This window comes from Hyperolius riggenbachi, chromosome 11, assembly GCF_040937935.1.
Source record: "Hyperolius riggenbachi isolate aHypRig1 chromosome 11, aHypRig1.pri, whole genome shotgun sequence".
In the NCBI taxonomy this organism is placed as follows: Eukaryota; Metazoa; Chordata; class Amphibia; order Anura; family Hyperoliidae; genus Hyperolius; species Hyperolius riggenbachi.
This window is the reverse complement of record NC_090656.1, coordinates 7,454,312-7,598,490: the sequence shown is the minus strand read 5'-3', so window position 1 is coordinate 7,598,490 and position 144,179 is coordinate 7,454,312. Positions and strand designations below refer to the sequence as shown.

Sequence of the window (144,179 nt, the reverse complement as noted above, 5' to 3'; positions counted from 1 at the left end):
CCTATATTGCCTGATGAAGCGGGGTTGAACCTGCGAAACGCGTTGCATTTCTTTTTGGAGTTCCTAATAAATGTGTTTGACTGTCTGAATCGCAGTCGTTGTCGTGTCTGCTTGAGGGAGGTAAGACCACCACTTCCTCCTTCAATTTTGCCATTTAAGTTGGTTTTTAAGCTCATTTAATCTAATCTTATACTCTTGGCGCCTCTGTTCATTTCATGCAGTGCTGAGATTGTGGTCCTTGCAAAGTAGTGGCGGCTGGGGATCAACCACTCTGGGATCCCAAACTGGCGCAGCACACGCATATCCCCTCCTGCACCAGGGAGTATGGAAGGAGCTGTGAACACATGGCCCGGGTCAGCAAGCCATTCAGCTTCCAGATGCACCTGTGACCAGGGAAGAGGCTTGGTCAAATCCTGAAAGCTGTGGCTCAGCAGGGTCTGCCGATGTCCTTCACGGGAAGCTGTGGAGGGAGCAGAGGATGCCAATGAGGACTGGCTGGCCTCACCAGCCTCAATGTCTTTAGCATGAGCTGCCGAGGGCGCACTGGAGGGAGAAGTGTGTTTTCATGCTGCTGTGGCGGCTTGACAACCATGAGAGAGGGATGATTCAGCTGCTGCTGCTACATACCGCACAGCGGGTTTCCTGCTCTGACCACTCCCTTCCTGGTCCTTCAGCGTCTTAAACTCTACAAAATCATTACATTAGTGATGGCTCTTCAGGTGGGCCTGGAGGGATGAGGTACCCATCTTGGCTGTGTTGCGCCCACGGCTGAAGATTTTTTTGCAGGAGTTACACACTGCATAGCTTACATCTAGGGTGGACACATGGAAAAAAATTCCATATTGGGGACGTAAACACCCCCCTACGGTGCGAAAAGGGTGCGAAGAGGGTGCGGCGGCTCTCCCACTGGCTGGGGGTTGCATGGTGGTGGTGCTGGTGATGATGATGGCGGTGCCGTCTGAAGCAGCAGCCTGTGTTCCACGCCCACTGCTAGACCTGCCCCTGCCTAACATGTGGCGATACAATTGCCTTAGCTCCTGTGCCTCATCCTCCTCCGAGCTGCCTTTCGGAGACCTCAGGTGCACAAGAAAGGTCCTGCCAATCATACTAGTCGTCCAGAAACAGATCGCCTCCTGACCCCCCCCCCCCACCACCACCACCTCTTCCGCCCCAACATCCCCAGACACAGACCCCTCCTCATCCTCAAAATCTGCCCAACCTCCTCCACATTAGGTCCCATGACTTCATCATAGACAGCCATCAAGACGCTCTCAGATGCTGGACTGAGGGGCAGAACGCACTCGTCCAGGGAAGGCTGACCACTGGCTGCTGGGGTGCATGTCACAGCAAGCATGGGCGGGGGGGCATTGCCTGCTTCTGCTGCTGGGAGTGCTGCTCACAGCGGAGGTCTGGGAACAAGTAATGGGCTGCTCCTCCACCATCATCTCCACCACTGCCTCTGACTGACTTTCCTGAATGGCCACACAGCAACCCAAGGTGCTGAAAATGGGTGCCACCTGTTGTGCTGCTGCTGGACGCCTCTCTGCTGCATCCCCTACAGCTGAGCGCACTCTTCCTGGCGGTAGACCAGTCCCAGACGCAGTGGCGGCAATGGGACTCCCTCTCCTGCCACAGCCCCTGGAAGACATTCTCTATGCACAATATTTGACGGTGGAAAGTGTGCTGCTTTTTAATGTCAATAATATGTGTGTGGGGACAGAGAATATTATTATTATTTATTAGATTTATATAGCGCCAACATATTATGCAGCGCTGTACAATAAATTGGAATTAAAGACAATGATAACAGGGTTGACAGAACAATACAGGTAACAGACCATAGATACAACAATACAGGTAATAGTAATAAGATACACAACACAATGCAAATAGTAGTACAATGCCAGATCATAAACTGGAGTGGTAGTAGTAAAAAATTACCAGTTCCAAATTCTGGGTAAAGTGCACACAGTCAAGTATGATACACAAAGGGAGGGGTTGGTGACACAAAAGGAGGGGGTGCAGCAAGAAGTTATTGGCAGAAAGGATTAGGGCAGTGTTGAGTTGATGTAGGCCTCCTTGAAGAAGTGAGTTTTGAGTGCTTTTTTGAAGGTGGGAGCGAGCCTGATGGGCAGTGGGAGAGAGTTCCACAGGATAGGGGCAGCTCTAGTGAAGTCCTGCAGTCTGGCATGGGAGTGCGAGATGCGTGGGGTGGTTAAGAGGAGGTCGTTGGAGGAGCGAAGTGGGCGGCCAGGTGTATATCTGCTGACCAGGTCAGAGATGTAGGTTGGGCAGGACTTGTGTAAGGATTTGTAGGCCAAACATAGGATCTTGAAGCTGATTCTGAAGTGAATTGGAAGCCAATGAAGGGATTTGCGTAGGGGAGTTGTGGAGACAGAGCGGTGGGAGGAGTAGATGAGTCTGGCTGCCGCGTTCATGATGGATTGTAGGGGGGCGATGCGGTTTTGAGGAAGGCCTGACAAGAGGGAGTTGCAGTAGTCCAGGCGGGAGATAATGAGGGCATGGACAAGGAGTTTGGTAGTGTCTGGGGTCAGGAAAGGCCGGATCTTGGAGATGTTGCGTAGGTGGAAATAGCAGGCTCTAGCTACGGTTTGGATGTGGGAGGTGAAGGAGAGGGCCGAGTCCAGGGTGACACCCAGGCAGCGGGCTTGTGTGGTTGGATGAATGATTGTGCCATTGACAGTGACATAGAGGTCAGTGGGGGGTGAAGCAGCACGGGGCAGGAAGATTAGGAGTTCAGTCTTATCCAGGTTTAATTTTAGGAACCTGGCAGACATCCACGATGAAATAGCTGAGAGACCAGAGGATACTTTCTCCATGGTGGTGGTGGAGAGGTCAGTGGTATGGAGGTAAATCTGGGTGTCATCTGCATATAGGTGATAGTTGAAACCCAGAGAGGAGATGAGTTTTCCGATGGAGGCGGTGTAAATGGAGAACAGCAGGGGACCAAGAACAGAGCCTTGGGGGACCGCAACTGAAAGTGGGAAGGAGGTTAAGGAGGAACCATTGAAGGAGGTCTTGAAGGAGCGATTTGAGAGGTAGGAGGAAAACCATGCTAGGGCACGGTCTTAGATACCCACAGATTGCAGGGACTGGAGTAGCAGGGAGTGATCAACAGTGTCGAATGCTGATGAGAGGTCTAAGAGGAGAAGGATAGTGTATTTTCCTTCGGCCTTGGCAAGCGTGAGGTCATTGACGACCTTGGTGAGGGCAGTCTCGGTGGAGTGGCCTGGCCGAAATCCTGATTGTAGGGGGTCAAACAGGGAGTTGGAGTCAAGGTAATGGGTCATGCTTTGGTGGACTAAACGCTCCAGGAGTTTAGATGCAAAAGGGAGTAAGGAGATGGGGCGGTAGCTGGATGGAAGTGAGGGGTCTAGTGAGGGTTTTTTAAGTAGGGGAAGTACAGTGGCCTGTTTGAAGTCAGAGGGGAAGGTACCCGTGGAGAGGGAGAGGTTAAACAGAGTGGTGAGGACAGGAGCCAGAACAGGGAAGTGAGGACGGAGGCATTTGGATGGCACAGGGTCTAGAGGGCTGGAGGTGGCAGGAGAAGTGGCTAGGAGATGGCTGACTTCGTCCTCTGTGATAGGAGTAAAGGCAGTGAGTGGTGGGTGGGGTGGGGAATAGGTATTGGTGGGGGAGGAAGAGGTGGTGGAGTGGAGGCATGAGATCAGGTCGAGAGTGTGGCCAGCGCGGTGGGTGGGGGAATTGGTGTGTTGGGAGAGGCCAAGGGAAGTAGTGAGGGAGAGCAGTTGAGAGGCTTCAGGGGAGTAAGGACTGTCCATGGGGATGTTGAAGTCCCCAAGTATGATTGTGGGGAGGTCAGAGGAGAGGATGTGTGGGAGCCAAGAGGCCTGGTTGTCCAGGAATTGTTTAATGGAGGTGGATGGGGGGGCGATAAAGGACTGCGATGATTGCTCAAAGGGGATGGTAGAGGCGGATAACATGTGTCTCAAACGGAGCAGTGCTTTTCAGAGCTGTTAGATTTGGACGCAGCTGGCGCCTCCATAGACTGCAATAGGAATCAGTCTATAGCGGCGCTCAGTGAGTAATGTCGGCGTGGTCAGAAGACGGAGCCGAGGTTGCTTAAAAACATAATAATTCGGCCTCCAGCAATCGCTGGAAGACGAATTATACCATGGGAACGTGGAGCAGCAGAAGCCCCCTGTGACGGCTGCCGCGGTTGTTCTCCTTCCGCCGCCTCTTCCTCCTTCACAGAAACACCTTCCTCATCATCACCATCATCAGAGTCTGACTCCTCTCCTTCCCCACACGACTCCTCTTCTCTATAAATGGCTGGATAGTGTATTGGTCAAGGGCTCTGCCTCTGACACAGGAGACCTAACATTCGAAAGAGGGATCCGCACAAAGACTCGTGGGAACAATTCCAGTTTATTGTCCCATTTAGAGATATCGCGAACCTCCGATTTTCGGTTCGCGAACTTCCGCGGAAGGTTCGGTTCGCGGAAAAGTTCGCGAACCGCAATAGACTTCAATGGGGAGGCGAACTTTGAAAAAAAGAAAAAATTATGCTGGCCACAAAAGTGATGGAAAAGATGTTTCAAGGGGTCTAAGACCTGGAGGGGGGCATGGCGGAGTGGGATACATGCCAAAAGTCCCAGGGAAAAATCTGGATGTGACGCAAAGCAGCGTTTTAAGGGCAGAAATCACATTGAATGCTAAATTGCAGGCCTAACGTGCTTTAAAACATCTTGCATGTGTATACATCAATCAGGGAGTGTAATTAGAGTACTGCTTCACACTGACACACCAAACTCACTGTGTAACGCACCGCAAACAGCTGTTTGTGTAGTGACGGCCATGCTGGACTACTGCGCAACATGGCGAGATTGCTCTTCCTCACTCAGTGATGTCAGGTAATGTGTGACTTCCTTCTCAACTTTCCATGGCATTGTTAAAAAGCTTACGTTTTGTTTTTAAATTACATTTTCTACTTGCTGTGTACTTGTTCAGTACCGAGAATCCTGTGGAGGCGGGCAAGTCTGCCATTGTGACCCCGGCTAATGGCCGGGGAATGAGGGGTTTGAATCCGGTGTGGAGCCTGAGCAACGGCTACCACTACACATCCAAGGAGGGCAGCAGGCAGGCATGCACGCCCGCCCGCCCCGAGGTAGTGACCAAAAATAACAATACAGGAGGAGGACTTTCGAGGCCCTGCTGTGTATTTGAAATGAATGTACTTTAAATCCTTTAACGAGAACCAGTTATGGCGGGCAAAGATGACACCACATTCCTTTCAAGAGAATCATATGGAGGTGGGCAAGTCTGCCATTTGTGACCCCGGGTAATGGCCGGGGAATGAGGGATGGAATCCGGTGTGGAGCCTGAGAAACGGCTACCACTACACATCCAAGGAGGGCAGCAGGCAGGCATGCACACCCGCCCCGAGGTAGTGACCAAAAATAACAATACAGGAGGCAGACTTTCGAGGCCATGCTGTGTATTTGAAATGAATTAACTTTGAGGCCTTGTGCACACCAAAAACCGCTAGCAGATCCGCAAAATGCTAGCAGATTTTGAAACGCTTTTTCTTATTTTTCTATGGCGTTTTGCTAGCGTTTTGCGGATTGCTGCAGCGGATTTCAGTATAGTACATTTCATATATTGTTACAGTAAAGCTGTTACTGAACAGCTTCTATAACAAAAACGCCGGCAAAACCGCTCTGAACAGGCGTTTTTCAGAGCGGTTTGCGTTTTTCCTATACTTAACATTGAGGCAGAAACGCATCCGAAATCCAAAAAATGCCTCACCCCGGCATTTTTCGTTTCTGCAAAACGCCTTCCGCTCTGGTGTGCACCACTCCATTGAGATACATTGACCAAGCGGATCCGCAGCCGCAAGCGGCTGCAGAAACGCTGAAAAAGACGCTCGGTGTGCACCAGCCCTAAATCCTTTAACGGGAATCCGTTATGGAGGGCAAGTCTGCCATTGTCACTGCGGGGAATGAAGGTTGGATTCCGGCCCGAAGTGGGAGCCTGCTGAGACCCATGCTGTTGCTGCCCCGACCGTGCTTTGCAGACCAGGCATCTGTGGTCAGATGGACCCTTGAGCCAGCGGAAGACAAACCAAGTCGAAAGCATTTGCCAAGAATGTTTTACGGAGGGCAAGTTTTTTTGCCCTTTTTTTACATTTTTTGAAAATGATAGATGGTTGTATTTTTAAATTGTTTGAAAGTTTAGATGGTTGTATTTTTAAATTGTTTGAAAGTTTAGATAATTGTATTTTTAAATTGTTTAAAAGTGTATCCATTCTTCCTCCCCCCAGGCCACGAACAATACCATGGGAACGTGGAGCAGCAGAAGCCCCCTGTGACGGCTGCCGCGGTTGTTCTCCTTCCGCCGCCTCTTCCTCCTCCACAGAAACACCTTCCTCATCATCACCATCATCAGAGTCTGACTCCCCACACGACTCCTCTTCTTCCTCTTCCTCCCCCCTCTGTGCTGCCGCCGGTGTTGTGGAAACATCGGGTTCGTGTGTAAATGGCTCCCACGACTCCTACTGCCCTAACTCTTCTTGTTCACGCTCCTCCACAGCTGTATCCACCACTCTACGCACGGCACGCTCCAGGAAGTAGGCGTAGGGGATCAAGTCGCTGATGGTGCCCTCATCACGACTCACCAGTTTGGTCACCTCATCAAATGGCTCCATGACCCTGCATGCATTTCGCATCAGTGTCCAGTTGTTGGGCCACAACATCCCCATCCTCCCAGATTGTGTCCTTGTACTGTAATGATACAGGTACTGGGTGACGGCTCTCTCCTGGTCTAGCAGGGGAGAGAACATCAGCAGGGTGGAATTCCAGCGAGTCGGGCTATCACAAATCAGGCGTCTCACCGGCAAGTTGTTTCTACGCTGAATGTCCGCAAAGCGTGCCATGGCCTTGTAAGAGCGCCTGAAATGCCCACACAACTTCCTGGCCTGCTTCAGGACGTCCTCTAAGCCTGGGTACTTGGACACAAATCTTTGCACGACCAGATTAAGCACATGTGCCATGCAGGGTATGTGTGTCAGCTTTCCCAAATTCAACGCAGCAATGAGATTGCCGCCGTTGTCACACACCACGTTGCCGATCTCAAGCTTGTGCGGGGTCAGCCATTGCTCCACCTGTTTGTTAAGAGCAGCCAGGAGAGCTGCTCCAGTGTGACTCTCTGCTTTCAGGCAAGACATGTATAACACTGCATGACACTGTCGCACCTGGCATGCAGCATAGGCCCTGGGGTGCTGGGGCTGTGTAGCTGGAGAGGAGATGGCGGCACCAGCCAAGGAGGAGGAGGGGGAGGATGACGACAGCGAAGCGGTGATAGCAGGTGGAGAGGAGGTGGCTGGAGGCCTGTCTGCAAGCCGTTGAGGTGTGACAAGTCGGTCCACTGCGCAGCCACGTACTCCCTGCTTGCTGCCATCGGTCACCAGGTTGACCCAATGGGCTGTGTATGTAATGTGGTGGCCCTGCCCGTGCTTGGCAGACCAGGCATCCGTGGTCAGGTGGACCCTTGACCCAACGCTGTGTGCCAGAGATGACACCACTTGCCTCTCAACTGCACGGTACAGTTTGGGTATGGCCTTTTGTGAAAAATAATTGCGGCCTGGTATCTTCCACTGCGGTGCACCAATGGCCACAAACTTACGGAAAGCCTCCGACTCCACCAGCTTGTATGGTAATAGCTGGCGAGCTAATAGTTCCGCCACGCCAGCTGTCAGACGCCGGGCAAGAGGGTGACTGGCAGACATTTGCTTCTTACGCTCAAATACTTCCTTCACGGACAGCTGGGTACTGCTGTGGGCAGAGGAGAAGGAACCGCTCAAGGGAAGAGGCGGTGTGGAGGAGGGTGGCTGTGAAGGTGCAAGGGAGAAAGTGGATGAAGACGATGCACCTGAAGAGGAAGAGGAGAAGGAGGGTGGCTTGTCTTTTGACGGGTGCTGCTTTTCCTCAGGTGTTCTTGCCATAGCTGTTTGTGCCTTCTCTCCAGGTGCCTTCGTAAGGCACTTGTCCCTACGTGAGAGTTGGCCTTTCCACGGCTCAATTTTTGCTGGCAGAGACAACAGATGGCTTTGCTCCGATCTGAGACACACACGTTAAAAAATTTCCAAACCGCTGAACCCCCCTGGGGTGATGGCGCTAGGGTGGCATCAGCAGCTGACGTTGAAGGGCATGTTAGCTGGCTGGCCATAGCTGGTGATACATGGCGCCGGACACTGCCCCCAGCTGTTTATGAGGACGAGCTCCCTCTGCTTCTATCATGGAGTCGTCTCCTCCTACTCCTCTCTGACTCCTCCTCTGAACTGTCCACCTGGTCATCTCCTCTACCGGGAACATATGTGGTATCCGTATAATCGTCATCATAATCTTCCTGGCCAGCTGCGCTTTCCTCAGACACCTCCTCAAGTGCACCAACTCCAGGTGGTCCACCATCATCCCCATCCACACACGTTACGTCCATACTATCGCCACCTAACTCAGACGTAGGAGGTGGTGTACCTGCGCCTTCTTGTTGTTGTTGCAGTAGTGGCTGGGAATCAGTGATTTCACCACCACCACCAAATAACTCCTGCGAAGTGTCAAATGCAGCGGATGTGGTGCTTGTTGTAGCGCTGGTAGCTGCGGGAGATGGTGTTCTGTGTTAAATAATCAATTACCTCCTCACGATTTTGGGAAGTGATGGCACGGGCCTTCTTCTGAGCACTGTATTTTGCGGCAGGTCCGCACGAAATCACAGCAACACCACCTCGCACAGCCACAGACCTGCCGGTGCCTGGTGGCCTTCCTCTGGGTCTGCCTCTACCTCTTCCTCTACTTGGTTTGTCCATTTTGTCCATCTCGAGGGTATGCTAGCTATATGCAGTGAGGTGGGTTCTCACTCAACACAACAGGTAGTTAGATGCAGTGAGCTGGGTTCACTGAACAGTAAAGGTACTTAAGATGCAGTGAGGTGGGCTCTCACTCAACACAACAGGTTGTTAGATGCAGCGAGGTGGCCAGGTGGGTTCACACTCAACACAACAGGTAGTTAGATGCAGTGAGCTGGGTTCACTCAACACAACGCTAGGTATATGCAGTGATGAGGTGGGTTAAGTAAACACAACAGGTACTGGGTAGTTAGATGCAGTGAGCTGGGTTCACTCAACAGTAAAGGTACTTAAGATGCAGTGACTGAGGTGGGTTCTCACTCAACACAACAGGTAGTTAGATGCAGTGAGGTGGCCAGGTGGGTTCACACTCAACACAACAGGTAGTTAGATGCAGTGAGCTGGGTTCACTCAACACAACGCTAGGTATATGCAGTGATGAGGTGGGTTAAGTAAACACAACAGGTACTGGGTAGTTAGATGCAGTGAGCTGGGTTCACTCAACAGTAAAGGTACTTAAGATGCAGTGAGGTGGGTTCTCACTCAACACAACAGGTAGTTAGATGCAGCGAGGTGGCCAGGTGGGTTCACACTCAACACAACAGGTAGTTAGATGCAGTGAGCTGGGTTCACTCAACACAAGGCTAGGTATATGCAATGATGAGGTGGGTTAAGTAAACACAACAGGTACTGGGTAGTTAGATGCAGTGAGCTGGGTTCACTCAACACAAAGCTAGGTATATGCAGTGATGATGTGGGTTAAGTAAACACAACAGGTACTGGGTAGTTAGATGCAGTGAGCTGGGTTCACTCAACAGTAAAGGTACTTAAGATGCAGTGAGGTGGGTTCTCACTCAACACAACAGGTAGCTAGATGCAGCGAGGTGGCCAGGTGGGTTCACACGCAACACAACAGGTAGTTAGATGCAGTGAGCTGGGTTCACTCAACACAACGCTAGGTATATGCAGTGATGAGGTGGGTTAAGTAAACACAACAGGTACTGGGTAGTTAGATGCAGTGAGCTGGGTTCACTCAACACAAAGCTAGGTATATGCAGTGATGAGGTGGGTTAAGTAAACACAACAGGTAGTTAGACTTAGATGCAGTGAGCTGGGTTCACTCAACACAACGCTAGGTATATGCAGTGATGAGGTGGGTTAAGTAAACACAACAGGTACTGGGTAGTTAGATGCAGTGAGCTGGGTTCACTCAACACTACAGGTAGTTATGTGCAGTGATGAGGTGGGTTAAGTAAACACAACAGGTACTGGGGTATATGCAGTACTGGGTAGTACAATGTGCAGCTCCCTGTCACACACAGGTAGTCACTGAATGTGCTGGGCTGCTGGCAGTGGCACGCACAATATCAATTAGCAAGGCTGTGCATGCAACAAAAGTGTCAGTTTGACACACACAAAAAAAATGTACAGGTTGAGCTCTGAAAAGAGCTGTTGCTGGGTGCTTTAAAAGCAATAATAATCAGTCAGGAGCAAGCAAAGCAGCCTAGAACCTAACTAATCTGTCCCTAGGAGAAAAAGTCTGCAGCAGCTGTCCCTTTCCTCTCTCTAGCAGGCACACGAGTGAGGCTAATGGCCGCCGGACCCTGCCTTATATAAGGGGGGTGGGGCTCCAGGGCTTAGTGTAGCCTGAATGGCTACAATGTGCCTGCTGACTGTGATGCAGAGGGTCAAAGTTGACCCTCATAGTGCATTATGGGGCGAATCGCGAACCCCCTAAGTTCGCCTGGAACCGTTCGCCGGCGAACTGTTCGCTACACCTCTAGTCCCATTGCACGCATATATAACTCTAAGTCGCCCAAGCTGACGATTGTTTCGGGACCTGATAGGTCCCCTTGATCAAGACATAAGGAGACAAAACATGTGTGGTTTGGGGGCTAGTTTAGATTATTAAAACACATAAATTACTATAATACCAGACTAAATCTACTTTAACATCTATGCCTCGTTATAAGGAACCTGCCTGTTAATTTTTCTGCTGAGACCCAGGCGGAATCCGCCACTTCCAGGTCTCGGCGCTTGTTCTCCGCTGATGACGCTGTTACTGCCTCACAGGCCTCACATTCTGATAGGCAGAGGGCGCATTCCCAGTACGTCCTCCGCAGATGTAAACATTAGTCAGCTGACTGCGGTCAGCTGACAGCGCGGTGTTAGCTGACGCTACAGCTGACACCTATGTAGGTGTACCGCTGTGTGAATGGTGGTGCGGAGTGTAGCCGGCCACTGGTTGGATGAAAGCTGTATTTAAACTTGCAGAGTGCTCCCAGTCGTCGCCCGTGATAAGCATAACTGTGGCTAGCTGCTGGGTGTGCACTCACATTGTCTGAACTATTGGAAATTGACCTTGGCTTGTATTTGACCATTCTTGTCTGCTGTTACTAACCCTTGCTTGTTACCTGGTTACTCTTGCCTGCTGCCTGGACCGACCCTTGCTTGTTTACTGGATACTCTTGCATATACCTGGACTCACCCTTGCCTGTTGCCTGGATACTATTGCACGCTGACCTTGCATGAACTCTCTCACTTGCTGCTTGGATCTACTGCCTGTTTCCTGAACCATCTGTCATTACTGACAATCGATGCTGAGGGCCTCATCCTCCTAAATCAAGGTACTAGCCCTGTGTGATACTTATGAACTATTGAATTGTGTTAAACTTGCCTCAGCACTCAGCAGGGTTCTGGCGGGTTATTGTCCTCTCTACGTCAGTCTGTATGCCTTGCATGTTAAGACCTGGGGGTAACCGTAGTCAGGAGACAAATAAAGTGTCCTGTTCACGCAGGGGCTTTTCTCTCGGTGAAGACGTGGGCGGGTCTCAGAGCCGCGGCACTAGATTGGGGCATAGAGACTGATTGGGGACATAACCTGTCAAGCCTTGGGCCAGACATCTACCCAATATCTGCAAGATGGACACTAACGGGGGGCATTCTCAAATGGAAATCCTTTGTGAACTGATTGCTCAACTACGCATATCTGTGGAAGAATTATACTCAGATTCAGCAACAACTCAGTAATCCTATACCTGTTCCTGCTCATGTTGATGCAAATAATATTCAAGTTGAAGTTACTACTCCAGCCTCTGCTCATGTTTATAGTACTCCTGCTCCTGAGCCCAAGCTTCTGTTGCCAGGGAGATTCTCTGAAGATAAAACTAAATTGAGATTGTTCCATAGTGCTTGTTATTTGCACTTGTATTTGTTGCCCCGGACATTTGCTAATGAAAATATTGGAGTTGGCGCAATTATTTATTTGTTACAAGGTGAACCTCAAGCCTGGGCTCTACATTTGTTAGATCAACAACAACCTGCCTTTGTCAATACCACTACTTTCTTTGAAGCCTTGTCTGATCTGTATGATGATAAGAGTAAAGGGGGCTTATGCAGAAAATGCACTCCAAAATCTGCATCAAGGGAAAAAGCCTGCTGAAGCGTATGCTATTGAATTTACACAATGGGCAGGAGATACTTTGTGGAGTGATGCTGCTTTAAAACATCAATTTAGGCCTGGCCGATCTGAACAATTAAAGGATGAGTTAGCCAGAGTGGGGGTACCTGATACCTTGAAAGAGTTAATCCACCTCGTCATTCAGATTGATCGACGTCTGAGAGAAAGACGTCTGAGAGAAATCATCTTCCTTGAAACCTGTTTGGTCCTCCTCAGTCCCACCAACTCCATCTGTTCCTCCAGTTCCTATAATTGACAATCCTGAACCTATGCAATTAGGCGTCTCTAAGATATTAGTGGCTGAAAAATCTAAGAGAAGAAATGAGGGGTTGCGTTTCTATTGTGGGGGTACAGGACATTTTGCGCTTGCTTGTCCAAATAAGAAAAAGAAGCTGGAAAACTTCAGCGCTTAGATGAGGTAGAGGAAACTCATCTAAGCGGGCAGGTACTTCCTCTTAAATCTGAATGCATGATGTTGCCTATCTCCATTAGGTTTGGTGAAACGGTCCATAATTGTCTTGCTTTTGTTGATTGTGGAGCTGTAGGTAACTTCATGGATACATCTCTAGCTTTGCAATTACATATTCCTACTGTTGCAGTATCTGAAACTATTTGTATTACTGCTATTGATGATTCTACTCTACAAAAGGGTCAATCTCTGTCACTTACTTACGAAGTTACAGTTCTGGTAGGAGCTGGACATGTTGAAAAAATGGAATTTTATTGTCTTTATTGTCTTCCTATGCTGTGGTGTTAGGTATGCCCTGGCTCAAACAACACAATCCTGTGTTTGATTGGCAGTCAGGTCAGTTGATAAAATGGTCCACACACTGAAGATTCCTGTCTTGGAAAGATTACTCTTGCTCAGACCAGTATTAAGCTTGAGAAATGACCCACTGTGTATCAGGATTTTGCGAATGTTTTTTCTCCACAGGCTGCTGATAAACTCCCACCACATAGGCCTTATGATTGTGCCATTATTTATTTAAGTATTCATATAGCACTGACATATTACGCAGCGCTGTACAGAGTATATTGTCTTGTCACTAACTGTCCCTCAGAGGAGCTCACAATCTAATCCCTACCATAGTCATATGTATGTATCGTGTAGTGCATGTATGGTCTAGGGCCAATTTTTTTTGGGGGGGGAAGCCAATTAAATATCTGTATGTTTTTGGGATGTGGGAGGAAACCGGAGTTCCCGGAGGAAACCCACACAGACATGGGGAGAACATACAAACTTCTTGCAGATGTTGACCTGGCTGGGATTCGAACCGGGGACTCAGCGCTTGCAAGGCAAGAGCGCTAACCACTATGCCACCGTGCTGCTCCATTGAGCTTCATCCTGGAACTATGCCCCCTTGTGGCCATCTTTATAATTTGACTGGTCCTGAAGACAAGGCCATGAGGGAGTATATTCAAGAAAATTTACAAAAAAAATCCTTTATTAGACATTCCTCCTCTCCAGCTGGTGCAGAGTTCTTTTCTATCGAGAAAAAAGATGGCGGATTGAGACCATGCATTGACTGTAGAGGATTGAATAAGATCACGGTAAAAAAAATCATTATCCTTTACCATTGATTGATGATCTATTCTCTCAAGTAGTGGGAGCCAAAGTTTTTTTCTAAATTGGATCTAAGAGGTGCTTACAACCTTATCCATATCAAAGAAGGAAAACTGCTTTTAACACTAAAGACGGTCATTATGAGTATCTGGTCACACCATTTGGGTTATGTAATGCTCCAGCAGTATTTCAAGATTTTGTTAATTTTTTCATAAATTCTTGGGAAAATGTATGGTTATTTATCTTGATGACATATTCATTTACTCCTCTTCTTTGGTTGAACATCGTGATCATGTGATGAATGTATTGTCTAAACTTAGAGAAAATCCTTTGTATACTAAACTTGAGAAATGTGTTTTTGAAACCAATCAGGTTGACTTCTTGGTTATGTAATTTCTGATACCAGTCTAACCCTGGATGATAAAAAGGTTATGGCTGTCATGGATTGGACTCAGCCAAACAATTTAAAAGCTCTGCAACTTTTTTAGGGTTTGCAAATGTTTACAGAAAGTTCATTAAAAACTTTTCCTCCAAGGTAGCACCCCTTACTGACCTTACTAAGAAAAGAGCAGATCCTGCCCAGTGGGACTCATCTGCTACTTTAGCCTTTCAGGAGCTTAAAGAAGCCTTCTGTTCAGCTCCTGTATTGGTTCATCCTGACGTCAGGAAAGCATTTTTTGTGGCGGTAGATGCATCCGAGATTGGTGTAGGGGCAATACTATATCAGTATTCAGGCAGTCCAGAGAAGTTACATCCGTGTGCTTTTTTCTCTAGGAAGTTCACCCCGGCAGAGAAAAATTATGATATTGGGAATAGAGAACTTTTAGGGGTTAAACTTGCTCTGGAGGAATTGAGACACTGGTTGGAAGAAGCTGAAAATCCAGTGACGGTTTATACAGACCATAAGAATCTTGAATACATTGAAAATGCTAAATGGTTGCATTCTAGACAAGCTCATTGGGCCCTGTTCTTTTCTAGATTTAATTTTGTCATTACGTATAAACCTGGTTCAGAAAAAATTGAGGCTGATGCCTTATCTCGCTGTTTTGAAAAAGAGGTCTCTGGTAAAGATCCCATTCCATTGATTCCTAAAAAAATTATTATTGCTGCTTGTGAGTTATCACCTGATCTATGCTCACAGTTGTCTGAAGTGCAAGATCAGGCACCTCAAGGAAAGCCACCAGAAAAACGTTTTGCTCCTATCAATCTGAAACTCCAAGTGTTCCTGAGAAACCATGGACTTGTTATAATTCACCTTTTTGCTTCGACACCAGTAACTTCTTAGATTTGCACCTCACAGACTGTGAGATAACTTGACTCTCACACAGCAAGCATTATTGGAGATAGACCGTTCTCAGTCGTCTTCAAAATACAAAGAGTTTATTCAATACACAGATATACAGATACAGTTCGTCAGGGTCGGACTGGGACACTGGGGGCCCACCAAAGAAATTTAAACCTGGGGCCCACACATCCCATGATTGCGGTGACAAAAGGGCGTGACCATGCACCGGAAGGTGGGCGTGGTCATGATGTATTATGGACAGGGCCAAATGTACAAGATCTTATCAGCATTGTAATTCAGAGACACTGCTGCCCAGCAAAACTTTGCATAGAGTCCCCTCCTTCAATATAAAGTAATGTCCTACTTTGCAGAGGTTGCTACTGCAGAGGTTGCGACCACATCGCGGCCCTTGGGCCAAAAGGGCCCCGAAGGGCCCTCCCTCAACTACAGTTTTTGTAAAATTTGCATCGAGGCTTACAGCTCCTTAGCTATGCCACTGCTCTCAGCATGAGTGATTACAGCACTGAGAAGAGAATTTTTGTGCTGCAGGCAGCAATTGGAGCTCTGTCAGACAAGGAGGGGGGGGGGCCCACCAGAGACCTGGAGGCGGGGCCCACCGAGGGAAAAAACTGTACTACTGTGGCCCAGTCCGACCCTGCAGTTCGTCATATCTTAGCCAAGCAGATTCTTCTTTTGTCCCTTTGCGTTACAAGCTCTTGATCACCTTCCTGTTGAAGGTAATCAGGTCATCTTCTTTCTATTCTAAGTTACATCTAACTAGGTATATACAGCATACATTATATCAGCTTACATAAAGAAAGGAAATAATTATGGTTCCAGTCAGTAGAAGTCAGTAGATGGAGAGCGTGAAAGTAAGAGTAAGAATGTGCTCCGCTGGCCCATCCGGCCCTTTAATACTGACTAGGAAAGAATTAAATGTGACCTCATCTGAGCCCTCCTCCAGAACCGACTATTAACTTAGACCCCTCGTGGTGTCTTAATACCCACCTACTCGATTAATATTCCATGCTGCCTTTCACTTACATACAGGAATGTGATATTTTGTAAATATGGCCTATGTTGATTGTTCTCAAGAAGTTTTGAATCAGGATGATACCATTTATTGGCTAACTTAGAGATGGATAAACAGTGAGCTTTCGGCTTATAAAAAGCCTTCGTCGGACAGGTTCCTGACCAAAACTGAAAAACACAGCTTATATACACTGACATACAGAGGAGAAACATTCTTTAGCAAACATAAATGTAATTAAATGCCTCAACTGTTACTGAGGAGGCTTTCCCAGGCATCCTATCTAAATTGATATGATCAATAGAATCCTCAACATGACATAAAGCAGACTCTGGTGATGGGGAGACATCGTAAATTCCGAATTCAAATGGTAACTGGCCTGGTTACATGCACAATTGTGGCATTTAAAGCTAGCACCTGAAAGCAAATAAAATGAATAGTGACAGTGAATTCCATCTTATACAGCATATGGCACAAAAATGAATGAAAAGATAGAAAAATTAAAATTAAAAGAATTGTGGCATTTAAAACCCATCGTACCAGCACAAGAAGTTAGAGTCCTTGTTTAAACCATCTTCTACAGTTTTGAACCAATGTATAAACTTAGTTTCTTGTGTTAGTCTCATGTTTCACGATTTGAAGCCACCCATTAATACAGTGACGCGAAAATCGCTTAAATTGTGTCCAGGTAAACAAAAGTGTGTTGGTATTGGGAGATCAGTATATTTTGTAATATCCTTTTTCCTGCTGTTAATAGTGGATCTGTGGTGTGTCATGCGATCACGCAGTGGTTGACTTGTTTCTCCCACATAAATTCCTTCGGGGCATTTTGCACACATGATCACGTATACCACATTAGATGAGTCGCAGGAAAAGGTGCCTTGTACTTTGTGTTCCTGTTGTGTACCTGGTATTAGTATCCTGTCAGTGGAATGGATGTGTTTACAGGTCCCACACTTTTTCCCTCGGCAGGGGAATGTTCCATTCTGTTCTTGCCTATTTAGGGCACTCCTCACTATCACAAGAGCCCTAGTGGTCAGACCGCAAATTGCCTTCCAATCGGTTTCAGCACACAGACCATGCAAGCTTTGGTCGCGATCTTTGCTCAGAAACCGACAGAAATTTGGGCAGGAGCCCGACCAGAAGGGAGCCTGTGAGGTACGGTAATTACAACTTTAAACACTAGTTCAGGGTATCTGCCACCACCTCTGTTACCATGGGACAGAGGAGCCCGTTGACTGTCTGAGCCTAGATCTACAAATAAAAACGGTTAAAACATGCTGTATTCTGTCTAGCCACCAACAAACAATAGTAGCGTCTCTTCAGAGACCTGGGATCGGTTCTGTGTGTGTGCTGAATAATAGGGTAGCTAGAACAACAACTGACGATAGCGTCGGTTTATTGAAAGCAATATAAATAATTAATATATACAGACAATTATTAAAATCAACAATTATTAAAACAGTAATAGCCAGTATGAAAAATAAAAGAAGGGAGAATAAATACTTAGTTCCTGGAAAGATGTCCTTTAGTGGGAAAACTTGTAAAGTTCTTGGTTTCAATCAAAGTTCAGAGTTCAGACCAGGTGGATGCCAGCATATCCTCAAGCTGGCACAGATGAGATCAAGATGGTGGTTCAGGGTGGATTGTTCTCGTAGTCCATTTGTCTGGGGCAGTGTAGGCCTGTGGCCTTCCTTCAGGAACATGTTCTCAGTATCTGCTTGCATCATCTGCTTCAAGCAGTGTAACGATCGGTGTAACACAGAGAGGATCTGATTACCGGTGATCTGCAGTATCACCGAGAATACAGAATATACCCGATTATTGATGATCTGCAGTATCACCGATAATCAGATATATCTTCTAACCTCTGGACACCTGAGAGATGAGAGTGTTTGATGCAACAGTAATACTTTGAGGAATGCACCCGTAAGATGGGTGCTAGACAGTAAGGAATACTGCTATGGATCAGATTCCTTCCACAGGCCTGAAGCTCCCCAAGGGGCGGAGCAAGGCTGAGAGAGAGAAGGACAGAAGGTAAGTGACACCAATGGTGAAGTGTCACTGACAGGTCTGTGAACTATCTCCAGACAGGGAAGATAGTTCTCGAGGTCGGACAGGCCAGGTCGACAACAGACAGACAGATAAGGTACAGAGACAGGAGGCAGATGCGGATTCCAGAGACTAGCTGAGTTCAGCAACAGAATATCAGAATGACAAAGGTACACAATCAGAGATCAGAAGAATGGTCAGGAAAGCAGAAGGTCATAACAAATAATCAACAATGCCTAGACTTGAGTGTGAGCTCCAAGATTCTCACACTCCAGGAACTAAACTAGATAATACAAATAATACAGATGGTACAGAATTCCTAGACTAAGGTGTGAGTTCCTTGGCCGTCAACACCTTGGAAACTAGTCTAGATAACAATACAGATGATAACAAGGTCTGAGTGCTACCACGTAGTGATCGCAACGGCAGACAACCAGCAAATGCCCAGCCACCAGTATATATAGTTCAGCGCTCTCCAGCGCCTCCCTAAAGTGCTGGACCAATGGAAACCGTTTCTGGCGTCAGCTGACCAGCCTGGTCAGCTGATCCCCCACTGACTGGTACAAAGCTCTTCCTCTCAGCGCGCGCGCGCGTCCACCTAAACCTATGTGGACTACAGCTCCCAGCCACACCAGAACCCTGCTGTGAAATGCCTGTTGTGCTGCACGCGGAATCCGCCGCCATGCCGCCAGCGCATGCGGCGGTTCCTCCGCGTTCAGGCAGACACAAAGAAGAGTGAGCACATACATCAGTGCTCACGCTGGACGCGGAATCCGCCGCCTTGCCAGAAGCGCATGCGGCGGTTTTCTCACAAGCAGACACTGAGATGCTTCTACCTGCATCTTTGAAAACTCTTTAAAGGTATACTCTGCGAATAAGCCTTTTACCTAAAAGTCAGTCCAGATAACTGAGGCCTACTTAAATTATAACAGGACCCATTCCTGAGAAACCATGGACTCATATCTCCATGGATTTCATTGTGGAGTTACCAGTCTCTCGGGGTAAAATAGTGATTTGGGTAGTGGTGGATAGATTTAGCAAAATGTCTCATTTTGTCTCTTTACCCAAGCTCCCTTCAGCTAAAGAATTAGCTAATATTTTTGTTGAAAATATTTTCATATTACATGGTATTCCTGAAAATGTGATTTCTGATAGAGGAGTACAGTTTGTGTCTCAAATCTGGCGAGCTTTCTGTGACAGTTTGGGAATATCTGTTTCCTTCTCTTCAGGTTTCCATCCAGAGACTAGTGTTGGGCGAACACCTGGATGTTCGGGTTCGGGCCGAACAGGCCGAACATGGGCCAGATGTTCGGCATGTTCGGCCCGAACCCCGAACTCAATGCAAGTCAATGGGGACCCGAACATGCCGCAATACGGCCCCCCTATGGGGTCGCAGGCATAAGGGGGGAGCATGCCCCGATCGCGGGGGGGTCAGAAATTCCCCCCACCCCCTCCGCTAGCGCTCCCCCCTCTGCCCGCTTCCCCATAAAAAAGTTGGCGTAAAGTTAAATAGTACCGGTGGTGGCTGCTGCAGTGGCTGGCTGGCAGTGGTGTGAGTGAGGAGGAGGAGGAGTCCGAGTATGACGTGTTGAGGCCGGGCAGCGGGCGGTTCAGCGGTAGTACCCTTGTGGTACTTCCGCCCTTTCTCTGACCTCACGTCCTCTGCATACGAGGGTACGCGTCATGCGTACCCTCGTATGCATCATCACGTAGAGGACGTGAGGTCAGAGAAAGGGCGGAAGTACCACAAGGGTACTACCGCTGAACCGCCCGCTGCCCGGCCTCAACGCGTCATACTCAGACTCCTCCTCCTCACTCACACCACTGCCAGCCAGCCACTGCAGCAGCCACCACCGGTACTATTTAACTTTACGCCAACTTTTTTATGGGGAAGCGGGCAGAGGGGGGAGCGCTAGCGGAGGAGGTGGGGTGAATTTCCGACCCCCCCCCCGCGATCGGGGCATGCTCCCCCCTTATGCCTGCGACCCCATAGGGGGGCCGTATTCGGCCGAACAGGGCCCTGTTCGGCCGAACAGGGGCCCTGTTCGGCCGGGCATTGAGCAGTTCGGGCGAACCCGAACAGTTTGGCCGAACACCATCAGGTGTTCGGCCGAACTCGAACATCACCTAAACAGGGTGATGTTCTGCAGAACCCGAACAGTGGCGAACACTGTTCGCCCAACACTACCAGAGACCAATGGTCAAACTGAAAGAATGAATCAAATACTTGAACAATATCTGAGATGTTTTGTTGCTAGTTGTCAAGAAGACTGGGCTCAATTTTTGCCTTTTGCTTAGGTTGCCATTAATAATCAGGTTAATTGTTCAACAAAAACGTCACCGTTCCAAGTTGTCACTGGGTTAAGTCCCAAATTTAATTCTTTATCAAGTACATCCAATGTTCCTGATCTGGAAGAATGGAATTCACGTTGTAATCAGGTACAGGAGAATATTAAGACTGCTGTCAGTAACACAATTTTTTTTTCAGACTTGCATCGACCTGTTGAGGAAGAATTCTCTCCTGGGGATTTAGTATGGGTTTTCACTCGACATATTTCTCTCAGTCAGCCATCTGCTAAATTGGGTCCTAAGTTTATTGGTCCATATCCCATGCTGAAGAAAATCAATAAGGTAACTTACAGGCTAAAATTGCTCAGTACCTTGAGAAGCGTTGACTCATTTAATGTTTCTTTGTTGAAATCTGCTGCCAATTTTGATCCCTCAGATACTCCCCCTTTCTATACCTATTGAAATTTATGGAGAACAAGAATATGAGGTTGAGAGAATTCTTGATTCTCGATTTTTTCACAATTCTCTTCAGTTTCTTATTGACTGGAAGGGGTATGGACCAGAGGAAAGATCCTGGGTTTCGGCCAGACAGGTTTGTGCTGATTTAGCTGTTAAAGAATTTTATTCTAAACATCCTGACAAACCTAGGTTGGAGTGTTCTGCGTCCACTCATAGGGGGAGGGGTACTGTAAGGAACCTGCCTGTTAATGTTTCCGCCGAGACCCAAGCGGAATCCGCAGCTTCCGGGTCTCGGCACTTGTTCCCCGCTGATGACGCAGTTGCTGGAACGCAGGCCGCTAATTCTGATAGGCGGAGGGTGCGTTCCCACTATGCCCTCCGCAGATGGAACGCAGGCCGCTCATTCTGATAGGCGGAGGGCGCGTTCCCACTATGCCCTCCGCAGATGTAAACAATAGTCAGCTGACTGCGGTCAGCTGACAGCGCGGTGTCAGCTGACGCTACAGCTGACACCTAGGTAGGTGTACCGCTGTGTGATTGGTGGTGCGGAGTGTGGCCGGCCAGTGATTGGATGAGTGCTCCCAGTCATCGCCCGTGATAAGCATAGCTGTGGCTAGTTGTTGGGTGCGCACTGACATTGTCTGAACTATTGGAATTTGACCTTGGCTTGTATTTGACCATTCTTGTCTGCTGTTACTAACCCTTGCTTGTTACCTGGTTACTCTTGCCTGCTGCCTGGTCTGACCTTTGCTTGTTACCTGGATACTCTTGCCTGCTGCCTGGACTGACCTTTGCTTGTTACCTGGATACTCTTGCCTGCTGCCTGGTCTGACCTTTGCTTGTTACCTGGATACTCTTGCCTGCTGCCTGGACTGACCTTTGCTTGTTACCTGGATACTAGGGCTGCACGATTTTGGGTAAAAATCAAAATTGCGATTTTTCTGTTAGAAATTGAGATTTCGATTTATTCACGATTTTTTTTTCAAAACAAGCTTTAGCGGGGGGCAGGGTCAGGAGCCTAGCTATGGCGGGCTCTGTGTCAGAAAATGTTGCTGTGCATTCGCATTGCATTTCAGGCAATGCACATTTATGAAGTCTGAAGCCCTCTATGATGACCCCTTGGCTTAACAATGTGCGTGCGGTACTACTAATGTGCGGCGTACGGGACTATTATGAGCCGGGCAACGGGGGGCGGATCCACTGACAGAAGCAGTGCATATTCATGATTGCTAAGCCTACCGCCTCCGTCATTCCATTGCTTTCCAGCGATTGGAGAAGCTCTGTGCCGATCTGGACTGGACCTGCCCGACCCCCCCCCCCCCCGCTCATTAACATATGGAATATGCACTACGGCGTCTCCCCTCAGCACGTAGCGGTAGACGGACCATGCGGCCAAGCACGGGCACAGCGGGCACTAAACCGAAAACCGCCGGATACTGACGATCCCCAGATCGTCTTCTCAGGAACCGTGGTTTCGGTTTAAAACCGGAAAATCGTGCAGCCCTACTGGATACTCTTGCCTGCTGCTTGGACCGACCTCTGCTTGTTACCTGAATACTCTTGCCTGCTGCCTGGACTGACCCTTGCTTGTTTACTGGATACTCTTGCATATACCTGGACTGACCCTTGCCTGTTGCTTGGATAATATTGCACGCTGACCTTGCATGAACTCTCTCACTTGCTGCTTGGATCATCTACTGCCTGTTTCCTGAACCATCTGTCATTACTGACAATCGATGCTGAGGGCCTCATCCTCCTAAATCAAGGTACTAGTCTTGTGTGATACTTATGAACTATTGAACTGTATGTAACTTGCCTCAGTGGGGTTCTGGCGGGTTATTGTGCTCTCTACTACAGTCTGTATGCCTTTCATGTTAAGACCTGGGGGTAACCGTAGTCAGGAGACAAATAACGTGTCCTGTTGGAGATGTCTATAGGTGAAGACCGTAGGCCGGGCTCAGAGCCGTGGCAATAGGTATAGCCAGGGGCGCCTCTAGGCATAGGCAGTACAGGCCATTGCCTGGAGTGCCATTGGTCCTGGGGGGCGCCATGTTGCAGAATTAAGCCCCGCCCCCAAAATAAGCCACACCCAAGATTAAGCCACACCCCTGTGGCTGTTCTATTACTTGCTTCTGCTGAATCTACTTAGCGTAAGTTGCAGGAAGCTGACACCTCTGTGCCTTGTGCATCCTTCTTTTCTCCTTTGTGCCATCTCTGCCTCCTTCTGTGCCCTTTGTGCCTCCTTCTGCCCCCCTGTGCCTCCTTACGTCCCCTTTGCCTTTATTTGTCACCTTGTGCTACCTCTTCCCCCAGTTCCTCCTTTAGTCCCACTCTGCCTCCTTCTGTCCTCCTGTGCCTCTGTCTGTATCCCTTTGTGCCTCCTTATGTCTCCATGTGCCTCTTCAGTCCCCATGTGCCACCTCTGTCCCCTGCGCCTTCCTCTGTCCCCATGTGCCTTCTTCTGTCCCTGTGTGCCTCCTTTAGTCCTCTGTCCTTGTTTGCCTCCTTTAGTCCCCCGTGACTCCTTCTGTCACCCTTTGTGCCTCCTTCTGACCCATTGTAGAGGGTGCCAGGCCACCCAGGCGGGAATAAGTGCTGTGCAGGGGGGACCGCGGTCACCCCCCGCCAGATGTTGTGTCCCCAGGTGGTGAACAGGCGTTCACTGGCCCACAGCCCGTAAGCTCACTTCTGCAGCCTTACATTACGTGTATTTTCTGGTGAAACACTGCCCGCATTGCGAATTTTCTGATGAAACGCTGCCGTATTATGATTATTTTCATGGAAGGGCGCCATGGGGGGGGGGGCGCCACAGATTTTCTCGCCTGGAGTGACAACATGGCTAGAGGCGCCCCTGGGTATAGCATGCCCTTGGAGTGGTTAGATATATGACACATTTTACCAATGTGATGTAAATCCAATTGACATAAGGTATGGTCTATGTAACATAATACCACATATGTATGTTTTTGCATTGAAGAAGATAAATTGTATATAATTGAACAAAAAAATATTGCCTCTGAAGAAGGGACTTTTGCTCATGAAACGTAAAGGACCACTCAGCCTGTATCTTTTACAGTTTTCATGTGAAAAGCTTTTTTCCCCGGGCTTCTGATGGCTTGTGAGAAACAGGAAAATTTGGCAAATTGCATCCCAGGATCTTGCTTTTTTTTCACAAGATTACTGTGATCCGCTATAGTGCTGTCCCATATTACTGTCTGACTATGCACTCAGAATACTAGCCCGCCCATCTCGATATGGCCGTCCATACTGCAGACAGTGTATCCTAATCCTCATGGTGTCTTCTCCTTAAGGCTCATACCCACCTCTCGATTCTTTGTGCGATTCTTCTGACAACCGCCGATATTTTGATCCTTTGCTGGGACCCCCCAAAAAACAATAACAATCCCTGTTGCCGCTGCAGCAGAGCAGACCCAATCGGGCTCAGCTATTTCCCTTGGAGCCCGAGCAGGAAGCTGCTACTGTGCATGGGCCTACAAAAAGATCTTTGGGGGTCCCAGCGCTGCATCCTCTCTACTGAGCAGTACGGGGGAAGCCTCTTTTGGATCCAGAGCCTTCCCCTTCCCGATGCAAGTACCGCCCAGGGTCAGGGGAACATTTTTTTCTTACAGGTACACTTTAAATGACGTGTAGAAGCAACACGCAGCTCTGGGAATGAAGCTAGTTGTCGGGATCAACCGCTGCATTTACACGAAAGCCGCTAAAAGCTACTACTGGCTTTTGAAAACAGCTTCCATTCGTTTGAATGGAGCAGCGGTAGATCCCCTTTTAATGATGCTTTCAACATTTGCAGAAAATGCTGCCTTTACAGCCGTATCTAACTTTTTTTGCTTCAATCTACCTCAGTCAGGTACCCTTGTGAGAAAAATATGGAGGCTGCCATATTTATTTCCTTTTAAACAATACCAGTTGCCTGGCAGCCCTGCTGGTCTATTTGGCTGCAGTAGTGTCTGAATCACACCAGAAACAAGCATGCAGCTAATCTTGTCAGATCTGACGATAATGTCAGAAACACCTGATCTACAGCATGCTTGTTCAGGGGCTATGGCTGAAAGTATTAGAGGCAGAGGGTCAGCAGCACAACCAGACAAATGGTACAGTAGAATCTTGTTATTGCAAACTCTGACTTAGTAAACCTCTGGATATAGTAAACTCAGTCCTCAGTGCCCAGCAAATGTGTCTATATACATATAAATTCTATGACTTATTCTGATATAGTTAACTTCTGATATAATAAACTTCTGATATAGTAAACTTCTAATATAGTAAACTACTTTTCCTGGTCCCTTGGAGTTTACTATAGAGGGATTTTACTGTATTGCTTGTATCTCTACTGTAGAGATTGGTAGACCCTGAATGAGTGTAAAAAGATCCCATGCAGATATACAAGCATTACAAATGGACAAGAGTTGAAGCGCCTCTTGAAGACAACTGTAGTGAGAAGACTATGGAGGCTTCCATATTTATTTCCTAGTAAACAATGCCAGTTGCCTGGCAGCCTTGTTGATCTTCTGGCGTAAGTCGGAACAAGCATATGGGTAATCCCTTAAAACCTGAGTCAGCTGAGTTAGAGTACCTGATCTGCTGCATGCTTGTTCAGGGGCTATGGCTAAAAGTATTAGAGGTAGATGATCAGCAGGGCTGCCAGGCAACTGGTATAGTTTAAAGTGAACCTGAACTGAGTAAAATTATTTAAAATAAACACATAATGTACCTGCAAATGAATATTACATACTCACCTCACTGTCAGTTCCTCTCAGAAGCTCACCATTTTCTTCTTACAGCGATCCCTTCCAGTTCTGACAATATTTTGGCAGAAATGAAATATATCAGTTGCTGTCAGTTATAGCTGAAAGCAAAACTGAATGTGAAAGGTAATGTCCATGTTTACCTATGGCTCAAGTGAGCGATATTACAGCGTAACAGTGTGCTGACCAGGAAGCTGTTATGGTGTAATGGCCATTTTTAAAATGGTGGACAAAGAATTCCATTGACCACAGTGCACAACCAAGACGCGGGAGAGAAAAAAGATATTGAGGAGTAGACTACACGGGAGGTAAGTATGACGTGTGTATGTTTATTTTATACTTTCGATGAAGGAGTCTGCACACAGACTTAAGTAGCAACCAACGTGAAGTTTATTGTCCCATCGCATACATATGCAATAAATGTCTGACCTGCATAGGCCGACCATCGTTTCAAGGCCACAAAGGGACCCTTTGTCAAGGCAGATAGCAGAAAGACAAATACTTGAGCCCGGCACCAGCATACCCACAGATGTGAGTGCGGTTCTTTGTGAATTGTATGTTTATTTTGACTTTTAATTTACAGTTCAGGTTTGCTTTAAATGGAAATAAATATGGCAGCCTCCATATTCCTCTCTCCTGTTGGCCTTTCAGTACAAAAGCTATTTTAGTGGTTAGTGGAATCTTTATTTTCTTACTGGTCTTCTGAACCTCCCCCCCCCCCCACTTCTCTAAAAATGATGCTACAAATAAAGCATAATAATGATACATAACTCTGGTGTGCTTATTTAACATATCTCCTGCAATAGCAAACTTCATTTCCATCGTGCTAAGTATTATATTTTAATTTCCTACTAATATTAGCTGATTGTATAACACCCAGGAAGGAGCTGGTACTTTTGTCAACCAGCAACAATAGTCCAGTTTTTCCAGAATGGTTTCTCTATTATGCCTTCTGATATAAATAGCGTTCACTAGAACTTCCTGTGAGTGCCCTATGCTTACAACTACAACTCCCAGAATGCCTCAGCGGTAAGGGGGCGGGGCCAGGCTGCCTTTCAGCTCTCAGGTAACAGCTCTGACGCCCCGCCTCCGCCTGTAGGTGGCAGCGAGGCATTGTGGGAGCTGTAGTCCCGCCTCTCTGCTGCAGTGTGTGAGCCCTGAGCAATGGGGAAGGCTGCCAGCATCTGGGCGGGGGCGGATGACGTCAGTGGGTCACGTGGGAAGGTGACGTCGCTGCGCTGGTTTCCGGCCTCTTTCTGTCCTCGTTCCCCCGGGTCTCTCACCTCTTCCCGCAGCAGCAGAGCCCCGACAACATGGCCAACGTAGCTGACACCAAGCTGTACGACCTCCTCGGGCTGCAGCCCGGCGCCAGCGAGAGCGAGCTGAAGAAGGTGAGGAGAGCGGCCGGGGACCGGCCTGGGAGAGGGGGGAGGGGAGGTACCTGAGGATGAGGCCTAGGAGGGGGGGAGGCCTGGGGGGCACCTGAGGGGGAGGGGGGGGAGAGTACCTGAGGATGAGGCCTAGGAGGGGGGGAGGCCTGGGGGGTACCTGAGGGGGAGGCCTGCGGGGGGGGGGGGGGAGGGAGAGAGTACCTGAGGATGAGGACTGGGGATTATCTGAGGGGAGAGGAGGAGGTACCTGAGGGGGAGAAGCCTGGGGGATTGCCTGAGAATCAGGCCTGGGGGAGAGGGGGTACCTGAGGGGAAGGTCAGGTGGAGGGGGTACCCAAGGATCTGGCCTGGGAGAAACCAGAGGGGGAGGGGGGTACCCAAAGATCTGGCCTGGGAGAAACCAGAGGGGAAGGGGGGTACCCAAGGATCTGGCCTGGGAGAAGGAGAAGCCTGGGGATCACCTGAGAATCAGGCCTGGGGGAGAGGGGGTACCTGAGGATCTGGCCTGGGAGAAGCCTGCGGGAGAGGGTACCTGAGGATCAGGCCTGGGAGAGGAGGTGCCTGAGGATCTGGCCTGGGAGAGGAGGTGCCTGGGGGAGAAGGGAGAAGCCTGGGGGTGGTGAGTACCCAAGGATCTGGCCTGGGAGAACGGGGAAGCCTGGGGATCGCCTGGGAGAAGGGGGGTACCTGAGGATGATTCCTTTGGGGGGGGGGGGGGGGATTTGTATACCAGCGTCAAGGGAAGTCTTGAAGGGGGGGGGGGAGAGAAGAGATATGTACACAAACCTTACCAGCATACGTCACCACACTGTTTTCCTTGTGGAAGGGCAGACTTGTTTTGTTTTTTTGTTCCAAGTTCCTCTGTTCTTCTCAGATTAGAAATCATATTTTAGATACAGCCGGATCTCTTTATGGTAAACTACAAGGAAGCTGGCCAAGTAGTGTACTATATCAGGATTCATCACCCAGCAGGAAACGCTATTTGTGCTACCGACCAGATAGGTTTAGTGAAGTTGCAGAAGCGATAGCGGTAGTGACCGGCCATAGCCCAGTGGGATGGTCCCTGGTGTGTAATATTAGCGTTATTGTTTCCTCCTAGGTCCCTCTATTTCTTGCAAACTAGCATATGCCACCAAAGTGACGCAAGCTGGGAGCTGTCGTTGGTCTGTGTGGTTTAACGCTGGGTACTTGCAACTAAACCGCGGACACCACTCCGTACAGCAGATTGTTTAGAAATAACCCCAGCGACTCTTTTGGGCAACACGGATTCACCGTCAGTTTTTTGTTGTTACCTTGTGTGTGTATATGTATATGTATGTATGTATGTATGTATGTATGTATGTATGTATGTATGTATATATATATATATATATATATATATATATATATATATATATATATATATATATATATATATATAATTTTTTTTTTTTTTTTTTTACTAGTAAGTAAGGGGGAGGGGGGTATAAAAATGCCTTCCGCTTGTTATTTCTTTGTCTGGGGAAAGGAGTCCTGGACACTAGCTTGATCAGAGGGAGAGTAAGCGATTTCAGGCATACGCTCTTGTAGTAGTACATCATGTTTGATTGTTATAAAAACAGATGTACCAAATAAAAAGCTGTATTGATTGATCATTGATCAGGATAGGCTTCAGTTTTAGCAGGGAAGCATGGATGGAAGTAATACATGATAGAAAGTAGCTTTGTACTTCAGCAGTGGGGTTTTGTCTTTATCAATAAGGGACGGTTATGCTGGGAATACACAGTTCGTTTTTGCCTTCGTTTAAACCTTCGTTTCGATTGTGCCTTTTGTCCTTTTCGATCCCGAAATAATCGGTCATACGGTTAATATCACCACCCACGGTTTCGTTTTTTTTCCGATTCTGATGGTTTCGTTTTTCCAATGATCGAAGGCTGCAAAGAAACGAAACGAAAATCCCTTTTTACAGGGACGGACTAGCATAAACGAATATATAATCGATCTGAACAGCCATCAAGCCTACCAATGGCTCGATTAGATGGATAAAGAGAGATAATATCAAACATGTTCGATCACTAGTCGTTCGTTTTTGAGGTCTATTAATCGAAACTATAATGAGATTATGACTATTTTCACATACGTTTTCAACACTCGATTCGTTTACCGAACGAATCGAAGGTTTTAAACGAAGGCAAAAACGAACCGTGTATTCCCAGCATTAGGGGCCTGAACAACAAGAGGGGGGTGGGTGTTGTGGGAAACATTTTATCAAAAGGTAGAATCTGACTCCTTCTCCTTTTTATTACTATTATTTTGTGCTGACGTCTTCTGTAGCGCTGTACAGAGTTGTCTTGTCTCCTACTGTCCCAAGAGGGAATCCTAACAGCAGTATTTTTGTTTCTACTATACTAGTATTACTCAGCTGTTTTTAGTCCCTCCCATTACTTTTATTTTTTTATATAAGCCGGCCTGTTGCTTATCTATAGAAGCAAGTCATGACGGTACAATGTGGGAAGGCCTAGTGAAAGCAGAACTTAGGTTTGCCCTCAGACACGGGACAGAACTCCCTCTCCAGGGGAAATAGATTTTTGTCTGCTTTCTGTTTATTGCAGTTTCTTTAATCAAACAATGATAGTTTGTACAGTTGCTGAAGCTATGATGAGAGAAGTTTTGAATCAGGATGATCATCTGACTTTACAATAATCACATGGTGAGTTTGGAGGAAAGAGGATGTGTACCTGTGACTTGGTTGCCAGAATTAGCTGTAGAAGTTTCTGATGACACCATGGTTTGAGTCATGCAAAGGTGGCCATACACACATAGATTGCCTGCCAATGTGGCAAGCAGGTCGATTCCTCTGATCTGAATCTCATCAGAGAGGGTTGGAAGCCTTTCACACACTGTACATAGATTTCAGATTGAAATCTACTGAGAATCTATCGAACCGCAGTGGTGCACTGTTCAATGCAGTGCAATGGTGCAGGCCATTGATGTACAGCTGGTCCTCCAAGATTTTTCGTCCAATTTTAGATTACTATTGATGCGGCGTTGTGACTTAGATATCCATAGAATCGACAGGGAAGTAAAATGTTTATGGCCTGCTTAAAGGGGTTCTGTGGAGTCATTCAATAAACAGACACTTTCCTGGGGCTTCTATCAGCCCCTTGTAGCTGTAATGTCCCGTGCCGTCCTCCTCCGATCATTCGTTCCCCGCCGCTGGTCCCGGTCTGATTACACGTGTAACAAGTCTGCGGGGCCATGCACACTCGCATCTCCGGGAGCTTACGGCGCAGTACAAAAAAAACTCATACTGCACCTGCGCAGTGAGCCCCTGGAGACACTAGCGGGCATGCGCATTATTCTTCTTGTTAGACGAACAATTGCGTGGTGACGGGGAACAAGTGAAGAGAAGAGGACAGCGCGGGACATGACAGCTACAGGGGACTGATAGAAGCCCCAGGTAAGTGTCTGTTTATGTTTATTGAATGACTTCACAGAGCCTCTTTAAAGTGTACCAGAGACGATGGAAAGTTTTGATACTTATCCGGGGCTTCCTCCCGCCGCATAAACGCGTTCGAGTCCCACACTGTCCTCCCGCCGCTTGTCGTGATCAGCCCTGGTAACCGGTTCAGTCGGGTCCAGTTTGGGTCTACTGCGCATGCACAGACCTCCTGCACATGTGCTGATTCGATCAAAGAGAGATCTTTCTCATGGCCGATCTTCCCATCATCTATATCTACATGTATGGCAACCCCGATATTATCATTCAATACTTACCTTGATGAACGTAGCCTAAAGGTGGGCATCTATCAGGCCACTTGGCCGACTGACCCATCCGTTTCGATTATTATAATCGGATGAAAATCGGTGCTGCCAAGTGCATGCCGGACCAACAATGCGCCCAATTATGGGACAAGAATTGGTTGCATTGTTGATTGCGCATGCTGCAAGATGATGGGCCAACTTGCTTGATCGGGTGCACGGCGGGAACGGCATGCAATTTTGCAAAATAACCCCCGGCACTGTCCCCCTTAATGAAAAATGCCCCCCCTCCCCCGGGGACCAGTGTAAGGTATACATTACCTGTCCGCGGCCTGCGCTTGTCCCTCCACTGCTCCAGGCGCATTCCCCTCTCCATACACACGCCCCACGTGATTTCCTAGTAAGGGCGCGCGTCTGTGACGTCACACACATGCGCCCTTACTAGGAAACCATGTGGGGGTGCATGGAGGAATCCCGGAAGCCAGCGGGGGACACGTGGAGGCCGTGTACAGGTAATATATGTTTTACATGAGGCACCAGGGGGACATTTTTCGTGAGGGGACAACGTCAAGGCAGTGAGGCGGACGAATGCGACACATAAGGCCGATTTCGGATCGATTTCAGCATGAAATTGATTGGGAGTTGGCCTGCGGTGTATGGGCAGCTAACCGATCCTTCTCTTAGATTCGATTGAGTCTCATCTGCCCATCATCTCTTTATGTATGGCCACCTTCACCCAAATCTACCTAAAGAGAGACTCGTATCAGGGCTTCCGCATCCTCACCTCCCTGGTTTTCCCATCCTAAATCTTCAGTGTATGCCTACCGACATAAGGATTGCTGGTGCCAAAATAACACAGCGGCAAAAATTCCACATCAACCAAAATACCATTTATTCTCCATATAAGTTGTAAAGACAAGACTTTTTAGGTTTTTGCATCAGGTCTGATGAATTATATCTGAAACGTGTGTATTTGTACACACACTATATAAATAGGAACGCTAAAGTTACATTCCTGATATACAGGGATGATACTACTGGATATTTGACCCTAAATGTGATTTCGTCTGTGTTGGTCGAATGCCTGGAGATAGGAGTGGTCACTGTGGGGGATCCTGTGTGGTTAAATGCTGATTGGGATGGCAGGAGGGTGTCGGTACAAAAATCACCCGACTCCTATTTTGACTCCGGACTCCTCTGTATATGAAATCTCTGACTCCAGGTACCCAAAATGGCTCCGACTCTTTAGTCTAATACTTACCAGGGCTGTGGATTTGGTACCAAAATCATCCAACTCTTCCATTTGTGAAACCTCCAACTCCGACTCCAGGTACCCAAAATAACTCAGACGCCACAGCCCTGGGCGGGAGGGCCTGCAGGCAGCAGAGAGTACCACAGTGAGCGGTACAAAGCTAGTGGAGGCAGATGGGTGTTATATCAGATCTCTGCCGAGATCTGAAGCATTGTACTGTTATATCAGATCTCTACCGAGATCTGAAGCATTGTACTGCTCTGCGATGTCTCAACTAAGGTAGCCATACATCTAGTGATTCTGATTCAAATGACAAAGCAACTATTAAAGGGGCACTATGGCGAACAAATAGTAAAATGTTAAATATGTGCAAACATAGACAAATAAGAAGTACGTTTTTTTTCCAGAGTAAAATGAGCCATAAATTATTTTTCTCCTATGCTGCTGTCACTTACAGTAGGTAGTAGAAATCTGACATTACCGACAGGTTTTGGACTATTCCATCTCTTCATAGGGGATTCTCAGCATGGCCTTTATTCTTTATAAAGATATTTCCTAAAAAGGATTTAAACAATGATGCTGGCCAGCTTCCCTGCTCGCTACACCGTTTTTTGCAGTTGGACAGAACAACTGCCTTTCATTAAGTACTTTTGAAAATAAATCCCAGAGAATCCCCCATGAAGAGATGGACTAGTCCAAAACCTGTCGCTTCTGTCAGATTTCTACTACCTACTGTAAGTGACAGCAACATAGGAGAAAAGTAATTTATGGCTCATTTTACTCTGGAAAAAAACATACTTCTCATTTGTCTATGTTTGCACAAATTTTAAATTTTAAAATTTTTCGCAATAGTGCCCCTTTAACCACTTGATGACCCACCCTTTACCCCCCCTTAAGGACCAGCGCTGTTTTGAGTGATCTGTGCTGGGTGGGCTCTGCAGCCCCCAGCACAGATCAGGTTGCAGGCAGAGAGATCAGATTGCCCCCCTTTTTTCCCCCCTATGGGGATGATGTGCAGGGGGGGGTCTGATCTCTCCTGCCTGCCAGCGTGTTGCGGGGGGGGGCACCTCAAAGCCCCCCTCCGCGGCGAAATTCGCCCCTCCCTCTTCTACCTGCTCCCCCCCCCCCCCGGTGATCGAGGCTGCACAGGACGCTATCCGTCCTGTGCAGCCAGTGACAGGACGTCCCCTGTCACATGGCGGCGATCCCCGGCCGCTGATTGGCCGGGGATCGCCGATCTGCCTTACGGCGCTGCTGCGCAGCAGCGCCGTACAATGTAAACAAAGCGGATTATTTCCGCTTGTGTTTACATTTAGCCTGCGAGCCGCCATCGGCGGCCCGCAGGCTAATCACGGAGCCCTCCCCGCCGTGATTTGACAGGAAGCAGCCGCTCGCGCGAGCGGCTGCTTCCTGATTAATTAGGCTGCAGCCGGCGACGCAGATGTGCGTCGCTGGTACTGCAGCTGCCACTTTGCCGACGCACGGTATAAGCGTGCGGTCGGCAAGTGGTTAATAGTTGCTCTGTCAACTTAATCAGAATCACTATGGCTACCTTTAGCTGAGACATCGCAGAGCAGTACACAATGCTTCAGATCTCGTACTTTTTATTTGTATATGTTTGCACATATTTTACATTTTAAAATTTTTCTCCATAGTGCCCCTTTAAAGAATCAACTTCAGTATGGTTGATGAAAATTGGACTAGCGCCCCACACACTACAGGCGATGTCCTATGCGATTGACCTTCACTAATTGATCTGAATGATGTTGTGTTTTTAAGCTCTGAATACAAATACAAAAATCGATTCACAGTCAGTCGAAGGACATCTGAACAGTAGCCGACTCCTGTGCGATCGATTGATATTTTATATCCTGCTCAATAAATTAAGCTGGTCGATTCGACATATCAGCCACTTTTCATCAATTGGGCACACTGGAGCACACTCGATTTTCTCTCGATTCTACAGGGAGTGCAGAATTATTAGGCAAATGAGTATTTTGACCACATCATCCTCTTTATGCATGTTGTCTTACTCCAAGCTGTATAGGCTCGATAGCCTACTACCAATTAAGCATATTAGGTGATGTGCATCTCTGTAATGAGAAGGGGTGTGGTCTAATGACATCAACACCCTATATCAGGTGTGCATAATTATTAGGCAACTTTTTTTCCTTTGGCAAAATGGGTCAAAAGAAGGACTTGACAGACTCAGAAAAGTCAAAAATAGTGAGATATCTTGCAAAGGGATGCAGCACTCTTAAAATTGCAAAGCTTCTGAAGCGTGATCATCGAACAATCAAGCGTTTCATTCAAAATAGTCAACAGGGTCGCAAGAAGCGTGTGGAAAAACCAAGGCGCAAAATAGCTGCCCATGAACTGAGAAAAGTCAAGCGTGCAGCTGCCAAGATGCCACTTGCCACCAGTTTGGCCATATTTCAGAGCTGCAACATCACTGGAGTGCCCAAAAGCACAAGGTGTGCAATACTCAGAGACATGGCCAAGGTAAGAAAGGCTGAAAGACGACCACCACTGAACAAGACACACAAGCTGAAAGGTCAAGACTGGGCCAAGAAATATCTCAAGATTGTTTTTTCTAAGGTTTTATGGACTGATGAAATGAGAGCGAGTCTTGATGGGCCAGATGGATGGGCCCGTGGCTGGATTGGTAAAGGGCAGAGAGCTCCAGTCCGACTCAGACGCCAGCAAGGTGGAGGTGGAGTACTGGTTTGGGCTGGTATCATCAAAGATGAGCTTGTGGGGCCTTTTTGGGTTGAGTATGGAGTCAAGCTCAACTCCCAGTCCTACTGCCAGTTTCTGGAAGACACCTTCTTCAAGCAGTGGTACAGGAAGAAGTCTACATCCTTCAAGAAAAACATGATTTTCATGCAGGACAATGCTCCATCACACGCGTCCAAGTACTCCACAGCGTGGCTGGCAAGAAAGGGTATAAAAGAAGAAAAACTACTGACATGGCCTCCTTGTTCACCTGATCTGAACCCCATTGAGAACTTGTGGTCCATCATAAAATGTGAGATTTACAAGGAGGGAAAACCGTACACCTCTCTGAACAGTGTCTGGGAGGCTGTGGTTGCTGCTGCACGCAATGTTGATGGTGAACAGATCAAAACACTGACAGAATCCATGGAGGGCAGGCTTTTGAGTGTCCTTGCAAAGAAAGGTGGCTATATTGGTCACTGATTTGTTTTTGAATGTTAGAAATGTATATTTGTGAATGTTGAGATGTTATATTGGTTTCACTGGTAAAAATAAATAATTGAAATGGGTATATATTTGTTTTTTGTTAAGTTGCCTAATAATTATGCACAGTAATAGTCACCTGCACACACAGATATCCCCCTAAAATAGCTAAAACTAAAAACTACTTTCAAAAATATTCAGCTTTGATATTGTTTTTTGGGTTCATTGAGAACATGGTTGTTGTTCAATAATAAAATTATTCCTCAAAAATACAACTTGCCTAATAATTCTGCACTCCCTGTATAAAATGATCGTATTGAGTGGTCGATCGTACAGCCAAATCTATATGGGCCAACTTAATGCTAGGTACACACTATACGATTTTGTGGCAGATTTACCTGTCAGATCGATTATTTTCCTTTCTTTTGATTTTCGTTCTCTTCTATGGAAATCGATCGAAATTCAGATCGGACATATTGGAAAAATTGATCTGGCAGGTAAATCTGCCAGAAAATTGTATCGTGTGTGTGCCTAGCATTAGAATCTAGAGTGTAGAGTCATCCTACAATATTGTTCAATTATCTGCTGCAGTCAATTGCTAAACTAGCAACAAACATTTATTTAGACTGTCCTGGGCTTAACGGGGCGAGCTGGTAAATGATTGATCTCAACCATTTACTACAAATAAAATGTATTTCCAGCCTTAACTAACCTTTAGGTTCTGAACCTGACTGAAGGCCATACATGCAGCGTTTTTACTGGCCGATCGACCATCCGATTTGATAATTTTATCAAATCAGTATGAAAATCTGTGGTGCAACATTTCCGCCCCATCTGTGGTTTCAGACCAAAATCGGTCAAACGCATCGATTGGACAAGCTGGAAAATCTCAGCCGAAAGTGTAACGGCATTCGATACTGTGATGATGGGCGTAAGCGATGGAATAATGACCCCCCCCCCCCCCCAGTGTACAATGTACACGGTGCCCATGCTCTGTAAATTCTGACCTGTCCTGCTAGCACAACTTCTGGCGTCCTCCTCCTTCACCCCATTACTGCAACTTTACCCACGTGCCCCATAGTTCAGGCACTCGAGGTGACGGCGGGGGATGCTGGCGGGACAGGTGAGTATTTACAGAGCATGGACACCGGGGTGTACATCATAGAGCTGCGAGGACTTGAAAGTAATCAGCACAGAACTGTAAATAAACAATTCTCACATTGCTTACTATACTTGCATAATGTCCTTGACTTGTTTGTTAAGCAACTGCCAAGACAAATTCCTTGTACCGTCTTTCCCCTAAAGTAAGACCTATCCCGAAAGTAAGGCCTCCCTTATATTTCAAGCATGCTTGAAATATAAGGCCTACCCCGAAAATAAGGCCTAGCTGGGGGCGGGGCGCTGTGTGTATGGGGAGGTGCGTGGTCTCTTACCGCACCTCCCTTGTGGCTGCGTCCCCCTCCGTTCCTGGTAATTCCTCCGGTGGCGGCGGCATTGTAATTCATCTGTGAGGGCGCCCTGTGACCCTCATGCAGTACGCTAGGCCGGCTCTGCGCGGACGCTCTCTTCCTGTCATCATGTGCGCCCGGCAGATGCGTCCCAGGCGCACATTGATTAATGTGCGCCTGGGACGCATCTGCCGGGCGCACATGATGACAGGAAGAGAGCGTCCGCGCAGAGCCGGCCTAGCGTACTGCATGAGGGTCACAGGGCGCCCTCACAGATGAATTACAATGCCGCCGCCACCGGAGGAATTACCAGGAACGGAGGGGGACGCAGCCACAAGGGAGGTGCGGTAAGAGACCACGCACCTCCCCATACACACAGCGTCTAGCCCCTCCCACCCCCGAAAATAAGCCCTAGCACACATTTCCTCCCCAAAAAGAATATAAGACAGTGTCTTATATTCGGGGAAAGACGGGTAGGTGCAAACGTAATTGGCGAAAATAAAATTGATTCTGATTTGGGGGGGGGGGGGGGAGATGCAGGCAGGTGGCGTCTTTAGGTGCGTTGTATGGGTTGGCAATAGATCTCTCTCCGATCAGAGAAATTCTTGTGGTCGATCTGCCCATACATCGCCTGATATCTGTGTACGCTAGATGAAACATGGCCTCTGACTGCCTCTGCCGAAAATCGAGTGTGTGTACAGCAGCCCCCGACTACCCCAACCACCCCCCCCCCCCCCCCAACCATATGACCAGAGATCAACCTGGCACATCGAAACAGCCAAGAGCCTTGTTCTCCCCACTCACCTGCCCCTGTGTGACGTCACTTCCATGTCGCTCCATCAGACCCCCTCCCTGCATAGCAACGCTATATACAGCATCAGCCCTGCAACGTCACCTGAGGTATCACATCCCAGTCCCCGCCGCACGACAAGCCTCATACCTGTGTGCACGGCTTAACCCAGTGCAAAGTCCCCGGTCAGCTGATTATTCTGCTTCCTCTAGATAAGAAACATTTCAGTAATATGTATAATATGTGTACTGCCAGATGCTCGGACGCCCAAGATGGCAATCTGGTTCAGTCCAGAGCTTTTGTTCACACTATGGGCTTTATTCACTAAACCGTATACTCGTATCACGGCCTCAAGCAATTGCGCGTGAAAACGCTAGTGCGGCTTTAATATGAGTTATCACGGTTTAGTGAATCAAGTCCCATGAGCGTTTCCGTTTTTTTTTAAGCGTTGCCAATTTAAAGATCGCCCTAAGGCCTCTTGCACACTACATGCGATTCCAATTTGCGATTTTTAATCGGTACTGCATGCTGCGTTCTTTTAGTTTTGTTTTAATAGCATCCAAGGAAAATCAGAATCGTAATCGGAAACACAAATCTGATTTGCAGGGGGGGGGCCTCAAAGCGCTTGTGCAATGTTTTCCTGTGAGAATGTTCACATGTGAGCGTTTAGATTTCTTTGAAATTCGCAAACGCGCTACAGGCTATAGGGAAATTTTATTGCCGAGCGCTTTTATGAATAAACTAGTAAAAAAGTCACTTTAAGTAATTAACCATGTTGACACATCCTGATCGCTTGTGGGTATGGCAAATATGGCAGCGTCGGTAAGGTTTTTTATTTTTAATATGCCCTAGTAGGATCTACTTATTATTATGGACTATGAGATGTGTTAAAAGTATCTCCTGTCCTTATTTTTGAGCTAACGGCCAAATCCCATTATTCCTTTTGTTGCTATAACAATTTTGCTGCATGCGAATCAGAGTTTCGTTGCTCGCTTGGATTTATGGGTATTGTAGTTCCTTTCAATGCGTCTCTATGGACGCGTGTACAGGGCGTATGACGTCTGACGCTGTCCTATGCAGCCGTACCTGAGCTCCAATCACGGAGTGTGCGGCATTCCCGGAAGAGGCTGGGTTCGTCTCCGTCTTAACCCGGAACTAGCCGCCCTCCCGATTAGGTGGAACGCAGCGTGACCAAGTGTCTTCGTGACACGAAACGTCCGTCGCTCTTCGCCATTCTTACCCGCCACCCACCTCCTCCACCACCATTGCCTCACAAGTTGGTATGTTACCATAAAGACCGCTATAAGGGATCCAATGTGATTGATTTGTCACTGCTGAAATAAACACGAGTATCAGAGGACGGAAGGTGCACGTATTTTTTTCTTCTTCTTACTACAAACTAGTAAAAAAAAAGGCCCGCCTGTAAAAAAAAAACCAAAACAAAAAAAAAAACACGGGCGCTAGGTCACAGCCGCTATCCCCCATAATGCGCGCACAGACGCGTCCCGCACCACTCTCTGAAGTATAGGCACACAGGGAGCTGCTTGCTTGGCAGGTGGAAAAAGCTGTTATTTCCCACAATGCAATGAGAACCTCTGTGACCCACAGACAGCAAACTGTCAGATCCGTCCCTGTGTCCTAACTGCCCAGGCTGCGCACATGCTCAGTACAAGAAAGCCAGGGACACACAACCATTCAGTTGATGACACAGGGACGCTTGCATTTTTTTGTATAGGATACATTGTATTTATTCATTTCTGGGTCAGAGTTCACTTCCTGGCTAACGTCAGGAAGTGAAAATCATAATCACTCAGCAAAAGCACTTTTCTAAGCACAAAGCGCAGGGAAAAGTGCTTTTAAAAAAAGCTCAGTAAATCAGTGATTGTGAGTTATGTGAACAAGGCCTTAGACCCCGTTTACACTTAATCAGTTGGTATGCGTTAGTGCGCGTTAGTGTGCGTTGGTACCAGGGCTGTGGAGTTGGAGTCGAGGAGTTGGAGCAATTTTGGGCACCTGGAGTCGGAGTTGTTTTCATAAACTGAGGAGTCGGAGTCGGATGATTTTTGTACAAAATCCACAGCCCTGTTAAGTATTAGACTAAGGAGTCGAGGAGTCTGAGCCATTTTGGGTACCCGGACTCGGAGTCGTGGTTTCAGAAACTGAGGAGTCGGAGTTGGAGTCGGAAGATTTTTGTACCGACTCCACAGGCCTGGTTAGTACGCGTTTTTCCATAGCAGTGCATTGGGAAGAAGAATTCAGTTAAAACGCGTTAAATGTCAAAGGTGCCATAGGAAAACATGGGCATTACTTTGAGAATCAGTTTTCTTTCTGTTTTAACTGAGAGCAACAGATTAAAGAGAAACTCCAGTGAAAATAATGTAATAAAAAAAAAGTGCTTCATTTTTACAATAATTATGTATAAATGATTTAGTCAGTGTTTGCTCATTGTAAAATCTTTCCTCTCCCTGATTCACATTCTGACATTACATGGTGACATTTTTACTGTGGGCAGGTTATGTAGCTGCTCCTAGCTGTTTTGGCTGTTAGAGACAGCTGTTAACAGCTAATTCCTGTCTGTGAACATTGTTACATTGTGGCAGTTTGCCCAGAGTACCGCGGTACGCAGAGCTTCTTGTGGGAGGGGTTTCAGCACAAAATCAGTCACACAGCGCCCCCTGATGGTCTGTTTGTGAAAATCATTATATTTCTCATGTAAAAGGGGGTATCAGCTACTGATTGGGATAAAGTTCAATTCTTGGTTGGAGTTTCTCTTTAAGTGTAAAAGGGCCCTAAGTGAGGGAAAACCATGCTGTGCAGTGAGTTGTAATGACAATGCAGGCCACAGTCAAAACTTTCAGTATTTTAACAGTGATGGTGGTCACACACACCATACAATTAAAAGATCCAATTTTTCACCAATTCGATAATTTCAATCTGTTCCGAAAAATTGAGCTTTTCTTTGTTTTCAATGGATAAATCCAATCGAATTTCACTTTTTGGGTTTTTTTTTTTTTTTTTTTCTTGGAGATGTTGGATTTCCCTTTTTTTTTTTTTTTTTTTTTTTTTTTGGGGAGGGGGGGGGGGGGGGGGGGGGGGGGAGATTGGACATGTTGGAAATTTGAGGCCAACTTTATCAAGAATTAAAAATGGATTGTCAATTACTTGATGTACAGTTCCAATCAATTTTTTTCTGAGCTTTCAATTATTTTCTTCATGATTGGGGAGAAATTGAACATAGGTGTGTGGTACGTTGGTCAGATTTTTGAATTGTTGCAGTCTGAAAATTTGATTGCTATTCTTGACTTGAACAGATATTTAAAAAATTGTATGGTGTGTGGCCACCTTAAGGCAGTTACTGGGGGTCCTACGTTGGGCAGCTTGGCTGGTTTGATATCCAGGTGTGAGCAGGATTTTGGTCTGATAGCCAGGCGGGAGCAGGATTTTGGTCCGATAGCCAGGCGGGAGCAGGATTTTGGTCTGATAGCCAGGCGGGAGCAGGATTTTGGTCCGATAGCCAGGCGGGAGCAGGATTTTGGTCCGATAGCCAGGCGGGAGCAGGATTTTGGTCTGATAGCCAGGCGGGAGCAGGATTTTGGTCCGATAGCCAGGCGGGAGCAGGATTTTGGTCCGATAGCCAGGCGGGAGCAGGATTTTGGTCCGATAGCCAGGCGGGAGCAGGATTTTGGTCCGATAGCCAGGCGGGAGCAGGATTTTGGTCCGATAGCCAGGCGGGAGCAGGATTTTGGTCCGATAGCCAGGCGGGAGCAGGATTTTGGAAGCGCCGCTGAGTTGTCCAGGCGTGAGCAGGATTTTTGTCTGATATCCAGGCGGGAGCAGCATTTTGGTCTGATATCCAGGCGGGAGCAGCATTTTGGTCTGATATCCAGGCGGGAGCAGCATTTTGGTCTGATATCCAGGCGGGAGCAGCATTTTGGTCTGATATCCAGGCGGGAGCAGCATTTTGGTCTGATATCCAGGCGGGAGCAGCATTTTGGTCTGATATCCAGGCGGGAGCAGCATTTTGGTCTGATATCCAGGCGGGAGCAGCATTTTGGTCTGATATCCAGGCGGGAGCAGCATTTTGGTCTGATATCCAGGCGGGAGCAGCATTTTGGTCTGATATCCAGGCGGGAGCAGCATTTTGGTCTGATATCCAGGCGGGAGCAGCATTTTGGTCTGATATCCAGGCGGGAGCAGCATTTTGGTCTGATATCCAGGCGGGAGCAGCATTTTGGTCTGATATCCAGGCGGGAGCAGCATTTTGGTCTGATATCCAGGCGGGAGCAGCATTTTGGTCTGATATCCAGGCGGGAGCAGCATTTTGGTCTGATATCCAGGCGGGAGCAGCATTTTGGTCTGATATCCAGGCGGGCGCAGCATTTTGGTCTGATACCCTGGCGTGAGCAGCAGTTTGACTTGATATTCAGGCAGGAGCAGCATTTTGGTCTGATATCCAGGCGGGAGCAGCATTTTGGTCTGATATCCAGGCAGGAACAGCATTTTGGTCTGATATCCAGGCGGGAGCAGCATTTTGGTCTGATATCCAGGCGGGAGCAGCATTTTGGTCTGATATCCAGGCGGGAGCAGCATTTTGGTCTGATATCCAGGCGGGAGCAGCATTTTGGTCTGATATCCAGGCGGGAGCAGCATTTTGGTCTGATATCCAGGCGGGAGCAGCATTTTGGTCTGATATCCAGGCGGGAGCAGCATTTTGGTCTGATATCCAGGCGGGAGCAGCATTTTGGTCTGATATCCAGGCGGGAGCAGCATTTTGGTCTGATATCCAGGCGGGAGCAGCATTTTGGTCTGATATCCAGGCGGGAGCAGCATTTTGGTCTGATATCCAGGCGGGAGCAGCATTTTGGTCTGATATCCAGGCGGGAGCAGCATTTTGGTCTGATATCCAGGCGGGAGCAGCATTTTGGTCTGATATCCAGGCGGGAGCAGCATTTTGGTCTGATATCCAGGCGGGAGCAGCATTTTGGTCTGATATCCAGGCGGGAGCAGCATTTTGGTCTGATATCCAGGCGGGAGCAGCATTTTGGTCTGATATCCAGGCGGGAGCAGCATTTTGGTCTGATATCCAGGCGGGCGCAGCATTTTGGTCTGATCTCCAGGCGGGCGCAGCATTTTGGTCTGATATCCAGGCGGGCGCAGCATTTTGGTCTGATACCCTGGCGTGAGCAGGATTCTGGAAGTGTCGCTGAGTTGTGGGGCTAGCGGATGAACATTGCTGGAAATCCCTGTGTCATGCTGAAGGCTGCTATTGTTGTAATGAACATTTTGGATGCTGTGTGGTTGTCGTAAATAAAGATCTTGGCTGCTGAGGCTCATGTTTACAATTGTGAAATTATAAAATGGCTCGTGTGGCAATCATATCCATTTATAATGAAGCCAGCTTTCCTTTCTGTAGAATACCATGAGACCTCTTTCACACTGGGACATTTTCATTGCGTTACCCATTTTTACCGCAGGGTAACGCTAAAGCAATGAAAGTCTATGGGACATTTCATACCTGCCATATTTTTGGCGTTGTGCGTGCACGGAAGGGTATTTTTTCAATACAATTCCGTGCAATTTTTATTTCAGCCACAGGAAGTGAGCACTAGAGCGTCACTTAGTTTGGCTTGCAGCCAGAATTGAGATTTCCACGCATTGCCACAGGTATCTCCAATGCCTGTTTTTAGCGTTAGTGTGATGCGTTCGTCCAATTGCACCACACCTGTAACGCTGGTTGCTGGTGTGAAGCTATTGGCTGCCCACACACTGCAGACAGAGTTTGAATCGGTTTCCGCATGAATTGGATTCAAAATCGGGCAGCAGAGCTCTCACCTGTCCTGCTAGCGTGTTTCCTCCCATGTCCGGTGGTGTACTCCCTGTGTCCCCTCCTCTCTGTGTCATGTGACGGCATGGTTTAAACCAGCGGACACAGGACGTGCGCAAGCGGGGCAGGTGAGAGTACAACCAAACTCTGCATCAGTCGTTGCCAAATCGCACGCCGCTAGCAATGCTCTCCCGTCCTGCGCCAATCGGGCAAAGTGTTTCGGCCTGCGTGGTTGACCGAATCAAACGATAATGCAGCGTATGCGTTAGTGGTTTCTGGCAGATTTGATCACAGTGACTAAATCTGCTGTATATGGCTGGGTAAGATCGACTAATGTGGCCAGCTTAAAGGACACATCCGCACAGATTAAAAATAAAAAAAATCCACTTACCTGGGGCTTCCTACAGCCCCATGCCTGTTCTGTGCCCACGCCGCAGTTTCGCTCCACGCTGGTTGTCCTGGGTCCCCCTCCGGCGCAGGTTTCCTACTGAGTCGAGCCGACGTCATCTGGACTGTACAGCGCAGGCGCAGAACTACTGCGCCTGTGCTGTACAGTCCAGATTATGTCAGGGCGACCAGTGAACCACACGCTGGAGCGCAGTGGGAGCCGACGCGGAAGCTGACCTGGCGAGGTCGGCTTCGCCACTGGAGCTGCGGCGAGGGCACAGGACGGGTGCCAGGGGCTGAAAGAAGCCCCAGGTAAGTGGATATTTTATTTGTAATTTCCTCGGACCACTCCTTTAAGCATTTGTAAATCTATGTACACATTCATTGACTACTGTCAATCCTTATAGCTTCAGGCGACTGGTTTTCACCCTGATCTCTGCACACCCACGTTGCTTGGCTGTCTAGTATGTGACGAAGGCACACAGGCAAGAGAACCCACTGCCAAATTATGGCGTTGACTGGAGACTTTAAAGGGGATGCTAAGAATTCTAACTACCCTGTCAGTTGTACAGGTAGTTCCCGGTTAATGAACGAGATAGGTTCGTTGTTAACCTAAATCTGTTTTTAAGTTGGAGCATTGTGCCATTTCTGTCCCTTGTACTTCCTCTGTGCCTCCAGTGTCCCCCTCTGTGTCACCTCTGCCCCTGTACATGCTTATACAAGTTTAATAGACATTTTTTCTTTGAATTTTTTAAAATTGATTTTCTCCACGTCTTATTTGAATTTTTTTTTTACTTGTTCCCATGGAAACACAGAATCCATGCCATTCATATCGGCGGGTCGTTCGTAAGTCGGGGACTACCTGTATGCAGCTTTGGAATTGGCCAATCAATTGCATTTCCTGTTGATTTTTAATGGCTTTGTTTGAAGCTGCATTATATACATTACGTTTGTGAGCCAGAATGCTTCTCATCCAGTGGTTGGATCATGTATTGATTATGGGCTCTGACACAGGAGACCAAGTTTGGAATCGCGGATCTTCCTGTTTCGTAAGGAGACATTGGGCAAGACTCCCTAGCTCTGCTACTGCCTACTGAGCGTGTCCTAGTGGCTGCAGCTCTGGCTCTTTGAGTCCACCAGGAGAAAAGCGTAATATAAATGTTATTTGTCTTGTCTGTCTTCTCTACTGCTGAGGCCGCTAACTAATCAGCGATCAGAGCACGCACTATAGATGGCTTTCTGGTGTTGCTCGTCGATCTGCTGGTGTGGTTGGCGTTTTGGTTGCATATAATGGAGTGATTTGTGTTTTCAGTTGACAAGTGCGTGCTTGGCTGCAGCTGAGAATCGAGATTGTGCAGAGCTTGTGCATGGCAGCATCACCCTAAAGGTAGCCATACATCTAGCAATGTATGGGGCAGATCATCCAAGAGACAGATCTCTCTCTGATCGAACCTGATTGGAGAGAGATATGTTTCCTGCCCATACACCGCAGGCAGATTCCCAATCCATTTCAGCCTGAAAACCTTCGGGAATCGGCCTCGTGACACCACCGCCGTCAGTAGCCCCCAAATGTTATATGTGCCCCCTCAGTGCACATGCATGGAAATACTTTACCTGTCCAGCCACCCGCTAGTGTCCAGGGGCACCATCATGTTCTTTGCGCCGTCGTTATAGCGCATGTCGTTACCGCCGTGCACCTGGTCAACCACGTTGGGCCGAGATTTCCCAGCATGTATGGTTGATGCATTTGACTGATTTCGGCCGAACATGGTCAAATTGTTGATCGTGCTTTCTCCTAGGGGGTTGCGGCCGCGCACATGTGCAGTGGCCACCGACCTAGCCGTGTCGGCGGCTGCTACATAGGGGAACCCAGGAGACTAGCTTGTAGCGGAGCTGCAACGAGGGACACATAGGCTTCCAGGGTTAGGAGGAAACCCCAGGTAAGTAGATCTGATTATTTTTTTTTTTCATTTTCCCTGATATTTCCTTTAAGGCAGGGGAAACACTCGACTGTTTTCATGCGCGGTTTCTGCACAGTAAAACTGTGAATGCAGGTTAATCAACAGATTAGTTCGCATGTAATACATTTTTCCTGTGCAGAAAAGAAAAACCTAATTCTGCAGTATTAACCTCCTTAGCGGTCTGGATGAGCTCAGCTCGTCCATTCTCGCCGGAGGGTGCCGCTCAGGGCCCTGCTGGGCCGATTTGTGTCAAATAAAAAGGAGCACAGGCAGCCGGCACTTTGCCAGCCGCGTGTGCTACCTGATCGCGCGCAGCGGCGAAAGAGGGTCCCCCAGCCGCCCGAGCCCAGCGCAGCCGGAACAAACAGTTCCGGCCATCGCTAAGGGCTGGATCGGAGGCGGCGGACGTCGGCTGACGTCCATGACGTCACTCCGCTCGTCGCCATGGCGACAAGGAAAGCGAAACAAGGAAGGCTGCTCATTACGGCCTTCCTTGTAATAGTTTTTTTTTTATTAAAAAAAAAACCCTCCCGCAGCTGCCCTGGTGATCTTAATAGAACGCCAGGGAGGTTAAAGGGCTTGTTCACATCATGCACAACGCAGACGATTGCACGCCATGTGCGCTGCTATATGTTGCACTGCTCTTGCAATCAGAAAGCATGCAGCACTACGCAAGCACAGCACATCACAGCGCAGTAGATGTGAATGGCAAATGGGCTGTCTATGCCCTTCTGCCATTCTTGCGTGTCGCACATCATACGCTCTTCTAAATGAGCACAGAAGGGCGTCATGATGTGAACGAGGCCTTATTCTGCACATTTTGTCAGTTTTCTCTATCAATTACATTAGCTGCTGTAAAAAAGAAAAGTGCACGTTCTGCATACAAAATTTAACGAGTGTTATATGCACAGAGTGGGTTACTGCTTGCTTGGTCAGTGGAAAGAGCTGTTATTTCCCACCTTGCAATGGGGTTTACAGACAGCAAACTGTCAGGGCCATGGTCATGACATCACACTATTGGGGGTGGGGGGGTTTCACCACAATATCAGCCACACAGACATCCCTGATGATCTGTTTGAGAAAAGGTAAAGATGTCTGGTGGGAAAGGGGGTCTCAGGATTGAACTTCATTCCAATCTGTAGCTGTGTTAAAGTTCCTCATTAATAATAGACTATCATTTATTAGCCCTCCTGCGCACACATAAGGTAATCTGTGAAACACGCACCATTGGTGTGACTTGAGGATAGGTGTTGGACTCTGACACAGTAGACACTGGAGTACTCAGTAGACAGTTGGAGGATTTGGATAGGTGTGACAAGTTACTAAAATTAGCACACCTATTTATCGTTACGCCTGTGAAAGCTACTGAGTACAGTTTAACTGCCAAAACCTGCTTCTCACCTTCAGCTGTTCAAAACCCCATCATTACCAGTCTGAGGATTGGGTAGGTGGCATAACAGGAAGTGGCCAGTTCATAGGGATCAAGCGGTTGTATGGCAAGTACAAGTTTGTATTTTTCACCACTTTTTCCACCACTACAGTATATCATCGTCCTTTGTGACTTCATCTAAGCCAAGTGGACGTAGATATAAGTCGTGTAGCTGAAGCAGTGCTGTGCTCGATTGGGCTTGATCCTGTGCAAAATCTCCAGCACTATCTGCTGCAGCACTAATTGGTAAAAGGAAATATATGTTCCCTGAGCCAATAAGATTGATTTTTACCAGGGCTGTGGAGTCGGTACTAAGATCCTCCCGACTCCTCAGTTTATGAAACTATTGACTCCGGCTCCAGGTAACCAAAATTGCTCCGACTCCTTTGTCTAATACTTACCAGGGCTATGGATTTGGTACAAAAATCATCCAACTCCGACTCCTCAGTTTATGAAACCTCCGACTCCGGGTACCCAAAATTGCTCAGACTCCACAGCCCTGATTTTTACCATTAAAAATACTTTTAATTTCTGAGTTCACAGTGAAAAATACAGTCTACTGTAGCATTATTTCAGAATCGGACATCTTCACCATAAATTGTGACAGGAAAGTATTAGGCCATGCCATGCACTGATTGCCCAAGTCTTACCTCATACAGTCATATTAGGCCATGCCATGCACTGATTGCCCAAGTCTTACCTCATACAGCTGTATTACGCTATGCTAGAGGCCTGCATCGGGTCAGGTACCCATTTTGATTTTAATAGGGTTGCGGGTACCAGATTTACCAGAAAGGGTTGCGGGTCTGAAAAATTAGACCCGCGCAATCCTTTAATCCATGCCATGCACTGATTGCCCAAGTCTTACCTCATACAGCCATATTAGTCCATGCCATGCACTGATTGCCCAAGTCTTACCTCATACAGCCATATTATCCATGCCATGCACTGATTGCCCAAGTCTTACCTCATACAGCCGTATTAGGCCATGCCATGCACTGATTGTCCAAGTCTTGCCTCATACAGCCATATTAGTCCATGCCATGCACTGATTGCCCAAGTCTTACCTCATACAGCCATATTAGTCCATGCCATGCACTGATTGCCCAAGTCTTACCTCATACAGCCATATTATCCATGCCATGCACTGATTGCCCAAGTCTTACCTCATACAGCCGTATTAGGCCATGCCATGCACTGATTGTCCAAGTCTTACCTCATACAGCCATATTAGGCCATGCCGTGCACTGATTGCCCAAGTCTTACCTCATACAGCCATATCAGTCCATGCCATGCACTGATTGTCCAAGTCTTACCTCATACAGCCATATTAATCCATGCCGTGCACTGATTGCCCAAGTCTTACCTCATACAGCCATATCAGTCCATGCCATGCACTGATTGCCCAAGTCTTGCCTCATACAGCCATATCAGTCTATGCCATGCACTGATTGTCCAAGTCTTACCTCATACAGCCATATTAATCCATGCCGTGCACTGATTGCCCAAGTCTTACCTCATACAGCCATATCAGTCCATGCCATGCACTGATTGCCCAAGTCTTCCCTCATATAGCCATATTAGTCCATGCCATGCACTGATTGCCCAAGTCTTGCCTCATACAGCCATATCAGTCCATGCCATGCACTGATTGTCCAAGTCTTACCTCATACAGCCATATTAGTCCATGCCATGCACAGATTGCCCAAGTCTTACCTCATACAGCCATATCAGTCCATGCCATGCACTGATTGCCCAAGTCTTGCCTCATACAGCCATATCAGTCCATGCCATGCACTGATTGTCCAAGTCTTACCTCATACAGCCATATTAGTCCATGCCATGCACTAATTACCCACGTCTTACCTCATACAGCCATATCCGTCCATGCCTTGCACTGATTGCCCAAGTCTTACCTCATACAGCCATATCAGTCCATGCCATGCACTGATTGCCCAAGTCTTACCTCATACAGCCATATCAGTCCATGCCATGCACTGATTGCCCAAGTCTTGCCTCATACAGCCATATCAGTCCATGCCATGCACTGATTGTCCAAGTCTTACCTCATACAGCCATATTAGTCCATGCCATGCACTGATTGCCCAAGTCTTACCTCATACAGCCATATCAGTCCATGTCATGCACTGATTGCCCAAGTCTTACCTCATACAGTCATATTGGTCCATGCCATGCACTGATTGCCCAAGTCTTACCTCATACAGCCATATTAGTCTATGCCATGCACTGATTGCCCAAGTCTTACCTCATATAGCCATATTAGTCCATGCCATGCACTGATTGCCCATGTCTTACCTCATACAGCCATATCAGTCCATGCCATGCACTGATTGCCCAAGTCTTACCTCATATAGCCATATCAATCCATGCCATGCACTGATTGTCCAAGTCTTACCTCATACAGCCATATTAGTCTATGCCATGCACTGATTGCCCAAGTCTTACCTCATATAGCCATATTAGTCCATGCCATGCACTGATTGCCCATGTCTTACCTCATACAGCCATATCAGTCCATGCCATGCACTGATTGCCCAAGTCTTACCTCATACAGTCATATTAGGCCATGCCATGCACTGATTGCCCAAGTCTTACCTCATACAGCCATATCTGTTCATGCCATGCACGTATTGCCCAAGTCTTACCTCATACAGCCATACTAGTCCATGCCATGCACTGATTGCCCAAGGCTTACCTCATACAGTCATATTAGTCCATGGCATGCACTGATTGCCCAAGTCTTGCCTCATACAGCCATATCAGTCCATGCCATGCACTGATTGCCCAAGGCTTACCTCATACAGCCATATCAGTCTATGCCATGCACTGATTGCCCAAGTCTTACCTCATACAGCCATATTAGTCCATGCCATGCACTGATTGCCCAAGGCTTACCTCATACAGTCATATTAGTCCATGGCATGCACTGATTGCCCAAGTCTTGCCTCATACAGCCATATCAGTCCATGCCATGCACTGATTGCCCAAGTCTTACCTCATACAGCCATATCAGTCCATGCCATGCACTGATTGCCCAAGTCTTACCTCATACAGCCGTATTAGGCCATGCCATGCACTGATTGCCCAAGTCTTACCTCATACAGCCATATTAGTCCATGCCATGCACTGATTGCCCAAGTCTTACCTCATACAGCCGTATTAGGCCATGCCATGCACTGATTGCCCAAGTATTACCTCATACAGCCATATCAGTCTATGCCATGCACTGATTGCCCAAGGCTTACCTCATACAGCCATATCAGTCTATGCCATGCACTGATTGCCCAAGTCTTACCTCATACAGCCATATCAGTCCATGCCATGCACTGATTGCCCAAGGCGTACCTTATACAGCCATATTAGGCCATGCCATGCACTGATTGCCCATGTCTTACCTCATACAGCCATATTAGTCCATGCCATGCACTGATTGCCCAAGTCTTACCTCATACAGCCATATTAGTCCATGCCATGCACTGATTGCCCAAGTCTTACCTCATACAGCCGTATTAGGCCATGCCATGCACTGATTGCCCAAGTCTTACCTCATACAGCCATATTAGGCCATGCCATGCACTGATTGTCCAAGTCTTACCTCATACAGCCATATTAGTCCATGCCATGCACTGATTGCCCAAGTCTTACCTCATACAGCCGTATTAGGCCATGCCATGCACTGATTGCCCAAGTCTTACCTCATACAGCCATATCAGTCTATGCCATGCACTGATTGCCCAAGTCTTACCTCATACAGCCATATTAGTCCATGCCATGCACTGATTGCCCAAGTCTTACCTCATACAGCCATATCAGTCCATGCCATGCACTGATTGCCCAAGTCTTACCTCATACAGTCATATTAGTCCATGGCATGCACTGATTGCCCAAGTCTTGCCTCATACAGCCATATCAGTCCATGCCATGCACTGATTGCCCAAGTCTTACCTCATACAGCCATATTAGTCCATGCCATGCACTGATTGCCCAAGTCTTACCTCATACAGCCATATTAGTCCATTTCATGCACTGATTGCCCAAGTCTTGCCTCATACAGCCATATCAGTCCATGCCATGCACTGAATGCCCAAGTCTTACCTCATACAGCCATATTAGTCCATGCCATGCACTGATTGCCCAAGTTTTACCTCATACAGCCATATCAGTCCATGCCATGCACTGATTGCCCAAGTCTTCCCTCATACAGCCATATCAGTCCATGCCATGCACTGATTGCCCAAGTCTTACCTCATACAGCCATATTAGTCTATGCCATGCACTGATTGCCCAAGTCTTACCTCATACAGTCATATTAGGCCATGCCATGCACTGATTGCCCAAGTCTTACCTCATACAGCCATATTAGGCCATGCCATGCACTGATTGCCCAAGGCTTACCTCATACAGCCATATCAGTCCATGCCATGCACTGATTGCCCAAGGCTTACCTCATACAGCCATATTAGTCCATGCCATGCACTGATTGCCCAAGGCTTACCTCATACAGCTATATCAGTCCATGCCATGCACTGATTGTCCAAGTCTTACCTCATACAGCCATATCAGTCCATGCCATGCACTGATTGTCCAAGTCTTACCTCATACAGCCATATTAGTCCATGGCATGCACTGATTGCCCAAGTCCTGCCTCATACAGCCATATCAGTCTATGCCATGCACTGATTGCCCAAGTCTTACCTCATACAGCCATATTAGTCCATGCCATGCACTGATTGCCCAAGTCTTACCTCATACAGCCGTATTAGGCCATGCCATGCACTGATTGCCCAAGTCTTACCTCATACAGCCATATTAGTCCATTTCATGCACTGATTGCCCAAGTCTTGCCTCATACAGCCATATCAGTCTATGCCATGCACTGATTGCCCAAGTCTTACCTCATACAGCCATATTAGTCCATGCCATGCACTGATTGCCCAAGTCTTACCTCATACAGCCATATCAGTCTATGCCATGCACTGATTGTCCAAATCTTACCTCATACAGCCGTATTAGGCCATGCCATGCACTGATTGCCCAAGTCTTACCTCGTACAGCCATATTAGTCCATTTCATGCACTGATTGTCCAAGTCTTACCTCATACAGCCATGTTGGTCCATGCCATGCACTGATTGCCCAAGTCTTCCCTCATACAGCCATATCAGTCCATGCCATGCACTGATTGTCCAAGTCTTACCTCATACAGCCATATTAGTCCATGGCATGCACTGATTGCCCAAGTCTTACCTCATATAGCCATATCAGTCTATGCCATGCACTGATTGCCCAAGTCTTACCTCATACAGCCATATTAGTCTATGCCATGCACTGATTGCCCAAGTCTTACCTCATACATTCATATTAGGCCATGCCATGCACTGATTGCCCAAGTCTTACCTCATACAGCCATATCAGTCCATGCCATGCACTGATTGCCCAAGTCTTACCTCATAGAGCCATATTAGTCCATGCCATGCACTGATTGCCCAAGTCTTGCCTCATACAGCTGTATTAGGCCATGCCATGCACTGATTGCCCAAGTCTTACCTCATACAGCCATACTAGTCCATGCCATGCACTGATTGCCCAAGTCTTACCTCATACAGCCGTATTAGGCCATGCCATGCACTGATTGTCCAAGTCTTACCTCATACAGCCATATCAGTCCATGCCATGCACTGATTGCCCAAGTCTTACCTCATACAGCCGTATTAGTCCATGGCATGCACTGATTGCCCATGTCTTACCTCATACAGCCATATTAGTCCATGCCATGCACTGATTGCCCAAGTCTTACCTCATACAGCCATATTAGTCCATGCCATGCACTGATTGTCCAAGTCTTACCTCATACAGCCATATTAGTCCATGCCATGCACTGATTGCCCAAGTCTTCCCTCATACAGCCATATCAGTCCATGCCATGCACTGATTGCCCAAGTCTTCCCTCATACAGCCATATCAGTCCATGCCATGCACTGATTGCCCAAGTCTTACCTCATACAGCCATATCCGTCCATGCCATGCACTGATTGCCCAAGTCTTACCTCATACAGCCATATCAGTCCATGCCATGCACTGATTGCCCAAGTCTTACAAATCTTTTCTTTTGAATGTCCAAATGAATGATACTTTATGGATTTCCCCTTGAACAATTTATACAGCTGTCCCCCTGCAACATGTTTCCAGAGTTGTACACAAATGAAGTTACCAGGGCTGTGGAGTCGGAGTCGTGGAGTCAGAGTCGTGGAGTCGGGCAATTTTGGGTGCCTGGAGTCGGAGTCGGGAAAAAATGCACCGACTCCGACTCCTAATGAATTTGTAACTGTAATTAAAATAGAAAACATGATAAAATGTTCTATTTCTCAGATAATAGTCATTAAAAATAATGTATATATACAGTATATATACAGTAATAGCTGTGCTTAGTCCACAAAAATGAAATGAACTAATCAAAATTAGTTACTTGTGCTGCTTTAATAAAGCAGTCCCCATATTTTTAAGGTCAGATATACACATCTGATTGTGGCTGTATATATGATGTGTACACAGGAATCTCTTATATATACTAAATAACATCTATGCTGTAAGAATAAAGCCTGATGTGTAGCTGTGTCACTAATAGAGATGGTCAATGAGATGGAAATAATTCTGCTTTGATGCTGATTTATGCAAATGTATGCACTCCCTTTGCTGATGAAATCAAATAATTTGATCTGTTGTTAAAATTTGGTTTGGTGGCTACAAATTAAAGGGTACCTGAGACGGATGAAAAGTAAAGTGTTATACATACCTGGGGCTTCCTCCAGCCCCCTTCAGGCTAATCAGTCCCTCGCTGTCCTCCACCACCCGGATCTTCTGCTATGAGTCCTGGTAATTCAGCCAGTCAGCGCTGTCCGGCCGCATGCCGCTCCCACCGCCAGGAACATTCTGCACCTGAGCAATAGTGCTGCACAGGTGTAGTATGCTCCTGGCGGCGGAGTGTGTGCATGCGCACTACGCCCGACTGGCTCAAGTACCTGGACTCATAGCAGAAGATCCAGGTGGTGGAGGAGGACAACGAGGGACTGATTATCCTGAAGGCGGCTGGAGGAAGCCCCAGGTATGTATAAAACTTTAATTTCATCTGTCTTAGGTTTACTTTGCTACACAGTAGTACTATACTCTACATATGCACTCCCCACAGAGCTTCAGGGAATCCACTGAGAATGCTGTGCACATTGAACACAGAGGTGTTGTCTATCACCCATAAACCTGGTTCAGATTGTGCATGAAGAATGTAATAGAGGAAGAATCTCCTCATTCCCCTGCAGAGTACCTGCACATCATTCTTACATGCAACCACACTTACATTGCCTAGGGCCTGATAGATGTTCTTTGTTCCGGTTTGTACCTTTTACAAGTAATCTTACCAAGGACTAGTTTTAGTCTAAAGGGAATAAATATAGTAGTCTACATATCCTTCTCACTTCAGTTGTCTTGTAAAATTCCTAAGCGTTGGCAGTTAAGAGACAAATTCCATGTTACATACTTTTAATCAACAAAATTGTAATATGCAAATTAGAGGAGTCGGAGTCGAGGAGTCGGAGTCGGTGGAATCCTAAACTGAGGAGTCGGAGTCGGTGGATTTTTGGACCGACTCCACAGCCCTGGAAGTTACCGCAATGGCCTGAATGCTGAGATGTCTCCCAGGAATAGGTCTGTGAGGTCACCTGCGGGTAGGAAAATCCATGATGTCATTGTTGGCCGTGGACGGTATTAGGGATTCGGACGCATCTGTCATATGCTAATTATATTCTTGTGTACTGGGTAACCGCAGTGTGCGCTCATACACGGCTCACAATTATTCCCTTACTCATCTCTTATTGTCGTGTAGACGACAGACTCACACCGTTGTGATTTTATCCATGTGTGGCCAGACAGCGTGTGAGTGACGTAATTATAAGGCTGGGATTATAATGAGCTGTTGCTATGCCGTTAGTCGTGAAGTTCCCCAATGATGCATCGGATTAAGAAATGACATCATCATCGCTGGTCTCTGGCATTTTCAGTCGTTTTTTATGATGCAGGATTTGATCTGAGGAAACTGCAGTGCTTTGTGGGCTTGCAAAAGGGATTCACTAGCACTCTCAAAAATGGCGATATGGACCTTGGTCTAAAAAGTTTGGAGGCAGAGGATCAGCAGGACAGCCAGGCAATGTGCATTATATAAAAGAAAATGTCAGCCTCCATATCCCTCTCACTTCGGTATCATGTGGTGTATATTTTGGTATTTGATGGATTACCGGTATTGCAGTGCAGGGAGAATGGATGGAATATGTGATACAAAAAGCATTTTCTTTCTTATTGTACTGACAAGAAAAGAGCAAGTCCAAGCTGCGTAAAATTCAAATATATTTTTGTATTTGTTCAAAACCATTGTCCTAGTCTTAACCATTTTACTATCTAATAATGTTGTGAAATTAGGGAGATATGTTTTAATATTAATTTTCTTATTTTCCTGAATCCTGTAATTAGCTTTCCCCTTTTCTCTGCTCGGTTTCCTCCTTTCTGTAACCTTCTGAATGGCTGTCTGTTACTGACGGCTCCAGGCTGGAGACACCGAACATCTCACTTGTTACGCATGTGATAATGGCCTCAATTCACTAAGCTTATCGCCTGTCTATTTAATAACGTTTCTGAGCTGTTTCTACTGTCATCACCATGGTGATAAGGCATGTAGTATTCACTAAACAATGTACCTCAGGCAAACCGAAACTTAAGGCTGCTTTCACAGTGGGACGTTACAGGCGCAGGTTAGAGCAGCCAGTAACGCAGCCCAACTCACAGTAATGAAAAATCAATGGGCTGTTCACAGTGCCCACGTTGCGTTACATAGTAATGCTGGACGTTGTATGAAAGTGCAGCATGCTGTGCGTTCTAAGCGGTTTTAGCCGCGTTAGACTACTTGCACATGAGCAGTGATTTGTTTTTATTTTTGGGCAGGAGAGGAGGAGGGGAGAGTCCGCTATTGCGGCCAGTCACATGGCTAATTATTATTCACTGCACTGCAGTGTTTACTTCCTGGAGCGGCCGCTGATTGGCTGGCGGGACCACGTGATGCGGAGTGTTCTGATCACGTGGTCTCCGCAGTCTGTAGGACAAAAAAGGCGCACCAAGAGCCACTTAATGCAGCTCTATGTAGCGTCCTCCTAATACCATCACCATGAGTTGCGTTACGGGACGTTATGCGACCTTAACGTCCCCTAAAACGCAACGTCCAAATGTGAAAGAGCCCTTACTGTTCTGTCTTTAAGTTAAGAAGAGATCTCTAAAGTTAACATTTCAATCCTTAAAATAACTCCAGAATTCTAAAGTTAAAGACAGGCTGTTAATTAACTGCGTGTGAAAATAACTATAGATTAGGACTGAAGTGATAGGATAAGTCTCTCACTGTAAAAACTTATCTCTACACCTTAACCACTTGCCGACCGCACGCTTATACCGTGCGTCGGCAAAGTGGCAGCTGCAGGACCAGCGACGCAGTATTGCGTCGCCAGCTGCAGGCTGATTAATCAGGAAGCAGCCGCTCGCGCGACCGGCTGCTTCCTGTCAATTCACGGCGGGGGGCTCCGTGAATAGCCTGCGGACCGCCGATGGCGGCTCGCAGGCTAAATGTAAACACAAGCGGAAATAATCCGCTTTGTTTACATTGTACGGCGCTGCTGCGCAGCAGCGCCGTAAGGGCTGGTTCAGACGGACGCTTGCAGAGCGTTTACTGCCAGCGTTCAGGGCTTGGTGTTAAACGCTCCCATTCAAGTGAATGGGAGCGTTTGTACCAAGCTTTCAAGTGCGTTTACACAAACGCGGCGTTTGGGTCCCGATTTTTCCCTGGCGTTCAAGGAGCCCCTGGAAGCTACATGTAGCTTCCAGGGGAGGTTAACCGCGACAGGTAATGTTCCCCTACGGGAAGAAAAAACGCGACCGCATCCAAACGCACACGAACGCTGCTGAACGCGACGCCAGCAAACGCAACGCCTCCAAACGTCCGTCTGAACCAGCCCTAAGGCAGATCGGCGATCCCCGGCCAATCAGCGGCCGGGGATCGCCGCCATGTGACAGGAGACAGCCTGTCACTGGCTGCACAGGACGGATAGCGTCCTGTGCAGCCCGGATCTCCGGGGGGACCAGGTAGGAGGGGGAGGATTTCGCCGCGGAGGGGGACTTTGAGGTGCCCCCCCCCCCCGCAACACCCGGCAGGCAGGAGCGATCAGATCCCCCCAGCACATCATCCCCCTAGTGGGGAAAAAAGGGGGGCGATCTGGTCGCTCTGCCTGCACGCTGATCTGTGCTGGGGGCTGCAGAGCCCACCCAGCACAGATCAGCTAAGACAGCGCTGGTCCTTAAGGGGGGGTAAAGGGTGGGTCCTCAAGTGGTTAAAGGATACCCGAGGTGACATGATGAGATAGACATGGGTATGTACAGTGCACAGCACACAAATAACTATGCTGTGTTCCTTTTTTTTCTTTATCTGCCTGAAAGAGTTAAATATCAGGTATGTAAGTCGCTGACTCAGTCCTGACTCAGACAGGAAGTGACTACAGTGTGACCCTCACTGATTAGAAATTCCAACTATAAAAACACTTTCGTAGCAGACAATGGCTTCTGAGAGCAGGAAAGAGATAAAGAGTCAATAGTTCATAGATTTTAGCTCTGGCATAGTTCAAAGAATGTGTCATTGAGCAAAAACAACAGTTAAAAGTTAAAAATTAGATTTAAGCATAAAATAAAACTGTGGAATATCTTAAAGGACTTACGAGGCCAAATTAGTGAAGAAAGTTAATTACTTGCATAATCTTTTACGGCACGGACGACGCCCTTCATGCCGATCCGCCGGGTCCCCCCACTCATAGCGTGGATCGGGGAGGTTGGCCCTAGAGCTGCGCAGCCGCACTCGCGGCTATGCGGACTGCGCAGCCGCAGCCAGAGCAAGCGGCCATTTTGGAAGAGGAAGAGCAGCGCGACCCGGGCCGTGGTGTCGGGAGCCGGCCCGAGGGGCTAATGAGCGGGGGGACCCGGCGGATCGGCACGGAGGACGTCCTCCGTGCCGTAAAAGATTATGCAGCTAATTAACTTTCTTCACTAATTTGGCCTCGTAAGTCCTTTAAGATTTTTAGGAGAAGGAATATAGATACAATCGTTTATTTCATTTGTTTATTTTCACCTCGGGTGTCCGTTAATAAGACAAGCTTCTTTAGTGAATTAGCACTGAAAATACAGATGGATGTGTGGAGGTAAGTATTCTCTTGCCTTATTATCACCAGCATGATATTAGTGAATCGAGGCCAAGCTCTGTGAATTGACTAAAAGTCAGTAATTTGTTTTCCATGCAGTAACCGTCTTTGTGAAATGATTGACAAAATGTTCAGTAAAACGAGCTGTTTTCTGCTTTACCGAATGTGATCATGCTTATTAATGCCAGTATCCTCAGTAGGTTATACAGCAATGATATCCCGTCGCCATAGTAACTCGCTATGGCATTGATACTTCACAACGTCAAAAAAAAAAAAATCAAACTTCAGAATTACTAAATTGTCTTTTGTTCCCAGGCCTGACTCAGCGCTGACTAATCCTTTGTCTCTCTTCTCCTCCATTCCAGGCATACCGCAAGCTGGCCAAAGAATACCACCCCGATAAGAATCCCAACGCAGGAGACAAGGTAAACAACGGTCTGCAGCTGACGTCTGTCATAGAGGGGGAGGAGTTATCATCCTGACACCGCAGTGCCCAGTCACAGAGTATAATCGCTCTTTATAAATAATGCAGTGCACAATTAGCAGTCTCTGCAAGGAATTCCATTGTGGGCCATCTCTCTGGCATCAGATGTACCAACTAATTGGAAGAGGAAAGTGAATGAGAAATAGTCTGCCAGAGCTCGTTACAAACATTCACCGGCCCTCATATGATGAAAAGAACCACAATGGCATCTAAAGAGGAACTGTAGTGAAAATATAACAATGAATAATTATTTTTTTAAATATTCGTTTATAAATGAAGTTGGCGTTAGCCCATTGTAGCCTCTTTCCTCTCCCCAATTAACAATCTGAAATTTACTACAGCTGTCCACTTCTTCTTTAGTCTTGTCAGGTGCAGTTCTGAGGAATGTTCATACTGAGAGTCCTGAAGCCAGTACAGAATATATCTGGTCCCCCAGAATGCTTAAAGAGAATCTGTATTGTTAAAATCGCTCAAAAGTAAACATACCAGTGCGTTAGGGGACATCTCCTATTACCCTCTGTCACAATTTCGCCGCTCCTCGCCGCATTAAAAGTGGTTAAAAACAGTTTTAAAAAGTTTGTTTGTAAACAAACAAAATGGCCACCAAAACAGGAAGTAGGTTGATGTACAGTATGTCCACACATAGAAAATACATCCATACACAAGCAGGCTGTATACAGCATTCCTTTTGAATCTCAAGAGATCATTTGTGTGTTTCTTTCCCCCATGCACTGAAGTTTCAGGCTGCTCTTTTCTTCCTGCAAACAGCTTTGCCCTTGTTTGTAATTCCTCAGTATGTGAAAGCCCAGCCAGCTCAGAGGACGATTTATCCAGCTTGTAAAAGATAAGAGAGAAGAGAGAAGCTGCTCTAATCCTAAATAATACACAGGCAGTGTGCATAAAGGGGCCAGAAAGGGTGAGTTTATAGCAGAACCACAACACTGAAGAACTTGGCAGCCTTCCAGACACAGGCCAACAAGTCTGACAAGAGAGAGATAAGTTGATTTATTACAGAGACTGTGATAGCAGAAAGTGCTGCAGTAAGCCAGAACACATTAGAATAGCTTTTGGAACTTGTAGGATGATAAAAAACAGAATGCAATTTTTGTTACGGAGTCTCTTTAAAGGAGGGAGAATTCAGCATAGCTTATCAGTCTAGGCTAAGTAACCCTGGAAGGGAGGGGCTGCATGCCAATATAGAGCAGTATATAGATGCAAGAAGTGTTTCTGATGCTGAAACCAGGAAGATAACTGTAAAAGTGGGCATTTTGAATAATTGTACTACTTCTACTATATGTCATTAGAAAATACTAGTTGCCTGGCAGCCCTGCTGATCTATTTGGCTGCATTAGTGTCTGAATTGCACCAGAAACAAGCATGCAGCTAATCTTGTCAGATCTGACAATGCCAGAAACACCTGATCTGCTGCATGCTTGTTCAGGGGCTATGGCTAAAGAGGTATTAGAGGCAGAGGATCAGCCAGGCAACTGGTATTGCTTAAAAGGAAATAAATATGGCAGCCTCCATATACCTCTTACTACAGTTCTCCTTTAAAGCTAGGTTATGCCTAATGATGTTGATCCAGGGATTTTATCTGATTGCCATCTGGAGTCGGGACGGAATTTTTCCCTTTTGGGGCTAATTGGACCATGCCTTGTAAGGGTTTTAAACCTTCCTCTGGATCAACAGGGATATGTGAGGGAGCAGGCTGGTGTTGTGCCTTCCTCTGGATCAGCAGGGATATGTGAGGGTGCAGGCTGGTGTTGTGCCTTCCTCTGGATCAGCAGGGATATGTGAGGGAGCAGAATGGTGCTGTACCTTCCTCTGGATCAGCAGGGATATGTGAGGGTGCAGGCTGGTGTTGTGCCTTCCTCTGGATCAGCAGGGATATGTGAGGGTGCAGGCTGGTGTTGTGCCTTCCTCTGGATCAGCAGGGATATGTGAGGGAGCAGGCTGGTGTTGTGCCTTCCTCTGGATCAGCAGGGATATGTGAGGGAGCAGGCTGGTGTTGTGCCTTCCTCTGGATCAGCAGGGATATGTGAGGGTGCATGCTGGTGTTGTGCCTTCCTCTGGATCAGCAGGGATATGTGAGGGAGCAGGCTGGTGTTGTGCCTTCCTCTGGATCAGCAGGGATATGTGAGGGTGCATGCTGGTGTTGTGCCTTCCTCTGGATCAGCAGGGATATGTGAGGGTGCAGGCTGGTGTTGTGCCTTCCTCTGGATCAGCAGGGATATGTGAGGGTGCAGGCTGGTGTTGTGCCTTCCTCGGGATCAGCAGGGATATGTGAGGGAGCAGGCTGGTGTTGTACCTTCCTCTGGATCAGCAGGGATATGTGAGGGTGCAGGCTGGTGTTGTGCCTTCCTCTGGATCAGCAGAGATATGTGAGGGAGCGGGCTGGTGCTGTGCCTTCCTCTGGATCAGCAGGGATATGTGAGGGTGCAGGCTGGTGTTGTGCCTTCCCCTGGATCAGCAGGGATATGTGAGGGTGCAGGTTGGTGTTGTGCCTTCCTCTGGATCAGCAGGGATATGTGAGGGAGCAGGCTGGTGTTGTGCCTTCCTCTGGATCAGCAGGGATATGTGAGGGTGCAGGCTGGTGTTGTGCTTTCCTCTGGATCAGCAGGGATATGTGAGGGAGCAGGCTGGTGTTGTGCCTTCTTCTGGATCAGCAGGGATATGTGAGGGAGCAGGCTGGTGTTGTGCTTTCCTCTGGATCAGCAGGGATATGTGAGGGAGCAGGCTGGTGTTGTGCCTTCCTCTGGATCAGCAGGGATATGTGAGGGTGCAGGCTGGTGTTGTACCTTCCTCTGGATCAGCAGGGATATGTGAGGGTGCAGGCTGGTGTTGTGCTTTCCTCTGGATCAGCAGGGATATGTGAGGGAGCAGGCTGGTGTTGTGCCTTCTTCTGGATCAGCAGGGATATGTGAGGGAGCAGGCTGGTGTTGTGCTTTCCTCTGGATCAGCAGGGATATGTGAGGGAGCAGGCTGGTGTTGTGCCTTCCTCTGGATCAGCAGGGATATGTGAGGGAGCAGGCTGGTGTTGTACCTTCCTCTGGATCAGCAGGGATATGTGAGGGTGCAGGCTGGTGTTGTGCTTTCCTCTGGATCAGCAGGGATATGTGAGGGAGCAGGCTGGTGTTGTGCCTTCCTCTGGATCAGCAGGGATATGTGAGGGAGCAGGCTGGTGTTGTACCTTCCTCTGGATCAGCAGGGATATGTGAGGGTGCAGGCTGGTGTTGTGCCTTCCTCTGGATCAGCAGGGATATGTGAGGGAGCAGGCTGGTGTTGTACCTTCCTCTGGATCAGCAGGGATATGTGAGGGTGCAGGCTGGTGTTGTGCCTTCCTCTGGATCAGCAGGGATATGTGAGGGAGCAGGCTGGTGTTGTGCCTTCCTCTGGATCAGCAGGGATATGTGAGGGAGCAGGCTGGTGTTGTACCTTCCTCTGGATCAGCAGGGATATGTGAGGGAGCAGGCTGGTGTTGTGCCTTCCTCTGGATCAGCAGGGATATGTGAGGGAGCAGGCTGGTGTTGTACCTTCCTCTGGATCAGCAGGGATATGTGAGGGAGCAGGCTGGTGTTGTACTTTGTACTGGTTGAACTCGATGGGACGTATGTCTTTTTCAACCAAAATAACTATGTAACTATGTAAAAAAGCAGATATCCAGAAAATGATGCATATTCAACAGATTCCCTTTTCTAGTAAAGTTATAATTACCTGCCTGGTAAATTGGCCCCAGGGGTCCGTGTCTACCGACTTTTGGTGCATAGCCCCACCTCCAGCTGAACACCGCCATTTGTTTTCTGTACTCAAGATATTTTGATAGTCAGTAGACCCGGACCCCTGGGTACAGTTTGCCGGGCGGGTAATTATAACTTTCACTAGAGAAAAGGATCCGTTAAATATTCATTATTTGCAGGATATCCTTCTTAACCACCCTAGCGTTATGGTCCATGAACGCCGGTGTGGATAGCTCCGACTAGGAGCTGTCTTTTTTTTCACAATTTTTTTTTTTTTTTAAAACATGTAGCTAGCACTTTGCTAGCTACATGTTGTATCCTATCGCCGCCGATCCGCCGCTACCCACCGCTAAAAGCCCCCTCCACGAGACGCATAACGCAGCCTGGCCAATGACCGCCAGGCTGCGCTATGGGGTGGATCGGAACACCGCATGACGTCATGCTGTCATGTCTGATCATCGCCATGGAGACGACAAGCCCAAACAGGAAATCCCGTTCATCGCGGGATCAGGGACGCGTAAGTATCGCCGGGGAAAAGAAAAAGGTAGACGGGGAGCCGAGCTAATGGGGTAAGTCATGTAGCTAGCACTAGGCTAGCTACATGACAGGAAAAAAAATTATTGATAAAAACCTGCCATGGCCGCAGGAATTGGAACGCCAGCGTGGTTAAAGTGTACAAGAGCTGACCTAAAACAAAGATTTGATACTCACCTGCAGCTTCCTCCAGCAGCATAAACACGTCTCAGTCCAGGTCTGCTGTGCATGCGCAGAAGACCCAGACTGGACCTGAATGAGCTAGTTACCGGGGCTGGACGGCAGACCGCGGGAGGACAGCGTGGGACTCAGACGGGTTTTATGCTGCAGGAGGAATCCGCGGGTGAGTATCAAATCTTCGGTTGAGGTCAGCTCTGATTTTCTTTTTTTAATTATGTTTTGAGCTTCTGTCATTGGGGTTGATTCACTAACGACAATGCGTTCAAGCAGAGCGAGTTAATACTGTGATAATTCACTAGTGCGGCAGCTACTACAGTAACCTAGTATTGGACGCGCTAGTGAAGTATCGTAATCGAGCTACCATCACACTGCGCATTACTTCAAAGGATCGTGCCTAAGTGAAGAGAGCATGCTACGCTGACAGGACCGTGCATAGCGTGCGCTCGCTTGTATTAACTCACGCTGCTTGAGCACCTTATCGGTAGTGAATCCAACTGCATTTAGAGCACAGTTTGAGGATTTGTATCATGTTTGTGAGTCAAGTCCTCTTCCATGTCTAATTTCTGCTTTTTATTCCAGTTTAAGGAAATAAGCTTCGCCTATGAAGTCCTGTCCAACCCAGAGAAGCGGGAGTTGTACGATCGCTATGGAGAGCAGGGCCTGCGGGAAGGAAGCGGGGGTGGCGGCATGGACGACATATTCTCCCACATCTTCGGCGGCGGGCTTTTTGGGTTCATGGGCGGTCAGAACCGGAGCCGTAACGGCAGGAGAAGAGGAGAGGACATGATGCACCCCCTCAAGTGAGCAGAACTTTTACTACCGACTGTTGTAGGACACGTTACAAACAAACACAGAACATTTATATCGCGCTTTTCTCCTGGGGGACTGAAAGCGCCAGAGCTGCAGCCACTAGGGGGCCCTCTATAGGCAGTAGCAGTGTTAGGCCAGAGCTGCAGCCACTAGGGGGTGCTCTATAGGCAGTAGCAGTGTTAAGCCAGAGCTGCAGCCACTAGGGGGTGCTCTATAGGCAGTAGCAGTGTTAGGCCAGAGCTGCAGCCACTAGGGGGTGCTCTATAGGCAGTAGCAGTGTTAAGCCAGAGCTGCAGCCACTAGGGGGCGCTCTATAGGCAGTAGCAGTGTTAGGCCCGAGCTGCATCCACTAGGGGGCGCTCTATAGGCAGTAGCAGTGTTAGGCCAGAGCTGCAGCCACTAGGAGCGCTCTATAGGCAGTAGCAGTGTTAGGCCAGAGCTGCAGCCACTAGGACGCGCTCTATAGGCAGTAGCAGTGTTAGGCCAGAGCTGCAGCCACTAGGGTGCACTCTATAGGCAGTAGCAGTGTTAGGCCAGAGTTGCAGCCACTAGAGGGTGCTCTATAGGCAGTAGCAGTGTTAGGGAGACTTGCCTAAGATTTCCTGCTGAATAGGTGCTGGATTTCTGAACAGGCAGAGCCGAGATTTGAACCCAGGTCTCCTGTGTCAGAGGCAGAGCCCTGGATTCGCAGTCTGCGATATCCTGGGGGAGAGTACGAGTGTTTCCAGTTATCTGGAACCTCTGGTTACCAGTCACGGCCAATGAGAGCGTACATGTGAAAAATGGGTGGGGAAATCTCGGTGCGTGGTAAAGCTGAATGACCACCCCGGGCCACTAAGAACGAACAGTCACTCTGTCTAATATTTAAAGAAAACCTGCAACTAAAAAAAAACTCTTTGGGGATACTTACCTCAGAAGGGGGGAACTCTCAGGATCCTGATGAGGCTCCTGGCAATCCAGCGCTAAAACTCTCTCCACCCCCCCCCCCCCGAACAGCGTAACAAAGTAAATATTTACCTACCGCGATCCAACGCATGCGCACTAGCCGCTCTTCAGTCGGGCTAAGGTGGAAATAGCTGAACCCGATCGTATCTGCGCAGGTGCAAGTCCTTTGCGCCTGCGCAATAGAGCAGATACAGTCAGGCTCAGCTATTTCCACCTGAGGCCAAACAAAGAGCCGCTACTGCGCCTGCGCTGGATCATGGTAGGTAAATATTGATCGCGCAGGTGCGCCACTTGTCAGGATTTGTCAAGGGTGTTTCGTGGGAGCCAGCGCTGAATTCCCCCAAGCTACAGGAGGACAGAGAAGCCTCATTAGGACCCTGAGGCTTCCCCCTCCCGAGGGAAGTATCCCACAGAGGGTTTTTTATTTGGGGGGGGGGGGGGGTTACAGGGTCTCTTTAAAATAGTCCCTTACTGTGACCCTAGTCCTAAATTTCCCAGCAGCCTTTGTTTCTGTCATTCAGGCTCCAGCTATTGCCGATGTCGTAGCAGCTTGTGCTGCCCCAGTGGGTGTGCTGCTGCGTGCGCACGTATAGCTGCTGCGTCATGATGCAGCCGTACATTTTACATTCTGTAATCGCCCATTGACAAAGCATTGCGCATGTCTCTTTGTATACTGCTCCACAATGCCCTTGTCTGCCTCAGCCCCCCCATAAGCAACATCACAGATCCCGCCCCTCGCCACTGCTGGGCTCCACCCCCGCTGCTTTCATTCACTGGGCTTTCACTGCACCAAGCATTGCACCTATATTTCAAATTCAATGGTTAACTGGCGGGGATGGCAGTGGGCGGATTTTATGATGTCCCTGGCAGGGGCGGAGTCAGGCAGAGACATTGAGCATACTGTGCAAGCAGCAGTAAATCGGGCGTGCGCAGTAATTAGTCGACAGATGATGACATGGCTGACAGAGGCTCAAGCACATGACGTTTAGGCTGAGCGGCATACGGGCACAGCGTGCGCTGCTATAGCCATCATTCTCATTACAACCTATGGCGGCGCCCAAGTCTTCTGCGCCATGCCCAAATTGGTTTAATCAAAATCGACGGGATGCACTTTGGTTGTGAAAAAAATGTCCTGCGTTTCCCAGACAGTGTGGGAACTGGGGCTTTATCAGGTGAATTCCTGCATGACTCATAGCTAGATATAAGTGTGGGAAAATAGGAAAATGTAGTCACTCAGTTACTAGAAACAGAAAACATTCTGGCAATGGACATGACTGCATACGTATGCAACTAACCCTTAAGGTGGCCATACATCCTTGGTGGCCGATCGACCATCAGATTTGATAATTATCAAATCATGGATGCTGCACACATGCAAAACATCAGGATGTGCAAAAGATCCGTTCCTGCAAAATGCATTTATAGTCTATGATATCTGCAGATCCTCATACACCCCTTGTTTAACAGACATTCATCTGCAGATCAGATCCACCAGGATGTATCTGATCTGCAGATGAATGTCTGTTAAACAAGGTGTGTATGAGATCTGCAGATCTCATAGACTATGAATGCATTTTGCAGGAACGGATCTTTTCCATGTGTGCAGCATCTTCAGAAAGATTAGTCTTAAAGAAAACCTCTAACATCAAAAAGTTCCTCTGGGGTACTCTCCTCGGGAGGGGGAAGCCTCAGGGTCCCAATAAGGCTTCCCACGCCGTCCTCTGTCACTCGGGGGTCTCGCTGCAGCTCTCCGAACAGCGGCGATGTAAATATTTACCTTCCCGACTCCTGCGCAGGGCTGTGGCGGCTGTCGGTTCAGAAATATGCGGAAATACCCGATCGCCGTCGAGTCTGCTCTACTGCGCAAGTCTCCGGCGCCTGCGCAGTAGAGCGGACCCGACTGAGATTGGGTATTTCCCTCTACTTCGGAGCCGAAAGCCGCCACAGTGCCCCCGCTGGAGCCTGGAAAGGTAAATATTAAACAGGCTGTCGGATCTGTCGGGCTGCTGTTCGGACTCGGAGGGCTGCAGCGAGACCCGCGTGAGACAGAGGACGGCGTGGGAAGCCTCATTGGGACCCTGAGGCTTCCCCCTCCCGAGGTGAGTACCCCCCAGGGGAACTTGTTGATGTTACAGTGTCTCTTTAAGGTGGTCATACACTTATAGATTTGCAGCAGATTCGACCATCAGATTTCGGTCAGGTGGAATCTGACAGGAATGTATCTGATGTGTGCCACACACTAGGAACAGATTTCCAATACATTTCAGCTAAATCTATTGGAAATCTATCTAAATGCATTATTGGACCATTAGATCCAAGGCAACTCTATGGGTCATCGACCTAGAGCTTCCATCCTTGTCAGATGGATCAAATCCATCGAAATCGGCCACAAATCGATAGATTTGATAGAATCGATTTCTGATCTGATTCTGTAGAATCGATCGGTGGCTGAAATCGACCAGTGTATTTACAAACCTCCCTGGCAAACCTATTTGACAGATAAATTCCTCAGTTTGCAAAGATTTTTATCTGACGGGTGTTCTCAGCTCCATAGAATAGACTGTGTAGAGTATGGCTCTCATACTACATGGAAGGGGGTAAGATTTCTGTCTGATGGGGAGTGCAGCTCCATAGAATAGACTGTGTAGGTGTGGCTCTCATACTACATGGAAGGGGGTAAGATTTCTGTCTGATGGGGAGTGCAGCTCCATAGAATAGACTGTGTAGGTGTGGCTCTCATACTACATGGAAGGGGGTAAGATTTCTGTCTGATGGGGAGTGCAGCTCCATAGAATAGACTGTGTAGGTGTGGCTCTCATACTACATGGAAGGGGGTAAGATTTCTGTCTGATGGGGAGTGCAGCTCCATAGAATAGACTGTGTAGGTGTGGCTCTGATACTACATGGAAGGGGGTAAGATTTCTGTCTGATGGGGAGTGCAGCTCCATAGAATAGACTGTGTAGGTGTGGCTCTGATACTACATGGAAGGGGGTAAGATCTCTGTCTGATGGGGAGTGCAGCTCCATAGAATAGACTGTGTAGGTGTGGCTCTCATACTACATGGAAGGGGGTAAGATTTCTGTCTGATGGGGAGTGCAGCTCCATAGAATAGACTGTGTAGGTGTGGCTCTCATACTACATGGAAGGGGGTAAGATTTCTGTCTGATGGGGAGTGCAGCTCCATAGAATAGACTGTGTAGGTGTGGCTCTCATACTACATGGAAGGGGGTAAGATTTCTGTCTGATGGGGAGTGCAGCTCCATAGAATAGACTGTGTAGGTGTGGCTCTGATACTACATGGAAGGGGGTAAGATTTCTGTCTGATGGGGAGTGCAGCTCCATAGAATAGACTGTGTAGGTGTGGCTCTCATACTACATGGAAGGGGGTAAGATTTCTGTCTGATGGGGTGTGCAGCTCCATAGAATAGGCTGTGTAGGTATGGCTCTCATACTACATGGAGGGGGGTAAGATCTCTGTCTGATGGGGAGTGCAGCTCCATAGAATAGACTGTGTAGGTGTGGCTCTCATACTACATGGAAGGGGGTAAGATCTCTGTCTGATGGGGAGTGCAGCTCCATAGAATAGACTGTGTAGGTGTGGCTCTCATACTACATGGAAGGGGGTAAGATTTCTGTCTGATGGGGAGTGCAGCTCCATAGAATAGACTGTGTAGGTGTGGCTCTCATACTACATGGAAGGGGGTAAGATTTCTGTCTGATGGGGAGTGCAGCTCCATAGAATAGACTGTGTAGGTGTGGCTCTCATACTACATGGAAGGGGGTAAGATTTCTGTCTGATGGGGAGTGCAGCTCCATAGAATAGACTGTGTAGGTGTGGCTCTGATACTACATGGAAGGGGGTAAGATTTCTGTCTGATGGGGAGTGCAGCTCCATAGAATAGACTGTGTAGGTGTGGCTCTCATACTACATGGAAGGGGGTAAGATTTCTGTCTGATGGGGAGTGCAGCTCCATAGAATAGACTGTGTAGGTGTGGCTCTCATACTACATGGAAGGGGGTAAGATTTCTGTCTGATGTGGAGTGCAGCTCCATAGAATAGACTGTGTAGGTGTGGCTCTCATACTACATGGAAGGGGGTAAGATTTCCATCTGATGGGGAGTGCAGCTCCATAGAATAGACTGTGTAGGTGTGGCTCTCATACTACATGGAAGGGGGTAAGATTTCTGTCTGATGGGGAGTGCAGCTCCATAGAATAGACTGTGAAGGTGTGGCTCTCATACTACATGGAAGGGGGTAAGATCTCTGTCTGATGGGGAGTGCAGCTCCATAGAATAGACTGTGTAGAGTATGGCTCTCTTACTACATGGAAGGGGGTAAAGTCGGTCTGTGATCTTTCATTTTCCAAAGACTTTTATCTGATGGGTGTACTTAGCTTTAGTTATCCTCTATTATATAGGAGAGGATAGTGTAAGAACTTACCTGCACAGACGTGAGATTTATATATGTATTCGGTATTTTTTAGGGTATCTTTAGAAGACTTATATAATGGGAAGACCACCAAGCTGCAGCTAAGCAAGAATGTACTGTGCAGTTCCTGTAATGGGTGAGTAGTTTGTCTTCTCTGTGGTATATTTTCCGATCATGTTTGATGTTGGCCAGTGAGCCTATTTTACGTACATGTGGCCTGTCGTCCTCTTGTGTCGCTGACTCTTGCGGTTTCTTGCAGACAAGGCGGGAAGAGTGGAGCGGTACAGAAGTGTTCGGCCTGCAGGGGGCGGGGAGTGCGTATAATGATCAGACAGCTGGCTCCGGGAATGGTGCAACAGATGCAGTCAGTCTGCTCAGACTGCAACGGGGAAGGTAACTGTCACTCAGCTGTGTGCACCTGGCAGAATCGTATGCAGCTTCAACTTGGGCCAATTGAGAATGGCAGGAAGAGCCTCTGATTGGCTGAATTCCAAGCTGCGTACAATTTTATTATACTTAAAGGGAACCTAAACTGAGAGGGATATGGATGTTTCCTTTTAAACACTACCAGTTGCCTGGCAGCCCTGCTGATCTCTTTGGCTGCAGTAGTAGCTGAATCACACACCTGAAACTAGCATGCAGCTAATCCAGTCTGACTTCTGTCAGAGCACCTGATCTGCATGCTTGTTCAGGGGCTGTGGCTAAAAGTATTAGAGACACAGGATCAGCAGGAAAGTCAGGCAACTGGTATTATTTTAAAAGGAAAAATCCACATCCTTCTCAGTTTAGGTTCCCTTTACAGAAAACCTGTAATGAGAAAAAGTTCCCCTGGGGGGTACTCACCTGGGGTGGGGGAAGCCTCCGGATCCTATTGAGGCTTCCCACGTCCTCTGTCCCACGGCGGGGGAGATAAAGCTCCCCGACCAGCAGGGATGTAAATATTTACCTTCCCGGCTCCAGCGCAGGCGCAGTATCGGCTCTCCGCCCAGAGATGGGCAGAAATAGCTGATCGCTGTCGGGTCGCTCTACTGCACAGGCGCAAGTCTCCTAGTAGAGCGGACCCGACGGAGACCAGCTATTTCCGCCCATTCCCGAGCGGAGAGCCACAACAGCGCCACCCGCTGGAACCAGGGAAGGTAAATATATCAGCGCTTGTCAGGCTTGTCGGGGAGGATTGCGGGACACTTCGGGGGAGCCAGCGCTGGACTGCCTGCAGATACGGAGAGGAGGAAGCCTCATTGGGACCCTGAGGCTTCCCCCTACCGAGGTGAGTACCCCCCAGGGGAACTTTTTTTTGTTACAGGTTCTCTTTAAAGAGTAACTGTTAGGCATAAAATCAGAAATCAATTCTCTATTTTTATATGGTAAACAAATAAGGATGCTAACCAGGCAATCCAAAAGTTGAAAATCACTCTTAATTTCCTTATCAAAAGAATATCATTTACCAGTTCCCCTGGCTCTTATTTTGTACATCTGCGGCAAAAAAGAAAAGTTGCAGTGCATGCTGGTTTTTTTCTTTTTTTGTTTGTTTGGTTTTTTTTTTTCTTTTTTTACTTACCTTCCCTTTTCTCCTCATACATAACTAATGCAGCCTGATTGGCTGAAGTTTCTTTCGCTCCCGGTTTCCTCTCCCGCTCCTTTGTTCCTCTCCTTGGCCAATATTTCTTGTGCTGAGAATCTGAGAAAGTGACTCAAGTGAAATCCGATCCATACAGAAGTCACAAAATAATTTGTGAGGATGCTCTTCTTATTGCAGAGCTGTGTGGGAGTGTCTGAAGACTGGGAAGAGGGCGGGCAATGCATACACAATCAGAAAGAGGAGAGGAAACAGAGTAGGGGTGGAAATGATATCAGGATTGGCTTCAGACATAGGGATTCCAAAATGGAAACTGACAAAATGAATTCTCTTCATTTACTGTATAAAACTCACTGAAATCAAAATATGGACATTGCAATACATCTGTTACTTAAGTAGAGCAAGTAAATATATATATGTATATGTATGTGTATATATATATATATATATATATATATATATATATATATATATATATATATATATATATATATATATATATATGTGTGTGAAAAAGTATTTGCCCCCTTCCTGATTTCTTATTCTTTTGCATGTTTGTCACACTTAAATGTTTCTGCTCATCAAAAACCGTTAACTATTAGTCAAAGATAACATAATTGAACACAAAATGCAGTTTTAAATGATGGTTTTTATTTAGTGAGAAAAAAACCCCAAAACCTACATGGCCTTGTGTGAAAAAGAAATTGCCCCCTGAACCTAATAACTGGTTGGGCCACCCTTAGCAGCAATAACTGCAATCAAGTGTTTGAGATAACTTGCAACGAGTCTTTTACAGCGCTCTGGAGGAATTTCGGCCCACTCATCTTTGCAGAATTGTTGTAATTCAGCTTTATTTGAGGGTTTTCTAGCATGAACCGCCTTTTTAAGGTCATGCCACAACATCTCAATAGGATTCAGGTCAGGACTTTGACTAGGCCACTCCAAAGTCTTCATTTTGTTTTTCTTCAGCCATTCAGAGGTAGATTTGCTGGTGTGTTTTGGGTCATTGTCCTGCTGCAGCACCCAAGATTGCTTCAGCTTGAGTTGACGAACAGATGGCCGAACATTCTCCTTCAGGATTTTTTGGTAGACAGTAGAATTCATGGTTCCATCTATCACAGCAAGCCTTCCAGGTCCTGAAGCAGCAAAACAACCCCAGACCATCACACTACCACCACCATATTTTGCTGTTGGTATGATGTTCTTTTGCTGAAATGCTATGTTACTTCTACGCCAGATGTAACGGGACACGCACCTTCCAAAAACTTCAACTTTTGTCTTGTCGGTCCACAAGGTATTTTCCCACAAGTCTTGGCAATCATTGAGATGTTTTTTTAGCAAAATTGAGACGAGCCTTAATGTTCTTTTTGCTTAAAAGTGGTTTGCGCCTTGGATATCTTCCATGCAGGCCGTTTTTGCCCAGTCTCTTTCTTATGGTGGAGTTGTGAACACTGACCTTAATTAAGGCAAGTGAGGCCTGCAGTTCTTTAGATGTTGTCCTGGGGTCTTTTGCAGCCTCTCGGATGAGTTTTCTCTGAGCTCTTGGGGTAATTTTGGTCGGCCGGCCACTCCTGGGAAGGTTCATCACTGTTCCATGTTTTTGCCATTTGTGGATAATGGCTCTCACTGTGGTTCACTGGAGTCCCAAAGCTTTAGAAATGGCTTTATAACCTTTACCAGACTGACAGATCTCAATTACAGTACTTTTGTTCTCATTTGTTCCTGAATTTCTTTGGATCTTGGCATGATGTCTAGCTTTTGAGGTGCTTTTGGTCTACTTCTCTGTGTCAGATAGCTTCTATTTAAGTGATTTCTTGATTGAAACAGGTGTGACAGTATTCAGGCCTGGGGGTGACTACAGAAATTGAACTTAGGTGTGATAAACCACAGTTAAGTTATTTTTTAACAAGGGGGGGCAATCACTTTTTCACACAGGGCCATGTAGATTTTGAGTTTTTTTACTCACTAAATACTAAAAAAAATCATTTAAAACTGCATTTTGTGTTCAATTATGTTATCTTTGACTAATAGTTAACGTTTTTTGATGAGCAGAAACATTTAAGTGTGACAAACATGCAAAAGAATAAGAAATCAGGAAGGGGGCAAATAGTTTTTCACACCACTGTGTATATATATATATATATATATATATATATATATATATATATATATATATATACTTTTTATTTATTTATTTTATTTTTTTTCTGAGATCGTATGGCTGACAGTTTGTCACGGACGGTTGCGGGGCCGCAGGCGCGTACTGTAACCGCCCGTGAAGAAAGGGGGTGGGGAGTAGCTTGTTACTGATTACCCCCAAGCACTCTATACATAGCAATCCCTGCCAATGGCAACTACAGTGTCAGAGGTGCAAGAAGGGGATGGGGAGCAGCTTGTTACTGATTACCCCCAAGCACTGTATACATAGCAATCTGTGAAGAAAAAGCGATCGCACTCAATTCTCGGCATCGATTGTGCTTCAAATCGATACAATCGGGATTGAGTGTGTAGGAGCAGCTGAGTCTTTTCTCAGCAGAGAGATAGCATCAGCCTAACTGCAGGATGGCTCTTTTGATATGCTAATGAGCCTGGGCCCAGAGAGTCCCTGGCTTCAAGCTGTGCTGATGGCCCATCCATCAGGTACAGGTGACAAGCGCCATGACAGAAGCAATCTAGTTGCAGACCCTCTGGCTCCCTCCCAGCAGGGGAGCTGACACCTAGCTGGCTGCCCCAAACTTCAAAGATCCTTTGCCTGGGAATGACCTGCTATAAATCCCAGAGGTATCTCATATTCCATAAACTGCTATATGTATCATATTTTTTGTGTTGCCAGGCTGGCAGACCCTCCAAACTAACAGAGCATGTAGGGCCCTGTCTGGCGTTGGTTCTGAGAACATCTCAGAACATTCTGAGGTAAAGACTGCCAGTTAGGCAGTTCGAAAGTGCCCTGATGATACCACAGGGGTCCCACCCCTCATGTTTGGTATCAGGTTGCTGGGTACATCGAGGCAGACCTGAAAATATTAGTAAATCTGCCCTGACCTGTACGGTTCTGTGAGATAGAGCCCATATATGGTTAAGGTATGATTTCTGGTCCCCAGGACAAGGGGAGGACTCATCTCATGTTCTAAGGGGGTGTGTGGGCCCGCCCTCACTCCCTCCTACTGAATCAGGGGCATAAGAATGTCAGAGGACCCAAACTGTGTCCTCCACCCTGAAAACATCTTGAACTCATCGGTGCCAGCTTGAGGATATGCTGGCATCCACCTGGTCTGAACTCTGAACTTTGATTGAAACCCAGAACTCTGATTTTTCCCACAAAAAGGACATCTTTCCAGGAACTAAGTATTTTTCTCCCTTCTTTTATTTTTTATACTGGCTATTACTGTCTTAATAATTGTGATTTTAATAATTGTCTGTATATATTAATTATATTGCTGTGAATAAACGACTTTCTCCAAGTCATTCACTGTCCGCTACCCTGCTTATCAGCACACACAGAACTGATCCCGGGTCTCTGAAGATACGCTACTGTTTGTTTGTTGTTGGCTAGACAGAATACCGTGTGTTTAACCGTTTTATTCGCAGGACTAGTCAGTCAGTAAATCGGGTCCACTGGCCCATACCAGTGGTGGTGGCAGATACCGTGGAATCGTGTGTACGTTGTAATTACCCGTATCTCACAGGCTCCCTTCTGGTTTGTCTGCGGCTAATTCTTAGCGGTTCCTGCGCATTGACTGCGACCAGAGTTCGCACGATCTGTGCGCTGGCACCGCTTAGAAGGCCAATTGCGGTCAGCCACTAGGGCTCCTGTGACACAGCTCCTCTTTTACATGCGTGCCAGAATGCTTTGCATCCCATTTGCCTTCTCTGCTGACATGACTCTTCTCTTTAGGGGAGGTCATCAATGAAAAAGACCGCTGTAAAAAGTGTGAAGGCAAGAAAGTCATCAAGGAAGTCAAAATCTTGGAAGTCCATGTGGACAAAGGCATGAAGCACGGGCAGAGGATCACCTTCACGGGAGAGGCAGACCAGGCCCCTGGCGTGGAGCCTGGAGACATCGTCCTGGTGCTGCAGGAGAAGGAAAACGAGGTACTGCGCACAGAGAGAACTATACTTCATGAAAGGAGGTGGGGTTATTGGCTCCTGGGGGGTGAGATACTAAAGTGAAAAAAGTTGTCCGTTTAACTTCAGCCTGCAGGTTGTTTTCACTTTAAAGGGAACCTTAACTGAGAGTGATATGGATGTTTCCCTTTAAACAATACCAGTTGCCTGGCAGTCCTGCTGATCTTTGGCTGCAGTAGTGGCTGAATCACACACCTGAAACAAGCATGCAGAAAATACAGTCTTATTTTTATGAATGAACATGGTTCCTGATTGGAATCATTCATATACAGGCACTTTGGCTGAGAGAACACATTTCCTTTCACCAATCACCCATGTGTAAGTCCTGCCGTGAACAAGCTCAGTTTGAGTTAAGTGGTTAACTAATCTGGGGCTTCTTCCAGCCCCCTGCACTCCTACTGCACCCTCGCCGTCATTCTGCGCTTCTCCATTCAGCTGTAGTGCCCCCTCTTAACACTAACCGACTTGGCCAGTTTTGGGCTACTGCGCTTGCATTTCCCCTCAGTTGCCTTCCCATGACTGGGAGCCTTCTGCACAGGCACAGTAGGAATTTTTACATATTGCGTTTGAGCAGATCGCCCCCGTTTACAGGAGCACTGTTATAAGGCACATGTACCATGCCACGCATTCAGCTGTCAGAAGGGCGCTGCAGCTGAGCAGAGGATTGCAGAATGACAGCATGGGCCCAGGACGACTGAAGGGGGCTGAAAGAAGCCCCAGGGAGGTTAAACTGCCAACTTTTTTTTTTTTTTCTTTAGGTTCCCTTTTAAGGGGGATCATCAGCTGGATCTAATGACCTTGATAAACAGGATTGTGTCAGTCTGGAAAATTGGCTTTCTTTTCTTTGTAAGGAGACAGACTTTAAAGAGGAACCTAGAGACTGTGCTAAAAAGAGTGCTCCTGGGGGGTACTTACCTTGGGAGGGGAAGCCTCCGCCCCCTATCGAGGCTTCCCCTGTCCTCCTCCATCCCACGGCGGTCTCGCTTCGGCCCTCGCAATGCACAGCCGACGGTTTGTCAGGTTGTGAAATATTTACCTTTTCCAGCTCCAGCGGGGGCGCTGTTGCGGCTCTCTGCTCGAAAATAGCCGATCCCAGTCTGGGCGTCTTGCGCCTGTGCCGTAGAGCGAACCCGACTGGGATCGGCTATTTCCGAGCCGCTTCTGCGCTGAAGCCAGGAAGGTAAATATTTACATGGCCGCCGTTCGTGGACCTCTAGCGAGACCACAGTGGGACGGAATAGGACTGGGCAAGCCTCCATAGGACCCTGAGGCCGCCTCCTCCCGAGGTGAGTACCCCAGGGGCACTTTTTTTTAATATACAAACTCTCTTTAAGAGGAAGGAGCTTAAAGAGAATCTGTACTCTAAAATTTTTACAGCAAAAAAGCATACCATTCTATTCATGATGTTCTCCTGGGCCCCTCTGTGCTGTTTCTGCCACTCTCTGCTGCAAACCTGGCTTGTAATTGCCAGTTTTAGGCAGTGTTTACAAACAAACTAACCAGCTTGTGATAGGCTCACATAAGCAGAGTGTGTGAGTCATACAGAGCCTGCAGGGGGCCTGGAGGGGGTGTGTATCGCTTCTATCCAATCACAAGCAGCCCTGCACATTCCACACATTCCAGCCTTAGCCCGACTGTGCCGACAGAAGGAAACAGATTAGATCATATAACAGAGATAACACAGCCACTGTGCAATTAGGAAAGGCTGCAGTAATCCAGAGCACATTAGAACAGGCATAGGAACTTATAGGATAGAAGAAATAAGGCTGAAAATTTTGTTACAGAGTCTCTTTAAGAACTATAAGATGGTAATAGGGGAAAATAAAGACATTGCTAAGTGAGAAGTTATAAAATAGAAGATAAAGTAAAAATATATAAAATGAACCTCCCCATAGAATGGGCAGCTGTGGTCTCTCCTAGGGAAGATGGTGGGTCCCATACAGATGGGGGTGGGGGCAAAGGAGAAGCCCCCCCCCCCATAGGTAAGTAATGACAATCACTCCCACCAACAGCCCACTGTATTATGACCCTCCCCTATGGGGAGTTTCATGCTTTATATTTTTCACTTACATGTGCTCTGTGGCCTGTACGTGGTTTATTGTCCTGAATCTTATATACGGCATGACATACTTACAGAACAGTCATTGTGAGTTGTGATGGAAGTCTTGTGAAGGAGGAGAAGTAATCTGCTGCTGTTCTCATTATTTGCAGAGTTTTCAGAGGGACGGCAATGACCTGCACATGACACACAAGATCGGCCTGGTGGAAGCCCTGTGCGGATTTCAGTTCAATTTTAAACATCTTGATGGCCGTCAGATAGTTGTAAAATACCCTCCAGGAAAAGTGATTGAGCCAGGTAATGTATATCAGCCACCAGCATACAGCTGGTAGCTTGTCACTCTGGACCGCACTTACCCACCACCCTCTTAAAGGGATACTGTAGGGGGGGTCGGGGGAAAATGAGTTTGTTACCCGGGGCTTCTAATGGTCCCCCACAGACATCCTGTGCCCGCGCAGCCACTCACCGATGCTCCGGCCCCGACTCCGGTTTACTTCTGGAATTTCAGACTTTAAAGTCTGAAAACCACTGTGCCTGCGTTGCCGTGTCCTCGCTCCCGCTCCCAGGAGTGTTTAGCACAAGCCCAGTATGGTCTGTGCCTGCGCAGTGCACTCCTGGTGACATCAGGAGAAGCGAGGACACGGCAACGCAGGTGCAGTGGTTTTCAGACTTTAAAGTCTGAAATTCCAGAAGTGAACTGGAGGCGGGGCCGGAGCATCGGTGAGTGGCTGCGTGGGCACAGGATGTCTGCTGGGGACTATTAGAAGCCCCCCCCCCCCTTACAGTATGCCTTTAAAGTGAACCAGAGACAAAGCAACCTCCATGCTCCATCCAGTGACTGACGAAGCATTACCTTATGCTCATACTGTGCGATCTGGTTTTCTTGTATTCCTGTATTGTCTTATTGCTGTATGTCACCCCTAAATATTGTCTGTAACCTAAATTAATGTTCAGCGCTGCGTAATATGTTGGCGCTTTATAAAGACAATAAATAAATAATAATACTGTACTTTACCATATATATCAGTGGGAACATTAGAGAAAACACCTACCCTGCTCTCTGTTTCATTGTTTACTGTTCAGATTGCTACTTATCAGCCCTGATAAAATCCCCAACTGGGCATTCAGTCTGGCTTTGCTATAATGACTCAGCTATAATGATAGCTGAGCAGAGCCACGAGGGGGCAGGCTTGGGCTTCAAAAGACAGCACAGAAGACTGACTCAGCTATACAAATTCCTGAGCAAAGCCAGACTGAATGCTCAGTCGGGGATTTTATCAGGGCTGATTAGAAGCAATCTGAACAGTAAATAATGAAACAGAGAGCAGAGTAGGTGTTTTCTCTAATGTTCCCACTGCTATATATTGTAAAATACATGAGGGTGCTTCGTCTCTGGTTCACTTTAATTGCTGCTTACAGTCCTTTACATAAAGTAATACTCCCTTGTTTTTGTTGGTGTTTTACTGTCCTCAGAACCCTTCTTTACTTGTTTGGATTAAAGGGGTTACGGCGGCTTGGATTTTATTTTCGTTCACTTGAGAGGAGCTGTCACCATTTTGTAGTTCCATGCTGTAGCTCTCCCCCTCTTCCTTCCCCTGAATCTGTCAGGTCCCCTGCGGGAGTTTTGATTCACTCCTGTGTGCCATTGCCCCCTCCGAAAGATCTGCGACCAGGAGTCTGGTCAGGGCTCCTGCGCATGCGCCCTCCCATCCACATACCCCCTCCCATCCACATACCCCCTCGTTCGCGCTCCTGCGGTTAGGAGTGTACCGTGCATGCACAGTTCACAAAGACTTATGCTGGACATGCACAGAATGCTCCTCGCTACGTGAGCATGATCGTGGAGGAGCACAGACGGTGAGCTTTCAGGAGAAGGACAGCGGCACACTGGAGCGGATTGTCAGGACTCAGAGGGACTTAACCCCCCTGGCGGTTTAATTCCCGCGGCTGCGCGGCCGCGTGAGGGTTTTTTTCACTTTTTTTTTTTTTAAAGCATGTAGCTAGCCTAGCGCTAGCTACATGCATCCCCCCGTATATTCCGATCGCCGCTGGCGCCGCTTGAGGGCTTCCCCCGTCGCCATGGCGACGAACGGAGTGACGTCATGGACGTCGTGACGTCACAGGGAGTCCCGATCCACCCCATAGCGCAGCCTGGCGGTGATTGGCCAGGCTGCGCAAGGGGTATGCGGGGGGCCCTGTATCCGCGGCGCATCCGTGGCGGGCGGCGGCGATCAGACCAAACACGCAGCTAGCAAAGTGCTAGCTGCGTGTTTGAAAAAAAAAATTATGTCAATCGGCCCAGCAGGGCCTGAGCGGCACCCTGCGGTGGCTTAGGTTAATAGACTATGGGGGGCTGTACGAAGCCACAGGTAAGTAAATCCGACCTCCCCCACCTCAGGGTTTCTTTAAGCTCCAGAGCAGCTATGTGCAACCAGGTGATTGGCTGGAACTCTGACTAGGGAGGCGTGTTAATACTTTTGGCGTGAACCTTAAAGCCCCAAATCTTCCAGATATTTGAGCCTTTCCTCTGGGTCCCCCGCAGAGTCCTATAGGTGGGCTGGCTTTTCAGCAGTTGTGGTTACGGTAAAGTGACACTGCTGTGAGGAGTCCCCACTAACTTCAGTTAGAGCAGAAGTGGCTGAAAGGTGTGTCTGCTGTATGGGCTCCAGGGTGTGTGTGGGGGAAGGGGGCTCAGGAGACCCCGAAGGAAAAGACTGCCACAGATGATTGTAGGAATGGTGTTGCGAGGGTGGGGGATTAACAGGCTGAGGAGATGGAGGATTTGGTAGAGTTTCCTCACAAAATACACATAATTTGGCAGTTTCTCCGAAATACACATAAATGAGCAACAATTTCCCTCTACAAAAACACACAAGGCAGCAATTCTCTCATAAAACATGACAGAGTGCCCCTTTAAACTTATTTTTCTTTCCCCCATTGAATGCCCTATAATGTACCTGGTGTCAGGGGTGGCACTTGAAAATAAAAATATAATTACCTGGTGAGTGACAGCTGCCCTGTCCTCCTAACGCTTCTTCCCAATTTTCATTGCAGCAACTCTGGCTGCAGATCTTCCACGCAATGCTGACTGGCAGAGCAGGGCTACAGAAAAATGGTGGCCGGAGCCCAGCATTGGAGACAGAAATAGACTGCAGTGCTGTGCTAGCGATGCCATTTTCCCATAGACCTTCTGCCAGAGTGGTGCCGAGACTCCCGCAGCCGTGCCTGACACCTCCCCTACAGACCTGGGGGGCGAGATCTGTCATTTTGTCTGTGTACCCTGGGGGACCCCCTGACAGGTATCAATTTACCTCCATGGGTCCCCAGGTTGAGAATCGCTGCTTTAGGAAATATCCTGTGTACATTTCTGACCTGAGTCTGATTAGTTTTCACGTTAAAATTGTATCCAAACCGAAAAATAAAGTCTTCTCTAGGTCAGCATAGCCCTGCTAGGCTCATAATTTCCACTGTCCTTTTCCATAGTAAAGCCCTTTTATTAATTGTTAATTTGACTGACTGAGTTAATCTTTAAAGAGAAACTGTGACCAAGAATTGAACTTCGTTCCAATCAGTAGCTGATACCCCCTTTTACATGAGAAATCTATTCCTTTTCTCAAACGGATCATCAGGGAGCGCTGTATGGCTGATACTGTGGTGAAACCCCTCCCACAGGAAACTCTGAGGACCATGGTCTTGGCAGTTTCCTGTCTGTGAGACTCGTTGCATTGTGGGAAATGGCTGTTTCCAACTGCCAAAAAAAGAAGCAGCATCTCCTTCCACTTGACTTGCCAGCAGTAAAAATGTCACCATGTGATAAATGTCAGAATGTAAATCAGGGAAAGGAAAGATTTTACAATGGGCAAACACTGACTAAATCATTAATACATAATTATTGTAAAAATGAAGTTTTTTTTTTTTTTTTTTTTGTAAATATTTTTTTTTTTAAATTAAATTTTCACTGGAGTTCCTCTTTACGCAACAACCCACTGATGCAGTAAGATGGTCCTATGGCTGTATACACAGATTTACTGCTCGTATTTCCCTAGTTTCTCTGGCTGTAATGGTATTTTCTCTCCGGCCAGGCTCTGTACGCGTCGTCCGAGGGGAAGGCATGCCGCAGTATCGTAATCCTTTTGAAAAGGGCGATCTCTTCATAAAGTTTGAAGTCCAGTTCCCAGAAAGCAACTGGATTAACCCAGATAAATTAACGGTGAGTTTACATTATAGAGACACACTTGAGAAGCATCTGTAGGGTGTTGGCATGGGGAGGGGTTTTTTTTTTTTGCATTTTTATTGTTTTAAGGGTGCCTACTCACATTTTAATTTTGATTGACCAATCTTACCACTTTCACATACCATTAGTAGCAGAATTTACATACACAAGCTGTTCATAGTATTCCTAATCTGTTAGCCCTCCTACTACATAGAGGTGGGAAAATTGTTCAATCAAAATTTGATGCGTCTGCACCTTTAACCCAGATATACTCCATGTACGTTATGCTGTAATGCAGAGCAGGGGTGCAGCTAAGGTTTTTGTGGCCCCAAGCGGACTGTAGTAAGTGGCCCTATCCTGCGCCGCGGTGAAAAATGCGTGTGGCTATCCCGCATAAGTGGGCGTGGCCATGACATGTGGGTGGAGCGGGAGGGTGGATTGGGGCGGGGCTGTTTGCAGGGAAAAATGGATGTGGGGGTGATTGAAAGATGGGCGTGGCCATGACATTGTATGGGCAGAGCTTAACCGTAGCACAGCAAATATAGCCAACTATGACCATTAAATAATAAATGCAGCAACAGTTTTACCCCAGGCACCAGAAAATAAAAACGCAATTTGTGCAACATTTCAGAAGAAAACAAACATAATTTGGGCCACATTTCAGCAGAAATCAAACAGAATTTGGGCCACATTTCAGCAGAAATCAAACGCAATTTGGGCACATTTTCAGAAGAAATCAAACGCAATTTGGGCACATTTTCAGCAGAAATCAAACGCAATTTGGGCACATTTTCAGCAGAAATCAAACGCAATTAGGGCACATTTTCAGCAGAAATCAAATGCAATTAGGGCACAGTTCAGCAGAAATCAAATGCAATTAGGGCACAGTTCAGCAGGTATCAAACGCAATTAGGGCACATTTTCAGCAGATAAACGCAATTAGGGCTGCAAAAAGAAAAGAATTTACTCACCTGGCACTGGCAGAAGTCTTCTCTCCCCGTCTCCTCTCCTGGCCGGCTCCTCAGGCGCGCAGTTCCCACGGAGCTCCCTCCCTCCTCCAATCTCCCGCGCTGATTGAATGCAGGGCTACGGGAAGATGGCCACCCGAAGCCCTGTACTGGAGACATAAATAGTCTCCAGAGCAGGACTTCGGCGGCGGCCATCTTCCCGTAGCCCTGCTCTGCCAGCCCCGAGGGGCTGCGGGAAAACAGTGACGTCACGCCGACGTCACGGAGCCGCCGAGGCCCCTAAGACCTTGAGGACCCAAGCGGCCGCGTTGTCTGCTTGGTGCCTTGCGGCGCTCCTGATGCAGGGGTCAGGAACCTTTTTGGCTACGAGAGCCATAAATGCCACGTTTTAAAATGTAATTCCGTGAGAGCCATACAATATAATTCAAACTGGGACAGTGCGCATGCGCAGCAGAGGGCTCACGTCCCTGTTGCCATGGTGATGTGTATACAGTTGATCCGCCTGGCAGCGGAAGTGTCAGACACGTCTTCAGCTTCTCTTGGGTTTCAGCAACATCAGCAAATTCCCCGAGAGTCAGACAGGAGAAATACCGACTAACAGCTTGTACAATTAGCTAGCTGACTTGGGGGTTTATTCACTTTGGAGGACGAGATCACCGCACTTTGGCCCAATAGGCTGCCTGTCAAGTGACAGACAGCCTATTGGCCAATCAAAGTGCGGGGATCTCGTCCTACAAAGTTACTGGACCTGACAGGGGCCAAAGTAAGAGCGGCCGTTTTTGGGGTAGTGTGAGTAAGTTAGTAGTGCATGTTACAGCAGTAATGTGCCTACTTTGAAAATGTTGCTTGCTGTGCCACACTAAGCCGCGCTGCTTGAGCCGTGTAGCTTAGTGGATCAATCCCTACTGATTTGTCTGTGAGCCAGATGTAACCATCAAAAGAGCCACATCTGCCTCCTGAGCTATAAATTCCCTACCCCTGCTGTATTGGCTGGTATTCGGTCCATACATGTGAATGTTGGTATTATGCTGTATAATAATCTGCCTGTGTCTGTGCATTTAGGCATGCGTGGACTTTATACAGCACAAGAGGGCGGGGGCAGGCGTGTATGCGTAGCGGGCGATGTGGCGGAGGCGACCAGGGGGAAGGAATTGTGAGCGATGTGGCGGCAAGGTCTAGCGTCCGTTAGCAGGCCTAAAGTCTAGTTCTGGGTGGGTGGGTGGGTGGGTGGGTGGATGGATGTATAGATATTTGTGGATGGATAGATTTTTTTTTTTTTATATTTTTTTTTTTTGTGGAGCTGCTGAAATAACTTTTATTTTACACCTTGCATACAGGAACTAGAAGACCTGCTGCCCGCCAGGCCCGAATCCTCCATAATCACCGGGGAAACGGAGGAAGTCGACCTTCAAGAGTTTGACAGCACCCGCGGCTCCGGAGCAGGACAGAGGCGCGAGGCCTACAACGACAGCTCAGATGAGGAGAGCGGCCACCACGGCCCGGGGGTTCAGTGCGCACACCAGTAAACCTTTCTACACCGAGTTGCACATAAAAAAAAAAAAATTATATGGATTCTCTACATTATTCATTTTTTTTTCTTCTGCCTGGTTTTTCGTTTCCACTACCCAGCCGAAAAAAAAAAATGCCCAAGCGATCGTTCCGACATGGACGTTTCTGTTGCTGTACGTGTAACTTTAAGAGAAAAAAAAATCGAGTCTGTAGAATTTACAGAGTGTATTATTTAAAACTAACCATGAGGCTTACTTGCCGTTTTGACCGTTCCATAGCGAAAAATAAACAAAAAAAATTACTCTAAAAGGAAGAAAAGGTTATAATTACTGCTTCTAAGACCGCTTTGAGGTTTGTTTGTTTTCTTACCAGTCTGTATAGATGAGGGGTGTGCGAGTCTCTTGGCTGTTGGTAGACCACAAAGTGAAAGTGCACCTGTCTGAGTTCACAGTGATTGCACTAACGTACTTGAAGCCAGACCCAAATAAAAAGTAGAGGGTAGTCGCGGGATTATTCGGAGGCTTCCGCAGTCTCCCTACGCCCCTCCGTTCCTGACCCAGGACCCTTTTTGCGATATTCAAAAACATTGAACTTTTGTCATGGCCACACTCCCCTCCATGTACAAGCGCTCCCGCACTGAGTATGTGCAAAGTACGGCTTGCGCAGTAGTATGGATGCTGCTCATGCGTGGCTTTTTCCTCCGTGCTTCGTGTGAACCCTGCTGGCGTCTACACAGTGCGGCAACGCTTATAGACCTAGGGAAGTGCGGCCACAATCAGGAAGTGGGTCCCGACAGGGGGGCGGGAGGCTTGTAGGATTGAGGGAAGCCTCTGGAGCATCTGGTGGCGTCCCTCTGCAGTGGTGAGTACTGTATTAAAGGATACCCGAACTGAAATGTGACATAATGAGATAGACATGGGTATGTACAGTGCCTAGCACACAAATAGCTATGCTGTGTTCCTTTTTTCTTTCTCTGCCTGAAAGAGTTAAATATCAGGTATGCAAGTGGCTGACTCAGTCCTGACTCAGACAGGAAGTGACTACAGTGTGACCCTCACTGATAAGAAATTCCAACTATAAAACACTTTCCCAGCAGAAAATGGCTTCTGAGAGCAAGAAAGAGGTAAAAATGGGGAATTTCTTATCAGCGAGGGTCACACTGCAGTCACTTCCTGTCTGAGTCAGGACTGAGTCAGCCACTTACATACCTGATATTTAACTCTGTCAGGCAGAGATAGAAAAAAGGAACTCGGCATAGTTATTTGTGTGCTAAGCACTGTACATACACATGTCTATCATCATGTCACTTTTCAGTTTGGGTATCCTTTAAATGTGGGCTTTAAAGCTGAACTGAACCCATAAGAGTAAAAAACAGATGACGGTATTGATAGTTTATAGCTAGTGCTGATCTGTCTGTCCCAGCTGGCCCCGTACACAACTAGGGAAGGCTAACCATAGCCTCCGTGAGGGGGAGGAGATGTGGCTTTGCCTCAGCCAATGAGGTGCTAATAATCCAGCATGCATGCAAATTTAATACTGATCCATTGAGACTAGTCCAATCAGAATTGCCAGGAGGTGCCATTCATTGGCCCAGTTCTAAGCCGCATAAAATTTGCATGCATTGATTACCATCTTGTGCATCTCCAATGTTCTATCAGGCAGACCTCTCCTGGAATGGAATAGCAGCTGTCCACCTTTGCGTTTTCTCTTGAATACACTGCAGAGAATGGTAGTGGGGAAAATGTGCAAATTTCTTCCACTCCATAGATAACTAGTGGACGTTTATTAAAGCGACTTAAAAAAAAAAAAAAAAAAGTTGGATACTCTCCTATGTAAAAGAAAGACTCTGGATAGAACCTTCCTTTTCCTCTTCCCGTGCCCTTCAGCCACCGCTGTTCCACGTTTTTGGAATTCCTTGAAGGCTCTATAAGTACTTGTGCCCCCCGAAGACTGGCGGCTGCATCTCCATAAGTACACGGTATACACTTCCCCGTAGCTGAATTTAACCAGTTGGTTGAATAGCTACTAACTGGGGGAACAGCGGCAGACTGAGGACAGGGAGAGTAGACCAATAGGTGTTGGCTGGAGACTGATTGAGGTCTGGCCTCCGAAGAACAGATGAGTGATGCTGCGACTACGTTTCCTAACCCTAACTCACAATACAAACAAACCTTAAAGTGGATCCGAGATGAAAAACTATAACAAGTAACTTGTCTATATATCTTATCTAAAGTTTAGATGATTTACACAGCAAATATAGCTGCAAACAGCTTTAATAGAATATGATTATTTCTTCCTGTGATACAATGACAGCAGCCATTTTGTTTGTAAACATTACACAGAGGCAGGATTATCTGTATCTTGAGCACTCAGCCTGTGAAAAAAACCTAATCCCCTCTCCTCCTCCCTCCTCCCCTCTGTCTCTGAAATCAATGGCTAGTAACACCTCCCCCTCCTCCTGCCCAGACTGAGCTCCCATGAGCCCTTGCTACTGCCAAGGCTCTCTGAAAACCTGTGGGCGTGGCTTTTTTTTTAGTTTATAGGGAATTAGAGTATTAAAACAAAAAAGTATTTGGCTTGAGAATTGCCCTATAAACAACAGGAAAGGAACACAATTATGCAATGTGTAAAAGTTTACCTCGGATCCACTTTAATGTATATAATCTGTTTTAAAGCACTGTTGTTGAAACATTCTAGCCTTACTTCTAAATGTTTCTCAAACCCTTTATGAATCCTATGCTGAGTATGAGTCGCTGTGCATTCTGGGGCAGTGTTTTTTTATTTTTTTTTCTATCCCTGCAGCCTGAGAGACTCAAAAGCCTCCAGAGGCTTCATCCGTGAGTTATAATTTATGATCTGCAGCTTCCTCCGTCACTGCTAGGACTCTGATGTCAGAGATGGGCGGAGCTGCAGATCACAAAATAAAACTTATGGAGGAAGCCTGTGAAAGTCTACAGCATCTCTCGAGCCGCAGGGATCGAAAATAAAAATGTCCCCAGAATGCACGGCGGCCCATTCTCTGCATGGGGTTTCCAAGAGTTAGAAGTAAGGCTGGACTCGTGCTTTATTTATAGTGTAAAACAGATATTTGTTATTTTAAGGTTACTCCTTTCATTTTATTATGATTTTTAATTTACTAGTGTCATCCTGCTTTAAGGTTGTCAACCTGACACAATAATTAGTCTTTGGCTTTGTCTCCTCTGATTTGGAGCTTGGCTCCTCCTCCTCTTCCTGCCCTGTGAGGACCTGTTTGTGGACTGTTATTGGTGGCTTTGGGAAGAAGCAGACGGGGGGCCGAGTCATAGAAGTCAGTAAGCCTGATTTATTAAATGAAGTTCAAACTCCGAGGGGCTTACAGTGATATTCCTTCCCATCTACTATATGCTACCAATGTCATTTTGTCATTCGAGAATTATTTTTCCATTATATTTGACAGTCAGCTATGGATGTCTGAAAAGTGTACCTGTTGGGAACAAAAGAGCACCGACAGGGGCGTACGAGAGAACTGGCCGCCGGGAGTCTTGGGCGCAGGATATAGCCGATATACGGCTTACCCTGCTGCTGCACAAGTCCCGGTGACGTTCATTAATATTCCCCCTCCAGGTCCACGTGGCTGTTGGAGAATGATGTAATTTCGCCTCCAGCTATTGTTGGCGACCGAATTACAGCGTTTTAAAAGTAACTTCAGCTCTGTCTTCTGACGGCGGCGAAGTTACTCACTGTGTGCTGCTATAGCTGTAATTCCTGTTCCGGTCTATGGTGGCGCTGGCTGTGCCCAAATCTCCTGCGCTCTTATTACAGCACTCGCCTACTGGGTACTTGCCTCTGGAGGATCCTAGCGAGGCTTCCTCCACCGGTTTGTTCCGGCACTGGGACCTGCTCGGGCTCTTATGAAAAAAGCCCAGCCTGATCAGGTCTGTGCTACTGTGCAAGCGCGAGCCGCCTTTGCAGTGGCACGGATCAGGCTTTGCTTATTCTGCTGGAGCCCAAGAGGGTCCGTGCGACTGCGCATGTGCAGTGCGGCCGCTCTTCGGGGGTCTCCTTGCTGGATCGGCCTGGCTGAGGACAGGAGAACCAGACAAAAGGGGCAGGGAAATTTGAGTTCACCATTCGCCGCTATAGGCAGTAATGTGAATTGCGCATTCACATTACTGCCTATAGCGGCGCTCAGACAGTCATTTGGGTGCCGTCAAAAGACAGAGCCCAAATTACTATAAAAACATCTTAATTAAGCCGCCAGCAATAGCTGGAAGCTGAATTAAGTCTTATCCCAGAGTCCATAGCGGCTTGGAGGGGGGAATGGTATTTAATTCTGCCAGGACTTTTGCCCATATTTACCAGTGCCATTTTTGCATGTATACCAGGGGAAGCATCTAAAGAATTAAGAGGCTTCTCCTTCCTGAGGTTAGTATCCCCAAAAAATCTGTAACGATCCCAAGAAACTGGGACTTTTCATACTCTGCAAGCTGTAGGCATTGTGCAAACACTGAGGACTCTTGACAGGTTCACTCTTCAGGTAGGGGTACAGGGATCTGTTGTGAAAAACACCATCCCTTCTTGTGGTCTTCCAATGGTTCCTCGCAGTAGCCTTCTGCCTACCAATGTCTGTCCAATGACTGCTTGCGCATCTAGAGGCTTGATTGCCAAGTAGGACTCCGTTGTGGTTGGACTGTTTGCGCTTAAAGCGGATCCGAGATGAAAAACTAACTATAACCAGTAACTTGTCTATATATCTTATCTAAAGGTTAGATAGTTTACACAGCAAATCTAGCTGCAAACAGCTTCAACAGTATTTCTTCCTGTGATACAAGAGCAGCCATGTTCTGTTTGTCACATTACACACAAGCAAGCTGCTCTTCATCCCCACCCCTCTGCCTGTGAAAACTTAACTCCCCTCTCCTTCTCCCCACTGCCTCTGAAATCTCTGGCTAGTAACGCCTCCTCCTCCTGCCCAGACTGAGCTCCCATAAGCCCTTGCTACATGGGTCTCAAAGTGCCAAGGCACTGGAGAAGCTGTGGGCGAGGCTTGTTTAGTTTATACGGAATTAGAGTATTAAAATAAAGTATTTGGCTTGAGGAATGCCCTATAAACTTTATGAAAGGAACACAATTATGCAATGAGTAAAAATTTATCTCGGATCCACTTTAAGACCACCCACTCCAAAGTGCTGATGAGAGATACTTCTAGGTTGTGCTGAAAGATGAGGGTGTTGACATGAGTGACAAGGCCTTTGGCAGGCAAAGGTTTCAAAGGCTCACCTAACTGCCTGTTATAGGACGACTGATAAAGTTTCACTGAGTAAGAAGTTATGATTTATATCTTGTAAAAGCGGTGTTCTTCTTTAAAGACCAGGAGAAGCTACTTACCATCACTAACACTGCTGAAGGCACTGTGTGCCGTTCAGAAAATATTTTTAGATATTGTGTTCAGTTAATTAGCCAATGAAAATGGCATCCAATGATTAATTGCAATAACTACAGAGGGTACTTTTATTTGCCACCTCTAGGAGTTCTCCTTTAAGCATAGGTAGCCAGCCTGGAGAATAGCATTGAGAGATTACTAATAGCCTAAAGAGGCCCTGCCTGGGGCATTCGTTATTCTTTCTGTTCATGTTTTTTGCCCAAAGTTTCACTTTGAAAGGGAACGTTGCCACTGAGTCCCACGGCCGCCAGGGGGCGCTGCAGGCTTGCCCGCCCCACGTGTAGATTTTACATTGCCTGTTTAAATTTCAACCATGTAAAAATAATGTGTGTGCGTGTTTGTTTTCCTCTTCTGGAGCTGTGTATGTTTTGGCTGCACTTACATGAGCTGCTACGTATAGAATAAACAATTTCACAGCCTATATCGCCAGTACAGAAGACATGCTTGGTAATTTCTTTTGTTTCGATACTGACCAGGCGATCATACCTGGGAAGGTTCAGATTTTTTTTTTTTGTTCAAGTGAATGGTTAATAAAACGTGTACGGTTGATCCGAAATGTGTAGGTTTTATGTTCATTAGTTTGTACATGGTGAAATTCCCCCCCTCCCCCCCCCCCCCTTCAGAGGGGGGAGGCTGAACTGTGCACCTGTCAAACAGTTCATCATCCCATCTGCTACTATTTGAGTGAATCTGAAGTGGTATTTAATCCCCTCCCGACCACCTAACACCAATTGGCGTCTGACGGGTGGCAGTCCTAGGACCATGTAATGCCAATTGGTGTTAAGTCCTGGGGTGGGGTATTGCAGGAGATCGCACGCGTATTTCTGCGATCGCTGCTAGGACACTGTTAGACGGTGAAACTGGGGAGGCTCAAAGGAGAACTGTAGTGAGAGTCATATGGAGGCTGCCATCTTGATTTCCTTTTAATTAACACCAGTTGCCTGGCAGTCCTGCTCAGCTTTCTGCCTGCAGTAGTGTGAATTACGCCAGAAACAAGCATGCAGCTAATAATCTTGTCTAATCTTGTCAGATCTGACAATAATGTCAGAGAAACCTGACCTGCTGCATGCTTGTTCAGGGGCTGTGGCTAATAGTATTAGAGGCAGAGGATCAGCAGGACAGCCAGGTAACTGGTATTACTTAAAAGGAAATAAATATGGCAGCCTCCAATCCCTCTTACTACAGTTCTCCTTTAAGAGGGATTGGCTCTCATAGGCTGATGTCTATGACAGCCAATCGCTGTCATTGGCTGGTGGGAGGGGGGGGGGGGGGGGGGACAGGAACAAAAATTTAACAAAATACTGTAAATCTATTTAAAAAAAATAAGGAATAAAAAAATGGGGGGGGAAGCCTGTGATCCTTAAGTGGTTATAACAAAAAACATACAGATATTTGCTAAATGAGAGGGAAGGCTCTGGGTCCTATAGAGTCTTCCCGGTGTCCTCATTCCCCTGCAGGCTTCTCAGTTTAAAGAGACACTAACATCAAAAACCTCCCCTGGGGGGTACTCCCCTCGGGAGGGGGAAGCCTCAGGGTCCCAATGAGGCTTCCCACGCCGTCCTCTGTCCCTCGGGGGTCTCGCTGCGGCCCGACAGATCCGACAGCCTGTTCAATATTTACCTTTGCAGGCTCCAGCGGGAGCGCTGTGGCGGCTTTCGGCTCCGAAGTAGAGGGAAATACCTGATCTCAGTCGGGTCCGCTCTACTGCGCAGGCGCCGGAGACTCATGCCTGCGCAGTAGAGCAGACCCGACGGCGATCGGGTATTTCTGCCTATTTGGGAGCTGAGATCCGCCACAGTGCCCCCGCTGGAGCTTGCAAAGGAAAATATTTACATCGCCGCTGTTCGGTGGGCTGCAGCGAAACCCCCGAGGGACAGAGGATGGCATGGAAAGCCTATTTAGGACCCTGAGGCTTCCCCCTCCCGAGGTGAGTACCCGCAGGGGAACTTTTTCATGTTACAGGTTTTCTTTAAATCTGCTGTTGGCGTCTTTGGAAACACTAGGGCTCCTGAAGATTGGCAGCTCTGTACGGCGAGTGCACAATCACTTCCAAAGACTGCTGAAGCCAGTCCACCCCGAAAGCAGTTTGCGACAGAACGGGCATAGACTGCTAGCGGGGAAATATGGAGTATGGGAAGGTTTTATAGCAGGGGTTTCCAACCTTTGATGCAAGACATTTTTTCCAGCGCCCGGCAGACCAGGATGGGGAGAAATCCAGCTCATAAAATACCCGCGAGCAATCATCTTTGCAGATCTACTAACCCCCAGCAACACAGATCCCATTGTTTGCCCAGTGTGACATCACGCACGCATGCTAGGGCTGTGCCATTTTAAGAAAACCTTTAAAATTGCAATTTTTCTCTTAGTAATTGCAATTTTGATTTTATTCATGATTTTCTTCAAATCAAGCTGTAACACTAAATTCACAATGCTCCTAGTTTAGGTTAGCCAAGGTAGGTGCCTCCAGTACAGGTAGATGGTATAGTTGCACACAGAATAGGTTAGCTAGGTAAATGCCTCCAGTAGTCAAGCAGCATAGGTGCAGTGGCAGGGAAGAGCAGGCATAGTAACTCACCTTCCTCAATTGCCACAGGCTCTTTCTACTTCCTCTCCCAGGCCAAGCGCAGCGATTGAGGGGGTAGGACAGGAGGCTTCCGGGTAGCGCGATCACCACGCATGCTACACAGCGGACAGCTGCGGCTGTCAGTTACAGCCATGGCTGCACTATATATATATATCTTATCTAAAGTTTAGATAGTTTACACAGCAAATCTAGCTGCAAACAGCTTCAACAGAATATGATAATTTCTTCCTGTGATACAATGAGGGCAGCCATGTTGTTTGTAAACATTACACAGAGGCAGGCTTATCTGCATCTTAGGGGAAAAAAAACCTCTTCCCTCTGAAATCTCTGGCTAGTAATACCTCCCCCTCCTCCTGCCCAGACTGAGCTCCCATGAGCCCTTGCTACTGCCATGGCTCTCTGAAAACCTGTGGGTGTGGCTTGGTTAGTTTATAGGGAATTAGAGCATTAAAACAAAAAAAGTATTTGGCTTGAGGAATGCTCTATAAACAATAGGAAAGGAAAACAATTATGCAATGAGTAAAAGTTCATCTCGGATCCACTTTAAAGACCCGTCTACACGGGGAGATGTTGTGGCGATCGGCAGCCTCTTGCGCATGCCCACCGCGTCGCATTCAATTCCCCGCTCGTCCCCACCGGCGCTGCGTATCTTCCGCTCGATTCCCTGCCATTGTCCCCTCGTGGGGAGCGAGCAGAGAATCGGCGGAAGCAAGATCCGTCCTGTAGGATTTTATCAATCGAGCCGCACCAGCGGCTCGATTGATAAGAAGAGCCGCAGCCGTATCTACGTGTGTAGATGCGGCTTAAGGCCTCTTTTCCACGGATTGTTAAGCAGTGAAATGCCTCTCAAACTCACTACTGTCTACCAACTGCTTGCTGAGCACACAGTTCAACAGTCTATGGAAAAGAGGCCTAAATGCAGCTGAGTGACAGTTTGTGAAACCACACAGCTTAGTGCTTGCAGCAGACAAGTGCAATGTCACGTCTAAGCATGACTGCACTCAGATATAACACCATGGGTAGGTGCACCTGTCCACCTCCGCTAGCAAAGCGCTCAGCTGGTGCAGGAGTGCAGCTGACAGGTGGTGAATTCACAGCTGTCCATATGGAAGAGGTTTAAAGGGATACTGTAGGGGGGTTGGGGGAAAATGAGTTGAAGTTACCTGGGGCTTCTAATGGTCCCCCGCAGACATCCTGTACCCGCGCAGCCACTCACCGATGCTCCGGCCCCGCCTCCAGTTTACTTCTGGAATTTCTGACTTTAAAGTCAGAAAACCACTGCGCCTGCATTGCCGTGTCCTCACTCCTGCTGATGTCACCAGGAGTGTATTGCACAAGTCCAGTATGGTCTTTGGTCTGCGCAGTACGCTCCTGGTGGTGACATCAGCGGGAGCGAGGACACGGCAATGCAGGCGCAGTGGTTTTCTGACTTTAAAGTCAGAAATTCTAGAAGTGAACTGGAGGCGGGGCCGGAGCATCGGTGAGTGGCTGCGCGGGTATAGGATGTCTGCGGGGGACCATTAGAAGCCCCAGGTAACTTCAACTCATTTTCCCCCAACCCCCCTACAGTATCCCTTTAAGTCAAATGGAACATGTCAGATAAAGTTTAATTTGTCATTCAAAGTCACCATTTCATAACATCACTAAAACAGCAGAAGTCTGCTAAACTGAAACTGGGAGTGTCCTGAGTGATCCAGTTCTCCCCTCCTTCCTGTTTGTGTCCATTGTGCGGAAGCAGAAGGGATGGGGAAAGGTTAATTTTTCTGACAGAGCTGCAGGGGATCAATTAAAAGTGGCAGCATCTTCATTTATTATTGCCTAATTACTAGCTGTGATTTTTAAGTTTGTAGAAATAGTATCTAGTGAACAAACACTGAGGATTTGTCAGACACAGGTAAAGAGAGTTGTCTAGACAAGCAGAGATACAGTGGTTTGCAAAAGTACACACACGTTGTCATATTACTCATGATCAAGCGGTAGCATTTCATTTTGTTCAAGCTAAACAGTGCGAGTCAACTGAGATTCATGGTTATGAAACCGGTAGTTCCACTTAAAGGGATACTGTAAGAGGGGGAGGCGAAAATGAGTTGAACTTACCCGGGGCTTCTAATGGTCCCCTGCAGACATCCTGTGCCCGCGCAGCCACTCCCTGATGCTCTGGCCCCGCCTCCAGGTCACTTCTGGAATTTCAGACTTTAAAGTCTGAAAACCACTGCTCCTGCGTTGCCATATCCTCGCTTCCCCTGATGTCACCAGGAGTGTACTGTTCAGGCCTAGTATGGTCTGTGTCTGCGCAGTACGCTCCTGGTGACATCAGCAGGATCAAGGACATGGCAACGCAGGCACAGTGGTTTTCTGTCTTTAAAGTCTGAAATTCCAGAAGTGATCCAGAGGCAGGGCCAGAGCATCGGTGAGTGGCTGCGCGGGCACAGGATGTCTGCGGGGGACCATTAGAAGTCCCGGGTAAGTTCAACTCATTTTTCCCCCAACCCCCTACAGTGTCCCTTTAAGTGGAGCTACCGGTTCCATAACCATGAATCTCAGTTGACTCGCACTGTGTAGTTTGAATGAAATGCTACCGCTTGATCAACCGTTCACGGATCGCATGTTTATGCGACTGCAAACGCTTTGAGTTTGTGTGGTTTGTCCAATATAGAGCAAACCACATGGGCATTTCAATGCATATATCACATATGTGGAATCACATGTATGCCACCCATTAATCTTAAATTTAGTACCACAGTAGGGATGATAAATTTCATTCCCTTTGATAACAGAACTGCAGTGCACACAACTGAGACACAGGTAAGTACTATAAAAACCTATTATGGCTGAAAAGTGAGAAAATGCATTTTTCCCATTTTTTTTCTCATTCCCATTAAAATGCATTTAGAATAAAATAATTCTTAGCATAATATACCACCCAAAGAAAGCTTTATTGATGGCAGAAAAAAAACAAGGTATAGATCAGTTTATTGTGATAAAGTTATTGGGGAATGAAAGGGAGAATTGCTGAAATGTAAAAATTACTCTTGTCCATAAGGTGAAAACAACCCACGGGCTGAAATTGTTCAAGGGATCAGTTTGTTACATCAGATATCAGTTTTCCACGCAGGACCCCGTCACAGCGTTTTTCTACTGCCGTCATCCATTTTGTTCCCTGCTTGCTAGAAATGCCAGTCTACATATCAGAGCCCAGTCAGAAGAATCAGGCTCCCATTGGTTTGTAAAGGACCAATGGGAATTCTACCTGAGCACCAGGAAGAGTTTATTGGGCCACAACTCAGTGAACCAATGAGAATATTCCCCTGGTAAAGGACGATTCCTATTGGTCTGTTGAAAACTAATTGTAGCCTGAGGCCTTTTCTTCAAAATTTTAGCCTGAGTGGGTCTGTGCCCGCCCACTGACATATTTTGGCCACAATCAAACCCCCCCACAGCAGCCGCGGGCATTCATCGATCATTGCTGCTGCAAAAATGGATGTTTATAAAAAATGTCCTGTTTTCAGGGCTGGATTTGCATTGCATTTTTTAACACCCAAGGCCACTGTCAGCAGCCGCAGCCCTGCAGTATAGGTAACCAGATGACCCCCTCTAGTATAGGCCCCCACCCTTCCTTATAGATAGCCTGATGACCCCCCCATATAGGCAGCAGGTGACCCTCCCCCTCCAGTATAGCCTGCCACCTACTCGCCCTTAATCCTGTGGTGCCCTAGGCCATGGCCAAAGTGGCCTTGGCTTAAGGGACAACTGTAGTAAGGGATAGATGGATGCAGCAGATCAGGTGTTTGACAGGATTGTCAGATCTGACAAGATTATCTGCATGCTTGTTTCTGGTGTGATTCAGCCACTACTGCAGCCAAACCGATCAGCCAGGCTGCCAGGCAACAGGTATTGCTTAAAAGGAAATAAATATGGCAGCCTCCATATACCACTCACTACAGCTGTCCTATACAGGGACCAGAGGCTTTGGACTTAAATGTTTTAATCATACCTTTCAACTCCTTTAAATTCAGCCCTGCCTATTTGCACTAAAAAGGGCAAGAATGGCATGTTTTAGAAACTTACATTTTGCAGTAACTAGTTAAAACCAATCTAGCAATTGTACAAGAGGCCCAACACACCTGATTGACCCAAGTGCATTGCTCTCCAACTCGCCACATCTGCCGAAAGCCCCTCCACTGTCCTTCCTCCCCCTTTCATAGCAACAGAGGTGTCGCTATCCTGTAGACTAGCAACGCATCTGTACAGCACTCAGCCCTGAACTGTCAGAGGGATCAAGCTGCAGTCCTTGCAGAAGACCATAACAGAGCAGGTGTATATACCGGAGTGATTAAAAAAAAAAAAACTATGTTGCCCTTGGATTAGGTTTATAGTAGCCTTGGTAGGAGGAAATGGCTCACGGATTAATTTAGTTGCTTATTTGTGCCGGGTCTAGAGTCTCAAAACTCATACTCTAGCTGTGGCCCCATGTACGATTTATACAGAGGGAGTAGTATACTGGCATCTCAGGAGTCCCAAATAGGGATGGTGAATGATGAAAAATTGTTCTGCATTAATGCAAGATTATGCAAATTTCTAATGCAACTTGAAAATTCACCAATCTAATTCCAACCTGACAAAATTTGATTGGCCCCTTTTCAAATGGCTTAAACTTGCATTACAAATATGCAAATTGATCAAAGTTGATGCAGGATTATGCACTTCAACCATTCCTAGTCCTACAAATTGCTTTGGCTGCTGCGTTAGACGTTTATAATGCCTAGTATACACCATACAATTTTCTGTTTATATGGTCCCCAGCCCTAAGGTCTCTTTTTCCATGGACTGTTGATAGGCAGTGAAATGCCTGGTAAACTGCCTGCTGCTGCCTGGTAACTGCTCCTGGAAAAGCGGCCTTAAAGAGAACCTGGCCTGAAAATAAGTCAAAATAACCATACCCGTGTAGTCTACTACTCAATCTCTTTCCTCTCCTGCGCCCCATTTGTCCACTGATCAATTGAATTCTTCATCCTCCATTAAAAAAAAAAAAAAAAAAAAAAAAAGGGCCATTACCCCATAAAAGCTTCCTGGTCAGCACACTGTTAAACTGTAATATCACTCACTTGAGCCATAGGGAAGCATGGACATTACCTTGCACAGTCAGTTGTCACTGACAGCTGCTGATATATAACTGACAGCAACTGGTATGTTTCAGTTCTGGCAAAATATTGTCAGAACTGGAAGGGATCACTAAGACGAAAATGGTGAGGGGAACTGACAGTGAGGTTAGTATGTAATATTCATTTGCAGCTCCGTCATGTGTTTATTTTAAATAATTTTACTCAGTTCAGGTTCCCTTTAAAGTGGCCACACCATGCAATCTGACTGTACAATTTTATGAATATCCATGTAGTATAACAGCAATAGATTCACTGTGACTTGATTATATTTTTCAGTTAGTCTTATACTACACGAAAGTGGCACAATTAATGATTGTACAGTCCGACTGCATGGTGTGTGACCACCTGTATTGTGCCTATACTGATAGAGATCAGCTCTGGTCTAATGCTAGGTACACATCATACAATTTTCTGTTAGATTTACCTGCCAGATAGATCATTTCCAACATGTTGGAAATGATCTATCTGACAGGTAAATCTATCTGCCGAGCAATCAGGCATTGTTCTACTCAGCAGGAGATAACCAGAAGACAATGCACCAGAGATAAGGACCAGTCTCTACCAGTACTTTACAGAAAATAAACAGAAAATCTAATGCTGGGAATACACAGCTCGATTCTGCACCCGAACGGTTTGCCCGCTCAATTCCCTTATCTTCCGCTGGTTTTTCTTATCCTTTTATCAATTCACTTCAATGAGAAATCGAGCGGCAAAAGCGATCAAATGGTAATCGGACATGTTGGAAAATTATCTAGTGAGCCATCTTAATGGCTCAAAATCGAGCCGTGTATTCCCAGCATAACAAAATCCGACAGATTCTCTGTTACAGTACTACTATTATTTACATAATCCTGCATGAACTCTTGCATCTGATGGATCATCCCTAGTCTATACCTTCCATTTCTGCAGGGTATGTTCTGCTGTAATAAGACCCCACAACTTTAAACATTTCACATTATTTATTCTGTTTAATCCACATAGAACATTAAAATATAAATTAGACATTTGAAGAGCCTTGAAAAGCTTTCCTTAGCGAGACCGAATGTCCATTGGTTGCGCAGTGCCGCCTCCGCTCACCTGCGGTTGTCCGGTTGTTTTGGGGGGGGGGGTGACACCTTAGATGTGTCCATTGGCTGTGCAGTGCCGCCTCCGCTCACCTGCGGTTGTCCGGTTGTTGGGGGGACACCTTGGAGCACAGACTGGTCAGCTTGCCCTGGAAGATAAACATGAAGATTACAGACCAGACACCTGGCAGGTTACAGCATTTACCAGGCTTTATTCTGTGAGAATTTTGTGCTTAAGAGAACCAGAGATGAAACAGATTTATACATACCTGGGCTTCCTCCAGCCCCATCAGCCTGGATCGCTCCCACGAAGTCATCCTCTGCTGCCTCTGTCCACCGGTACCAGGTCTCGCCATTTCGGCCATTCGGCGCAGGCGCAGTGCGGTCACTCCGTACTGCGCAGGCGCATGCATAAAAAGAGCCGGGAGCCCCTGCACATGAGTACAACTGGCCCGCTGGCCGCATCCGGTGGAAGTGACGGGACCCGGTACCGGTGGATAGAGGTAGCGGAGAAATGCGGCGTGGGAGAGATCCATGCGGATGGGGCTGGAGGAAGCACCAGGTATGTATAAAATTTTTCCATTTTGCAGGTTGTCTTGGTCTCTAGTTCCCTTTAAGCTCCTTGGCGTTATTTCCAGATTTAGGTTCTAAAAGCCGTGCAATTTTTTTTTTTTCACAAGCTTTTAGACCCTATAAACAAGGAAAAAAAAACAAAAAAAACAACTGAAATCTGCAGCAGCTCCTGCATGCAACTCACTCAGGCTCGGGGTTACCGCTCGGAGCTACAGATTTCTGTCCCAAGACACGGGGTTACCGGTACAGACTCACAAGGTGAAGGAGGTTAGCAATTGTTACTTACCTGGGGCTTCTTCCAGCCCCTAGAGGAGTCCCTCACTGCAGCTCCAGTGTTCCCACTGGCCGCCTATGAAGCTCATCGGCTCATATACACAGGCACAGTATGTGCCCAATCAGTGGCGTAGCTAAGGAGCTGTGGGCCCCCCGATGCAAGTTTTACATTGGGGCCCCAATGGAAAAAATAAGCCTTCCATAGCAGGAGATATACGCGTACCACCATGCAGGTGACAAGGAACCAAACGGAATTCCGCGGAAATCCTCCTAGTTTTCCAAAACAGCTTACATACCATGGCTGGATTTGAATCCAGGTCTCAGTGTGTAGTAGGCATCTGTCTTACCCCCTAGACCACCAACCACACTACATGCTAAAGCTGGCCTAGCATGTACCAATACGCGAAGCTTAGCGCACCATAAGTTACTATGGGCTTTTAGGGCGTGCTAACTAAGTTAGCACTGCTTTGTGAATTGAGCCCATTGCATGTTTTGCGGGCTTGAGGCAAACAGCAAAACAGTTATACAGGTTATTAAAGTAAATACCCTTGCAGGGGAAACGTGTGCTTTGCGTTCATGTAGAAAAAGTAGCACGATTAAGGATTTGTACTTTTTTTTTAAAAGCCAGCTTACATACCTTGGCCAGGATTTGAACCTCGCAAAACATGCAATGGGCTCAATTCACAAAGCAGTGCTAACTTACTTAGCACACCCTAAAAGCCCATTGTAACTTATGGTGCGCTAAGCTGCGCATAATGGTACATGCTAGGCCAGCTTTAGCATGTAGTGTGGTTGGTGGTCTAGGGGTAAGAGATACCTACTACACACTGAGACCTGGGTTCAAATCCAGCCATGGTATGTAAGCGGTTTTGGAAAACTGCAATTTCCTACAGGAGGATACGAGGAGGAGGAGAGATTTTTTTAAAAAAAAATTCTGACGGAATCTGGAATTCCGCGGAAATTCATACAAATCCGGGGGAATTTTCATAGCGACGGAATTTATCATTGACGGAATCCGTGAATTCCGGCGGAACGGAAATTGCTGGTTCCGATCATCCCTAGTGTGCTGCCTTCCTGTCCTGTGTGTGTCCTCACTCAGCTATGCTAGGTGAAATTTGCCTTCTTAAAACAGAAGGAAATTTGCAATAATTCAGCGATAAGTGAACATTGGTAGTTACCCACAATGCTCCACTACTGAATATGCAAATTATCCCTTTTCGCCCCTTTAAGCCAGGCAAGCATCCAGAACCGCTGGTGTATAGCAAGCCTATAGCTTTAAATATTACACAGTCACACCAACCCCACATGTAGACAGCCTGTTTCAGGCTGTTGGCCCTCATGAATTTGTAGGAGGGCTTTTCAGTCTTTTAGCCCCTATACATTCCTAGTGGTTTGGGTCACCCTGAGCTGCTTGGTTACTCTTGTCTCACTCAGCTAGACTTTCAGTACAGCAATATCACAACTCGCCACTAGATGGCATGCCAGCCTAACATTAGCCCATACAATAACTTCCTGCTGGTATCTGTAATTGGTGATCTGCAATGCTTGAGAGTAATCAGAGGCAGCCTGCTGCTGAACTGAAGCACCCAGCATCTCCGTGTCCTGCTGGGAGTTATAACACCGCTACAGCTAGCAAGTAACAAGTTTCGGGAGCCATCTAGGCATGCTGAGACTTGTAGTGGACCGCACTGCTAAACAATCTTACAATGAACTGCAGGATTTTTTGTGGCATGAGGGGTTGGGCAGGGATTTGTAGTGCACTGCAGGGTTGTCGCATGGCCTACTGTTCACCAGGGAAGGGACATTGGCAAGGCCACATGCAAATTTGGGGAGTGGCTATAAAGGTGTGACAGGGGTGGAGCTTAAGAGTCCTTTTTGCCGTCTCCAGAGTTGGGAGGTAGGAATATAGTTGGCGGTAGAACCAGGGCCGGCCCGCTCATGAGGCGGGGTGAAACTTGCCTCAGGCGGCACTTCTTGGGGGGGCGGCAGCCGCCCGTTCATGGGTGCGGGGGGCTGGCCTCTGAGCTGGAGGGGTAGCGGGCAGGAAGGGGGTATTGGGCCTAGCGGTGGGGATGGGGGTCTGACCCCCCCCTCCTTCGCCTGGGTCCCCCGATCTGCGCTTCCCCTCCAGCTTTAAATTGTTACGTAGCTGCCGATAGTAAGAGGGACCGGCGGGGATCACTCACCTCTTCCGGTTCCAGCGTGCGCTCCACTGACGTCACTTCCTGTAACGCCGCCCGCTGTAGTGTAAGTGGGCGGCGTTGCAGGATGTGACGTCAGTGGAGCGCACACTGGAACCGGAAGAGGTGAGTGGTCCCCGCCGGTCCCTCTTACCATCAGCAGCTACGTAACAATTGAAAGCTGGAGGGGAAGCGCAGATCGGGGGACCCAGGCGAGGGAGGAGGGGGGCCGACCCCCCTCCCCACCGCTAGGCCCAATACCCCCTTCCTGCCCGCTACCCCTCCAGCTTGGTGGACCCCCCACCCACGGCTTGGGGGGGCAGCAATTTTTTCTAAGTTGTGCCTCAGGCGGCAAAAAGTCTAGGGCCGGCCCTGGGTAGAACATTTCCATCATGGAAGAGAGGATACTGGGTGGGAAGGAATAGAAACATTTTACATCTTTACAGAGCATCACCAAGAAGACTTACCACAAGAGCCTGGATGTGCTTAACTGCGTCTTCTGTCAGCAGCTTCTCATCTATAGACTCCAAGTGAGAGAGAGACGAAGAGAGAGTCTACAGAGAAAGAATATCAAGTTTAATGTGAAATTCCACACAGACTTTATGGAGAATACATGGATAAGCATTATTGGTGCAGTGTTCATACATTTGGCCTGTAGATAGCGCTGTGCTACTTGTAATACCGATTATCTGTACTGTTGTGGGTGGTTTGTTCCTGTTTCTGCTAGCTAAGAACACAGTGAAATGCTGCTTCATGTAGATAGTTGATGAATCCTGGAAATAAACCTAATGTCCATTATCCTGCCTCTACAACCTTTAGAAATAATTGTGTTCAGTAGTCAGACCATTTCTGCCTCCTTCGCTGCAGCGAGTTACTGCATCTACTGCATGTTTGGCACTATAAAGCAGGTGCATAAATACATACCATGACCCCTCCCCTAGGTTCATACCGCCTTACCCCTACACACAGGGATGCTCGGATGTGCCTTATCCACGAATTCGGAAATCCGCGTGGTTGCAAAAAAAAAAAAAAAATCCGCATTCGGCCCCGCCGCATGCAGATTTTCGTCCGCGACCACGCGGATTTTCTGCCGTGAATGGCGTAATCACGCATGGATTCCCGCCCGGAGGCGGATTTTCTTTTAACGTTAATAACAAAGCCCCCATACATGCTACAATCCCCCAAATTGCATGGATTATCGAGGTGATAAGGGGCAACATAACTTCAACATAAAAAAATTCCCCAAAATTTTTTTTTTCTAGAGAAAATGGATTTTAAAGTGAAATCAACACTTTAAATGGGGCTATTAATTGGTAATAAGTGGTTTTAAAAAGGGATATACGCGTTAAGCAGTCAAAGAGGTGAAGGCGAGTTCCAATGGCACTTGGCGGCGAAGGTACCGCTGGAGGAGGATGAGTGGCTGACGCCAAAAAGGCCCCAGAGAGGTTTTTGTAATTTTTTTTTTGTTTTTTTTGCAGCAATTAGCAATGACATCGCAGCAGAGTTGTCAGTGGACACGGGCAGTGTGAACGCAGAGTGCAGTGGTGGTAGCGACTGAGTCAGGAGGACTATGCGGGCGGTCAGTTCAGCAGCACAGAAGGACCATGGCAACATACTGGTGGTAGTAGTAGCACAGCGTCAGTGCTGGCCAAAAAATTAAATGCACCCGGTGACCCGGGCAGTGTGAACGCAGAGTGTAGTAGCGACTGAGTCAGGAGGACAAAGCGGGCGGTCAGTTCAGCAGCTCAGAAGGAGGACCATGGCAACTTACTGGTAGTAGTACCATAACACCAAAAAATTAACCAAGGTAGGCACTAGGCAGGTAGTAACTGTCTTTATAAAGGCAGGCATAGTTAACAACAGCACATGCAGCAGCCACTTCATGTCCCCCTGTGTCCGACAATAGGGGCCAGGAACTCACCTTCCACCCAAGCCTGGTTGATTTTCAGGAAGGCGAGTTTGTCCACAGAGGCGTGGGAGAGCCGAGAGCGCTTCTCTGTGACCACGCCACCGGCCGCACTAAAGCATCTCTCTGAGAGGACACTGGAAGGAGGGCAGGATAGGAGTTCCAGGGCGTACTGGGAAAGCTCGCTCCAGATGTCCAGTCTCTTGACCCAGTACTCCAAGGGGTCCACGGGGCTGTCGGTGTCATTGAGCCCGCTGGATGACCCCATATAGTCAGACACCATGGTGGTCAGTCGTCGGGTTGGTGGTGGATGCTGTGGCGGGCACCTCTGTTCTGGGCTGCTTGCTTAGGCTCTTCAGGTCTCCGGGGCGCCAGTTGCTGCTGCTGCTGGTGGTGGTTGTTGTGCTGCTAGTGGCAATGGCAGGCACCTCTTGCTGGCTTGGGAGAGCAGTTACAGTGGGGGTGGAAGGCTGGGGGAATGCTTCCAGTAGTCTGCGCACAAGGGCCTCCTTCAACTCCCTTGTGCGTTGCTCGGTGGTGGATGGCGTCATTAAGTCTCCCAGCTTCCCCTTCAGACGGGGATCAAGCATCAAGGTAATCCAGATGTTCTCCCTTGAACGCATCTGGATCACCCGGGGGTCCCTGCGAAGGCAGCGCAACATGTGCACAGCCATGGGAAACAAGTGGGCCCTGCCAGCAAGATCTTCCTCGTCCTCGCCATTGTCCCATAACGCATGCCTGTCCTCTTCCTGTGCTATGTCGTTGTCCTCCTCAAACCGCCATCCACGTACAACGCCTGCTGCACTCTGCTCCTCCTCCTCATTCAGGTTAGGGACCTCCAACTCTTCCACTACCTGCTGTGAGCCCTCCTCTGAGCTGGACTGTGCTGCCATCTGCTCCTGTTCTTCCAACTGCCTCAGGGCTTCATCCCCACGCTCAATTAAATTGTCCATTGCCTGCTCCAGTAGACAAACCAAGGGCACCCACTGGCACACAGAGGCCCGCTCCTCACTGACCATCTTGGTTGCCTCCAGGAAGGGACTCAGCACCAGGCATACTTGCTGCATCAGTGTCCACTGAGTGGCAGTAATCATGGGGACTTGCTGGTTGCTGGGGACACTTGGGTCTAGCATGTAGGCCCTAAGAGCCAGCCTGTGCTGACACAGCCGCTCCAACATGGCCAGAGTCGAATTCCAGCGAACTGGCATGTCGATGATCAGCCGGTGTTGTGGCCTTCCATACTGCTGCTGTAAGGTGGACAAGAGTGCAGAGGCAGTGGCTGACAGGCGGAAAAAGCGTACCACCGCCCGGGCATCCTGCAGCAGCTCGCTCATCCCCTGGTAGGTGCGCAAGAAGCGCTGCACCACAAGATTGAGCACGTGGGCCAAGCAGGGGATGTGCTGGAGGTTTCCCTGCTGCACTGCTGCCACCAGGTTGGCCCCGTTATTGGCTGCCACATACCCCACTTCCAGGCCTCTGGGGGTCAGCCACCTCCGCTCCTGCTTCCTGAGGGCGGCCAGGACATTGGTGGCCGTAAGCCTCTCCTTCCCCAGGGTCACCAATTTTAAAAGGGCTTGGCAGTGCCGAGGCTTGGTGCTGCTGCTGCCGAGGCGGGCTTGCTTTCCGGGTGCAGAGGGAGTGTCGTGACACGACCCTTCTGCATCCCCCCTGATCCCGCGTGGTGGCACCACTAGCTGGGCTCATGCGCTCGTCCTCCCTCCCTTCCATCAGTGTCACCCAGTGGGCCGTAAAGGACAGGTAGCGACCTGTCCCAAATCTGCTACTCCACGAGTCCATGGTCACGTGGACCCGCTTGCCCACAGAGTAGTCCAGGGAACGGGCCACGTTTTCCACCGCAAACTTGTGGAGTGCTGGGATCCCGCTCCTGCTGAAATAGTGGCGACTGGGGACTTGCCACTCGGGGATGCCAAATTGGAGCAGCGTCCGCATGGCGCTCCCCTCCTGCACCAGGGAGTAGGGAAGCAGCTGTAATGCCATGGCCCGGGCCAGCAAGCCATTTAGTTTGCGGATCCGCCTGTGGCTTGGAGGAAGAGGCTTGGTCAGACCCTGAAAGGTGTCGCTCAGCAGGGTCTGACGACGCTGGGATGCAGGGGAGACAGAGGAGAGAGACGAACACTGGCTGCCAGCCTCAATGTCTGTGTCCTGAGCAGCCGAGGTGGAAGAGCGCTTGCGTGCTACTACTGCTGCTGCTGTGGGGGATTCACGACCCTGAGGGAGGGATGATGCTGCTGCGCTGGTGGGCCTTCTGCTCTCAGGAACCCCTGCCAGCAGTGCCTGCTTCCTCTTAAAGTCCGCATACTCGCGGCAGTGGCGGCTTCTCAGGTGGCCCTGGAGGGATGAGGTACCCATCTTGCTCAGACTTTTCCCACGGCTCAATCTTTTGCTGCATAACCTGCACACAGCATACCTTTTGTCATCAGTACATTCCTCAAAGCAATCCCACACTGGTGACTTTAATTTACTGCGGCCCCCACTAGCAGAGGGTGCAGCGAAACAATGTGTGGTAGTAGTTGCCGGGGGTTGCATGGTGGTGGTGCCGGCTGAAGCAGTGTCCTGTCTACTTCCTCCACGCCCACTGCTGCCGATGCCCCTGCCCGACATATGGCGATATCCTTGCCTAGGCCGAGGTGACTCGTCATCCTGCTCTGACCATTCTTCCACGGACTCAGCAGGCTGCACATAGTTAGGGTCCACAACGTCATCAGCAGCATCATCATAATCCAGCTCTTCCTCTGACTCCCCCGCCTCCTCTTCTGTCCCTACATCCCCAGACACAGACCCCTCTTCTTCATCATCAGAACTCAACAACGCTTGTGATTGTGGCCCGATCTCAATCTCTGCCACATTAGTCCCCAGTAAGTCCTGAGCTTCTTGCATCAGTAGGTTCTCAGAAGCCGGACTGAGGGACAGAACTGTCATCCTGGGAGGGCTGCTGACCAGTGGGTGCTGGGGTGGATGTCACAACAAGCGTGGGACGTTGGCTGCTGCTACTGCTTGGAGTGGTGCTCACAGTAGAGGTCTGGGAGGAAGTCATGATGTCCATGAGTACGTCAGGTTCCATTTGCTCAACCACCACACGGGGACCAGAAACTTTAAAATATTTGGACAATGGCGTCCGCTGACTCGGCCCAGGCTTTGCTGCCCCCCTTTCTGCTGCACCACGACCACGTACAGCTGGGCGTCCTCTCCCTGGACATGGAGCAGTCCCAGAAGTGGCTGAGGCAATTGAACTCCCTTTCCTCTCACCCCGCGAAACCCTGCCAGACATGTTGCTAGTAATGAATCACTGGATGCAGTGGGCACAGTACAAGGTCACTGAAGGATGCAGTGGGCACAGCACAAGGTCACTGAAGGATTATTATTATTATTATTATGTATTTATATAGCGCCGACATATTACGCAGCGCTGTACAGTGTGTGCACACACACACACACACACACACACACACAGTCTTGTCACTACCTGTCCCTCAAAGGAGCTCACAATCTAATCCCTACCATTGCCATATGTCTATATTATGTAGTGTAAGTACTGTAGTCTAGGGCCAATTTTTAGGGGCAGCCAATTAACTTATCCGTATGTTTTTGGAATGTGGGAGGAAACCGGAGTGCCCGGAGGAAACCCACGCAGACACGGAGAGAACATACAAACTCTGCAGATAGTGCCCTGGCTGGGATTCGAACCAGGGACCCAGCGCTGCAAGGCGAGAGCGCTAACCACTAAGCCACCGTGCTGCAGTGGGCACAGCACAAGGTCACTGAAGGAAGCAGTGGGCACAGCACAAGGTCACTGAAGGAAGCAGTGGGCACAGCAGTGGGCACTGGATATACAACTAGGTCACTGAAGGATGCAGTGGGCACAGTACAAGGTCACTGAAGGATGCAGTGGGCACAGCAGTGGGCACTGGATATACATCTAGGTCACTGAAGGATGCAGTGGGCACAGCACAAGGTCAGTGAAGGATGCAGTGGGCACTGGATATACAACTAGGTCACTGAAGGATGCAGTGGGCACAGTACAAGGTCACTGAAGGATGCAGTGGGCACAGCAGTGGGCACTGGATATACAATTAGGTCACTGAAGGATGCAGTGGGCCCACAAGGATGTCACACTAATGAGATGCTCATATGCCAGCGAGCGAGCAGTGGGCACTGGGCACGGCACAAGGTCACTGACAGAATGAATGAGCAGCGCTGGCAGAGAGTGGCGGCGCCGGCGGTGCGACTGGCTGCCTGCAAATAGTACAAGTGTATAACTGTCACTGGAATATGCAAGTGAACACTGCAGTTGCACTAACCTGCCTGCCTGCCTGCACTACACACAGATAATCCCCACTCCCACTACACTGACTACACTGCAGCACTGAACCTGCCTGCACTACATACAGTTAAATAATCACTAGACTCCCACACTCCCACTACACTACACTGACTACAACTAACTACAGCAATCACTCACTGACTAGCTAACTGTGTACAGTATAAGAGCAGTGTTAGCAAAAAAAACGCTTTGTTTTTAACACAATAAATGCACTTGCTCAAACAATGGCCTGGAGATAATCCTCTCAGCACCACAGTCTAGCAAGGACAGAGCTTTTCCATCATGGCCGCCGCTTTATATTCAGGAGGGGAGGGCATAGCTCCCCTCCTGTGATTGGTTGCTAGGGCCTGGCTGGGGCACTCTGATTGGCCTGCAATGTGTCACTTCCGCATAGTTTGACGCATTTCCGCAAACCACGACTTAAGCGCCGGGTTTCACGAGCGTGAATGCGGATTTCTGTCCGCATTCACGCGTAGCCGAAGCAGATTTTCGTGGTTGAAAAATCTATTCACGGATTTTCGTGTCCGAGGCGGAATGCGTCAAAATGGTCGTGAATCCACGCGTAAGCGTGATCACGACCTGGCGGTGAGCACCACTGCCTACACACTTGGCAGTGGCGTAGCAATAGTGGATGCAGAAGTAGCGACCGAACCAGGGTCACTGGCCCAGAGGGCTTCCCAACTGCTTTATTAAGTCTTTATTGGTGCTATGTTAGTTATGATCACCTTTAGATGTACTTTGCATAGTTGTAACCATTGATAGACTGCTCTCCTCCCCAGCTTATCCCCTCCCCTGCTTACACCTGACACTGCAGCTGTCCCCTCCCCTGCTTACACCTCCCTGTGTACGACACATCGCCAAGGCAACAGCTGAAAGGAGGGCAGAGTGAAAACGCATGCAGAGAGCCAGCAATTACTGCATTTGCCTTTACCAGTGACAAGAGATGGAGCAAGCTTTTCCTTCTTTCTGCAGTGAAAGTGAAGGTTTTTACACAGGGAATGTGTGGAAAAAGGTTTTCAAATGTTCTTTTATGCAACTAAGTTTTTACAGAAATTTTAGTTTTAAGGGGTGTTTTGGGGGGTGGGGGTTGTATAATACCACTTTAAAAAGATGACTAGCACCAAAATGGGGTTCTATGCAAAAACAAATGGGGGTGGAGTCTTGCATGTTTTCATCCTGTACTGACAAACCTGTGACCTTTACATTCTGGCTCATGCTGAATGCCTCCCCCCCCCCCCCCCCCTCCCTCATTCTAAACCTGCCATCTTCGTTCCCTTATAAACAATGCCAGTTGCCTTTCTGATATGCTAAGTTTTAGTTCTCCTTCAAGTCACAGCTGCAACAAGCATGCAGCCAGTGGCATCACACCAGAGTCCCAGCATCTGACCTGCATGCTCATTCTGGGCCAGTGACTTGTATTACAGGCAGAGCATCAGCCCAGAAGAATTCAGTCAACCGGCATTATTTAATCAGAGAATGAAGATGGCAGCCTCCATATTACTCGCACTTCAGGTTCCCTTTCAGTAAGTTTAGTGGTAAACCCAATATCGCAGGATTAGGAAAGAGAATGCGTATTATTACCTGTCCACCTGGCAGTGGGATTTGAAAAGAAGCGACGCGCTCTGACAGCTGCTGGTTGTCACTCAATAGGGACGCTTGTCTGCTTCGCGTGGACCTGTCAGGAATATAAGCACACATTTCACAGTCCTATGAGACGCTGGTGCTTCTATAATGAGTTCACAAGACAAGCTATAATACTGTAGGTGTAACTTGTTTCTAGTCTGCGCTGTCTGATCCGGGTAAACCATTTCCTATTTTGACTTTCATAAAACCTGGAGTCATCAGGGAGCATCACTAGGGTTGAGGTCACTCGGTCTAGCAACTCAGTGTCACCCCACCCCCTTCCCCAAGGACCGCCTCCCCACCAGCAGTAGCAAGTCTTTGGGTCTTGCACCCCCCACTGCAGGTAGCAATAGGTATCCTTTGTGCCCCCCACTATCTACCCATCTTAGGAAGCCTTTATTCCCTCATCCCATAAGACAGCATTTATCAACCTTTTACCCCAGAGGAACCCAGCAAGTAACTTTTGGATCTCAAGGAACTCCTGTAAATATTTTTTAGATTGATGAGTTTATTTTGCAGGAGGCGTGGCCTTTAAAAGTAGGTGTGGCTGTTTATTTCATTACCCCCTATTACACTGTTCCTCATACTGTCCTTATCCTAGTGCTTTATATTAATGTGCTCATTATTCTGACCCCCAATTTAGTGCTACTTTTTACAGTACCCCCTATTATAGTGTGCTCTGTCAGTTCCCCCACGGGGAGGGGGGGTGAATGCCAGGTAACCCCTGCAGAGTACTCAAGGAACCCTGGTTGAGATTTGTGCACCCCCTCCCCCCCCCCAGTCAAAAATATGGTGTCAATCCTGGCAGTCGCTTGCTATAATTTTATTACACCATGCCAGTATTCAGCTAGCAGTAAACAATGATAATAAGGTCGCATACCAGGTTGCCGTTGACTGGTCAAAAGCAGTGGGCGCGGGTACAAGTTTCGCACCAACAAGTATGATAGAGAAAGTCCGCTCCACCTTTGATACCTGGTGCAAGGTGCTGGATAATGAACAGCAGGACAGGAACACAAGGAAGATGTCCGCACTCTCGCTGGTATAGTCCAAGGGTCTTTATTTTAATCCAAATCGCAAATACAGACATTGGCTATGTCTGTATTTGCGATTTGGATTAAAATAAAGACCCTTGGACTATACCAGCGAGAGTGCGGACATCTTCCTTGTGAACATCCTAAGAAGCGCCGGTTGGCATGAACCAGCGGTCAGGCTCCTTGTACCCGCGCCCACTGCTTTTGACCAGTAAACGGCAACCTGGTATGCGACCTTATTATCATTGTTTACCGCTAGCTGAATACCGGCATGGTTTAATAAAATTAGAGCAAGCGACAGCGCCAGGATTGACACTTTTTCCATTACATTGCACTTTGGATCCTAATCCGTTTTGCACCTAGAGCAGGGGTGCCCATTAGATAGAATACGATCTACCAGTAGATCACCAAGACCTTAGATCGCAACCACACTACATTTTCCATTCTGTATATACAAGTGTGGCCCTTAAATTGTACATAGGTAGATTATTTTGACTTGCTAGTTTTTCAAAGTAGCTCACAAGCCAAAAAAAGAGTGGGCACCTCTGACCTAGAGCAAGCCGCAGCTCACCATTCAGCATACAAAGTTCACTAATGCCACAACACCTATGCCGAGATGGTGCAGAGTCGACCTGCCACCTTCTTTCTAAGACTTTATTCATCTCTGGTGCCAGGGAGGGGGTCCGAGCTTCTTGCTGCCCTCCCTCTCAGGGACCCCCCCCCCCCCCTTCCTTTGCTCCCCTAATACTAGGCAGAGATTAGTGCAGCAGACCTGCTAGATTCTCACCATCTCCAGTACCAGATCTCAAGTCCTGACCATCCTCCACTTAGGCCTCCTGTTCTCTAACGTCAGCTTCAGTGGTGTCATGGACAGCGTGGTGTGCCCTGTGACAATGTGCAATAGAAGCAATCTAAGCTGGCACATATTCAAAAATCTCTTTATTTCAAGAACCAACCAAATACCAATTTTTCAGGACCACTCGTCGCTTTATCAAGGCAAAGCTGGCTCAATGGCAATAATCTAGTCAAAAAGTAGCCAGGACAGTTCTCTGTTCAGGGTGGGCTCACCTCTATGCACTCACTAATGTCCTAACTAACCATCCTGCCCATTTTCCTGAGCGTCAGACAGCAAGTTTTGCCTCGATAAAGGGGTGGTCCACTGGTCCTGAAACATTGGTATTTGGCATTTCGTTGCTTCAGGGCCAGTTTAAGGAGCTCCGTGGGACTGGGGCAAACTGAAGCAGGGCCCCCGCAACCAACCCCCATACCCCACTGCTCCCTGCGGCCCTTGCAAGTGAAGCAGCAGCAATTACCCACCTGTCCCGGCCAGCTGGTGGCTGCACAGCCCAGACACTCTACCCACACGGTCCCTCTATGGTCTGGCACGTAACACACCGGGTCAGAGAAGGAGGACAGCGTGGCTACAGTGCCCGGACTGTGCAGCCACCACATGCCGGGCAGGCGAGTAATTACTGCTGCTGCATGTGCAAAGGCCCAGGGGAGCAGTGAGAACAAGGAGAACAGCTGTTGGCAGGGTGCGGGGCCCTTTCAAAGGTTAGGGACCCTAGGGCAATGACCTACTTTGCCTCTATTGCAGCGCCAACCCTTGGTTGCTTCTGGGAATAGAGATACTTTTGCAGGACATGGCAGCTTTATGATTGATTGAAATGGGAGGCGTCAACTTCCTATACCTGCTGAAGCACTTCTGCCAAGATGTAATGGTCTAACCAGTAGTAGTAGCGAGTGCGAGACACCTTCCATTAATGTAGTAGAAGCAGACAGTAGAGAGCAAGTAGCTGCACTGGAGGATGGTCAGGACTTAAAAAGGAAATAAATGTCAGCCTCCATATTCTTCCCATTTCAGGTTCCCTTTAAGACAGAATAGGTCTAGCAACCTGCCACGTGTGGCTCTGCAGTGTCTGGTACCTCAGTGTTGTCTGAGATGTTGCCCGAGCTGTTAGAGCGAGAGTCCTCTTGGGTGCCTTGTTGATGGGAGTAGCAGATACCGACCTACACAGAGAAACAGGATCGTCAGAAGCTCAGCATCTCGAAGGGTTCAGTAGAAACATTTTTAAATCTTGAAGCAGCATTAAAAGTATAATCCGTAGTGAGGGCCACATTCCCAAACAGCCTATGAGCTGGGCAGCCATGATTGTTATCTGCACAAGCATAGGCATAGCTAGCAGGCATGAGCTTCCGAATTCCGGGTAAGCCAATTTTCCGAAATTCCGGCGGCATTGGGGTTTCCGCACTGTACCGTGGACCGCGAAAATGACAAAATGGCAATAGGAATATGCGGAGTACCGTCAATTCAGAATCTGAATTTTTTTACAAAGCAGTAGATGCGGAATTCGTTGACCAATCATGATCAGCGGAAGGTTACTGCGCTAACAACATTTTCCACATGCGGATTTTTATACAGTTACCCGTATAAATCCGCAAAAATTTCCGGAAAGTGTAATTTAAACGGAAATTTACTGTCCAATAGTATTCTTCTGCTGACGTCACTCCTGGTCACTACACTGTTCACTCTCGCTGTCCACGTGTACTCAAGAACTCCTGGAAGTGACATCTGCGAACTTCTGCCTGGGCGACGCCTAATTAGTCCACATTACTAAATAAACTGATTTCCGCAAACAAAGGCGGAAATTTACGAAAGTGTGTTTTTTACTTTAGCCAAATTTAAAGCATAAAAATCAACTTTATTGACAATAGACTTAACAATATGATCATCTTACAGTGCAGAAATAATAACGATGTTTCAAATGAGCCTGTGAGTAATACCTCGGAAATCCTTTTAAAAATTACGGAAATTGTACCGTCGGAATGCGGAATACCATCTGAATGTAGCGGTATTTCATTATTACGGTAGGTGGAATTACCGCGGAATCGGAATAGCCTATTCCGACCATGCCTGATAGCTAGACATTATGAGGCCCCATAGCTACATTTTCAAGGGTCCGCCATATCTAAGCACTCTTGAGCAATGCTACTGACCCCTACTCTATGAATAGGAGTTGACTGTGCAATTTACACTCATGTGAAGGTCCTTCACAATCTCCTACTCAGATCAGATCTCTTCTCCTCGTGCTTTGTCTGTCGGTGTTCCCCAAGGCTCTGTCCTTGGTCCCCTCTTCTCCATGTACATGCACGGTCTTGGTGACTTAACTCATTTGGGTTTCAATATCACCTGTATGCAGATGATACTCAACTCTACGGCCCCGTTCACACTGCACGCGTTTCCAGATGTGTTTTTGGAATGCGTGCAGGAGGCCAAAACGCATGACATCAGACAGTGCATCGAGTGCACTGTCTGATGTTCACACTGCATGCGTTCGACCAGTGCGGTCCAGGAACGCATGCTGCACGCATTTTTTTCCCAAAACGCGCGGCTGACCCATTCACTTCAATGTTGATCCAGGGATTTTATCTGATTGCCATCTGAAGCCGGGAAGGTGTTTTTTCCCTTTTGGGGCTAATTGGACAATGCCTTGTAAGGGTTTGTCGCCTTCCTTTGGATCAACAGGGATATGTGAGGGAGCAGGCTGGTGTTGTACTTTATTTTCTGGTTTAACTTGATGGACGTATGACTTTTTCAACCCAAATAACTATGTAATGGGATCAGCCATGCAACGCATACAAACGCGGATGGCGTGCGTTCGTATTAGTTCTGAACGCACGGCCGTCTGAGTTTGTAATGTGAACAGGGCCTAACTCTCAGCCCCAGACCTCAACACGTGTTCCTGACTGCTTGTCTGCTTTATCCTCCATGTCCTCTTGCCTCTTAAAAAACTTAGAGTAAAACAGAACTAATAATTTTTCCACCGTCTGTCCACCTCTCTGCCTGAAGTAACAATTGTTAAAACACCCATAACTTCAGTTCCAAAAGCAAGGTGCTAGGGGATAATGTTCGACTTATCTCTTTAATTCCTCATGTTCACTCCATAACCAGCTCCTGTCATCTCCAACTCAAACACAGTTTTCGCATCCGACCTCACTCAAGACACAAAATGTTAATACATGCTCTTATGTCTCGTTTGGGCTACTGTAACATACTACTTTGTGTGACTGGCGCTGCTCCAGTCGGTACTGAACTCAGCTGCTCGTCTCATTCATCTTTCTTTTCGATCTTCCTCTGCTGACTGTCAGGCTCTTCACTGGCTGCCAAATAACCAGAGGATCCAGTTCAAACTCTTAACCCTAACCTACAAAAACGCTCCGCAATCTCTCTCCCCGGTACATATCCTCACTAGTTTCCAGATACCAACCCAACCTCAGATCTGTACATGATCTTCTGTTGTCCTCTAGAATGGACTCCTCACATTCACAGGATTTTGCACGCGCTTCACCCCTTCTCTGGAATGCCCTCCCACAACACATCATTAACTCACCAACCTTTGTTACATTTAAAACGCTCTCTAAAAACGAATTTGTTCCAACAAGCATATGCGCTACCTTAGGCCACTTCCCTTTGTCCCAAGACCAAATTGCACTCCTACTAGGTATCCTAAAACACAAAGCCTCTATATATTTGCTGCATACTACCCCTCCTCTTGTCCCCCCCCCCCCCCCCCATTCCCTTTAGATTGTAAGCTCGCAAGGGAAGGGCTCTCCCCCTTTTGTGTCTTGTAATTATACATTTATCATGTTACTTTTATCACTGTCATTACCAATTCTGTATTTTGTATCATTCTTTGTATTTTGTCACCAGTTATGTATCTTGTATATTGGTGTACACCATTGTCTATTATGTACCCCATGTTTGTTTCTTACTTTGTACAGCGCCACACAATATGTTAGCACAACAACAACGTGTATAGTCCATGAGCGTAGGTAACCTGTCTTGACCAAAAGTGACCAGTGAGATACTAAAGTACAGTGTTACTTGAATGGTCTGCACAGTCTGGGAGTAAAGCCGTCAGCAGCTACTGCATTAGATGGGCTTGGCATTCGGAGAAGGCAGGAGAGAGATGTAATCCGTATTATAAACACCAGTAGACTGAACATTGTGCCATTACCTGGTTAAAGTCGGTTTCTTGGCGCTGTCACTGTTTAAGGAGACCAGAGACTTGCTTTTAGGGACCTAAATAGGATTAGAAGCAAGTTGTAAGGGAAGTGGTATAAATCACATTTGTTTTATTTTTAAAATGAAAGGGGCACTATGGGAAAAAATAAAAAAATAAAAAAAAATTGTACACATTTGCACGTATTTTACATTTTACAAATAAGTACTTTTTTCCCCAGAGTAAACTGAGCCATAAATTCCTTTTCTCCTATACATACAGACTGACGACAGCACTCATGGATGCATTCGTTTGCAAGCCTACAGAGGCAAAGCCCCTCTGGACTAAATATGTAGGGATTAGATTGTGAGCTCCTTTGAGGGACAGCTAGTGACAAGACCATATATATATGTACACTGTACAGCGCTGCGTAATATGTCGGCGCTATATAAATACTAAATAATAATAATAATAAAATACATGCCCTGAATGCAAAGCAGATGCAAATTGTGTGCTAATTCTAATCTAAAGCTTTGTAGAATAATTGTGAATCAGTGAATGCAGCTAGCCTCTAGTATACACACATTCAATTCATACAGCAAAAGGAATGGCAGCGCTTTCAAAAACTCATACCTGAATGTTTTAATAGCGTAAGATGTGCAGAGCTCCAATAGCTGGACTAAAATACACACCTAGCTTCACCCCCCCCCCCCTTTGCCTGTAGTAAAGCTAAGTGTGCATTTTAGTACAGCAGTTATTGGAGCTCTGCACATTATGGCAGATAATTCATTCAGATATAGGTTCACCCCTTACTGAAGTCCTGTTCCCCCACTTTTTGTGCCTGCAATGAGTGTAGGTGTGAATCTTAGTCCAGTAGTTAGTGGAGCGCTGCACATCTTATGCTATTAAAACATTCAGGTATGAGTTTTTGAAAGCGCTGCCATTCCTTTTGCTGTATGACTTTTCTCCTATGTTGCTGTCACTTACAGTAGATGATAGAAATCTGACAGAAGCGAGGTTTTAAACTAGTCCATCTCTTCATGGGGGATTCTCAGGGATTTTCAAAAGCACTAGGCCCCATTCACACTTGCAAAACACTAGTGATTTTGCTAGCGTTTTGCTCTGGCGATTTTTGGCTATTAATGCCAAAAATCGTCATTCACCCTTGGGTCGATTTCCCGCATCGCGATTAGCGTTTCTGTAGCACTAAACATGATAGCCGGGGAAAAAAAAAAAAAAATTGCCTGAAAATGGTGCAGGATACAAATTTTTTTGAGCGATTTGCGTTAATTGCAGACTCGATTTCTGACTTGTCCGATTTGCATTTCGATGAATCGTTAGGTCAATTTGGCATACTTTACATGTGAATCGACCTAACAATCCATCGAAACGCAAATTGAAGTTGGAAATCAAGTCGACAGGAATCGAGCGGGAAATAGAGTGTGGGAACGCACCGTGTGTATCCAGCATTACTCTTTTTGCCAGGAAAAAAAAAAAAAGTAACAGCCTCGCTATTACTGTGCTTGGCACTGTACATACCCAAGTCTATCTGATGTCACTTCAGGTATCCTTTAAAATCACCACATTCGCTTTTGGAATCACTAGCACTAAAGTAACAGATACAAAAAAAATGCTGGGAATCGGCAAAAACGTTGAGTGAACGTAACTGCGATCAGCGATCTGTAGTCGCTGCCAGTCTTTAGTGAATCTAGCCAACTGCACAAGATGTGATTCTGAGACACACTGGCCTCATTTCACTAACCTTTATCAAACACTATCAAAGTTTGATAATTTACCTCAAGAGTAAAATCTAATTTTGCATTCACTAAGGTGTTATAGATGTATCAAATGTTCTATCGATAAAATGCTCAATCTGTAACACCTTAGTGAATTCAAAATTAGATTTTAGCCATGAGGTAAATTATCAAACGTTTGATAAAGTGTTTGATAAAGCTTAGTGAATTGAGGCCAGTGAGGTTGGACACGCCTGTAAACTGACGTTACATCTCTCACAACACACTTCATCCTTGTTTCTGACATACTGGCGGGTTCTTGTTACACTCAATTTAAAAACTCACCTTCTGAGCTGTCCGGGACTTCTGAAGTGTGGACGTCACTTTAGAAGCAGCCGGTTCAGTGGATTCCGTGGTCCTAGTCACTTTAACTGAAACAAAAGTAAAAAAAATATATATATATATATAAAATTCAAAAGTTTTTACTTTCTAAACTTGCAAAAGAAACACTCCTGTGTTTCCTGTAGTTTTTAATACTTTGTGTGTCTACAGTATAATCTCATTACAGTAACTCTGACATAGTAAAACTGAGTATAGAAAATGTCAAGGTCGCGGCTAAGCACCATTATAAGTATATGGTAGTAATGCCTAGAATAGTAAACTCGAATATATCGGATATAATAAGCTGTTGCATGATTACAGGGCTGGATCTAGACTTTTTGCTGCCTGCGGCAAACTTGTGAGATGCGGCTCGGTACTCTATAGGGAGGGAGGCACTTGGGAAAGGGTGTGTGCTGCCTTTGCATCAGGCGCCTGTAGGCACAAGCCTTCAGTGCCTTATGGTAATTCCAAGACCCCCCTCCCTCTCATCTTATCCCCCAGCTCTCCTCCCCCCTCATTCCTGCTTTAACAACACTGTTTAACCTTTCCATCTCTACTGGCATTTTGCCGTCTTCATTTAAACAAGCGATCATCACACCGCTAATCAAAAAACCTCTTTAGACCCTACTGTCCTTTCTAATTACCACCCAGTCTCTCTCCTTCCCTTTGCCTCCAAACTGCTGGAACGCCACATTTACTCAGATTTGTCTAACTTTCTCTCTGCCAATTCCCCTTCCAGTCCGGCTTCTGCCCTCAACACTCTACAGAAACTACCACTACCACTGCGCCAACATATTACGCAGCGCTGCACAATAGATAAAAGGGTTAACATACAAGGTAGGACATACAGGAAACTCACAACAAAACAAGATCATGCAAATGATTTGATAATACAGTGTCACAGGTCAAAATAGAGATTGTTCTAGTCCACAAAAGGGGTGATTGTCAGTAAGATTGCATAATCAAGCTGGAAATACCATATACACACAAATACACACACAGCCAATGACCTAGTCTCTAAAGCCAAAGGCAGAATTTCTGTACTAATACTCCTAGATCTGTCCTCCGCGTTTGACACTGACACTTAATCATACCTTACTTCTCCAGACCCTCTCAACACTGGGAATCAAGGGCCTAGCACACTCCTGGATCAACTCTTACCGGTCTGGACGTTCCTTCATGGTCTCCTATGCCAATACCAACTCCTCTCCACGCCCACTGTCTGTGGGAGTACCACAAGGGTCCATCCTTGGGCCCCTCTTTTCCATTTACATCTACTATCTAAAGTCCCCGAATATCTATCCGCTGTATCTACCTTCATGTCATCCCGCTTCCTTAAACTCAATATGAGCAAAACGGAGACTGTTATATTTCCACCTTCGCTCTCTGTTCCACCTCCCATTGTCAATCAATGTAGAGAACACTCCAATAGCATTAGCAGCAACCCCCAAAGCTCGTTGCCTGGGAGTAACTGGACTCCGAGCTCTCCTTTATACCACATAACACATTAACTACCTCCTGCTACTTCCATCTCAAAAACATTTCCAGAATCCGTCCCTTCCTCTCACAAGAAGCAACTAAAATGCTTGTGCATGCCCTAATCATCTCCCGTCTTGACTACTGTAACACCCTACTCTGGTCTACCAAAAAGCAGACTGGCTCCTCTCCAATCCCTACTGAACTCTGCGGCCCGTCTCATCCACCTCTCTTCTAGATCCTCTGAGGCAGCCCCTCTCTGCCAATCCCTCCATTGGTTACCAGTTGCCCAAAGGATCCAGTTTAAACTTCTCACACTTGCATACAAAGCTCTCCACAAGCTATCACCTCCATACATTTCCTCTTTAATCTCCAGATACCTCCCCGCCCAGACCCTCCGTTCCTCACAGGAGACCCTTTTGTCCTCCAGCCTAGTCACCTCCTCTCACTCTCGCATCCAAGACTTCTCACGGGCTGTCCCTCTCCTTTGGAACTCCCTCCCTCCGCCGATTAGTCATGCCACGAATCTGGAAACCTTCAAACGTACTCTGAAAACACACCTGTTCAGACAAGCCTATAATTTGCTATAGGCAGCACTGAAGGCACACTGGATCACCCACTAACCTGTGTTTCCTTTCCCGTCCTCCCCACTACTCTAGATTGTAAGCTCACAAGGGCAATTTTAACATGTACCAACTACATATCAACTATGTATTTGTATTTCCACTATTCAATGTCATGACTGTACTGTGTCTTGTATTTCTTATGTATATTTGTTCCCCATTTTTTTGTACAGTGCTACAGAAGATGTTGGTAGAGATGAGCCGAAATTTTCGAAATTTCGAACTGCTTTTATTACGAATGCGAAATTTAACATTACGACCCAAATTCGTAATTTCGTAATTAATTTTCAAATCGTAATTTACAATTTCGTAATCGAAATTTCACTCCCGTAATGACGAATTTCGTGTCTCCAACCGAAATTTTACTTTTTCAGGTTTGTAAGGGTTTCTATCCCTCTAGATGCCTAAAATGAAACTCACACTCACACTCACACTCACACTCACACTCACACTCACACTCACACTCACACTCACACTCACACTCACACTCACACTCACACTCACACTCACACTCACACTCACACTCACACTCACACTCACACTCACACTCACACTCACACTCACACTCACACTCACACTCACACTCACACTCACACTCACACTCACACTCACACTCACACTCACACTCACACTCACACTCACACTCACACTCACACTCACACTCACACTCACACTCACACTCACACTCACACTCACACTCACACTCACACTCACACTCACACTCACACTCACACTCACACTCACACTCACACTCACACTCACACTCACACTCACACTCACACTCTCTCTCTCGTATTTCAAAACCATACTCACATTCATGACATGTCCAGGGATCAAACCCAGGCCAACCACATGGAAGACAGCTATGCTCACCACCATACCACCAAACACACACTAAATAGACTGCTAACCTAAATCTTACTTGTAGACAGTCATATGAGACACATGCTGGGTGCAGGGCTTTGTGATTGGACCATGGACCATGCGATAGAGTGAGGTGCAAAAATGAAATCATGCCTAGCAGAGGATGGTTTCACAATGCTAAATGCTAGGCTGGCTGTGGTGCAATTGGTTAGTGTGTCTGGCTGGTAACAGCAAGGTTACAGGTTCGATTCCATCCAGGCATGTCTTTTCCTTTTGAGTTCAACAGTTGTCCAAACACCGAGCACAAAGTTTTGCATGCGTAAAGTTTTACGCACGCAAAATACCCCATGGGGTTCAATGGCGCAGCGCGCGCACGCAAAAGGAAAAGACATGCCTGGATGGAATCAAACCTGTAACCTTGCTGTTACCAGCCAGACACACTAACCAATTGCACCACAGCCAGGCTAGCTGTGACCTAACTCTACATGGCTATCTGGGGCTCTGTTGGCTCTGTTTGGACAACTGTTGACGGCAAAAGGAAAAGACATGCCTGGATGGAATCGAACCTGTAACCTTGCTGTTACCAGCCAGACACACTAACCAATTGCACCACAGCCAGGCTAGCTGTGACCTAACTCTACATGGCTATCTGGGGCTCTGTTGGCTCTGTTTGGACAACTGTTGAACGCAAAAGGAAAAGACATGCCTGGATGGAATCGAACCTGTAACCTTGCTGTTACCAACCAGACACACTAACCAATTGCACCACAGCCAGCCTAGCATTTAGCACTGTGAAACCATCCTCTGCTAGGCATGATTTCATTTTTGCACCTCACTCTATCGCATGGTCCAATCACAAAGCCCTGCACCCAGCATGTGTCTCATATGACTGTCTACAAGTAAGATTTAGGTTAGCAGTCTATTTAGTGTGTGTTTGGTGGTATGGTGGTGAGCATAGCTGTCTTCCATGTGGTTGGCCTGGGTTTGATCCCTGGACATGTCATGAATGTGAGTATGGTTTTGAAATACTACAAATCTCTGGAGAGAGAGAGAGAGAGAGAGAGAGAGAGAGAGAGAGAGAGAGAGAGAGAGAGAGAGAGAGAGAGAGAGAGAGGAGGAGGAGGGTTGGTTGGTTATTCATTTTAGGCATCTACAGGGATAGAAACCTTTGCAAACTTTAAAATACTAAATTTCGTAATTACGAAAATTTGCGAAAATTACGAAATTTCGATTACTGCTGAAATCGTAATTGTAGTAATTTCGCGAAATTTCGGAAATTCGTAATTAGGTCATTACGCTCATCCCTAGATGTTGGCACTTATTCATAATAAATAATTCCAGCCCTGCTTTTACACTTCCAGTTTACTGTAAACATCCCAGTGACCGTCAATTCTAATGTGGGCATCAGTTTGCCGCTCTGTTGACCATCAGGTGACTACAGAGGAGACCACCACAAATTACTCCCATTGTGATTACATTACAGATGTTCAGCCATCTGGATTTTGGCAATTCAGTAAGAGAATAAAAACTGACATATACCGATGTAAACATAGAAATATAAAAAGCCATGCATAGAGGTTTGGTCAGGGGCTTCTCTAGAAAGAAGAAAGGAATTAAGAGACTGTAAAGAGGGAAAGGTTGGAAAGATGAGAAAGACCACCACTCACCCTTTTTGCTGTTCTTCCTCACAAGTTTGGCTTCACGCAGCTCTTTGTCCAGCTCGTCCTTCTGCAAGAAAGAGAAAGCATCTCAATACTACGAGGCAGAAAGCCAAAACAAAACTGCCGACAGCCAAAGGACAAGGCCTCACCTTTACCAGAGCAGCCGTCTCCATATTGTTTTCTTCCATCATTCCTGGAATGCAGAGGTGGCAATGTGTGACCATTACTCAAATTAGTAGAACAGAGAACTTTAAAAAAGTTGTACTACCAGCTGTAACCCTTCAACTTCTCTGTAACAGATATGGCCAAAACAGGAAGCAAAGTGAATTTCTAAATGTAATTGCAGTGGCGTAGCTAAGGAGCTATGGGCCCCACTGCAAGTTTTACATGGGGCCCCCAAGCACTCTATACATAATTGATACGGCGCACCAAAACCTGCAAAGGACAATAATGGTGTCAGAGCTGCAAGAAGGGGATGGGAAGCAGTGTGAATGATTACAAGTATTTAGCGCATCTATAGAAGTGATAATTACCAACACAGGGCCAATAGAGAGCTTATATTGTGCTTGAGAGAGGCCCCTCTGACCCAAGGGCCCCGATGCGGTCGCAACCTCTGTAACCTCTATTGCTACGCCACTGTGTATTTGCCACATCTAGGTGAAGCAAATGTCTAAAAGTGCAATTCGCTATTTGGACGCTAGAGGTCCTCATTGCTGACTTTTATAGTATATAGACACAGGCTGCCTATACACTATATAAGGGCCCGTTCACACTTAAAATCGCAGAACACTGGCAATTACCGCCGGCGTTTTGCGGGAGTGATTTTCCCGCGATTAGCGTGGAAAAAAAAAAATCACTGGACACTGCGGCGGTTTTGGAGCAATCGCGATTGGCGTGCTATGCACGCTAATCACGATCGCTAATCGTGGAACGCATGCAGCGCGGTTGCGGTTATCGCTAACCGCAACAGCGAGAACACTGCCACTCGCTACATTTTTTTTTTTTTTTTTTTTACACATGTTTTAACAAAATTTTTAAATTTTTTTTTTTTTTTTAAACAAAAAAAAAATGCACCTTATCTCTAAATAAAATATCGGCGCCATAAATTGTGATAGGGACCTAATTTAAACTGTAATAACCGGGACATATGGGCCAATAAAATACACGAGTTTCAATTACGGTAGCATGTATTAATTTTACACTATAATTGCCAAAAACTGAGAAAATAATTCTGAGCAAAATGTACCACCCAAAGAAAGCCTAATTAGTGGCGGAAAAAACAAGATATAGATCAATTGTGATAAGTAGCGATTAAGTTATTGGCAAATGAATGGGAGGTGAACGTTGCTCGGATGCATACGATTTTCGACACTGTAGGCTGAAGTGGTTAAAAATCCTTGGCGCTAAAAAAAAGCCATACACTTATAGATGACCATCAGATAGAACCCTGTCAAATCAAATCTGTTCTGAGAGAGTTCTTTTACTGGCCACACACTAGGCACAGATTATTTTTTTTTATAGATTTCAAAGTGATAGAGAAAGAAATAGACACTCTAGCTAACAACTGATCAGTCAGTATCTTCCATCTGGTGCAATCAACCCAAATCAGAGAGTGATGGAATCTGCCATACAGACGAGAGTTTCTCCACAGACTCCCAAACCCACATCGCGTGACATCGGGAGCCATGATTTCCTGGGCGTAAACCTGGTACACCGGCCGGAGTGAACTCACCAGAGCACAGCCATGTGGGGCAGTCTGCGAAGAATCTAGCAAGCGTATAGCTGCCCCGATGATTCAAAGATATGAAGTGGAGGAGCATTTCGGCCTAGGCTAGCTTATTGTTCCCCTGCTTATCCCTCCGAGAACCACCATTGTTTTCCTACCCAATCAAAAGCAACAGTAATTAATACTCAGCTGTAGTCCAGAGGCATACCTAGGCTTTTCTACAAGAGTTTTTGCGTCCCCCTCTGGAGAAATTAGGCATGGCCAATTTAAGAATGTGGGTGTGGTCATGGCTGAAGCCAAATGTACAAATGCTGTTTAGATAACCAGATGTGCCCCCCCGCCCCCCCCCCCCCACCCACTTAGTTAGCCAGATTTGCCTCTCTTCCCCATTTTTACATAGCCAGATATATCCCCTTGTTCTGCTGCTGTTAACACTTCTGCACTGCTCTGCAGAGGGAGGGAGAGAAGCACTTCGGGCAGCCAGCGAGCTGCCTCTCACTCGGGGGTGCGGTGGCCAACTGGCTATGCTCTGCGCCCCCTTACAGTGCTGCGCCCGGGGACTGTGTCCCCCTTTCCCACCCATAGCTACGCCTCTGCTGTAGTCTAGTGATTGGCCTCAAACTGCCCCCCCCCCCTTCTTCCTGAGGGATCAAGGCCAGCATGTGGGTGTTTTCTGACCACTTCTATTCATAACTGATTTTGTCAGTGTGTTATGTACAGAATTACTATGTGCCCCGTCATTGGCAGATGCTGGTCGTTCCTCGGGTGTACGTAGCCCAAGTCTGGACATTTGGTTTATAGAGAACATGGAGTGAGTAATATGGAGGCTGATCTATTTAATTTTAAGCAATACCAGTAGCCTGGCTGTCCTGCTGATCCTCTGCCTCTGAGGCCAGGTTCACTGTGGGACATTGTGGAGCTACAATAGAAAGTCTTATAACACCAGGCCTCCCCAACCGTCCCGAATTCTGCGTGACTGTCCCGATTTGGGGGGCCTTCCCGCTATCCCGCGCTGCCCCACCTTGTGTCCTGGCCAGCTGGGCAGAGAGGGGGGAAAAAAAATGGAGGTGCCAGCTGCGCTGATGTGGGAGGGGTGGCCGCCATTTTATTCCTCCCTCCCTTCTAATGTGCCCCCAGTGCCCCCCCTGCTTGCAGAGTGAAGTGCGGAGCGGAGCGGGCTGCCATTTAATCTTACCATTGCTTCTTGAGTACCGGGATCTGGCTTCACTACTTCCTGTGACGTCACAGGAAGCAGAGAAGAGCCAGATGAGATGCCGGTACGCAAGGAGCAATGGGGTAAGATTAAATGACAGCCCACTCCGCACTTTACTCTGCAAGTGGGGGTGGGGGGGGGACACATTAGGAGGAAGGGAGGGAGGAATATAATGGCGGCCACCTATCCCACGTCGGCGCCTCGATAATTTTGTTTTCACCACCTTCCCACCCACGGCCACCCTCACCCTCCTCCCCACATTGTTTAGTTTTAGGGATTAAAATTAATTTTTTAAAAGTGTTTTTGGTGGGCGTGCCTAGGGTGTGTGTTTGGGGTGTGGTTAGGGGTGTGGCCTAAGTGTCGCACTTTCTGATAAAATGTTGGGAAGTATGTAACAGGTCACCACACTGCAATTAAAGGTCTATGCGCCATGCACAGTGCGCGGTTAGCATTGCATGGTAATGTGCATCGTTATGGTGATGCACTGCTGCAATGCTTTACCTCAACGCACACGTTACGAGGTACAGGAAAGCATACTTTTCATTGCCTTTATGCTTCACTGTACCGACTGTATGCAACAGTAACGCAGTGCTAATGTGAGTTACCACTTTGTGTTGCAACTTTACAACACAACGTCCTACTGTGAACCTAGCCTAATACTAGCCATAGACCCTGACCAAGCATGCAGATCAGGTGTTTTTGACCAAATTAAGTGCATGCTTGTTGCAGGTGGGTGATTCAGACACGACTGCAGTTAAAAATCTCAACAAGACTGCCAGGCAACTGGTATTGTTTACAGGAAACCAACTAAAAAGGATATGGACTTTTCCTCAAAAATACCAGTTGCCTGACTCTCCTGCTGATCCTGTGTCTCTAATACTTATAGCCACAGCCCCCTCAACAAGCATGCAGATCAGGTGCTCTGACTGAAGTCAGACTGGATTAGCTGCATGCTTGTTTCAGGTGTGTGATTCAGCCACTACTGCAGCCAAAGAGATCAGCAGGACTGCCAGGCAACTGGTATTGTTTAAAATGAAACATCCACATCCCTCTGCGTAGGAACACAGTAGGCAGAATTGCATGAGTTTTCCCCATAGCACATAGTGGAAACGCATAGTGCTTCTACCCTCTCAGGTAAGGTTCCCTTTAAGGGGTAATACATATGGCAGCCTCCATATACCTCTCACTTCAGGTGTCCTTTATACATTCCATGAATAAAGCATAAGGCTGTGTTGCCAGTTTGGGGTCCAACATCACCATAAACACAACTCACTGTAGTAGTCGCCCACTTTCATCTGTCGGACGGACATGGGCATCTTGAGAAGCTCCACCTCCAGCAGCTGTTCCGGGAGACTGATGAGAACCTCCAGGTCCTTCTTCACCTCCGCCATCCGATCTTTCTCTACATGGGGAGAGGAGACCCTCATATCATATAGATAGAAGTGGTAACAGCATACCTCCCAACATTTTAAAATTAGAAATTGGGACACTTAAGCCACACCCCTAGTCATGCCTACCATAAAGTTTTCTGAATTTTTTTTTTTAATTAATACTATCCCCTTTTATTTTTTTTTAATAAACATTTCCCTCATATATCCTGCCCATGGGTGGGGAGGAGGGTGCCACTGTAGAAGGCAAAAAAAAAAATAATAATAATGATGCGCCAGCTGCGCCGAAGTGGGATGCGGGATGCAGTCATGACATTCCTTCCTCCCTCCCTCGGAAACTGCCCCGTGTCCCCCCCCCCGCTAGCTGAGCGGAGCGGGCTGTCATCTTACTGGCATCCATCCATGCGTACCGATGTCTGGCTTCATCCAGCTTCCTGTGACGGCACAGGAAACAGAGTGAAGTCGGATACCGGTAAGATGACAGCCCGCTCTGCTGCACACTGCTAGCGGGACACACACGAAGGAATGTCATGACCAGCATCCCACTTCGGCGCGGCTGGCGCCTTGATCATTTTTTTCACCCTCTGCCCACTGCCGCCCGGGACACAAGGGGGGGCAGTGCGGGATAGCGGGAGGAATCTGGACAGTCTCGCAGGATTCGGGACAGTTGGGGGCTATGGGTAATGTGTGTACCAGGTTTAGGCCTCTTGCACACTACATGCGATTACGATTTTTAATCGGTACTGCATGCTTAGTTTTTTTCTGCATTTTTCTTGTTTTGATAATTGTACTTCTCGGACAGCACACCTTTCTTGCTTCGTTGGTTGTGTCAGGTCTAGTCAGTGTGGCTAGCACAGACTTGATAGAGTTCAGAAGATGACCAGCACTGACCGTGCTCAAGGATGCAATTATAGCTCAAAAGTATTTATAGCTCTTAGCTGCATAAGGATTAGGGATGCTCGCTGGATTCCGCGGAATTCTTAATTCCACGATTCCAGCCAGAATTAGGTCAATTCCAATTACGGCGGTCGGAACGGAATTGCTAAACCTCTAAAACGGAATTCCGCGGAAAATGTTTTATTTCCGCAGAATTTTATCCTCCGCATGGGGAGAGCCAGTTATCGGCTGCTGTGAGCTGGAGAAAAATACCAAACACTCTTGCCCGATTTACCGAATGCATCAATCTTTGGGAATTGCAATTTCTTGGCATTTCCTGAGGCAATTACCGCACTACTAGGTAATACTAATTTTCTATGCAGAAACCGGTTTAGTGAATTGGAATTTGGGAAGGTGATCGGTAAAAATCTGTTGAATTACCGAACACACTAATGCTTACTGCTTAGTGTATAGAGCCCATAGTTACAACCTATTGTAAACATAGCAATTCAAGAGGGTGCTGTCCACACAACAGCCTGGGCATAAAGGTACATACACACATGCAATCTTGATTGGCCAGATTGACCACTCCTATATTGTACGAGCTTACCTAGACAATCTGCTCAAAGTCTTCAAAATCTGGTAGTCCTCACACTCTGCATAGAAGTGATCGAATCAGCCAAACAACATTGGATGTGTGTACACACACACACACACCTCAACAAGCACTTGGTAAGCTAACCCAGCGCGCAGAGCTAGTATGTTTGAGGCGAGCCAGCATGACAGTCCATAGGGAACAGTTCTCCAATCACAGCAACATCTACAACTTGGAGCATTCTCATTGGCTGAATAGTGGGGGGCATATTATTACCACAACCTATCAGTTTGAGAGGGTGATGTCCGCCCAATAACGTTAGTGGAATTTCCCCATTGACATTTACACTGGCTCGCCCCAATCATACAAGCATCCAAGTCACATAGAAGTAGCTCATTCAGAACCGTCAGACTCACTTTGCTGGATGAAGTCCAACATGAAGAGGCGGATGTTCTCATTCTTCTGTTCCTGCTGAGGGTCCACCATGCCTAACCCAGAGTCCCCACTCCCCCGAGCTCGGTTGCCCACCCGTTTTCTGGCCCTTTTTGGTGGCATTGACCCAACTGAAAAATCACCACAAGGTACAAGTGAAGTCCACCCCAAATACTGCTAATGGGAGCAGAGACAGGACTACACCGGCCACAGACAAAAAACAACCCAACAAGAGTAAAACAACTGCAGAACCTTTTCCCCAACCACCACCAACAATGGACTGAGGCTAACCCAGGACTGCACCGGCCACAGACAATAAAAAATACAACCCAACAGAAGAAAAATCACTGAGGAACCCTTTCCTCAACCAACAATGGACTGAGGCTAACCCAACCACAATCAGAGTTCATCCATAATATGCTGACTTGATTATGTCCACAACTTCTAATGACAGAAGGGGTGAACTCAAAACCTGTATGTAATTAACACAGCTATGGTGGGTGTGGCCAGAGTCACATGACCGATTAATAGATGAGGTGGGAGGCTCATTAGCATTTTAGGAGGAGCCTCCTTAGCACATGTGCAATGATGAAGAATGGGATGGAACTAGGGATAGTCAATTAAATCCAAATGATTTCAAGTAGATGCAAATGTTATGTTAATTTCGCACATAGTGATGCAACTTGGAAATGGATCAAATGCAGTAGCTGATGATTTTTTTTAGTTCGATTGCAAGTAGGGAAGGTCAAAGAGATGCAAAAAAAATCCAAGCTGATGCAGAATTATGCATAAAAAAATAAAAATAATAAAAAAAAAAGAATCTTAGCCTGGTACACACGTTCAATTATGATTGGCCAATCACTGACCAATTTTACCCCCACCACCATGTACTATAAGGGTTTACCCACACAATGGGCTCTATTCTCAAAGAGCCACATTTTCCGCAAAATTTTACTGCTATATTTCCGCCAGCGGTAAACTCCGCATTTTTTCCACATTCACTAATATTTTCCGCATGCGGGAAAAAAAGATGCGGAAACAGACATTATTCATGCGGGAATCATGCGGTAAAAAGGTTGCATGAAAAAGTGTTTAAAAAAAAAAAAGTTAAAGTCCAGCAAGCACAGCCCTTAAGGGCTCGTTTCCACTATCGCGAATCCGCATGCGTCCAACGCATGCGGATTCGCACATGGTATGCAAGTGGATGGGCCTGTTTCCACTGCTGCGTTGGTGATGTGCGTTTTTTTCAGCGGTGATAAAACGCACAAAAGAGCCAACGATTTTGCCTGAGAGTGGAATGCATGCGAATCGCATGCAATGTATTTAATAGGGAAATCGCATGCGTTTTCCCCATGCGTTTTTTGCCGTGAATTCGCATGAAAATTCGCATAGGTACGATGTAAATTCACACAGGCAATGACATGGTTAAAATCGCATATACCCTCACCTATGCGAATTCGCATGCGAATTCGCGGCAAAAAACGCATGGGGAATCGCATCCGCATGCTATTTTATCAGCGGTGGAATCCAGGCGATTCCGCACCGCAACAGTGGAAACGAGCCCTCAGCCTCCACACTTCATTAAAGTCAATGGGATGCGGAATATATCACCTACTACTTGTAGGTGATAAAAAATCGGTAATTAACGACGAAATGATGCGCCTGAACATGTTTGAGAAATGATCTTTTATTGCGGAAAATACCGACTTTTGCGGAAATTTTTCCGCATGAATCCCGCACTTTTACCGCACTTTTTCCGCATGTGGAAAAAACATGCGGAACATTTTGAGAATTTAAATGTGGCGGTGTTTTGGTCGGTAACTTCCCGCATGCACTTTACCGCATGCGGGAATTCTGTGAGAATAGAGCCCAATCTGCTCATAGTATTTAATACCTGTTGACCCTCAGGCTGAGTTCACATATGACATAGCGTGAAAAAGTAGTGTTTTCGGATGGCGTGTCTGCGAATTGTGTGTTTTTACTGTGTTTTTACGTTTGCGTTTTTCATGCTTTTTAATGCATTTGCAGCTTGCTAATGGAAAACGCATATGCCTTTTTTTTAATTTATGCAAATTACTAGTAAGACAACAGGAAGCGGAAACACATCACAGATCTTTACTTTCTAATGAAAAACGCATTAAAAAAGCATGATAAATGCAATGCACATGCGTTACCATTAACTTTCATTATGTGCGATTTGGCAGCCAGCCTGCATATTATACAACACTACCAGTGTCTGCAGAACGCTTACTGTAAATCGCAGGTGCAATGCTGGTCCTTCTGCCTCCCATAGACTAACATTGCTGCATAAAACGTTGCGTTTCCCGCTCTGCAAGCTTTTCTGCCATGTGTGCACCCAGCCTCATACTACATGGAGGTGGTAATATTGGACAGCGTTCGGCCAATCATAATTGAAAGTGTGTACCAGGCTTTAGGTGGTATTCAGTTGGTTTATTTTAAAACGGCGCACATTTGCATTAACGTGAACCTGAAGGCTGAGCGCACAACAGGCAGTGCAGAAAACCAGGCATTTTCTGCACTGTGCGGTTTCCTTTTTTGCAGCGGTTTTTTTTTTTTTTTTATGTATTTGCATGTCGCATGTTTTTTATGCATTTTTAGTGCGTTTCCGGAAGTGTTGGACCGACACTTGGCCCGGGTGTCGCCGGTAATGAAGTCGCCAGGGGGACCGGGAGAGGGGCCAGGAGGACGCCGGGGGACCTCGCGGCCTAGGGTGGGCTGGAGGAAGCCCCAGGTAAGTACCTATTTCATTTTTATCTACTGCCTGGGGTCCCTTTAAATAACAACGCATGTTTCCCTGAAAATAATGCGTCTTGTAATCATGGTGCGCATGCGCCTTTTGTGAAGCTTGCTCCTTTTAAAGGGCAACTGAAGCAAGAGGGCTATGGAGGCTAACAAATTTATTTCCTTTTTAACAATGCACATTACCTGGCTGTCTCGTTGATCCTCTGCCTCTAATACTTTTAGCCATAGCCCCTGAACAAGCATGCAGGAGATCAGGTGTTTCTGGCATTACTGTCAGATCTGATAAAATTAGCTGCATGCTTGTTTCTAGTGTGATTCAGACACTTCAGCAGCCACAAAGATCAGCAGGGCTGCCAGGCAACTGGTATTGCTTAAAAGGAAATAAATATGGCAGCCTCCATATTCTTCTCACTTCAGTTCCCCTTTAAGGTGCATGTGTGCATATATGTAGAGGGGAAAATTGCCACCCAAAATTAATCAGCTGTGTACCGCATGCACATTTGGGGGACTGTGTTGCAGTGCAACTGTTTTTTAACCACTACTGTAACACAACGCATTTGGTGTGTAAGGGCCCTTAAGGCCTCTTTTCCACGAACTGTTTACAGGCAGTGAAATGCTTCTCAAACGCTCACACCTGCTCACTGCTGCCTGGCAACTGCTTGTCGCTGCCTAGTAACTGCTCACTGCTGCCTGGCAACTGCTTGCTGAGCACACAGCTCAACAGTCCGTGGAAAAGAGGCCTAAAAGTCTGATCGGATTGCTCATTACCTTCCCCTCCGTTTCTGGGACTGATCATTTATAATTGATCACAAACATCAGGGCGGAAAGTCGGTTGTTCGGAAAATTAGTTTGTTAAAACCTGCCTGGCGTTCTGATTCCCGCAGCCCTGCTGCCGCGGGAACGTTTTTTGCACATTTTTTTTTTCATGTAGCTAGCCTAGCGCTAGTTACGATTCCCCCCTCCCTGCCGCATCCCTCCCACCCCTTTGATCGCCGCCGGCGCAATGGCCCGTCCGGAAGTCCCGTTCTGAACGGGATTTCCTTGAGGGCTTCCCCCGTCGCCATGGCGACAAACGTCGTGATGTCACAGGGAGACGCGATCCACCCCTCAGCGCTGCCTGGCACTGATTGGCCAGGCAGCGCACGGGGTCTCGGCTAGGGGGGCCCTGTATCGCGGCGGGTAGCGGCGAGCGACGGCGATCGGGTAAGGCACGCATCAAGCAAAGTGCTTGCTGCGTGTTTAGAAAAAAATTGTTCAAATCGGCCCAGCGGGGCCTGAGCGGTGACCTCCGGCGTCTCTGGACGAGCCTAGCTCGTCCAGAACGCCAGTGAGGTTAATGAGCACCTTATGGTGATTATGTCAGGAGGTTGGTTTTAGGCCTCTTTTCCACGAACTGTTGAGCTGTGTGCTCAGCAAGCAGTTGCCAGGCAGCAGTGAGCAGTTACCAGGCAGCAGTGAGCAGTTGTGAGAGGCATTTCACTGCCTAGAAACAGTTCGTGGAAAAGAGGCCTTACAGCATACAGAGGTAAACCAAGGGGATTTCTTTTTTTTAATCATAGTAATTAACCAGTTAAAGGCCCATTTCCACTACATGTGGTGCAATGCGGTTACATAGCTGCATGACACCGCGCTCAAACTGTAACCAATGCATGGCAATGGAACAGTTTCCATTGCGTGCTGGTTGTGCAGAGCGATCCGAGAATCTGCAGCATGCTACAGATTCTCGCACGCCCGCATCCGCCTGCACCCGCGTCCCTTCTTCTCCAGTCACTTCTGCATCGGGAGATGCGGAAGTGACGCAAATAAGAGTGAAAGTGATGTGATGCGGCTAGGTAGCTGCACTCGCATCACTCCGCAAATGGAAAAGGGCCCTATGGACGGCGTTAGTTGAAATCTATGCCCTGTTCTCACCCTGCCGTCCCCATTACGGCAGAGCCCTGTGAACGGGTCAGGAGCCAATGACAGCGTCTCCTGACCAGCTTACAGAGCTCTGCCATCTTAGAGACGGCAGAGTGGGCGGCCTGTGGTTCCCGGTGTGCAGCGTGGACAGCGGTTGCGGCGATTCGTATTCTGCTGTTTCTTGTACCAGCGGTCTCTGGTCCTTAAGGGGATAGAGACCTCTGGTCCTTAAGTGGTTAAAAACAAAACACCTCGGGAGTATTTTCGCCAGTGGAAGTTCTCATCCCATGTGTGTCAGTGGCCATCTTCATGGTACCCATATCAGAAGAAAACTCAAACAATATTTGGATTCCCAGTTTTAGATTCCAAACGCTAAGGAAGCAGGCAGGCTGGCTGGCATCTCTGTATAGGTCCTTGCCAGGGAGTCCTGCGAGAAGGAAACCTTAAAGGACACCCGAGGTGAAAATACACTAATGAAATAAACAATTGTACCTCTCTTTCTCCTAAAAATGACTTTTTAAGATATTCCACAGTTTTATTTTATATTTAAACCTACTTTTTAAGTTTTTACGGGTTTATTGTGTTTGCTCAATGACACATTCATTGAAGTGTGCCAGAGCTAAAATCTATGAACTATTGACACTTTTTATATCTTTCCGACCCTTTTATATCTTATATCTGACGCCGAGATATGATCATTTCAGATATTTCATATTCTTTTCTGCCTGTTATGACAAAGGGGTGGAGAAGGGTCCTGTAGCAGACACAGCCCATCTCCTGTTACAATCTCCACCCTCCAGGGGAGAAAGGATTAACGGCTCGTTTCCACTAGAGCTAATCTGCATGCGTTTCCTGCATGCGTTTCCTGCATGCAGATTCGCTCAAACAATACAAGTGGATGGCGCCGTTTCCACTTGTCAGGAATTCTGTGCGGTTCGCTCTGCAGAACAAATCTGCACAGTAGAGCCGTCAGAATTCGCACGCCGCACACCCGCACGCGAATCATCAGTCATGTAACTAAATAGGAAAACCGCAAGCACTTGAGTCTTGCGGTTTTCCCGGCGTTTCCGCGTGCGATTTCGTTAAAACACCCATGTCAATGCTTGCCGGCATTGACATGGTTAAAATCGCATTGTTAAAATCGCGAACGATTCCGCGTGAAAATCCGCATGAAAACGTCAACGAATCCGCAACCGTATGCGGATTCGTTGACGCGTTTTCCGCGAGCAGATCGCGCCGCACAAGTGGAAACGTACCCTAAAACCTGCTGGACACAGGCTAGCAGGGAGAGAGTCCTTCTTCAGCCATCCATACCATCAAGGGTTTGGCTGTTGGCCAGAGAACTTTTTATAATAGGACTTTATAGCTCTTTATTTTGGACTAAGGGCTGATTCACACAGACGCTTGGCAGCATTTACCGCCAAGCGTTCGGGACTTGTCGGGTAAAGGCTCCCATTCAAGCGGTTACAGGGACGGCGTTCCGTTCCCGATTTAACACGTCGCTTCAGCCGGCCCTAGAAGGAGCATCCAGGGCCAGCTAGCTGCCGCGGCTTCATGTCCCCATGTGGGGGCGAGAAACACCGATCGCGACGGGAAGCAGACAATCGCCGTACCGCCGCCCCCGAACAAGATGTCACAGGACGCGGCGGCTTCCCAGCCGCCTCAACGCCGCCTGTCGTCCGTGTGAACCAACCCCTACAATTCCAAAGGACATACGGTAATTTGACTCAGACTGCTCATTGCATTATATTCAGTTATTTTCACTTTTAATCCTTTTTTTTTTAACTGTATAGATTTGTTTCAATTGCTATATTTAGTTTATGCATTATTTTTTTTGTTTTTTTTTGCTATCTCTGGAAAGGTTGTTGAATTAACCCTTTTTCCTACAGGATTTAGCTAGAGTTAGACAGCATATTAGCACGCTAAACTGCGAATTGGTGGCAGCTACCTTTTCTCTTTATGAGATCGCAGTTTGCATGGATTGTACATACAATCAAAACTGTACTGTGTGTGGACTCACCATCCAACCCAAAAGGTTACTTTGCCGGCAGTGCTGAATGCCTTCGGGATTCTCTCAGGCTAGATTCACAGTGGGACATTGCGTTTTGATGCCACGTTAAAGTCGCACCGCAAGCTTACAACGCAACGCGCCCAAAAAGTGGCAACGCAGCGTTACCGTCGCATACAGCAGATACAGTAAAAAATACAGGCAATGAAAAGTATGCATCCAAGTCATTACTGAGCATGTGCAAACAGTCCAACGCAGCTAATAACGTGTATAACGCACTGCATGCAGTACTTTTACTTAACGTGCAGCGTTAGACACCAACGCAACGTGTGCACTGTGAACAGGGCATTGATTTTTCATTGCAGTGAGTTATTCTGCATTAAATGCTGTTTTAACGCGCGACTTTAACGTCCCGCTGTGAACTTAGCCTCAGGGTCTGAGGCTGGATGGTAAACTGCAAAGTGAACAGGAATTGGAGGGTGACTGCGCAACCCATCAAACCCGGTATATGTTAAGGTGCCCCATTGTTTTGCAGCTGCCCTAGGCCTGGGCCTTTGTGCCTTTTTCAGAAAACTGTCCGACTGTTAATGCATTCATTTTGTGGTAAAGTACTGCATGTAGTTCTTTATACCCAGGGCCAGTTCTAGACTTTTTGCTGCCTGAAGCAAACTTGTGAGGATCTCCCCCTCCCCCCGATTTGGAATGATCACACAGCACCCAACAATTTACTCTGCTTCATTTAATGCTCTCACATGACATGCTGCAGCTCAATACAATAGCACACTGGCTGTCTGAGTCTGCGACAAACAAATTGCTCACCCTCAGCCACTCCATTCCTCCTCAGTCAGAACAGCAGTGCCACCTCCTCCCTCCTGCTGTGCAAGTCACATGAAACACTGCTGCTCTCCTGCCTCCCCTCTCCTCCCTCACTGTCAGACTCCTCACACAGCACAACAAGCTGCTTTTCCCCAATGTTACTCACCTGCCTCCTCCCTCCTCACTCACTGTCAGACTCCTCACACAGCACAACAAGCTGCTTTCCCTAATGGTGCTCTCCTGCCTCCTCACTGTCAGACTCCTCACACAGCACAACAAGTTGCTTTCCCCATTGATGCTCTCCTGCCTCCCCCTCCTCACACACTGTCAGACTTCTCACACACCACAACAAGCTGCTTTTCCCCAATGCTGCTCTCCTGCCTCCCCCCTCCTCACTCACTGTCAGACTCCTCACACAGCACAACAAGCTACTTTCCCTAATGGTGCTCTCCTGCCTCCCCTCTCCTCACTGTCAGACTCGTCACACAGCACAACAAGCTGCTTTTCCACAATGATGACCTCTTCACCTCACTCTCCCTCCTACATGCATGCTGTTAGTGTAAACACAGTACCAAAATACTTCCCCCGTAATCTCTGCGCCTGATGCCAGTGTTTCACCTTGCTACATGAGAGAACCGGACGTTTATACCGCACTGTGAACGTCGCATAGGTGGTGCACCGCAGTACGGAAAGCAGTGTCACAAAGCGGCTGTTACACCACTGTAAACGCAGCCTAAAGAAAAGCAAATGTGCACAGATTCACAGATCCTCATCTACTTGGCAACCTACAGCTGCCTGCTCACTCTCTGTAGGAGGCGTGGTCAGCTGAAACCATGCCTCCTTGCTGACAGATAGCCTATCACATCTGCTATCCTCTTCATGTATGCGCACAGTCCCGCTACACCTGCATGAGCACGGCTGCATCTGCACAAAGTCGTGCCTGCGCAGTTCTTTTGGGGGTCCACGAGTGGCAATGGTGGTCTGGAGGAAGGTGTGGGAAGCCTTACAGGGTCCAGAGCACTTCTTAGGCCTCTTTTCCATGAACTGCTGAACTGTGTGCTCGGTAAGCAGTTACCAGGAAGCAGTGAGCAGTTACCAGGCAGCAGTGAGCAGTTGCCAGGCAGCAATGAGCAGTTGCCAGGCAGCGGTGAGCATTCGCCAGGCAGCAGTGAGCAGTTTTGAGGGTTTGAGAGGCATTTCACGGCCTATCAACTGTCCGTGGAAAAAAAGGTCTTGGAGAAGTATCAGTTTTTTTTTTTTTTTTTTTACAAAAGTTTTACCTCAGCATGATTTGCATCCCATTTACCATCTGTATCCTCAAGCACAGTGCAGTTTTTGAGGAGATACGGAGAGGTAGTTGATCAGCTCTGCTGAGGCACTAATTACCTCACCTGTGAATGTTTGTGGTTTTCTGCAGAACATGCACTGTTGGTGGGCCTTAAAGGACCTCTGTCGCGAAAATCTTAAAATTTAAAATACATGTAAACATATACAAATAAGAAGTCCGTTTCTTCCAGAGTAAAATGAAACAAATTACTTTTCTCCTATGTTGCTGTCACTTACAGTAAGTAGTAGAAATCTGAACCAACAGGTTTTGGACTAGCCCATCTCCTCATGGGTGAATTCTCAGGGATTTCTTTGATTTCAAAAGCACTTAGTGAATGGCATTTGTGCTGTCCAACTGCCAAAATATAGTGTGCAGCGAGCAGGGAGGCTGACCAGCATCTTTGTATTAATATTTTTCAGGGAATGTCTTTATAAAGAATAATGGTCATGCTGAGAATCCCTCATGAAGAGATGGACTAACCCAAAACCTGTCAGTAATGTCAGATTTCTACTACCTACTGTAAGTGACAGCAACATAGGAGAAAAGTCATTTATGGCTCATTTTACTCTGGAAGAAATGTACTTATATGTATGCATTTTAAATTTTAAGATTCTCGTGACAGTTCCGCTTTAAGGACAGGGTTGGGAAGCACTGTCTTAGGCCTCTTTTCCACGAGCAGTTGAACTGTGTACTCAGCGAGCAGTCACCGGGCAGCAGCAAGCAGTCACCGGGCAGCAGCAAGCAGTCACCGGGCAGCAGCAAGCAGTCACCGGGCAGCAGCAAGCTGGAAAAGAGGCCTTGGGCTTTTTTTTTTTTTTTTTTTTTTTAACTATGAGCAGTTGGTGGGCAGTGCCTCTCAAACTCTCACAACTGCTTGCTGCTGCCTGGTAACTGCTCGCTGCTGCCTGGCACCTGCTCGTTGCTGCCTGGCACCTGCTCGTTGCTGCCTGGCACCTGCTCGTTGCTGCCTGGTAACAATTTTAATGCAAGTCAATGGAAAAAAAAACAAAAAAAACCCTCAAAGCTCTGATGGTCAGAAAAGCATCCAGAAAGCTCTGTTAGTAGGTCTACAGCCTTAAGGTGGCCACACACGATACAATAAAATGATCCGATTTTACAGCAATTCGATAAAAACGATCGGATTTCCCATTTTTTTCCGATTTATATCGATCCGGAATGCCAGATATTTCTCAGAGTTTCCAATCAGTTTTATCATAATTGGGGGAAAATTGTACATAGGTGTGTGGTACATTGGTCAGATTTTTGAAATGTTACAGTCAGAAAGATTGATTGCAATTCTTAAATTGAACAGATATTTAAAAAATTGTATGGTGTGTGGCCACCTTTAAGCCCAATCTACACGATACGATTCTTTGAACGATTCGATTACGATTCTATTTACGATCCGATTAAATCCAACATGTCCGATCGGGATTTGATTCGATTCAATTCGATTTGCCATTGCAAAACAATCCTGAATCCTGATCGGAAATGTCAGATTTAATCGCATCGTAAATAGAATCGTAATCGAATCGTACAAAGAATCGTATCGTCTAGATGAGGCTTTAAAGTGACCCCGAGATGACAATGCAAACGATTTATACATATCTGGGACTTCCTCCAGCCCCCTCCGCACCAATCGCTCCCACAACATCTTCCACCTTCCCATACTCCTGCTAGAAGCCCGGCTGGGAGCACTCTGCGCCTGCACAATACTACAGCGCAGGCGCATGAACGCACTCAGACGCGGGAGTGAGACCCGGGGGGGGGGGGGGGGGGGGTAGAGTCATGCAGCTGCACTGCACATGCGCCAACTGGCAAAACTTACAGGGCTTCTAGAAAGAGAACAGGAAGGCGGAGGACGGCGGCGTGGGAGCGATCGGTTCGGAGGGGGCTGGAGGAAGCCCCAGGTATGTATAAATCATTTGCATTTAGTCAACTCTAGTACACTTTAAACAATGTACATATAGTACTTCTCTTATTTTCTGTTTGTTTATTAAAATGCATCTATAACCCCCACCATGTCTGAACTTTGAGTACACTAAAAACAGTAGTGCTCTGTAGGCAATCTGGACACACAAAGGAAACGACAACAATTATACGTTTTAAATGTAATTTTATTAACGATACAGAAGAAAAAAAACAAATCAATATTCTGGCAAAGAAGAACTTAGGAGTTTTATTTACTGTAGAAATAGAATTATAACATATCTGTAAACAAAACAGTTACTGAGAAAATGACTGTTAGAAAAAACATCTACAAAAATATTTATGGATTCATATTTTCATTTCAAGGCCTTCCCCACATCTACGCTGCGGCACTTGCATTTCTATGTAATTCTTCCCGATGCGGTTGTGGTTTCCATTCATTATAATGAATGCAGATCACAATGGGCTTGATTCACTAAGACAAAATAGCACACCTTATCAGAGTTAGCACGCCTTATCAGAGTATCATAGCGAACCTATGCCTGCTAATTGGCAATGACGAGAGCTCCACTCATCCTGCCCTGAGCCCCTGCGGGTTCGTAGCGCTCGCTATGCTACTCTGATAAGGCGTGTTACCTCTGATAAGGCATGCCATTTGTCTTAGTGTATCAAGCCCAATGTGTTTGCGGAAATTTGTCCGCAGCCATGCATTGCAAGTCCGTGCTGAATAGCAGACGACGCTTGGGGACATCAGACAAGTAAAGTCTATGGACCTCTGATCTCCCTGCGGACCGCATGAAATCACCGTAAGTGGGGAAGGAACATAAAATGTAATTTCTCAGCCTGCTCAAAGGAATACCGAGGTGACATGTGACGTGATGAGATAGACGTGTGTATGTACAGTGCCAAACACATAACTATGCTGGGTTCCTTTTTTACTTTCTCTGCCTGAAAGAGTTAATAACCAAGACTGCAAGTGACAGTTTCTGCCCAGTTGGGATTATAGTGTAACCCTCACTGACAAGGAATTACAGCCATAAAACGCATTCCTGGCAGAAAATAGCTTCTGAGAGCAGGAAAGAGATACAAAGGGTCAATAGTTCACACATTTTAGCTCTGGCATACTTCAGTGATTAAGTCATGGAGCAGAGACAACGAAACAGAAAAACTTAAAAATAATATTTAAATATAAAATAAAACTGTGGGGTGTCTAAAAATAAAAAAGTGATTTTTAGGAGAAGGAGGATAGATGCAATTGTTTATCTCATCAGTTTCTTTTCACCTTGGTATCCCTTTTAAAATGAACAGAAATGTTCATATTGTAATGTAAACATGAAAGCGTAAAAACACTAAAAACCCAGGCTGGTAACGGGTTTATTTATTTTTTTAAACCTGTTTAAAGGGAAGGTTCAAGCAAAATAAAAAAATGAGTTTCACTTACCTGGGGCTTCTACCAGCCCCAAGCAGCCATCCTGTGCCCTCCTAGTCACTCACTGCTGAACCAGTCCCCCACTGGCAGCTTGCCGACCTTGGAGGTCGGCGGGCCGAATTGCGTACATTTTTACGCATTCCCGCTGGTGCAGGAACATTAACACATACATTTTTACGCGTTACTGGTTCAATGCGTAAAAATGTACGCATTGAACCAGTAATGCGTAAAAATGTATGTGTTAATGTTCCTGCACTAGCAGGAATGCGTAAAAATGTACGCAATGCGGCCCGCCGACCTCCAAGGTCAGCAAGCTGCCAGCAGGGGACTGGAGCAGCAGTGAGTGACTACGAGGGCACAGGATGGCTGCATGGGGCTGGTAGAAGCAGAACTAGCTGGCGGCGGGGGACTGGAGCAGCAGTGAGTGACTGCGAGGGCACAGGATGGCTGCATGGGGCTGGTAGAAGCAGAACTAGCTGGTGGCGGGGGACTGGAGCAGCAGTGAGTGACTACGAGGGCACAGGATGGCTGCAGCGGGCTGGTAGAAGCAGAACTAGCTGGTGGCGGGGGACTGGAGCAGCAGTGAGTGACTGCGAGGGCACAGGATGGCTGCATGGGGCTGGTAGAAGCAGAACTAGCTGGCAGCAGGGGACTGGAGCAGCAGTGAGTGACTACGAGGGCACAGGATGGCTGCAGGGGGCTGGTAGGAGCAGAACTAGCTGGCAGCAGGGGACTGGAGCAGCAGTGAGTGACTGCGAGGGCACAGGATGGCTGCATGGGGCTGGTAGAAGCCGCAGGTAAGTGATACCATTTTTTTTTTCTGCTTGGACATTCCCTTTAAGGCGATTTAAAAATCACTTTAAATGGAAAAAAACCCCCAAACAAATAAAAAAAACAACCAAGAAGTACCCTCTTGTGTTTGCTTGTATATATGATGGTCTGTTGATAGTTGGGCCACACTTATAATGGGGGCAGGCCCTCCCTTCTTTCGTTTCACCCTTCAATCTCTGCACCAATCCAAAGGTCTGAGCAAACATAGGTTTTCAAAGAGGGCAGGGCCAGGACCTCCTCTTCCACTGACTCCACCCACCTTGTGAGGAACCAATAGGGTTCATTGAAGAGTCATTTTTTTAGAACATCTTTCCGAATTCCCCCAAACACCAGACTTCAACACTAAACCTGCGGACAGGATCGGGGGAAGTCCACTTACTTGTGCTTTATCTTACTCCAATCCGTCCTTTCAGCTTTGGGAGGAGGTAGAATGGAGTGACGTGTAACACCCCATGGTAAGCATGCAAGTGAACGCTCCCCTGACTGTCCGCAGGTTCAGTGCTGATGTGGGGTGTTCAGGACAATTCAGAACCATGCTCCAAATGTATACACCAAACACCAGCTCTTTTTACAAGCAGACACATGGGCATGTAAGGCTTCTGCTACCTACTGTTGCCTTACCACCTCTCTGTCTGTAAGTTTAGTTTGTCAAAATGTGTCTCTGGGCTATTCCTAAACCCATCATATGCCAACCTCCGCACCAATGCAGAGGGTGGGGCCTGGACAATACTCAGGCCCCACCCACAATCATTTTAATGCAGGAATCTATTGCGAATCAATACAGTACCGCTTAAAGGACAATTGTACTTATACATGCAAGTACAACCACCCCCAAGAGCCACACAGATGTTAATGGGAATTCTTACCCTTTAAATGACAACTGTAGTGAGAGGGATATGGTGGCTGCCATATTTATTTCCTTTAGATAGTACCAGTTGCCTGGCTGTCCTGCTCATCTATTTGGCTGCAGTAGTGTCTGAATCACACCAGAAACAAGCATGCAGCTATTGTTGTCAGATCTGACAATAATGTCAAACACCTGATCTGCTATGGCTAGAAGTATCAGAGGCAGAAGGTCAGTAGGACAACCAGGCCCTGTGCAAAGGGAAATAAATAGGTTAGCTTTCATACCCCTCTCACTTCAGGTTAAGAGATCAATCCAATTGGCTTTGAAGTGTTGCTGGACAGTGCCATGTCAGTATGGGCCTGCCAACACCTGCATGAACACCGCCCCCTACAGGTTGCTGGAAGATAACACAATGCTGAATAACAGAACTTCAGCAGGACAAACATTTGGTGTATCTTAAAGCGGAATATAACCCTGCATTTTAACTTTGCTCTAAAACATTATTTACAGTATATTATATGCAACCAGCATTTTTTTTTTTACTAGACCAGCATTGGAAGGGTTACACAGGGCTTTAAAGTTCCTGGAGATTTCTGCAGACGCATCCGAAGCTGAAATAGATACATTTATGTAAACAAAATGTATCTAAGTGTTGAATGTGACTCATCTCTCTGATTGAGAAGGAGCTGGAGGACAGCCAAAGAGTGTGTAACATTTATCAATAGATACATATAACTAAATAGAATGTAACAATCTGAACTTCTGCATATCTCTCCATGGAACTTGAAACCTCTGTGTTTAACCCTTCCAATGCTGGTCTAGTAAAAAAAAAAAATGCTTTTTGCATATAATATGCTGTAAATAATGTTTTAGAGCAAAGTTGAAATGCAGGGTTATATTCCGCTTTAATGTAACAAACAGTTGTGGAATTTTAGATCAAAAGACAACAGTCAGTTATGTTTTTTGTGAAAGAACTGAGGACAGTAAGGCTTCCTTTACAAAGTCACAAGTACCTCCAGTATGTTTTGTATTACAATTTGGTTGATTTCTTTCCACATAAATGTAACAAAATATCCCTCTGATCCAACTAACAACACTGGGAAGGTTTAGAACAGACATCCAGTATTTTTTCTGTTCGTTTCTTGCCCTAGTGACACCCACAGCTCACATTGCAGTCCCTGGTGTCACCCACACAGGAAGTCTGCCATTAGGTGTCACAGGCAAAAGTAACAACCTGAGCGTTCCAACCACTATCCCAATATCCAAAACTAAATATCCTGGCTGGAGAAAAGGCGCCCACTAATGATCCAATTTTACCTGCCAATAGACCTCTCTGATCGATTGGATCATGATCAGATTGGATACGGTTGATGTTGCCACTTGACAACAAACGATCAGATCAGTGATCAGATTATCAAGCCTGTTTTTAAAATGATTTTATCTGAAATCATCAGATTGGTTATACATTTTTATTGCATGTATGGGCCCGATCGATTGCTTTCCGGTCCTTTCCTTCAGATTGCAATTATCAGATCGGAAGGTCGATTATACAGTTTAATTGGATTACTAGTGTGCAACTATCGTAACAGACATTTGTAGCCAATAATATGTAAACTTTCCTCTGAAAAATAAAAAATAAACTTGTATTAGTCAAGTACTTTGCCACTCTACAACTAAGTAAACTGAAGGCCCGTTCACACCCAGGTAAGGTCCTGCGTATTCTCATGTGGTCTGTGAAGAGCGGCTACCTGCTGTCGGTGGAGACAGGCTTCTCCCAGACTTCAGAGAGGCGCTGAGCTTTGTACCACACCTGTGAGTTTTTTTGCTCCTTTTGTATTGCCTGATGAAGCGGGAGATACCGCGAAACGCGTTGCACTTTCTGGAGTATACAAATAAATCTTTTGTGGTTTGAATTTACATAACATCCGTATGTGTCTGCTTGGAGGAGGCAAGTCCACCTCTGCCTCCTCTCGTTTTAACATTTTTAGCATATTTTATTCTTCTGGTGCCTCTGTCTGCTTACATAGTTCTGATTAGTTAAGTATGGAGAGGTTCTGGAGCGATTGTGCAAAATGTGGGAAAAAGTGCCCAAAGCAATTGACCTCATGTGGTTCCAGACACCAGAAA

The 144,179-nt window shown here is 47.2% G+C and overlaps 2 protein-coding genes across 2 annotated transcripts; one reads left to right on the top strand and one right to left on the bottom strand.

The window, feature by feature from the left end:
• The first annotated feature begins 26,986 nt into the window (after nt 1-26,986).
• On the top strand, nt 26,987-84,390 carry DNAJA2 (DnaJ heat shock protein family (Hsp40) member A2). Its single transcript, XM_068259658.1, has 9 exons — nt 26,987-27,180; nt 58,868-58,927; nt 64,017-64,237; nt 69,678-69,758; nt 69,882-70,015; nt 75,094-75,290; nt 77,535-77,679; nt 81,465-81,592; nt 83,901-84,390. The coding sequence occupies exons 1-9, from the start codon at nt 27,103-27,105 to the stop codon at nt 84,087-84,089; spliced, it is 1,233 nt and encodes a 410-aa protein (XP_068115759.1). The 5' UTR covers nt 26,987-27,102; the 3' UTR covers nt 84,090-84,390.
• Nucleotides 84,391-98,207: 13,817 nt separating this feature from the next.
• Nucleotides 98,208-118,751, bottom strand: LOC137538637 (borealin-2-like). The gene is made up of 6 exons (XM_068260914.1): nt 118,665-118,751; nt 115,251-115,315; nt 112,159-112,242; nt 109,160-109,253; nt 101,798-101,884; nt 98,208-98,453 (listed from the first exon to the last, which is right to left on the bottom strand). Exons 1-6 carry the CDS (start codon nt 118,749-118,751, stop codon nt 98,394-98,396), a joined length of 477 nt encoding a protein of 158 aa, XP_068117015.1. The 3' UTR covers nt 98,208-98,393.
• Nucleotides 118,752-144,179: the final 25,428 nt, after the last annotated feature.

What these genes read in the sequence shown, in the direction of transcription:
- DNAJA2 (XM_068259658.1), top strand. Translation starts at nt 27,103, where the DNA reads ATGGCCAACGTAGCTGACACCAAGCTGTACGACCTCCTCGGGCTGCAG. An exon ending in GCGAGAGCGAGCTGAAGAAG is followed by an intron (nt 27,181 to 58,867) that starts GTGAGGAGAGCG and finishes CCTCCATTCCAG; the next exon opens with GCATACCGCAAGCTGGCCAA. An exon ending in TGCAGGAGAAGGAAAACGAG is followed by an intron (nt 75,291 to 77,534) that starts GTACTGCGCACA and finishes CATTATTTGCAG; the next exon opens with AGTTTTCAGAGGGACGGCAA.
- LOC137538637 (XM_068260914.1), bottom strand. Translation starts at nt 118,751, where the DNA reads ATGGGAGGTGGAACAGAGAGCGAAGGTGGAAATATAACAGTCTCCGTT. An exon ending in GGAAGCGGGATGACATGAAG is followed by an intron (nt 115,316 to 118,664) that starts GTAGATACAGCG and finishes AATCCTATTTAG; the next exon opens with GTCCCTAAAAGCAAGTCTCT. An exon ending in AAGAAACCGACTTTAACCAG is followed by an intron (nt 112,243 to 115,250) that starts GTAATGGCACAA and finishes TTCTCTGTGTAG; the next exon opens with GTCGGTATCTGCTACTCCCA.